At 38.4% G+C, this 144,179-nt stretch overlaps 5 protein-coding genes and 1 long non-coding RNA gene across 16 annotated transcripts in view; 4 read left to right on the forward strand and 2 right to left on the reverse strand.

Annotated features, from left to right (window-relative positions):
* Positions 1-23,894: 23,894 nt before the first annotated feature.
* Positions 23,895-44,592, reverse strand: LOC144638748 (gamma-aminobutyric acid receptor subunit beta-4-like). Of its 3 annotated transcripts, none has more exons than XM_078498000.1 (9): positions 44,539-44,592; positions 34,096-34,217; positions 33,239-33,309; positions 31,461-31,672; positions 28,954-29,036; positions 28,291-28,413; positions 27,101-27,501; positions 26,185-26,250; positions 23,895-25,490 (listed from the first exon to the last, which is right to left on the reverse strand). In XM_078498000.1, the coding sequence occupies exons 1-9, from the start codon at positions 44,553-44,555 to the stop codon at positions 25,224-25,226; spliced, it is 1,362 nt and encodes a 453-aa protein (XP_078354126.1). In that variant the 5' UTR covers positions 44,556-44,592; the 3' UTR covers positions 23,895-25,223. The 3 variants fall into 3 exon arrangements, with proteins under 3 accessions (XP_078354126.1, XP_078354124.1, XP_078354125.1); XM_078497998.1 differs by lacking the exon at positions 44,539-44,592 and adding an exon at positions 42,224-42,331; XM_078497999.1 differs by lacking the exon at positions 44,539-44,592 and adding an exon at positions 37,584-37,757.
* LOC144638755 (gamma-aminobutyric acid receptor subunit beta-2-like) lies at positions 30,858-66,100 on the forward strand. Of its 6 annotated transcripts, XM_078498009.1 has the most exons (10): positions 39,014-39,042; positions 45,399-45,468; positions 51,202-51,333; positions 56,148-56,275; positions 57,685-57,752; positions 58,231-58,442; positions 59,908-59,990; positions 62,936-63,058; positions 63,898-64,256; positions 65,371-66,100. In XM_078498009.1, the coding sequence occupies exons 3-10, from the start codon at positions 51,239-51,241 to the stop codon at positions 65,614-65,616; spliced, it is 1,314 nt and encodes a 437-aa protein (XP_078354135.1). In that variant the 5' UTR covers positions 39,014-39,042; positions 45,399-45,468; positions 51,202-51,238; the 3' UTR covers positions 65,617-66,100. The 6 variants fall into 6 exon arrangements, with proteins under 6 accessions (XP_078354137.1, XP_078354136.1, XP_078354135.1 ...); XM_078498011.1 differs by lacking the exons at positions 39,014-39,042; positions 45,399-45,468 and adding an exon at positions 30,858-30,878; XM_078498010.1 differs by lacking the exon at positions 45,399-45,468 and having other exon boundaries at positions 38,957-39,042.
* Positions 66,101-68,135: 2,035 nt separating this feature from the next.
* LOC144638772 (uncharacterized) lies at positions 68,136-85,566 on the forward strand. Of its 2 annotated transcripts, XR_013568002.1 has the most exons (6): positions 68,136-68,201; positions 68,311-68,461; positions 71,465-71,555; positions 74,467-74,558; positions 84,601-84,735; positions 85,167-85,566. It is a non-coding gene; the product is annotated as an uncharacterized LOC144638772 (long non-coding RNA). The 2 variants fall into 2 exon arrangements; XR_013568001.1 differs by lacking the exon at positions 68,311-68,461 and having other exon boundaries at positions 68,145-68,201.
* A 2,392-nt stretch (positions 85,567-87,958) lies between these two features.
* On the reverse strand, positions 87,959-93,128 carry LOC144637849 (uncharacterized). Of its 3 annotated transcripts, none has more exons than XM_078496936.1 (5): positions 92,894-93,128; positions 91,182-91,275; positions 90,006-90,103; positions 89,541-89,643; positions 87,959-88,915 (listed from the first exon to the last, which is right to left on the reverse strand). In XM_078496936.1, exons 3-5 carry the CDS (start codon positions 90,083-90,085, stop codon positions 88,757-88,759), a joined length of 342 nt encoding a protein of 113 aa, XP_078353062.1. In that variant the 5' UTR covers positions 90,086-90,103; positions 91,182-91,275; positions 92,894-93,128; the 3' UTR covers positions 87,959-88,756. The 3 variants fall into 2 exon arrangements, with proteins under 3 accessions (XP_078353064.1, XP_078353062.1, XP_078353063.1); XM_078496938.1 differs by having other exon boundaries at positions 89,541-89,587; positions 90,052-90,103.
* A 24,146-nt stretch (positions 93,129-117,274) lies between these two features.
* LOC144639011 (uncharacterized) lies at positions 117,275-118,414 on the forward strand. The gene has a single exon (XM_078498277.1). The coding sequence runs from the start codon at positions 117,275-117,277 to the stop codon at positions 118,412-118,414; it is 1,140 nt and encodes a 379-aa protein (XP_078354403.1).
* Positions 118,415-128,563: 10,149 nt separating this feature from the next.
* The window catches only part of LOC144638730 (uncharacterized), a 20,162-nt gene continuing 4,546 nt past the window's right edge, over positions 128,564-144,179 (forward strand). Inside the window, exons 1-11 of the mRNA XM_078497970.1 lie at positions 128,564-128,618; positions 129,472-130,444; positions 131,018-131,132; positions 133,495-133,640; positions 134,112-134,270; positions 134,939-135,027; positions 135,195-135,359; positions 136,001-136,126; positions 136,212-136,345; positions 137,084-137,791; positions 143,562-143,701. Of these exons, the coding sequence (XP_078354096.1) occupies positions 129,549-130,444; positions 131,018-131,132; positions 133,495-133,640; positions 134,112-134,270; positions 134,939-135,027; positions 135,195-135,359; positions 136,001-136,126; positions 136,212-136,345; positions 137,084-137,791; positions 143,562-143,701 (2,678 nt within the window). The 5' untranslated portion in view covers positions 128,564-128,618; positions 129,472-129,548. The remainder of the gene's footprint in view (positions 128,619-129,471; positions 130,445-131,017; positions 131,133-133,494; positions 133,641-134,111; positions 134,271-134,938; positions 135,028-135,194; positions 135,360-136,000; positions 136,127-136,211; positions 136,346-137,083; positions 137,792-143,561; positions 143,702-144,179) is intronic.

Genomic DNA, 144,179 nt, shown 5'->3' on the forward strand with positions numbered 1-144,179 from the left:
TTTCACATGGTACTTTTTATTATGCTCTTCAGGGTGGTTTTAACTTTGAGTTGTAACTCTCAGTTAAAGTCTGTGGATGAATCCTTAGCGTGTAACCATCCAAAACCAAAGTCATTACACTGGCCAATCACAAACGACACAGACAATCCAGTGAACCAATCGTAACTCGAAGCAAATACATGTAGCTGGCTCGAAGCGCGGGAAAACGTGCGCGAGCGAGTCACGATTGTTTTTGGTTTAAGTTCTGATTGGCTGAGAAAGTGGCGCAAGATTTTTAAGCCAATCACTGAGCGAAGTAATGCAAAACCAAAGCAAACGCAAATTACTTTCGACACTCAAGTGAAAACCGCTCTATTATGCTTTACAAGGTTGGACAAATGTTTAAGTGAGTTATATAGTGTGTAGGTTTGTGGTGCAGTTCGTTGCATTTTGTTCTTGGGATCATGTCAGTCGTTTGTGATAAGTGAGACCTGGGAATATTTTTTCCATTTTTAACTTGCGGACTTTTAGGACTTTTAGCAGTGAGAGCCAAGGGTTAATCGCTCGATTTAAGTGAACGTAATCCGTTGACACTTGATTGTGAAATTAAAATTCTCTGCTATCAACGAGAAGATCTAAAGCATGGTTTATCCAGTTCTAATTTAACGATTTACATTCTTCTACACGGTGGAATTAAAGCAACAACAAAAGAAATCAGGCCATTACTTGCAAAAAAAGTCACAATTCAGAAATAGAAATGCATAATGACCTAAACTGGAACCAAGTCTCCCTCGGCTCGTTTCAGCCTTTCTTTTTCGCGCCTGGCTGCTAGTGTGCCCGTGAATTTTTTGCTGACCAAACTGATCGACGACTCCGGCTAGCAGCATCCGATGTCAAACTGACCGCGAAAGATCCGGCGAGAATGCTAATGACTTCATACAGTTACAATGATCAAAATCTTAGACCTCTTTCTTTGGAAAATCAGCCTATTTGTCTTACGCGCAAATATAAACACGTTGCGAGAACTTGGACTGACAGTCAACCCAGAACACTCCTTACTCAGAAGTAGTGCCTTAATTGATGCATATACCACCGTCATTTTCTTAAAACGAATGACTAACTTAGAGTTGCCTTCGTTAACTTACTCGTGCAAACACTTAAAAGCGGAAAAAATTTCTAAAAATGTACCTGTTCAGATAGTTTAAGCTAAATACTATTAACTTTATGAAATGTAAAATCACTGTATTTTTTCCGCCTTCCTCTTTCGACTGCAGCTGCATCTATCTGAAAGTGGGGTAAATCAAGTCGCGACTAGGCGCTACTGCGTGATAACGAAATACACAATTTACTGTTTTTCTAAAGTGCTAGGTGCCATAATAGAGATAAAAAGTCAGTACAGGCTTGAAACTTGGTGAATATGTCATTTTAAGCTGCTACAGCCCTTGCCAGAGACACTCCGCAAACGAACCCTCGGGCAGGTTTTCTAACAAGGCTGTCTCAGACATAAATGTTATTTTTACTCGCTTATAAATCATTTTAACCGTCCATATAAACAAAGAACAAACCGCGACGACAAACAACATGTGGACTGCATACATCAATAAACACAAACCGATGCGAAACCGGCGAGACCTGTGGTTTTGGGCGCGAAAAACTGGGAAAACGAAAACAAAAGCAATACAAACGGAAAAGATCTCGACGGGAGTTAGCTCTTCATTGATAATTTTTTTCTTTACGTACGCAAACCAGCTGGGAGTAGAAAGACTAAGGCATACTTGAGAGGCATTGATGGTAATTACTCCGTACTGTCTTTAACTCACTCAATGAACTGTCTGGGTCACGTTAAACTGCAAAAATAGACTCTTTTTTATAAGAACGCGTAAAATTTGGCTGAGCCTGAGAATCTTCATTGTAGTCCATAGATTTTCTTAATTTTGGGGGACAAAAATCAGCTTCAACGTTCTTATAAAATAAAAAGAGTGTATGCAAATCGGGACAGGTTACAAAATTAGTATACGGACAGTTTCGAGTCAATTCTAGTTCATTCGAACACAAACGCCTTTATACAATGAATATGTCGAAATATGCCTTCAAGCGAAAGCTACCGACTGTTGGCTGATGCGTTTAATAGCACAACTCTTGACTGACTGAAAAAAATACGCCGCTGACTATTGATTGATCACCTTAGACATAAATTGTAAGTAAGATTTAAGCTCTCCACGAACCAAAACAAAACAACTCCTTACCTGAACTAATTAAACTCTTCGCTGCTAAGAAAAACACCCTTTTGCTCTAGAAAGCTCTTGACGGTGGGTATTGAAACGAGAACTTCAAATTCGTCATGTGCTTCTTGAAGACGTTTTATCACGAAATTCCAACAGAAATTTCACCAATCGTTTCCTTAGTCTAAAATAGCACTGTTATAATGATACAAGTAATTCGTTCGTCACTGTTCACGCCTATAACATGTCAGCAGGGTTCCCGGCGTTTGGTGCGTTGTTTGTGTGCATATTTTGACAAAAACAAAGCGCCCTCTTCCGTTAGTGCCAACGCACTCAGGAAGCAGCTTTGAGAAATGAGATTGAACTTACTATACAAAGTGTTGTGGAAACAACTTCGGGCTACTCAGTCAGACTTTCACTGGCTACAGCTCCACTACTCTACTATAACCTAACGATACTGATATGCTCTTCTTAATAGCGCACCCTGTCTTCTAGATGCTGGGGAAAGCGTACGAATTGCAGCTAATTGCGCTATTTCACCTCTCCCCTTTTTACCAAATCGATCGTTTTCCCCACAATCTTATACCCTGGAACAGTCTATGAGCAAGAGGACATACAAGGGTCTCCAAGACAGTATAGAGTGACTGTACCGCACTGCAGTGCCATATGCTACTATCTTCGCTCAGTTGTAATACAGTACTAGTGGAACCTCGATTTAACGATCCTCTATATAGCGAAGTCCTCGATATAACGAACGATATTCTTCGCCCCAGTAATAGTAAAATATGTGGAAAAGAACCTCGATATAACGAAACCTCGTTATAGCGAACATATTTTGCCAGTCCCTTGGCCCTTCGTTATATCGAGGTTCCACTGTTGAGTAATTGAGTTGTCTATGGGGCAATTTTTCCTCTACTTCTGCAGATAGACTAAGTACTATAGTTCCACTTTTTCATTTGTTGCTTCTTTTAGATACTATCCCGGAATGTGTGATGAACATGTTGTTTTTCTCAGTTGATAACCGCGCACCTACTCCTTATTTATTTAGTCTAGCTCCTTAATTATTCCTTGAATCAATTCAATTTATCACCGGACTACTGATTTCAACTCTATTCCATTATTATATACAGATAAACATGCCAATTAGATTTATAACAGTGCTGAATTTTCTTCGTTTCGTTTTAAATATTGTGTTTTCTGATTTTGACTGATCTTACACGCAATCTCCAGCAGTACATACATGCAGAGACATGAAATCTCAAACATGACATTCAAGTTCACATTTTAGTCTAAAGTGATCGTTGGTTTGTTAGTTAAACTAATTCAGTCATGAGCTAAACAAGAATTTCAATTAAACCCACAGGCAAAACTGTAGTGTGACCATTCAAATGGAAGCTATTAAGCAGTTCTGTTATCATGATATGGTATACTGCTTGTTTTTCCAGTATTTTGCAACATATAAATTGAGATTTTTCCTAAATTTAGAGTTTCAACACTTGCTAATAGAAGTGAAGGATTGTCGCGACGACTACGCTTCTAGTGTGTCATTCTTTTAAGCTACTAACTTCAGCAGCACAACAGCTATTTTCCAACAACACATGCAGTTAGTGAACCTCTATAGTTTTCGACGAAATCTCTATCCTGTTCGAGAAGTCACTAAACACTCAATACAGAATCAGATAAGGTTTGAACGATATGGGGTGATGTAGTAGTACCGCAAGAGATTTTTGGTTACCTAAAAGCTTCAAATTTCCTGCTTTATACGCGGAACATTACACGCCATGTCAGCCTAGTGATATATTACGTGCCATATTTCCCTTTACTTGTAGTCGGGCAGAACAAAAATATCGAATGATGTCGCAATCAATCAACTGATATTCACAAACACTGAGGTTATTATTGTGACTCACGATGATTTGAAAATAAATTCACACTTTGTCACCATTTATTGCCCATTATTTCTTTATATATCATGTTACAGTATTCAATAATTTGTTGGTGAGAAGTGTACATTAAAAAAACTGAACTTAATGCTTTAACGTCTTAATCCATATAGCGAATCAACTGAGCTAGCAGCACGCGCGTTGATTATTCATGCCCTATAAGACAAACATCAATAACACTCAAATTATCTTAATTATTGGCCAGATTTTCTTCGCCTTAGACGACTTAGTATAAGCTTAGCTTGTTTGAATGTGCCCGTGACTTAAATCTTTTGTGTCAACAGTGATGAGGCAGGAAGGTTTTTGAAGAGCCCTTAGTACGAAACAGGAATGATACGGTTGAAAAAACGATGTAACAACGTGCCTCTGTGTAAGTACTTGATATAGTTGTCGCATCGTAGTTTCGTTTAAAACGTATTTAAGGGAAACAAACAAGATTTTTGTGATTGCTGATGTGATTTTATGCAACGTTAAACTGATTCTTAATGTCACCATACCTCTTAGGGAAGAAAGGTTGGATATTGGAAGAACTAAATTCGAGAAAGCACGCGCCCGTATGTAAAGTTTCCGCGCGCTTTGAGTAGGACAAGATATTGTCATTCATACAGTGTCACATGACATCCATTTTAAGCCGATTGCTTGTAGAACTGAGTCACTACCTGGAATACAACATTTCTATGATATGTTACACTGATTCTTACAATGTTCCCAAAGAAAGTACAAGTATACTTTGTAAGTAAAACAGTTCCCGCAGTTTAAGAAGGAGTTAAAGACTCATCGTCACATGATTCTTCCATTATTTCGCGCGACAAATGCGCACAGCACGGTCAATAACAACAAACAGAAGTTGTACACAACAAAAACAACGGTCAGTTAAAGTCATATTATGGACAATCACGCATTGAAACAAAATTAACTAATCGTAAACACCAATAATATAAAATTTAGACACTTAAAACTCTGCCAGTTTATGAATACTCCTGTGTCATTACCGCGTCGTGGTTTTATGGAAGTTGCGCTCTAAATTTGTCGGCGCGTGACCAACGAGTTGAATCTTTCAAAAAGTAAGCCTTTGTAACGATATTTTCTGGTAATGTGACTACGTATTTTCACTATAACCTCTTACCTGGCATGCCAATAAAGAAAACGTCGGATTTCGTCGATTTTCACCCGAGATATGTTGAAGTTAAACTCGTATCCATTCACGATGAACTCTTTGATCGGAAATATGCAGAAAACAACTCTAGTGCATCGGAACTGAGCCGCAGTATATCAATCAATATAACACAATGAAGTCATTTGCATTCGGTACATCGATCGACCAACTACGTGGTTGGAAATCAAAATGAACCACTGCTAGCTCTTCGGGCGACAATTGTTCTTATCAGCCCGCACTTCCGTAGTATTATTCATGATGAAATTAAGCTGATCGTATCTCAAGGTCGATATCTAACGACAAAGCTCGTAAGTTCAAGACATGAGGGTCTTCTATGTTTTTAGTCAACAACTTAAGGGAGGTTTTTCTTTGCGCCGGGCTTTACGAAAACAATCGGCATTAAATGTTATGATGACAAAGGATTTTTGGATCAAAACAACTTACTTTATTGCTTGCGGGCATATTTAGCATATGAAGTGTTGCTTGAAATAAATCTAAACCAAAGGCAATTAATACTGTAAAATGAATAAGCTCATTAAACGAGCTTAGTTCAAAGTTGAGAAAAGATTGTCTTATTAAATGTGACAAGTGTTTGAATGTAGTTTGGCTGTTTTCAGTTGAAAGGAGTTTTAGTACTGTGCGGGTTTAGTTTAGATATAGACTTTTCTTATGTCTCAATAGCCCTGTCGTCCCACTTGATTTATAGTAATTTCTATGTTTCACCATAATGAGTTTGTGTCTCTTATACTTCTTGAATTGACAAACAAGAACAGCTGGTTCACAAAACGAGATTTTGAAGTTGATTTCAGCAAGTTGAGGATGAAATTCCCATGTTCTTCCCATCTATGAAGTGAGCCCAGCATTATATTTGAATTCTACTCAATGAGAAGTTTATCTAGAATAATGATCTTACAACATCCTTCCACCTCAAGGATGTTTTCCTTAATTTACTGACATTTACTCAACAAATATGCATTCCATTAACGTCCTCGTTTTGGCGCAGTTCCAGTCAACAAGGAGCTTAACAGAAATGTATTCTCTATATACAATATGTACTACAGACTTTATATAACAGTCAAGTCACAGTCTCTTTCTCAAATATCTTTAGAAAATTATGGTATTTTTAAGTTAGCAAGACTGATGTCGTTTCACCACTGAAATGATGTTACGTCAGAATCACTCCCAGGGCAAAGCCCTGAGAATTATATCAATTGTGGTTCTAACTTAGCCCGTGGATGAAACCCCAGTGTGTGACCATTCAAATGAATGCTTAGGAGCATTACTTTCACACGGTGACTTTTGTTTTTAACGTTTCTGCAAAATGAAATTTTGATTTTTTTTAACAAATTTTGGATGCCTCCTGGGAGTAAAGGGTTAATTAACAGGTCACGTGTTCTATATCTAAGACCACGTACTGAGCTTCTTGCTCCTTAACATACCTTAGAACTTGTGTCTTATCAGAATATCTTGGCATTAAGTCTTAAGCGTTTGCCTTAGTTCAGAGAAGATTCAGTGATACGATTGTTGTTCATGTAGTATATCACGGTGTGATATTGGGTGGTTTTATTCTTATAAGACAAATGAATGGCCCCCTGTTAATCGCAGACAAACGTTATCTTTATGAATCTATGGATATGATAGTCTGGCAAAGCGTTTGAAAAAATCGGTTTCCCGGTAAAGTGTATTTCACGAAATTTTTACCGATTATAAACGATAAACTGTTGAAGACGCGACAATAATGGAAGGACGTGCTGTAGTGAACGACTATAGATCTCTTATGCCCAAACCAATTGGTACTTAATTTGACGTTGAATTAACAATACCCGTGTCAGTTATTTTCAAATACAACAGTGCCTAAGTGCTGCATGATATAGCGCCTAAAAAGAAGTGAGCACCTATATCATGTGTGAGTTCATGATCAGCGCCTTAGCTAAGTGTGTTTTTCTCGTTTTAAACGCAGAAGCACCAGACTGCGGTGCCACGCTTCCTTGACCACAAACCAAACTGATTAGCATTTTGCTAGCGACCTCTCTTTGCAGTCATTACCGACGAAAACACCAAAACAACGTCTCTTTTATTTATGATTATTGCCCGAGGAAAAAAAAATAACCCGCTTCCCACATGTAGTCAATTTTTGATCAAAGTAGACCTGGAATATGGCTTTTCATGGACAGTTGCACCTTTCATATTGTATCTATGTGCTGATGATAGGAATATATATGACAGATGTTTGCGCGAATTTAAAGTCGTGGCAATGAGAATATTTACGGTTAAACGAACAAAGAATGGGCGATTAATCGTGGTTTCCATGGCAAAACCGCACTCTACTACACCAGAAGGGCATAGTTTAGGCAATAAAGATTTTGATGAATGTTTCAGAAGTACTGCTGTCAAGGATGCTGTGAATTCTTATTCTATTTTGCTAATGAAAATTCTTCCTCTTAAATTATCAGTTTTAGCCAGCTTTATCAAGTGGTTTAAAGTCTTACGTGTGTGCCAAATTTCTATTCCTCCTTTTCAGCCCCCCGCTTTCAGCTACTTTACAAATTGAAATAAACTGCTCTTCAGTGAAAGTAGATGCAGTATCTTTTTATCTTCTGTCAGCTCTGTAGCAAGAAATAAACAAAAATCTGAGGAAACGGAAAAACATTGTGCGATGGGAGATTTTACTGATGGTTGTCCAAACTCGTCCAAGTATAATGATGCCACACGAGTTCTAAGAAGAATATTTCATTCATGGCCGATCTATATTTTTTATATGACTTCAAAAGGTTGGGGGACTGACATGCCTGAATCATAAGAATACTCAATATATCATGATCAACTGTTTGATTTGTTAGTAGAACAATCAGTTGAAAAGTTTAGTTCTTTGGACATTAATTTCAGACTTTAAGACGCAAATTCTCCTGTCAGTCTTAGACGTAATTGAGACTTGACTAAGCAAGTTGTATGTATTTGGACTACTTATCCTATGTTTCTTTTAAGCATGATCGTATTTGTTAACTAGTTTGTAGTTTAGTAATGCTTAGATTAACTCTTACCCAACCCCACTAGATATCAGCTTTGACGTTCATCATATTTAAATATAGGTTATCTTTTATCTTAAAATTGAAAGTTGAGGATGATTAACCATGGCTAGCGAGGATGGAAATGGATTACACTTGAATATGGCCAAGGTTAAAACTGAACACTGAGACTCAATATCTATGGATTTTCTTGAACTTGAAAAGCCAATTAAACCCATAGGAAGTACTGTCGTATTCAGGCTCTAAATTTCTGTAGTTTTGAGGAAATATTTAGTGACAGTGTTACTCATTTACTCACTGGAACGTGTGTAAGAATGGTAAAGAATAGTCTTGTTCATCCGTTGTAACAATTGCCTTGATTGTGCTAAAGGCTAATTCGATGCAATACTTTATTTTATTCGATATTCTTTGCTACAAGCCTTCTTTCGAGTATTTCGCAACATAATAAATGTACTGGCTGAAATACAATATAAAAAGAAAAAAAATAGTTATAAATCTAAAGATAGCTACGCAAACAACACTAAACAAATACATTATAGTAATACTAATATAAAAACTTCACTTGACGAAATCTATTATCCGTCTAGTTTTAATAAAGAAAGTCGTTTTTTATCCGTGGTAAAGGGAATGATATCTTCAGGCAACTCGTTTTCAAATTTGGACGCATAATGAACCAATAGGGACCAAACGCACCGCGGCATCTCATTTTGCCAGTTCGAAAAGGGGTCGAACGAAAAAGATGACGGGAAACACAGTGTTCGTATGGAAATCCGATGTCAACTTATTCCACAAAAGTGCCGTTAATTTTTAGACGCAGTCTGTAAATTTGAATATGATGTGTCAAAAGAATGGACTGAGAATTTAATTTGCTTATTTTAATGTTTTCTTTTAGTAATCTTAGTAATATCGATGTTTGTAAATAAATATAGTTTAATTTGTAGTTTTACTTACTTCTTAAAATAATATATGGTTTGTTGTTAAATTAAATGATACACGGCTCCACAAATTATCGAAAATTATAAGCTAAGACATTCGTCGTGTTTAAATCATTTAAAGGCTATTGTATCTTATCTCATACAAAGGCACAGTATATAAAATAATAGAACACGAAGTAAACAACGTTAATTGACTCTGGGTAATTTTTCTTTTTAATTGCAAAAGTAAGGTTGAAATTTGTTTTGTTTTTTTTTTGTTTGATTTTTTTTTTTTTTTTTCTTTTCCCCCTTTCCGAAATGTTGTGGGTAAGACAAGTCAATATTCCGTCTCGCCAGTTTGGAGTCCGATAATTCATTTACTGTCTTGCTTCTTCTAGATAGTTAAAAAATTTAACATGTTTACTTTTCTGGGCCGCAAAAAAGGGAAATAAGATGTGAGTGTATTTGCGCGGCGAGCGTTGGGCTCAGTTTCCTGTTTGTACACAATGTAGTGACCTGATTATACATTGCGCATGTGCATGCACTAAAAAAACAACAATGTTGGACATTGTTATCTAAATGGTAATCGGTATTGGTACCCCAACCAGTTACGGCAAGAAAAAGAAGATCTTGTATCAATTCAACTGTACTTGTACAAAGTAAAATGTTTTCAAACGCCCGAAAAGTCCGTTTAAATTATCCGATTTACTGAACTCGGATGATTAAATTGTTCTCGACTCTTCTGCCAAATAACAATCGCCCTTTCGAATTCGGTTAATTTTTAGCTGAATTTACCATTCAGTTTCACTTATTGGTGTCCTTATTTTTACTTTCCTTTTAAATGAAATACTTGAGCTCATCACTTAATTAAGTTTTCATGCTGACAGTGTCATCCAGCATACATTTTATTTGGCCTGTTATGTGTGTAAGTTAACATTTATCCAACACTGTTGAATTTTTTTTGACAAGTATTGGCAGAGCTCTACTGATGAAAAGTGTTATATGTAGTAACTTGGTTAATCTTGAATAATGAATATTTCCTGTTTCAGTTAACAGCAACTAACAGTCAAACATAACTGGTGCCGCATTGGTGAACTGATTAAGGCAATAAATCACCTATTGTTAACTTATTGGAGGCGAGCACTCAAAACGCTTTTAGATTTTTCAGTTTAAAATACAGTATCTACAGGGTACTACAGATAACTGCTTAAAACCTTTATTTTTCAAAGAATACTATCCCATTGTATAACCTTTTTTTAAAAGGGTAATACCCCATGACACCAACAAAACGTCCTCGCTAATTCAAGTTCAGGAAATTGAAACTCGGGGTGTGGAATCAAGAAAACTTTAAGCTCTCTTGTGGTTTGGGAATAACTCGAAAATTTGCCGGGAACTTTTAAACCCATAACCTCGGCAAACAACTTGTTTTGCAACTAATTGACACCGCCAGTACGTGTTTAGTCAACAAAAGTTTAGAAAATTAAAACTCAGGGTGAGGGATCTAGAAAACCGCAAAACCTTTTGTGGCTTTCGATAATTTGCAAACTTTAAAACCCATTACCTCGGTAAACAACTTTTTGTAGAAAACCAGTAAGAATCAACTTAAGCTACGCAGCATTTAAACATGCTTAAAGTTTAGTGTAGGCCGCGTAATGATAAGCCAATAAGCTGTTTGTAGATGAACTTTCATTTCGTCCCTAACCTAGTGCACAAAGGCCTTTTATGAATCCCCCCTTTATAATTAGTCTGTAATTGATTGTGTGCCCATTTTCTCGATTTCTCCGTCAGTTAAGAGGCTAGTTGTGGAGGACAGAGTGATATAAATAAAAACATGATGTAAGATACTACGTTACACATCTCTTATCAGGGTGTTATTGACTCCGTAACGGGGTGATACGTTATTTTCTTAAACTGAGTTCATTCGTGGTCGGTGTTGTGCACAAGGCTTAGAACCATTCCTGTTTAAAATCGTGATGGCGCAACATTTTGTCAGCTGCGTACATACTCCATAGACCAATTGCATCTTTCTATAGTTTCTTATTTATATAGACCACCAACATTCCGTAAGTGAATCCTATTTCCTTGTACTGTCAGGAAAAGCTCTTAATCACAGTATTCTAGCTTTAATCTTCACAACGTCATTGCATCTCACTGACACTTACCTTCAAAGTCTCAATGTCTTGATACACTCAGATCTCGTGATCTTGAAACAATTATTCCATTCATTTAGCGCTTATTAAAAATAATCAATGGAAAGTTTTAACGGAAGCCGTCGGTTTCGCCTCTCTTGATACGACGACTTGTACACAAGTAGTTGTGGTTCAGAAGCAAGTCCAAGGCCTATTGTATACGCATTTGAACAAGGCTGCCTAGAAACTTCACGATAATTTGCATCAAGTGCCCACCAAGGAAATGAAAACAACAAAACAACGAGCTCCCTTGTTGTTATTGGTTGTAGATTTAGTCACGCGCTTGGCCCCGCCTATTGCCTTTGTTTTCCCGCTGAAAATTGTTTCTTTTTTGAAAGCAACGCACTGACTCGAGAAATTTAAACGAGTTTGTTGCTAAAAACAGTGGGTGAGTCATACAGGCGTGATAATTGCTCAACTGCGTAGGAACAGTGTTGTTGACAATTGATGGTTGAATAAAGTGCAACAGAATAATTATAAAACGAGACGAGGGCGTATTAATACTCTACGGGATCACTACCGTGTAGAAATATCCTTGAAATTTGAGTAAATGTAGTTTTTCATACTATAAAACGAGACGAGGGCGCATTAATATTCTACGGGATCACTACCGTGTAAAAACATCCTTGAAGTTTGAGTAGATGTGGTTTTTCATGCGTTAAGCTGTATGGAATACAACACTGAGAATAATTATAAAACAAAACGAGGGTGTATTGATATTCTACGGGATCTCGACCGTTTAGAAATATCGCTGAACTTTGGGTAAATATAGATTTTCATGCGTAATGGTAGTCCTTTCAGCCATAATGCCAATAGAAGACAGCACTTATGCATGTTTACGTCAGACTAGTTAACCACCAAGCCTCGCTTTCGTTGTGACAACCTTTTTAAGTTGTATCACGAACGAATTCCCAAAACAGCAAAAATGAAAAGAATACCCACGTGAAAACTGCATGAAGGTTGCAGAGGGTTGAGAATAATTCGCGTAAACGAGGCTTGGTGGTGAATTTTGTGCGTATGACGCTATCAATGCATATAGCCTATTCTCCTGACTGGTTGCGCAGGGTTACCTTCATAATGCAGAAATTGAAGGAAACCACCTGTATAACACGGTTACCTCAATAATACAGACACCTGTTACAGACAGTTTACAAATTCTTCCTCTATACGCGCGGAAAAGTATTAAATTGTTACGTGTGGATAGCTGACTTTGTCTTGAAGAGACCAAATTGTATATAGAGCAGTTTTCAATTGAGTGTCGTAAAACCAAAACCAAAGTAATTACTCTAGCCAATCACAAAGGACACAGACAATCCAGTGAACCAATCAAAACTCGAAGCAAATACATGTAGCCGGCACGAAGCGCGGGAAAACGTGCGCGAGCGAGTCACGATTGGTTTTGGTTTTAGTTCTGATTGGCTGAGAAAGTGGCGCGAGAATTTTAAGCCAATCACTGAGCGTAGTAATGCAAAACCAAAGCAAACGCAACTTACTTTCGACACTCAAGTGAAAACCGCTCTAAACTGTACCTCGAGATACTGACGCCGTTGTTATAACAAACAGTTCACTCAGTCTATGCGGACGCCTCGAGCTCCATAATTAACTACTGACAGTCGGACCTCTGCTTACGGACACCCCTACAGTCACGGACTGAGTTCCCTTGGTATTAGAGAAACGAGAATTCAGATAATCTTATATATCTACAATGCCGACACCTCCAAAATAAGGAAACTTAGTTCATGTTCCATTGATTTCCATATACGTAGGCAGGTTCGACCGTGTTATATGATGCACTTGTTTTGGATTTTTTCTGAGAGTGGGTCGCATGAGTTTATTCATGGACAAATGGAATACATTTTGCATGTGTAACCCCGCCTGGTTAGCTCAGTTGGTAGAGCGCCGGCTCTGTGCGGGGGGTTGCGCCCGCCGGCCGGGAAATTAGGAGGGGACGGGGGGGGGAAAAAAAAAAAAACAGTATATTGATATTTTGGGGGTGAATTAGACGTTAGGCTGCCTAAAAATTGAGGAAAAAATACTTCTTGCATGTAACTTGACATAATTTTGTGATAGGTCCTCGCATTTTTGTCGTTATCTGAGTAAGTCTCCTTTTTGCCTTGTCTGACCGAAATTTACTACTACAAACCATTTTTAAAATCATTCAATCACTGACTGAATAGCCTAAGAAGAGCAGAGCCTAATGACGTAAGGGCCAAATTGGACTTCATCCTGTTCCGCATGGACAATACTCTTTGTCCTCCACGAAACCTCTTTCCGTTTAAACGAACATAACTGAATACAAGCTAACTGTAGAGGTCATAAGCTTGAACTGGACTAGCATCCCATCCAGGGGGAGTAGCAGTTATACTACTAGCTAGTCGCCTCATACGATAGAAACCAGATTTATATTTTGTATATTTAGCTTAGTTGGGTCGGGTAGCAGCCTCTCGCAATGCCCCTCAAGAATGTCTCGCTACCCCGGGGGGGGGGGGGGGCACTCAAAAAAGTTTTATACGGGGAGGCTCCGCCCCAAGCTTTTACCCCTTACCCTTTTATATACCATTTTGACAGAAAATTGTACTCCTTTCGTATACCTTTTACTGAAAAAAAGGTACCTCTTTCATATACCTAAAAGACATGGCATAGACGTAGAACAGGACGTTTTCTTGTCATTTTCATGCAGCGCTTAATAAATTAAAATAATACAGCCATAAAGTGCGTCTGTTCAAAATATTTTAATTAAAGTCCCTTTTAAAAACCCAAATGACGGATTTTTATACCCTTTCATATACCAAAACTTGTGAAATCCCTACCCTTTTATATACCTGAAGCCTGAAAAAGGTACCCCTTTCGGGCGGAGCCTCACCGTATAGGCCATTATATGGAGTACCCCCCCCCCCCCGGGCTCGCTACCCTTCGAGAAAACAATAGAACAAATAACAGGAACAATGCCGCAGCCCCCCAAAACATGTGCAACTACTACACAAAAGGACCAGTAGAATTACAAGCATACGAGGGCTGCTTCCTATACACTTCTGGCTTAGTTAGGTCTCCATAAATAAACCACTGTGCTCGAATTAACTAGCATGGACTGATGAATGCTTGTTATTCTTTGCTCATTGCAAAAGGCATATTGTAGCATGTGTTGATGTTAACAAGCTGAATTAATAACAGCTTTATAATTTACAAATAGCAAACTTACCTTACAGAACGTCAGTTCAGCAGTAAACTTTGTAGTTGACGATTTGTACTACTCGCAGGGATTAAAATTTGCTCCTAGACATATTCAGACAAAATAAAAACATCAGGGTCAACAACTAGATGAAATACAAGTTTAAATAGCGGCAATTAAAAAAGTACTGTATTTATCTTTAAGGCTACGAAAACAAAACCCAATTAAACTTGAGGTATTAGGGCAACAAATCCGAGATTAAACCATCAATTACTGTGAAACTTTATATTTTATTGTTAGTGGAAATAAACACCCTTAATGGGCGATTTCTTAATTCCTTAATACCCTATTAGTTACAGATGTGTCACCGTATTTGTTCAATTGTTCAAAAATGAATTGCGGCATTTGCTTCAAAAATTCTTTTTATGAATTAAAAGTATTAGTGAAATTCTGGCGAACGACAGAAATTTTACGCCACCGTCAATGATGATTTCTGAAACTTTCCTATATAAATTCCAAACAAACTTGAAACCGAGGGTCTCTCATGTTCTCGGAGTTTGGTGTAAATCATTTTTGACCTTATTTGCAAACATTAATCATTCTCATTTCGTATTGTGTTTCTGTCATATTTCTAGGACTGTTACCCATTATCAAAATATTTCTGTTGGGTTTTACACGAACTAAGTGCGTCTTTTTGGTTTCTTAGGAATCACAGCATGCATGCATGCATGCATAAAACAGGTGCCATAAGGGTTAGGGATAGGGTTTAAAAGAAGTTTATATATTATCCTTCAAGTGTTTTCCTGCGTTACCTAAGCTTTTACCTACGTAATCGTCTTAACAACACCGTGTTTGATTGATAAACAACAAACTTTACTTTTGTTTTTTCTTTTTATTTCAAATTAATGATATTTAAGGTTGTGTAAAGTGAAACACGATGATATGGAGTTGTTAACCTTTTACCTCCTAGTAGTTTAAAACTATTCTTAAGGCCGGTCTTAACTCCTAAGAGTGGCCTAAGAATAGCAAAGCACAATTTAGACAAATATATATTTAGAAATTTCCACTAAGAAAACAAAAACTAAATTTCGAATTTTCTTCACAGTGAGAAAAGAATAGTACAACATGAAAGTATTTCTCAGCAGCTTTCAACAAAAGAAAATAACTCGACCAATATTTTTACCGGCCCATGCCGGGACCTAACATTTGGTCCATAACAGCTCATGATTATATACTTTGTAATGGAAATATGTTTTAGGCGCGATATTTTATCCGTGTATGCTTTCATACATAAATAAGCTTGTTTATGAGTTGTGTTTTTGTTTGGATTTGTTAGTTTGAGCCGATATATTTGATGGCTCAGTAAACCACTTCCTGTACAAATTGTTAAATAGCTCTTTATATCACTTTATGTGCTGTATAGCACGCAGAAGACTGTATTGCTTAATTAAACATAATCGCTTCAGAAAGGTTTTTTTAATTTTTTTTCTGCATTATTGCATTGATGTCAAACTTTGTGACACTTTCCCTTACCCAAGCATGCCGTGCGCGCGAACTCTAGCCCAGGCTATCGCTTTTTTTTGCGACTTGCTTTGTGAACAATGGTTGTTGGAACCAATATGAAAATAGCGCATTTCCAAAAATGGTGCTTCTCACCGTGACTCAGGGAACTGTTCAAATATCGGCCCTATTTATATTTAGCTGTAATATTTGTATTCTGCTCTCGTATAGATCTAGAGCTGTAATCTTACTTGTGATGCTAATGAATTTCGATTCCTTGTTAAAGGAATGTTTCGCTCCTATAACGCACATGACACAGCAGCTGTTTTTGACATGACACAGCAGTGTTGTAAGCGACCATGCATTTACTGAACTGCTTTCTACTACGGCCATTTCAGAAAATATCAACTATTAAAGAAGTCTATTAAAGAATTCAAATTTAAATTCGGCGCCTTACTACATGTTTTTCTTTTCGATATCGAACTTATCTAGCATTCTGACAGAGCTAAAAAATAGAGGATATTACATGGTTGTGCGGAGATATGAAATTTATCTTCTCGTGTTTTGAACACGAGAAGATAAATTTCATATCTGCAAGCAACCATGTAATATTCTGTTTATTATATAGACCAACTAATTACGATGTTTTTGGCGATTTTCCGAAGATTTCCGAGGATTTTCCGAAGATTTCCGAAGATTTTCAAAATGTTGTCTGAAGGTCGTACGAATGTTTCCGAACATTTTCCGAAAATTTCCGAAGATTTCCGAAGCTAACCGAAGATTGCCGAGGAAGATCCGAAGATGTTTCGACTTAATATCGATAAACTTTGGCTCATTGAGCTATGAAACGTGGCAAACTGCGAGATGATTGGTCAAAAATGATATCCACACATGTGTGGATACCATTGATATCCACACATGTGTGGATACCATTTTTCTCGATTTGCTACCACTCGCTAAAGCACTGCATTCTATATAATAAAATGTGATAAGTTTTTGTTGCAAAATTGGTGGTTAAATAGGCCAGGTTGTTGGTCAAGGTTTCCTTTTCAGGGTTTTTCATTGATAAAGATCAAAACTGTTCAGGCCAGAAGAAAGGATGTACAGATTAGAAGGTAGAGAGAATAAGAAAGCAGAGAAGAACGAAAAGGACGGAGCAAAGTAAAATATTGTACCTTTTTACTTGAAATATTCAGCAAAATCTTGCTGCAGTATGAGAAAGTGCATTTCTAGCACAGTTTAGAGACATTTAGTACCGTGGCGCAAAAAAAAAAAAAATGTTTTTGAGTAAGTTCAACACTTTAAGAGTTAAGGGGCGTTTTCTTGAATTTTAGGGAGTAGGACAAGAGATTTGAGCAAACAAGCTGACAGAGAGAAAAAAGACTAAAACACACCCATACATCGGGGTTTTTGTGTGAGATTAATTTAACGAGAGGACAGTTTTTATTTTTAGATCACGATCTAACTGCAAACCCACTACAAGAAATTTAAACTGATAAAGTTTTTGAAGCAACACCGAGGCCCACCAAAATCATTCCCATGATAAACGTCTTTCAAGGTTAATTCATTGTGTTTCATACTCCTCCTGAGAGGAATTAAATTTATGTTAGTTTCCCCTGTGACTTGCTTCTTGCATGCCAGGTTGACTTGATTGTCTAAACACTCTAAACACTGCGTTTGTCAATGCAAAAGAAACGTCAAACCTCAGCAAGAGATAATAACATAAAGATTAAGGAACAGTCCTATGCCCAGTAAGGTTTGTAAATTTCAGTCACTTGCATGCAACCTTACCTTAAACGTAAAATCAATCACTTGCTGATGGGCTTTTTGCGTCAACAGAAGATTGGGTGAAACAACCATGCACATAAAATTTTCTTGTTATTCTGAAGTGCACGGAGATGAGGTTATAATTAAAAAAAGTCTGGGACCTGACCACACATAATGGTCGACACATAAATTACAGCAAAAATGCCGCAATTAACTATGTCATAACTCAGGAAACTGATGGTTACGGTTGGCAAACTCTGCCTATTCACGATGAAGGCGCACGTTCTTAAAGAGAATTTTTGGTGACTTCTCAATGCAGCTGGCTCACGAAGACACATTAAGACACAAAGACACTAAGCGGAGAATTGGAGGATAATATGTCAGTTTATTGATGTCAGGATGGCTTAAGCGTTTTTTCTTTATCCCTGATCTTTTATCTATATTGTCATCATTGATCATTTGTTCTGTGCGGGAACAAAAAGTTTAAGGTCTACGTGACCATGCTAAAAGCTATTTAATAGATGAGCAACCACAGAAGCTGTGCCAAACCTCTTACACTTCACATTGCCTGCACTTTTAAATAAGCAGCTTTAATTAAATCCGAAAAGATACGGATAAGCCTAGACTTTCAATAACGTCCTTCGTCTTGTTTATTATGGCGCGCCGGGACTTCGTCACTCGATCTCGCGACTTCCTCGCTCGCACAGCCGCTTCGCGGCCTAAAAGGCTTGCTTCGCTCGCTTATTTACTGTGAAAACTCGTGAGGTCGCTTATTTACTGTGAAAACTCTCGCGACTTATTTACTGTGAAAACTCGTGAGGTCGACTTGTGGCAAGTCTAGGATAAGCCATGCAATGATACACTTTCCTTATCTAAAGCGCCTTTTCTAGCGCTGAGTTTTTATCTGCGCGCGATTGGTATGATCGACCATTGAACATTGAATATGTCAGTACGTGACCATATTCGAATGAAAAAATTGAAACAACCACAAACCGCGTGCCAAAGTTCTCGTGCTCAAATCGTCTGAAACCTTGGCTGGCAAAAAATTAATGTTGCATTTGAATAAACTCGTTCTCATGCGAGGATCATGAAAACGAGGCTGATACTTGAGTACGCAAGTACTGTTGCGGGTGGATTCACCAATAGATTTATTAAGACATCGAGCAAAACCCCAGAGCAGCATATGTCTCAATTACTATAAGACTATAAGAGCAACCAAATCTGGCACAATTCCTATTCTCCAATTGAAGAAACCGGACTGCGTGTGTTCGCCATCTTGCTTTTCTATAGTCGGTTTGGAAACCACTGTATTGCCAGGGCCGTAGCCAGACTTTTGGCATAGACGAGGCAAAATCTGCGATCGCAAATGGCACGAGTCGCTAGGAAGGTCTGAGTGTATGCCCCCAAGAAGAAGCTCTAGAAGCTCTGAAACGCTATTTCAGCATTTTTTATAGGGTATTTCTTTAGAAAAATCAAACTCGTTCAACTGGGGATTATTTTCCAACTAATGTATTTTGTTTTTAATGTTGGGTTAAAAACTAGACTAGGCATGTGCCTCGTCTTGCCTCTTGTTAGCCACGGCCCTGATTGCTTTTTCGTTCATGCCTCAGACTACAAACTGCTCGCCCATGATGCTACACCAACTTATTTCGTGACGTATTTTTCAGCAACATCTTTATCTATCTAAAAGTAGCAATCACTTTATACTGAAGAAGATCTAAGAAGGCAGATGGACTAATGAGTCATTAATCTTCTGGCGCCCAAACGCATGAGTGCTCTTTTCCTTATTACGACATAATAAGTGCTTTTATGGCAATTCATCTGATACAATTAATACATTGTGCGCAAGCATTTGCACATGAGAACCTATATACGGCAAGAGACTATCGAAACCCATCAAGTTCAGCTTTGTAATTTGTTATATTTGACTGGAATACAATTGAAAATAACGAAATAATTATGTTTATTGTTAAAGAAATGATAATTTAGGGCACACCTTCTGTGTGGTGGTCTGGAAACGTGCTAACCCTCAGGCATCGATGTCTGTAAAAAACCCATTGTACTCATTATCATGGATTGAGTCAAAATAACCAACAGAAGTACGATTGTTGGCATATTCTGAGCTTATTTCTTTAACAAGTAGCAAAAACTATGCTCAGAAGCAGCCAGTCTCTCAAGTATTTGGCAACATGAATTGCGTTTATGTACAATGCCGTAAGGAAGATCTGTAAGAACCGTTACCAACGCAACCAAATCTGTCTTTGGACGGATGATCTGTTTGTCAATCAACATTAAGATATTGTTTAATATGTATAAAAGAAATACTTGATTTGTTTATTGAGGTGAAAAGTTACATATATCTCCTGGAGCGTTTGATAACGAAGTATGCCTGTGAACGCTTTTTAAATTATTTATCTTACATTCATAATAACCAATGAAAAAAGCATAAAAATATATAGGTACGTGTGATAATATATGTGGTCTTATAAATCATTTGTCCTGATTAAAAGTTGTCAAAAATGATTACACTGATATATGCCGGAGTGCTCGATAATAAAGTCTATACGGAATGGAAATTTATATATCCGCAGTTGAGCTGATTATAAGATAAGTCGTTATCCAGGGGCATATTGGTAATTATCGGCTGCGCTTTAATCTTATAACTGTTTGGGTGTTGACATCCGGGGAGTGGAAGCCATGCTTGCCTAATGGACAGTGCACTGGACTGGGAGATCCGGATCGAGCATTAGGGGTTCCGGTCCTCTGGCGTAGGTTTCTGAGTTCTGTTCCTGGGTAAGGCACATCACAGGGCGTTACTCCACCCAAAAACGTGAATTGGTACTTGCGTATTGTTACTAGGGAAGGTGGCAAAATGCTAGGAAGACTGGTGGCCTACGATAACCTTTGATAGACTATGATCCCCTTCATCGGGAGTAGAAATACTCCTAACTGCTTTACGCTCATGAATAAAAAATATCTAGTTATCACAGAAGACCACACGAAACGCAAAATTTTGTCACTTTTCTTTTTTTTTATTTCTTTTTTAGCTCAACTGACCAACATGAAGATGACCGACTGAATCTGAAGAAACGTCTTCAAAGATAATATATGTAAGAACGGTATCTACAATCCTTAGTTTTTAGTCTTAGAATATATACAGTCCAATTTCACTTTGCCCTCAATCGTATATTTTGTAAGAGCAGTATTGGGATGCCTGAGGGATGCCATTTTTAGATGGAGTTTTATAATTGAGTGACCTGTTAGAACTTGATCCAACCGCATTTACCAAAGATATCGTGATGTATGGGCAGTGCACATTCACGAAAGAAACATTGTCACGTATTACCTCGCTTTTAGCACTCAGTGGTAGATAGCTTTTTTTGTATCACAATATCGATATAAAGTAAACCTTGCAAGTCTTGGGAATTAATAAATCGATCAAAATGCAAAGTTAATTGCTTTAATTGATTCATAATAAAATTCTCTACACTTGTGCTATGGAAAATTCATAGAGACCAGCAGGGAGAATTTGTATGGTCAATCCAAGGATGTTTCCGTGAGTGCGACTCTATATAAGAATCCCGCCGACAGTGAAATAAGACAGTATAAGACTCTTTGTGTAGAACTAAATTGGCCGATCAGTCAAAAATGACGTATTGTTTTGTACATTTCCCGTGATATTGAGACTCCGAAGGCCGTCAATTGTCAATATAAAGGCGTTAAAGGAGACCTAACCGATTATTTCCGTTTTTTTAGAAATAACTGGCATGGTGCAGTATTGGTCAAGAACGAATTTAACATCCTCTCAACGAAAATAGTGCTTAACCGCATCTTCAGATTTATAGTTGGCCTTTACACCGAGTTAAATCTTTGCCAGTTACCAGCACGGTCTTAACAGTGGGTTAAAAACTTTATAAACATTCCAGTGATGAGAAATGTCCTTACCTTAACTTGTATTCCAGTTTTATACGAATGTATAAGGAACTTACTGAGACCGTGCATTCAGCCAACACCTCTCTAAGACACCCAAACAAGCTTGCGTGACTTTACAGAAGTCCAATTCAAGTTGTTTACGGTTTGATATTTTATTTTTCCGCCGTGCGTGGAATCAAAAATAAAACTAATTAGTTGCGGACTAATAGACCCATTGATTTAACGGAAATAATCAATATTGGGTGGACTTATTTGCATACATGCCATGCATTCTTTTAAATGCAGACTTCTTAATCGTCGATTAACTGAATAAAAAAGGCAAGTTTGAACTTAATTAAACAACCCAAACGTATAACAACTTTATATTGAACTACATGCAAAGAGCAACTGATGCAGAGCTAGCGTGAACGGGTTTTTTTTCTGGCTCAATATTTGTCACCGCGTTTAAACAGGAGCGGGCATAAATTCTGAGACACTTTCTAATCAACAAAATAAAGTGTTAAACAAAGGACTTTTGGATAATTGTGGTAATTAATTTTTGGAGCAAAATTTTTTATACAAAAAAAATTTCGTACAACATTCTTAGCGGTTCTTTATTTTGCCTGCCCAATCTGCATCGAGGTAAGCGTCAGAGACTGTAAAGTCTGCATCTCTGAAGATTTGAAAAGTTAACTAAACTCCTGCAGACATTTTAGGTTTCATGACACTAAATGATTTATTTACTTAAAAAGGCATATTTATTTTCTTACTCTGACGCTAAAACCTGAAAATGAAACTATCTAAAGCAGCCAAATCCCTTGTGAAGCCGGCAGAAGATCGCCTGCATTCTTCATTTCTTTAATCCACCTTAACGTCTGCATTATAATTAACTGTAATTATTGTGATCAAACGATTTCTCAATATACATTTATTATAATTACTCTTGGAACGGGATTAAGGCATTTCTACAAAAACTTAGTATCATTGATTTCGGTGAAGTTCAAAAACATACCTACACTGAGAGAAAACACATGACTAATGGTTTATAGACTCTATAGAACAGAGCTCGATCAATGACATTGACCCATTAGGCGAAGATCTGGAAGTTAAGTTCGTCTAGTTGCCGACCAGTTAGCTCAAGACTCGGTTAAAGTTCGCCCTTTCACCTGCTTTGAGATGTATAAACATGAAAATGTTCGGTTCATTTTCAGTGTTTTAAAATTATCTTAATTAAAGAGATGACTGGAAGATGAGTGAGCTCCCGGGTGGGAGGGTGTTGCGGACTTCTACCGAAGTCCATAACATAGTAACCAACTTCTGAGCAAGGGTATAAAGCCGTTCACTTCTATTAATAGGTAATGAGTCGCCGACTGATGATGGTGGAGTACTTCATGGACCTATTAGTCAGAGTGTCAAAAGGGTAACAAAGTTTGCGCTAAAGATAATACTGTTCAGCAGGTTAACCCCAGGTGACGGGGGAAGCAATGTATTTATTTGTTCCTGGGCTGGGAGCGGGTTTTTTTTTCTTTTTGAAAAAACGTAGGTCTAGAATGGAAAAAGGTTTAAAATTGACATTTCACCCTACTTTCAAATTAATTAAAAGAAACTTAAATTGACTTCAATGGTAACAACAAAGTAAACGAACACCCACAAAAGATACTCTAGCTTTGCTCTTTTTAATTACATAATTGAGTAGTTGTAGTTAAGAGATAACATATTCGAAGAAAGTTGATGTTTGACCTCTCTCCTCCGCAGAGGTCTCTTTCATGTTTTGGGCTGGGAAATAGAAATAGGGAGAGGAATTAAGGAGAGGAACAGGGAGAGGTGAAAAGTAAGCGCGCGGAGCCTGGAGAGAATCGAAACGAAAGCGCGCGGGGCACACTGCCCTTCCCGTCGTCCCCCGCGTTCCCCCTATTTTTCATTTTTCGTGTTTTCGCCTTCCCCCACGAAAGAGGCCTCTGCGGAGGAGAGAGGATGTTTGACACTGAATTTAGTATTGTTGTTGCCAAGACGTTTCGGCTACTCTATAGCCTTCATCAGTTAGAAGTTCGTAACTTGCTTCGAATATATGTAGACTTCAATGGTAACAACAAAGTAAACGAAAACCAACAAAAATATTCTAGCTTTGCTCTTTTTAATTAATTAACGTTTTGAATTGCTAACACGGATCTGTTTTACATAGTGCAGGTTTTAAGCGAGGTTTTCCCTACGATATCTTTGTTTCTACCGTATTTACAATGTTGGACAAGTAATCCACCCTATGCTAACACTGAGATCTTCAAATATTTAAGTACCAAAACAATAGTTTTTGTGGTCCAACATTTTCTGCCACAAAACAGAGTTGGAACAAAAAGGAATGCCTGATGCATCTAACTCGGCATTACGTTAGAGTGGGAGGGAAAGTACGGTTGAAATAAGGAACAGCTGTGGAAGTGCTTGAGTCCACACACGTTTGCCCAAGTACATGTCCAAGTTTACACGTGGACTCAGTTCCCTATAATATAACCAGAGGCAAGAAATGAACTAATGCCGTCAAAAGTATAAAACCTTTCATCGAGCACTTATCATTGCATTTATTACATATTAACGAATATTTCCAACGTGGTTTTTCACTGTTCCCTTCGTCTTGTGCTGGTACCTCCTTGGTCTCCTTGTGCTGGTAAATCTTCCGTGTTTTAATTAATCACTCAAAGAGCTATGCCGGGTGGTACTTCGGCCCGGGCAGGTCTATTCAATTGCCAGATTGGTCGAGGGTAGACATGTTGAAAAGATCAGCCGAGGCTTCTTCAATTTGAGCATAAGCCCGCGTGCCAATCACCCGTTTCTCTGCTTAGAGAGAATAACATTTGATCATGGAAACTGTCTCAAATACGCGAAGTCAACCACAAGCTGAATGGAGGCCCTTTGGTGGCAGAGTGTACAGGACTTCTCAATCATATGTGGATTGAAAGTCATCATTTTCCAATATATTCGATCACTGTTTCAGTATGATTTGTTATAACTGTCCTGATCGACCAGCTTCAAACGATGCGAACCTTGTTTCCTCTCTACTTAGCGGCTGTTTACACAGTGGCCTATTTCAGGTAACGGTTACCTGCGATCAGGCGTTATTTTTCTCGCCGCGAAAAAAAGAAAGCCTGATCGCAGGCTAAGGTAACGGTGACGGGTTCGACCGCTCGCCGCGGTAATTGTCGGTTCGATTCTGTTCTCGAGCAAGATACTTGACTACACTTCAAAGTAGCTCAGATGAAAGTCAACTGTTTATGCTCATGGACATTCTTCTGCCAGAGAGGACAACGAATGGAATCTACGTCCCCGTTAAACGAAAGAACGACGTGTCTACTTACACAAGCACCTTACACACTTGATCTTCTCGGCATGGAAAGTTACAATCGCGAGAGATACATTTCATCCCACGTTTTCATGCGTCCAGTGAAAATATATCTTCAGATGCCGTATTTTCCAAAGAAGTAAGCAATAAATCCGATATACATAAGAGGAAAAAAGACACGAGAGGACATCTCTATGAAAAAGCTGAGATCGTTCTTGGCCAAATAGCTCTTTAAACTGGTGTAGTAGATTTGCATCTTTGTCAAGCTTGATTCGAAACACCGAGGACATTGATTCTTCTCCTCGTCGCGTCGTGGCTCTTCCCATGGACTTTTAGTTGCTTGAGTTTCAGAAAGAGGAATGTCTGGTTCTTCTGTGAATGACTGTAAAATAGATATTAAAAGTAAATGTTAACTCTGGGTCAAAGACAGCCAAGTACTTGAACGTTTTGTCACGTGAACTTGCGTACAATCTCGCGGATGGTGAAACGCCGCGCAAGTCCACATGTAAAAACAGAATGGACTTCTCTTGGTTGGAAAGGCCTTTAGAGGGTACTACTGTACGATATTTAATTCAAAAACGTCGAATTCAAAACATTAAGCTGCTTATAACAAAGATTGACGGGCGATCAGTTTGAGTCGATCCTGCAAAGTGGTGAAAGACTTGCGTCAACTTGCGCGCACATTTTACCTCAATTCAATTTAATTTCATAAGAAATGTGATCACCATTACGAAGCATGTTACTCCCTCATGAGAACCAATAACATCTGGTTGTTTGTAAAATAGTTGCCCAAATAAAAAAACAACAAACAGAAAAACAAACACAGACTCGATATCATGTTAAGAGTAGATGTGCTGCCTCGCCCAGTGGCTCCGGCAACAATTTTAATAAAGATTGAACTTAAAAGTTGATAGTGACCTTTATCAGATATAAACAAAGTTAGTTTTTTTTTTCAAAGTATCCGTTTAAAGGCACAGCAAACTTAAAGCATAATTATTTTTTTTCATTCAGAACTGTAGCTGCCAACTTGTACATGCATGTATGCCCAGTGTAACGTCATTAACAAGGCTACGTACCTCGGTAAGAACAGCAGGATTGGTGTGTGAGCCGTTTATTACCTGAACAGCGTCTGGTTTGGGAGTCTGTGAAAGATCAGTTAACTCAATTTAAAAACACATTTCAAGTTGTGTACTGAGCAGCTAGTTAAATCACCTGCATTTTATTTATATTGCAATCAAATGATGAAGATAAATGAAGAAGAAAAATGGCATTTGGTAGCGTGGAGGCCCAAAGAAAATACACCTGAATGTGAAGGTTTATACTATGCTGTTTCAATGCAACCTTTCACACTAAACGGATTCTTTGTAACGCGGTTTACTTTTAATGGATTACGTAGTAATTAAGTAGCGTTGGCTGGAAACTTGTAAGTAAAGCCTTTTGGAGCCTAGTGGCTTTGCAGACACGGTAGATTAATTCCAACTGTAGCATAATGGCGCTAGGAACATTGACCCTCTTCCTGAGATGGGATGCTAGTCCATCGCAGGTTATTCCCTAGCGTTTGCTCAAGTTTACTGTGTCAGTTCCCTGGTCCCTCCTGGGTGGAGAAAGGCACTGTAAGAGTGAGGTGTCTATTCAAGGAACAGCACATGACCCCGGCCAGTAATCGAGCCCGACCCAGTCGAGAGGCCCTACCAGGATAAATTCCGACAGGCGACATGGCCCAAAAAGTACGTAGGTACAGCGACAAACAATACCATTTCTTACCAAATTCCGACAATTGACAAAAATGCCTAGAACGACCGATGAAACAGCGACACCGGACATTTTAAAATTCAGACAACCGACTCGGGGACCCCCTCTGGCATGGCCTCACTCGATCCGGAGAGTCTAAAGTGGAGACCGTTATTAAATTCAATTAGACGACAGTGCCTTCTGGGTGGAGTGTCTCTTATTAAAAGATCACGTTGCGTTAAACATAGTATTTCTTCTTACCTCCTCAACACGGACGACACGTTTACGAAAAAACGTTCGTCCACCAGTGAGGTTTTTAACTTGGTCATTTTCTGTCATGCCAAACTTCCTTTTGTAGTTGTACACAATGACGCTTTCCAACAATGCCATGAACGTAAAAGCAAACGAAACAATCAGGAACAGGTCAGCGGCTTTTACGTAGCTGACTCGAGGCATGGAGTCATTGGTGTACTGAAGGAGGAATACTTCTGTCAAAAGAGTTGTGATCCCCAGGGCACCTCGGTCACCAATCTCGCCCCGATCCATCCAAAATGGCAGCCACGACACCACTGTGCAAAGGATGCAGGGAAAGAAGATACGAATAACGTAATGGCCGATTCGTCTTCTCACAAAGAAGGAGACGTCAAGATAGTCGAACCAACCTGAAATGTTGAGAATGTGACGAATACGTAAACAAATACAATATAGCCTCTTACAAAGAGTATATAGAGTCATTTTCAAGGTTCACTTATACAGACACCTCGTTATTGGAGTCAATGGTTTTGTTCCCTTCTCTGTTATATAATTAAACGGACTGTTGTAAAGGTTTGCCAAAAAATTCGTTCTTGCAGGTTATCCAAACGCATTAGCTGCATACAAAATAAGTATATTGGTGTGCAAATAAGTAGAGTCTTTCTTGTTTCAGTGCTCGAGACTAATGGTAGCCAAATAGCCAAAGACTAGCAAAATTTAGGTTTAGGTTACCAGGTTTAGCATTCCATTCTCCACTTTTGCTAGTGAAAAGGTTAGAACAGTCAACAGTTCTTGGTAGAAATCAATATATCTGACTAGTGAAAAATTAATACGTTTGGCTAGTAAAATCTGACATGTCACTAGCCAATACACCAGACGGTTAAAAAGTTAGTCTCAAGCCCTGGGTTTCGTTAGCATGAAGCGACTAGGGCAACGGCTACATTTCGTGGGTGAGAAACTATTCAATCGCAGGCTGTCATCCGCATTTCTGTCAGGTTTCCATACAATTTCGCCAGTTCTATAGTCTGTTGCCGGACGGCTACTGAAGTATAAGGCACTGTAAAAAAGGTCTCTTGACCAGGGGTATAATACAAGGTCCCCGGCCAGGTTCAAACCAGGATCTTTTGATGCAGAGTTTTACATTTATGCACTGGTACCACTGCTTGCTATCTTCACAAAAGATTGGCAATAATTCTAACCTATCATGTATTTGACTTTGTCGCTGGCGAGCGTTTGATTCATGACGTAGAATTCTGCCATGTCTTTGCTGTATAATGATACATCGATCCACTTGTACCTAACCTGTGAGATGTCGAAACCATCTGCAAATTAAGTTTAACACAAAAGAGTCACTTAGCTCAATTATGTAATGTATAAATGTAAGTTAAAGTACCTTAAACCTCGCACACAACCAAATTTTCAGTAAGAACTAATTGAAGACGTGGCAATCACAAAACGTTTAGCAGTCATTTATTCTTAATTTTGCAATTAATACTGCTATCTTCTGTCTTCATCTAACATACCCCAAACTTCTTGGAATTAGTAAACTCAGGAGCCCATTACTAGTAAACTGCATAACAATCAGGAAGTAGATTAAGGTCATTTTTTATTATTTTTGGGTTTTTTACTGCTCAAAATAATTGCATCTTTAAAGCTGAACCGAGCTACAAAAACAGGATACAAAGAAGGAGGGCAGACATGTTTATTTAGCTCTCTATTCCATATGGGGCAATTGTTTTGAAAAAAAAGAAGAAGATCAGTTAAAATCTCCACAAGGAAAACGGAAGAGCTGATAATCAAGCCTTCTTGCATAAAATGTTTTATTACTTTACATGGAACAAAAAATATCCGTGGTTACTCACAACTAAGAACTCTGAAAAAGAACAATTGGACATCCATTGGGTAGTTTCTAAAATCCATCAGTCCCATGGCATTCACAGTCACCCTGAAAACACGAATAGAAATATTGAAGAAACTAGGATCGGTAACTTAATTCAGACCACCCGCCCTGTCCTAGTCCTTTGCCGGTTTACCTTAAAGGGGATAGGTCACGGCATTTCAGGAAAGTCCATTTATTTTCTTTTGTTAAGAGCTATAATCTTCAAATTGGCAGGGCAAAAGTCTTTTATTGGTAAAACCACGGCCACATAACAAACAAAGGATGATTTTCGAGCATTGTAAATGACACTTTCATACAAATTGAGATAAACTTGAAAAAAGTCGGGCTGATAATTTTCAAGTTTACCAGAGCACAGTCTGTTAATTTAAATCTTCTCGATTTTTACCATCCATGCCGCTTTTTGGCCTTTCTGTGTTTCTTTTGAGTTCTTCTACAGTTTTAAGCCGTTATTGTGATATTTCAAGTAATTCTCTGACCAGTCAGTGGTCAGTGCCGAAATTGCCTAAAATTGCGTGACATAGCCCCTTTAAGCAACAAGTCAGTATCAGTGAACTCTCGTTCCAAAGCTGTCCACCGCACTAATTATCAGTCTACTGCTTCCCTTACGGAGCATAATACGAGGACATTTCTCTTGCTGAAGCGACGAAGTTTCGTAAACACCGACAGTGAAAAACCTGGCATAAGTGATCTCGAAAAACTCACTTAAAAATTCCGTGTTGTTGGTAATATATACCTTACTGATTGTAACTTATAAGTCTGACCCACGTTCAGGGCTGAAGTCGCCACCCTAAAATGTTACTTTAGCTATTGCGAGCTTGAATTTTCGTTCACAAGACCAGCAGCCTTGTTAACAAAACTAATTGAGCATTTTTACCTCATTTTTACGACTGAATTTATTCAGGAGTATTGTAGCTAGCCCAATGGCACTCGCATGGTTGGTCGTTCCATCATCTGTAGACTTCTCATTGCAACTCCGCTGACCAGCAGATATACTTGTAGAAATAGTGTAGCAAGGCGGCCGTATAAAAGCGGCCGTATAAAGGCGGTCTTTTAAATTTAAAGGGGTTTACAAGAAAAACCAGAAGCAAAGAAACAAAATATGGCTGACAATTACGTGAAGAATTAAGTAATCGACCGCCAAAAAAGTGAACATTGAGAGCCAGTAATCTGCATTAATCGATCGATGACTTTCGTGTCTATCTTTCGAGCTAGCGTAGTACATGTAGTCGAATGTAGGAGCATTCGAAAACTAAATCGGGTTTCACATAAGCTTCATAAGCGATGGATCTATCTAGAAACCAGAGCGTGAGCTAAAATCGAGTGCGTGGCTGCTTGTTCCCAAGAAAAGGAAAAGCTTTTCAGATGAAACAGCACAATATTACATTTGTACCTGAATCAGTCTATTATATTTTTTTTTTACAGCGTTATTACTTAACAGCCTACATGTAAATTATTCTGCAATGCATACCTACGGAGCGATATAATAAACAAACCATTTTAGTACTATGGGTTAAAAAAAGAAAAAAAAAGGAAAAAAGAAAATAAATCTCTCCTCTGGGACTCGAACTCGCGACCTTTCGATCCGCAGTCAGTTGCCTACCCGACTGTACTACTTAGACGTACTTAGTCACGTGAGACGAAAATATCTTATATCAATGAAATCGACATTATCGACATAAATTTTCAAGGAATGAAAACTAAACTTTTAAACTTGGCAAAAAATTCAGTCGTGGCTCGAAGAGCTCTTTGATTACGTTCTTACATCAGAGGGAATTTACAAATAATGGTTTGATTTTGCAAATAGTTATCGACTGATGGGAATCGACTCGGAGGATTGCTAACAGCAATGAGGATGGAATGGATTACAATATGAACAAACTTGAAAAGGTAAGCCTTGCGTTTTCAATTAAGTGTCCCTCGATTTCCCTTTGTGAAAACGTTGTTGCAGTGGAATTCGGACGTAAAAGGAAACTTTCAGTAGCTGTTCATTCATCCCTTGCAACGTCATAATCACAAACAGGTCTTGCCAAAAATCGTCATTTTAAGCATTTTTCTTTACTTTTTTTGAAACAAAATTGTACGGTTTGTTTTATTTTTACATTCCATAAGCATTCTGGCTTGATTTTGCATCGATTTGCGTTATTTTCTAACTTTTATTTAAAAAAATGGTAAAATCCAATATGGCGGAACTAGGATTGCGGCTTTCTATAGTGCAAAATAATTTTGTTGTGCCTTTATAGAGCGAAAACCCCGGGGAGGGGTTCATTCCCCCTCCCCCTCCCCCTTCCCCCACTTTGTACGACGGTGGGGGTATACGTCCGAGGGTTAAGCAATTGCCGTTTTCTTTTATTTTGATAAACTTCATAAAAAACACCCAACGGTTTTAAGAAAGTGATATTTTAACTGATAATGAACAGATTATTTCTAGTATTTATCATTGCAATCAGCACCGGTAGCATGCCGCATTACCTGACTGAATAGAACACATTTCCATCTCCAAAAACAATCACGGTTTTAGTGTCATCATGGACTGTCGTTTTCTTGGCATTTTCAATGTAAGTATCAGGGAACCACATCTTTTTGAGGATATCTCCTTGGAGGATCAAAGTCCAGTTCTTGTCTCCGTAAGCCAGTCTTGGATCCTTCCAGAATTGACGCATGTATATGTCGCCCTTAAATTCCTGTTGTTAAAATCAAATAGTCAGAAACCGATATCTTCTAACGTAGGTGTTTATTGCAATGTAATGCATTGAATTATCTTTGCCTTTTTTCGTTCTTGTTGTTTGTTTGTTTGTTTGTTTGCTTCGCTCCAAGCGAGTCCAAATTCCGGTTGTTTAGTTCAAGACAATTCTTGGCCACCATATATTTTGGCAATTCCTCGGCTTTAAAAAGATCAAAGCAGTTTACTCTATACTCTGTCGACAGACCGTGGCATTTGCAGGCATATTCTGAGAGCTCTTTGGTCTTTGTTTATTTTTTGTTTTGTATGTTTGTTTGTTTTTCCCCAAACAAGTCAAAATTCCGGTTTTTTTAGTCCAAGACAATTCTAGGCCACCATTTGTTTTGCATTTCCTCACCTTTAAACTGATTACGACAGTTAGGCTACGTTTACACGGACACGGTTATCAATCGACACGGTTTCATGACCTCGAAACCGCATCGAAAACGACACGGTTTCGAAGTGTTTACACGGAGCCTATTTAACGATTTTCCGACTGTTTTCGAATGTGATTGTATAAGCAAGCGCTGCTCTCTATGCTTGTTTCACCATGTTTACCCCTCGCAAGCCAGCCAGTTCGTGCCAAAATACATGGCCGTTTTCAAATCGATGCGGTTTCGCCGTTTTTGACCGTTTACACGACAACGAAACCGTATCGTTTTGAAAACGCTCCACTTTTGACAGCGTTTTCAAAACGACCCGGTTACAGTAGTGGTCTCGATCGGTGCCGTGTAAACGAAAGGCTTAACCGCATCGCTTTCGATGCGGTTACAAATGAAACCGTGTCCGTGTAAACGTAGCCTTAATTTACTCTTCACTCTGTTCTGACATTATAATTCGCTGGTACGTGCATTTGTATATTCTGTATGTTCTTTGGTCAGTTGTACAACCAAATCATCGATGGACACAAGGGAAACTAGATAACCGACGTTAACAATAATCTGAACAATGTCTCTCATTCAGAAGCTTAGAACGAGCAAGGAAATGTCGATTAAGACAATTCTTAGTCACCATTTGTTTTGCTTTACTCTATACTCCGTTCTGCCAGTATAATTAAGGGAGTCCCGGCGAGTTCTGACATGTACAAAGGAAACTAAATAACCGATAGCAATAATACAAACAAAATCTCTTGTTGACAAGCTTAGACGAGCAAGCAAGTGGCTATTCACTGTGGCTATTTAGAGTGTTTTTTCTTTGTCTTTCTGTTTGGATGAATCTGTTTTTTAACCGACCTGTTCATTTATTTTCATTTAATGCTAATTTCAACTGGCTGCCTGGCTCCACTAGCCCATATAGTTATTCCAGGCGGCCAGTACTCTATTTTTTTTTTAATTTTCTCTTTGTATTAATCTTCATGTATGTGCAAGAGTACACTAAAGATTGTTGTTGTTGTTGTTATTGTTACTGTATGTAGTCTTGCATACAGTCCAAAGCACTAGCTTGGATCTAGCCGTTGGATAGCCATGTTTCGATGCTATTGACCTTTTTAACCAACTAATTAATTAAGCAATCAATAAATATTTATTACCATATTTTCTTCCACGACATGACTTATAGAAAGGAATCCCAGCGAGACATGTATTATAACAGGATCTCCGGCTAAAATAAAAACACAAATGTTTTGTTTAGTAATTTTACACGAAAACATTACAGAGAGGCGTTTGCTCCAATCTGGAGTACCGAAATCCCGGATCTATATTTCAGGCTTTTACATGCTGTCACGCTATTACATTTAAAATGCTTGAGATAATAAAAAATATGCTGCAAACTGCAGCAAGAAAACAGTGAGATACACTAATTGCTAAAAGTGTTTAAAAATTATGAATTGCTAACACAATAAATGGACAGGGCTCGTACGGGTTATGGAAAACCTGGAAAGTAATGGATTTTAGAATTTCATATGTCATAGAAAGTGTTATTGATTGTACAAAATAAATAAGACAGTTTATTATTTGTGAAGAAAAAGGTAACAACGTACCCGAAATCAAGAAAACTGGTCAAATTTAGCTCATGTAAAACTTTGAAAAGTCATGGAAAGTTATGGAACCCTGATGGAGTGAAGAAAATGGGATAGAAAACTCTTCAAGCAGATGTCTTCAGATTTAAACTTTATTCTTTTGCATCTTTGGGCACGAATCTATGTTTCAAAAGCAAAAGCTATTTTACAGAATTTCTTTTATTCGTGATGCTTTATTTTGCGCGCAAGGCTTGTTTTCTTTTGTACCCACATTGCATAAGAATACGTGAAACGTCTTTTAGCGCTGCAACAAAGTGTTCGAGATATCGCTTTGTACCACTAAATTCTTTGAACTGGTATCAATAAAAATATATAGGGATGAGTAAGGAGAATTTAGATTTCTGAATTGGGAATAGAAGGGGTCTTACCTCCATACAAAGGCCTTAGTCTTTTGTCATAGTTTAAAAACATTTTATCCAGTATCGCTGTTGCATTTGCCGGTTCAGTCAGCGGAGGTAATGTCCCACCTGTTATGTCGACTTCTCCAGCTCTGCAAAACAATAATATGGAAGTCGTTGGCATTTTTATTTCATAGTGCTGCAAGCACCCATATTGTAATGCAAAGATTCAAAATGTGCACACCAAAACACAGTTGCTAATCAACAATCCCGTTCTCAGGGTCCTCTCCTTCCCGCCCTCTGGGAACGTGGTTGGCTTAACAATAGTGATGCACTACAAACGTGTTTCCTTGTATCTAACGAGAGCTTCCATTGGTTGTTTCTTGGTACGTGGTTATGACGTAATTCAGATGTATACTGCACGGGTTACAAGGCAAGTTAGATCTCAACACTCTCTTCTATTTTCACTGGGTTTTATTTTAATTTTTTGTTATTTTGGTTCTACGTAACATTAGGAGACACGTATATATTGACTGATACATCGTTAAACTGAGTGTGGAAGGAAAACGAAACCGTTGTCATTAGATGTAAATAGGCCATTTCCGAGTTGCTTGTTGCCTCTGTGTCCTGTCTTAGTGCGAAACCATTTACATGAAAATGCGTATTACCTGCATGCTCATTCTTATGCAAATGAAACTCATTTTCATATGAAAGTTTTGCACGAGGACCCGTCTTGAAACTGAGGCAGAAGGCAACTCAGAAATGGCCTTATACTGTTGAACTTGGTTTTTCTGTAAACGTTTTACCCCCATATAAAATTATATTATTAATAACTGTACACCCATATAACACTCCATCTTTCCCCTTTATGGACCTTTCGGCAGGGATATAGCACTGCTGCATGTGCCGAATACTAATGACGACAATAACGACAGGTCATAAAGGGGCTATGTCGTATTCAGGGGAAACCTCAAAATAAAGGTTTGCTATCAGGGTAAAAAGCATTAAGTGGAAACTGGATAAAACAAAAAAGGAACAATGATTTTTGTGACTGAGACGGGTTACAAGTGACAAAATTGAAAAACATAGGCTAAATTTTGCAGGGTTTGCCATCCGTGACAGACTAGCTCCTTCAAACAATACTTGTACAACACAGAGAAAACAGAAATTGTTGATTTCATATTATTGCGTGAAATTTTCTTGAAACTATTTTCCTTTTCGGCATCTACAGCAGCAACTAATTTAGTTAATGTAAATATTTTATAATTCCAGCTGAGTTATTTTAACTTGTAATTAAGCCATATATTTGCTAATTTGCATTACATGCAAAATGAGCGACGGTGAATAATTAAATGTGCTAAACATTTCTTATTGGCACAGATCTTATTCTGCCCAGATCTTAATATATTTTTATATTTCTATTTTTTTGAACTTTAAGACATACTGTAAGGTTTATGTTACCTTGTTTGTTTTTTTTAATATTTTTATCAAGACCTATGTTGATAACAGTTTTCACTGTAATAAAAACAAACGTTCACTGGCTAAAAATATTAAAAACAATGAGCTTTCGGCTGTCGCTCTACAGCCCTCGACGGATAAAAAATTGACTACAAAATGGATAAAATATATACAAGAAAATTGTGATAAAAAGAAAATAATGAAAAACAAAAGCGAAGTAAAAATGTGCTAATAGAGAGGCTATTTTTTAAAAAGAATACAATATTGGCTTGGAATGTGCTTTGAGTTATTGTCAGCATGCTTAGTAGCAGAAGTGTGCCAAGCTTCCAAAGTTTTTCTAATAAGAAAAGAGCCTTTGTCAATAACACTAGAGTTTTCAAAGTCTATGCGATGGTCGAATGACCACGCATGTTTCGCAATGTTTGAGCCAATCGCACAGGTTTTTACATTCCTGATATGTTCTTTTTTGCGGGTTTCAAAACAACGGCCGGTTACACCCACATTACACCCGGTTGCACCAATCACAATCAATATTTTTAGCCAGTGAACGTTTGTTTTTATTATGTCTAATCCTGGCTGCGCTTCAATCTTTAGTAGTTCCTGACGAGAGAACCCTGCACAAGGATGCGTGACGATGAGGTGATGTTTCCCCTGGTCAAAGGAAAATATTTCGGCGTATACTGGCAATCAAGCTAATTGCAGCTATATATTCCTTTTAATGTTAATCCAGAAAACTCTGTGGGCCATAACATTATCTCACCTATTTTGTTAATAATCAGAAGTATTGATAATGAAAAAGAATAACCTAGCATGATAAGTAACCTTGGCATAGTTTAAAGGTTGAAAACAGGTTTTAAACTGGTAATTTGTAAAACCGTGTAAGACGTTATTTTGAAGACGTTTTATGTGAACGACAAGATAGAATTTTCAAAACTTTGAAGATGACAATTAAAAAATGACTAATTTGACCGAAGATTTCGGCCGCCTAACGAAACAATCTAAACAGATCAGAAAAAATGTTTTGCATCATTATTTGAATGTCTCCAGTAATGTTCCAAGACAAAATAAAATTATTATTTAGATTGACCTGCTTCGGAACACAACTGATTGAAAGAAGAAAACATTCAGCAACAAGGACATCTGCATTAAGAAATTGCCAGCTGCAGCTTTTCTTGCAACGAATAATTTAAGAGAAAAAGTTTATTTTGCCTAAAGATTATTGAAAATCTGTTTTAATTGTCTGGTTGTTTATGCAAAAAGCCGAAAATTACCTTTTCGTCAAATGCCCGGTGGCTTTATTGCTGAAAACATTTAAAAAATTGATTACTGCATCACGAAACTTTCTTTCGTTTTTGACAATTAGGGTCGGACGGTTATTATTACAGAGAGTGTCGAAACAGTTGCTTCCCAAATGGATGTTTTAACGAAATCTGCCGTTGCGTAGAGATTCTATGCTGTCTTCGCTTTCTCCATATTTTAAAGTCTTGGCCGTGTTATTATTTTTGAAAATAAAGGTACCCACTGTGTACCTACGTATGAAAAAGTCACATCATTTTCAACTGTAATTTCTTTACACTTACTCTGAACCTTTACAGAAAAAAAAACTGTCACTTTCTGTTTGATTTCCTTTGTTAATTACAGTGGTTTTACCACTGCCGAGGACGAGTAAACATTCCAAGCATAATTAGTTACAAGACACATCGAATTTCGGTTCTCATATATGTTTGTTGACTGATTTCATCACTGCTATCGCTTGTCAAAGAAGTACTTTGGGCTCTTGTGTTTCTCGGTGAGAAAGTTCGATGTGAATTCTTGAAAAGCAGGCAGATGCTTTAGAATACAAATGCTGTAATTACGACTCAAAATAATTTGACAAATTTTTACTGACCGTAGGAAAAATAACTCACTGTAAAACTCTTGATAAGACAGTTAACTCACGATATTTCCATTCCTTTTTAGGTAACAGGAATTAAGCTAGAGTATCTACCTCGAAGCATTTCCTTGATGAAGGAGTTTTGTTATGTTGTTTATGTAGCGGTTAGCTTGGCTTGATGACTTACCTTTTAGCATCGTCGGTTTCTGAAGAGGTGATAATCTTAACAAACACACACAGACAAACCAGTTGAGCCACAAACGCCTTTAAGTGAAACATCATCTCAACTTAAGTGTTTAAACGGACCTTCAGTCAAATAAGGCAGTTATTTCTTGCACGATCATGGTGATAACACCGCCGAATTAAATTGTTGAGCTCATAAATAATGCAGTGTGATATTTTCCCCTACTTAGGATTATGTCGTGCTGAAATCATCATAAATTATTTCTGTCAGTTTGTTATAACGACGATCGCCATTTGAGTCATAAAGCAAAACTAATGACTCTGGTAAAAGTGTTTCTTGGTTAAAAAAAACTTAATTTAAAAGAGTATTTTCTACTGCATCACGGCTCTCATTTAAGGTACAGTTCGCTTTTAAGTAATTAGTATTTCTTTTCTAGATTGTTGTTATGAATATGGTCACCGGACGATTATCTCAGCACCTCATCGCTACCCGCTAATACCCCTTTAAAAACCGCATGGAGAGCAGTTTTGCATTTTGCTGTAACCGTTTAGTTACAAAAATGGAATGGAAATTCAAGTAACAAAATAATAACTGAAAAAGAACACGGCACTAATTCTAACTCTCCAAAAAATCAGTATGCAACTTTTGTGAGAACAATAAAGTCTCATATGTAAAGTAATTATTCGCGGAAAAACATAATTTGTATTAAATCATGTGGTTTCACCGAGTTTATATAAACAAATTACGACCCATTGGTTACTAGTTGAGGCCTATTCAGCAAGGCACTATTGGTTACACTCAGAAACATGGTATGTAACGTTAAGAATAATCAAATTTCACTGGCAAAAATTATTGAAGAAATGTTAACTTTGTCAAAAATTGCAATTTGAATTGAGTTTTTTGGTTTTCACAGAGTCTATAACACTGATTGACAACCCTTTGACTACTGTTTCTTGACCATATGGAAAAGAAAATTCAAGTATTAAACAATATAAAATTGAGCTAAAGCAAGAAATGCATTTTTACATGTTACAATCAGAAACATTAGTATGCGACGTCTTAAAATAATTAAGCCTTGTGCGCAATATAACAACTGTAGAATCCGCTCTCCGCAGAAGAAACGTAATAAAACATTTCTGAGATGTCGTTTACCGCCATTTCAAAAGGAGTTTTGGTGAAGAACCTTTCATATGGAAATGAATTTTACCAGCACGTTCATTGTCTTGCTATTGAAACTCATTTCCATATGAAAGGTTGTGAAACAAAACTCCTTTTGAAATGGCGGTAAAAATAGTGTGAAATAACGGCATAATTTAACGAAAAAATATTCAAATGAAATCCATTAAAAATATTAGAGATCCCACAACGAATTTAATGAACGGTTAATATATGTTTTGAATTTCATAACTTCCTTCGACAGAAACAGCAGTTAAAACGAACGCCATCTTGTACTTGAAACCAGGTGAGCCAAATCTTGATTTTTTGAAAAATAGAAACATATTTCCGTTCCTTAAAGCTGTTTATTGTCTTGTAAAACGTTCACACGAACTTTCCCGTGGGTAGCAGTAATATGACGTAGGATTTGAGTCAAGACGAAACGAATCACGATTAGGGCAGAATCTAATTCTAATCTTAGCTATTCCATGCTTCCTCAAACAGATTTTTAAGGTTTAATTATTAAGACCTGACTGTCAGTTAGATAAGCGGGAGAAGGTCTGTAAGAACTTCGGTTACTATCAGTTTCAAAATTGTCGTGTTAGGTAACAATGAAAAGTGCTTAGCCGCCTACTAATGGGTACTTAGGAGGGCCTCCCAGGGGGGTCCGTGTTCCCTTGTTGCTCCCAACAAAATTTTCTTTGTGTTCTCGAGTTCCCTAAAAGTAGCTTAAAGTGTTTCTTCGATTTTGGTGTTCCTTGTTCCCTAAAATATCTTGTTGTTCCTGTGTACCCAGTTTTATTTTCCTTTTGTTACTTCTCGGATAAAGACGATAAACCGTAGGCCTCGTCTCACAAGCCTTGCACATGTAATAAAGCCTGTGGGACATTAAAGAACCCACACACTCTTCGTAAAGTGTGGGGGACGTAGTTCCCGGTGTAGTGGTCTATCTCAATTTCACACTCACATAGGGAGCATCATCACTTATTTCTTCATTACTTGTAAACTGCACTATAAGCAGTCTGGCAAAGTCCCCCAACCAGTGTTGTAAAATTATCCCTGAAAATCCCCTAGGGGAGTGGACTGAGTGGATAATAAGATATATGTATATGTATGTTTCCAAAAAGTTAATGACCATGTTCCGTTGTTTCCTGAAACCCCTGGGGGAACCTCACTTTGCCAAGACTTAACATTTCTAATTCCGAGAACTACTTTGACAGTGATTTATTGATTTCCAACGTAAAGAAAAGAACAAGTGGGCAAAACAAGGTCTTGTGACCTGTCAAAACATTAATAAATATTCATTCCTTCTTAACAAAAATTAGTTAGCACGCATTGACGCGCGTGTTGCTTTGGTTAAAGAAATATTCCAGATGGCATGAAGAAACTCTCAAAATAAAGATGAGAACAACTAGGAAAACAAGTTTTTATGGCCTGTCAAAAAAGTTAATAATTATTCATTCCAAAAATCCTAAAATCAAACAAAAATAGATTACAACGCATTGACAAAAAACGTCTCCGTTGCTTTGGTTAAAGAAATATCCCGGATGGCATGCACGAACTCCTAAGCGGGGGATTGATCACGTCGTAACACTGCATATTCTGCATGTTCAGCATATTTATTTTCAAAAGAAAAGTATCCCAAAGGATTGGGAATATACAGATCATTTGATACAGTTCCAAATTCATAAACTGATAAAAAAGTAAAAAAAAAAAAACAGATAAAGTGGCATGGTATAATTATAAACATGATACAACACAAATTAAAATATCCCTCCTCTTGCGTACTCATATTAGTCAAAACAAACTCCTGCAATGTGATATACTAAATGTCTCATGATTTTTCAAGTTTCAACAATACAACGTTTTGGTTACAAGGCTAATTTCCCAGTTAAAGTAAGTGTTGAAGTTATCATCATATCGAAAGGCGAACCATGGGTGCTAACCATTTTAGCGAATAAACCCGTAAATTTCGGTTGAAAAGCAAAATAATGGAAGAGAAGTTTTCCACAAAATCTGATTGGCAATTGTGCACTACATTTTGAGGTAGTCCTTTCATTCCGATTGGTACGAAACGTCGGAAATTTTGTTCCATATGTTGTTTCTCCGTTTCCAGTCTCACTCAATGCCAAACAATACCCGAAATCAAATTATAAACGGTCAGCGCTATGTCTTTCGGTCGGGTTGCTTATTTTAAACATGTATCATTATTCAACGGTCATTGCAACTGTTTTTATTTTTCGGAAAATAGTAAATATCGCTTAATGCACATTCATATAAAAGATCGGGAAAACCCTCATCTAGCAAGACAAATACATATAGATAAAATGGATAAAGACGTGCATATAGAACATAAAAATCGATTAAACCCAAGGACAATTTATTCATAGATACTTGGTTCAGTTATTCGTTTGTGTTTTGATATTTTCCACAGAGCAGAATTTTGAGCCTCGATAAGAAATGTATTTTGTTTTGTCTACCGTTTTATGATAAATATTATCAATGCATGTTTTTCTCAGTCTGGCCATCTAATAATGAATATGTTATCAGCTAATCATGAATGATTTACCGAGATAAGGTTTAGAGTTTTAAACTTTCAATTTGTTTATTTAAAACGATAAAAAAGAAGATATGACGTAAACAGAGGATAAGATTAAAAGACAGATTTTACGATATCGCAATTTCTAATATAAACATCCATAGAATACACATGGATTGTTTTTATATTTGTCTGACGAAATAAGCACAACCCAGCCAAACGACAGTCGTACGTATTGACGACAGCAGTTTTAAATAATGATCGAGATAAACACAACAAGCTGGGAATCTCATGAATTTTAAAGATATTACTTGGATATCAGAAAACATACATTTTTGGTTTTCTCTCTTTCAATAAATGCCTCTGGTACTTAAGTGAGTTTTTATACACAAATGTTTTGTCTCTCAGTGTACTACAGGCGCACTTGTTATTGGAGGGGGGTGAATAGGGGTACGCAAATTCGCCGATCCGTGCTATTTTTTGGCCAAGCCCGTCAACCCGCCACTTTTTTCGTTCAAATCCGAATCCGCATTACTTGAAAACTTTGTACAAATTGCGTGAAAGCGGACAGTAGAGGTTGTCGTTTAATGCCATTTTTTTAAGAAGTTTCGTTTCATTGCTTGTTTTTGCGACAATTCCGCAACCAAAGACTAAGCAAAGTGATTCAAACTTTGTTTGGTATCCACGATCCGAACTTCCTGACATGAAGAGTCCGTAATCCGGGCCAAAATTCTCAGCTAATCCGCTGTATTTTCGAAATTCGTGAATCTGCTCAGGGCAAAAAACCACAATCCGTGAGCTTTTTGTGGTCTTTTATGGCCAAATTCGTCGATCCCCGAACCTATTCACCTCCCTTTAATTGTATTTTTGTAATTTACCTATAATTCGTTTTTAAAATCCTTTTCAGTTAAGTATAATAAACAAATAACACCCCGGGTGTACGCCTTACCTGGTTTTGTTACCGTCAACAACATTTCCACTGGATATTACAGTAAGACAGGCGAGCATAAAAGCAGTTGTATAAAGGGGCAGCAAAATCTCCGGCATTTTTTTTCCTATTTTCCGCAGTATCTCGTCAAGAAATTCTCGCTGTAATTACTTAGTATAAAACAAGTTTCCAGTTACAGTACAACAACAAAATGAAATCGATCAATTGGGTTGGAAAGTAGGATCTCTCGCCACCTCGTACATCGCACACATTGGCTCTTAAAACTATAATAGACTACAAATCATATTAATGCCCCCAGCTGTGAAGATTAATAGAGGAAGTGTTTATTACGGCGAATGACCATATTGCCCAAAAATTCTCTGATTTTGAGATATGAACTGAAGATCAGAAAAAAATATTAGAGGAAGTTTTAAATCTAGTTCATATTTAGTTAATTGTGATTTATCATGGCAAAATTTTAATCATTTTTTTGTGATATTATGACGATAACGGTTCGATCTGTAGTTCTTTACCTCTGTCTGGTTTTACCCATTTAATTTTTCAATTTTTTTATTTACAACCCATGTACATATACATCTAGTACAAAGATGGAAAATGTTAAGAAGTGCAAGATTCTTAAGCAATTAATCTAGTAGTTTTTATTTTTGTCATAATTGCATTCAAAGAAGCTACGTACGTGACGGACGGCGCGTGCATCTTTAAAAAATTGCCCATTTTTTCCAATGTTTTCATTTGTCGTCCGTCTTCATCTTTATCAGTTGTGACCATTCCTGCTTTGTTTTGTTTAGTATTACTTCTTTGGTGTTTTACTCCTATTTAACCTATCCTATTGAGGGTTCCTTTAATTTGGAAGTGTTTTTGCAAATCAGAAAAATGACTTTCTAAAGTCATTTTTCTGATTATGCTATGGCATTTTTAAAAATATGCCATAGCTCATTTAAAAGTGCTATATCGACATGATTTTCTACTTATGAGCTTAGGTAAATCAAACAAGTGAAAGCAGCCTTGGCAGTTATGATATATATTAATCAAAATGAAGAACACGGCTGACAGTACACCCGTTTTATCTAGAACATAATTGGTAAAAAGACAGCAGCGAACAACAAAGCTAAGTTGGCGTGCGTTTCACCATTTTTTTTTCGGCAAGAAGTCTTTGACACGCCAACGTTTTGTTTTGACAGGAAATCCGCCAACGCTTGTTATAAAACCTTATAAAAAAATCTTATAAAATAAAAAAATAATAAAAGTAGTTTGACTGAAGGTGGTGGTGGGGACTAGAAATATTTACAATAAAGTAAGTTTGTTAATTTGGGAAACATTGAAGATTTGCATATAAAAATGTCAAAAATTTGAGCCTATGCAAAAGAGCAATTCTTCTTCATTGCTCATGAATTTATTTATTATCTATTTTTCTCATTTATCTAATTTTTAAGGCCATGTGCAATTTATATGATTTTCTGTAATGATCAGAGGTAAATGGAGACTGAAAATGAACTTGATAGTTGTTATGTAAATTACAGAAAATTCCCATTTAGCATAAGCATAAGCATTAGCGTAGTGGTAGAAGTGTAAGTAGGGGAAGCCTGTTTAATGATTTTTCTCGACTAAGAAACACTATAAATAATTTTCCCTTCAAGTCGTAATCTGTGACCATAACCCAGAGTGATCTGAAATTCGTCACTCACTCGAAAAAGCACAACCATTGACCTACAGCTTGATTATATTTTTGTTCTCAATCAATTTTGAACTTGGGGAAATTAGATAGAAACGTCGCTGTTTGTTTCATGTTGTTCAATATTTTCTTTTTGCTTATTTATAATAGACACAATAAAGGTTGGTGGTTCAGAAAAGATCTACGTCATAATAATGATTTAAACCAAATGGTTTTCTTCTTTTTTGGAAAATAACGATCAAAATGCAAAAAGGCTACCTAGTTAGAATGATTTTGCTATGTTTCAGTCTAGTTTAAAAATGATTTCGAACCCGGATGCTAGAACTGAACGTCATGCAATTTTTCTTTTGGTTGCTTTCGACGCGTTAGCAGGCAGATGGTCCTATGCCAAAGGCCAATTCAAATTAATGGACTTCGAAATGGTTTGTTAAATTTTAACTGACCATTGAAAACGACTATCTTAATAACTTTCGAAAAGACAGAAAAAACTCTAGAAAATATATATTCTATTTCTTTTTAGCTATAGGGAGTTGGGACTTTGTCTGCCTTGAAACGTTTTTTTTTTTGTAATAAAAATACGTTATGTCGACTATACTAGGTTAATTTGACTTGCCTTTTAGAATCAACTGAGAATCAAACTTACCCTTTAGAATCATTCATTGTCGATGTGTTGACGACATTAACAAATATCAACAGAAAAATAAGGCGAGCCTTAAAAACCATGAGGCAGAACATTCTCTTGACTGGCCTTTGGCTGGATAATGCAATAATATATAGGACGGTCTTGGTGATAAAACCTCCGAGTTAAATGATTGAGTTCATAAATTATGCAGTATTATTTTTCCCCAGTTAATGTTGTTTAACGTTGGAGCATCTTAAATTATTTCTATTCATGTCTGGTTTTATTAGAGATGATTGCTATTGGAGTCCTAGCCTAAATAAGCACAAATGGCTCAGGTAAAATTGCTAACTGGTAACATTATTCAAGAAGAATAATCTCTTCTTTATAATGGTTTCAATTTAAGGAACAGTTCATTTCTAACAGTGAGTATTTCTTGATCCATTTTATATATGGAACACCATTTGCAACACTTAAAAAAATTAATATGCGACCTCAGTAAGAAGGATGTCTAATCCGCGCAAAAAGCATGATTTAAATTTCACTTTGGCTTTCACCGAATTGATAAAGTCAGAAATAAATCTTTTGGGGTAGTACTAAGGTCTATACATGAAATAAGTAAATACATGTTTTAATCGTTTATGCTTCTATAAATAGGATTAAATAACTACATAATTTTTAGAAAAAAGGGAAAGCTTTTAAGTTTTTAAAATATGTTTCGACAGAAACGCCTGTCATGGTCATTTTTTCCAAAAATCGTCGGACGCCCGCTGTTAGCAATACCCTTTAAAGAAATGTAATTAAATGGAAAATATTCAAATGCAATGCATCAAAAAAACACTAGATCCTACGATAAATTAATTTTCTATGAATTTTATTACTAGCTTCTTTAGTTCCAGACTTGAATTAAGCGGCTGGAACGGACCTTGTCATTTGTGCGTGGAGAAAAACCAGGTGAGCTTAGAAATGGCGTAGTTCCTATTCTTGAAACTGTAACGCGTATTTTTTGAGTCCCTGTTGAACTTAAAATCAATTTTGGGAAGAATTTTTTTATTGAGCATGTCCATACGATCTTTACTGATCATGAAGTCATTAGACAAGCGTTTACATGTAGGTCAAGGTAAAACTATTCACGCACGTCAGTTCACACAAACTACTATACTTCGTTCGATTGAACTAGCTTGCCTTATGTATTTTTCAGTTACTGTGTATTTGTTAATACCTAACAAAGACTTGGGATTTTTCAGTAAGACATGGCTCATTGGCTTAGCAGATTATCTGAACCGGGCTGTCGATGTCTGTATCAAATAAATCGAATCATAGTCTTTCAAATCATAGGCCTTTTTGCAAAATTGTTGTGCCTTTTTAACAGTTTGAAACGCAAAACGTACTCCACTAGGTTCTCAAGGTAAAGGAAAGAACAACAGGGGAATCGAGCTTTTATCGCCAGCCAAAAAAAAATGTAAATGTGTATTCGTGCATCTCGTTCCTTCTAAACTAAAATTAATTACAACGCATCGACAAAGAACTTGTGTTGCGTTGGTTGAAGAAACATCCCAGATGGCATGCTGGATCTTCTGTTACCAAAATCTTAAGAATAATAACCTAACAAGTTACATAAAATGATTTATTTTCTTAATAAATATCCCGAAGGAATGGGAAAACACACATCTGAATCAGTAATAAATTTAAGTATTGATAAAATAAGTAAAATGATAATGGAAGTAATGACTGATGACGCAACTCAAATTGAACCATCTCTCTTGCTTACTTATATCAGTCAAATTAAACGCATGTAACTAGATATATCCAATATATTTTAATCCGTTAAACTTTAATTGAAACAAAGCTTGTATCAAAATCAGTTTTCATGGTTAATTTACCAGTTGAAATGTAAGTGTAAAATTCATCGTGGTCATATCGAAAGTCAAATATGCATATTCATTAAAGACTGGGAAATACTCACCTGGTGTCCCAGCACATATTCAGATCAAGAAGAAAAGACTTCCATGAAACACAAACATTTTAATTTGTTTTTTAAACCATTTAAAACCATTGGCAATAATATCGACAGTGTCTTATTTTAAGGTTTTTTTATTTTGGTATTGTCTCTTATTTAGAGCAGAATTTCGTACCTTGTTTATGAATGTCTTTTGTTAACAGGGACGATAAATATTATCGTTCCGTCATCAATAATTTACTGTGACGGAGGTTAGAGTTTAAACTTACGTCGGTTTTATTTGAAACAATGTTTATGAAGATACAAGTAAACTTCAATTTTTTAAAACTTCTCGATAGCTCGAACCAAAAGTCGCTATAAAACCGAATACTGCAATTGTGGCCTCCACCAGTTGGAATTTTTATTTGTTGTTTACTTACAATATTTGTTTCACAATGTAAGCTACTAGGACACCAGTAATTGTGTTTACCCTAAAATGTTTTTTAACTTACGATTTCTTGAACCAATTTTTGTTTCACTTGGAGTTTTGTAAATTTTGGATTCCACTTTGTGATGCAAATTTGTGTGCAGAGAGTAAGGTAAACTAACTTGATATTCGGTTGAGGTAAGATATAGGCTGAAGTTATATATACAGCAATCCCCAATAAAAAACCCATAGAAAACTCTACTCAGCTCGCGATATGAAATGTATGCCATTCGTTGTACAAAGCAAGAACAAGCCAGTCACATGACAAATTCAAAACAACAAAGCGTACAGTTTTGAACTTTGATCGACATTATATAAAACAAGCTAGAAATTTAATGAATTTTCAAGATATATCTTGGATAATACAAAAACTTAAACATGTTTGGTTTACTTTCTATCAATATATGTCTCTGACAATAAGTATAACTTAAATATCAAAATTATTTTGAGGCCCCAGCATCCGAGTACACTTGTAATCGTGTTTTAGTCTGTTATCTATAATTTGATTTTAAATCTTAAGTAGTAAACGTGTCCTACCCTGGTTTCGTTCCATTCCTTGTTTCGTTAACTTGAAAAGCACTTTCACTTAGTACTGCAGTGAGCCAGATAAGCATAAAAGCAGTTGTGTGTTGAGACAGAAGAATCATTTCTTCTTTAATTTCTCTGCAGCTTCTCGTCGAGATCTTCACGCTGAAATTAATTATTAACAAACACAGTAGGAAAAGGGTACTCCATCATTCGCTAAATATAATTTTCGGAGGCGTGCATTGGCTCTTTATAGAGCGCAAATAATGACAATGTCCTCGTCCCTTAACATCAATAGAGGAATTGTTTTCAACGACAAATGAAAACATTGAAATGTTTCTCAAATATATAAGGTTTATCTTGTGAGATGTGGAAATTCTGATCTTTGTCATGATTTATTACAGCAATTAGACGAGATAAGAGAGAGCTTTAAATCTAGTTTATATATAGTTAGTAATGGATTTGCATTACTTGATCACAAATCTCTTTTCATTTAGCTTTTTTTGCAATTTTGTTACGAAAGTCTTTGATGACTGCTGTTTAATGAATCTGTTTTGTCCATTTTATCCTTGTCTATTTTTTTATTTTTACTATTTCCAATGTACTGACGTATATTTTATGGTGATGAAAAAATTGTTGAAAAGGCAAACCCTCTATAACATAATTTAACTCCTTGACATGTTTGTGGGTTTAAGGGTACCTTTACTCTTTTATGCTTACAAGCTGAGAAAAATTGTAAAAGTGAACACCAGGCATTTGTTATGTAAATCACAATAAAGAAATGCGGCAATACACCCATTTTATCTTGGGCACAATTGACAATTATCTGTTAGTTTTCGACAGGAAACGAGAAGGAAACACGCCAACGGCTCTTTCTATTCGACAGGAAATAGGAAGAAAATTCGCCAACGCCTGTTATAAAGTAAAAAACAAATAATAAGAAAGTAACCGTGAGATTTAGAAACTTTCACAATTGATCAAGTTAGATAGTTTTCAATTTTAAAGAGGATTTTTTGCCTGGATGACACAGAAAAGTTGCCCCCAACCATGCAAATGTCGGTTGATGTGACTTTTCACAAAAGAAAAGTCTCGTTTAACACCCAGCTTATTATTATATTCCTCCTCCTATAAACCTTTAACGCTCCATTCATCTATATTACTTTCTGCTTTTAAGATGAAGTTAACAAAAAAAAATGAAAGTGTACTCCGCAGTTGTTATGTAAATCACAACCATTAATTTAGCCAAAATAGGCATTTGCGCTCAGGTTGTGAAGTGCTGGAGCTGAAACGGCAAAGAGACCCCTTTGATTATCAGTCAGTTTCCTTGAATAAGAACATTATACTTAATGACTCTCTCAAGTCATAATCTGGCCTTATCGATTATCCTAACGTTTGTGATGGTGGCGGTTACACAAACAGACATGAAAAGGAGCCTATGTTTGTTATGTAAATTATGTCAGCACAAATCGGTATTTAGAATTACGTAAGTGCTGTAGCTAGGCAAGGGAGGGGCGCATTTGAAAACATTTCATTATCTGTGACCATAAAGACTGACCTATTTTAGTGATCTCAGGGTTACACAAACGGAATACAAAATGCAGTTGATTTCTTTTTTTTTTTCAATTCCGAACTGGGGAAAGTTAATATAATCGTCTTTTGTTTCGTTTTGCCAAATATTTATCCTTCCCGTCCGTTTCTAATAAACACAATAAAGGTTAGAAGTTTATAAAACATTTTACGTCGTGGTAATGACTTCTGAATCAAATAACATTATTTCCACAACCTAACTTCTACTAAAAAAAAAAACAATTAAAATGCAAAATAAGAAAACAGAAAATTGTAAACTTCGCTGTAATATTTTTTACCACATATAAAAGGCAAATCGAATATGTATATTCATATCTGACTTGGAAAAACATCATCAACGTTTCCAAACATATACTGAAATCCAGATAGGACAAGATAATAAAAAAAACATAAAACTCCCATCATAAAAAAAAATAATTAAAGCCATGGACAGTATCTTCGCAGTTACTTTTTTAATAATTTGTATTTGTTGTTTTTACAGAGCAGAATTTTGTACCTTGTTGACAAAATGTTTACTAAGCTATAATGATCCGTTGCCACATAAAATTTTAATTATTTTGTCACTTTTTTAAAATTAATTTCGTGCCTTGACAGTGCAACTGGGTGTCATGCAATGTTTCGTGCATATAAGTCGCTTTTGACTCGTTTTAGCTCTCATAACCAAGCTAATATAATGAGCTCCACTACATATATTAGCTCATCACCGCCAAATGTTTTGTAAAACAAGAAAATGGAAACCATGATGAAATCATAATTTCTGGAAAATTACCAGTCGAAGTGTGGACTACCTGTAAGTTAAGCCGATTATATATAGTATTCTAGTTTTAATAATAATCAGCCAATTCTGTGTTATTGAAAGGTTTTATTTTTTTTTTTTTTTTTTTATTTTCCTTTTACACTTATTCTTGGCTGAGTCATTTTGCTTCTGTAAATGTTTTTCTAATACCCTTTGAGTTGAAACGTTGTTGAAACAACGAATTCATGCTTTCGTTTTGCTAGATTGGTTTTCCGTGTTTTCTCTTCGGCGCTGTTTTCGTTATGGAACAGGTGCTTACGACGTGTTTAGTTTAATTTATTTTCGTTTGTCTTCTAGTTTTAACATCAGTTCGCTGAATTGAATGATGTGACACTGGATGTTTTTTGCTAATTCTTGTAAATTTTCGATCGTGAAAATGTTTACTAGGCGCCAAACACGCCAGTTTATGCAGTGCAGATGTCATATTTTATATCATTCTAACTTATTCTGTTTAGGCCATTAATTTTTACGGCATACGAAATATATTATGAAATACCTACACGAGGGGACAAGGAACCCCTCGGATTTAGCCACTGGGTGAAATACTGCCCTGACTGATACGCTTTGTTTAAAGACGCGCACTTTTTGTCGCTTTTCCATAAAACGGAGACCTGAACTGAAAACGTTTTATTGTGGGCCTGAAATGACCAAAAGCCCGAAAGCTCTCATGCAGTAATATAATTCATTTGTGCCCTTGTATTTCGAAAAAGATATCGTGTCGGACGCAAAAGAGAGCTAGAACTGTGGATGAGGATCCGGGATTTAATTGAGTTTTCTGTTGGTTCCTTCCTTGCTCAAAAGGTTCTAAGGGTTCTTCGGTTCTTCTTCCTTCTTAAACACCAACACTTCTTTCTCTCTGCTTTTTAACCGGAGATTTCTGGACCACAATTATGTCAACCTTGAAACTGTTTAACAAACTCGGCTTATTTTTATTTGTTTGTGTCTAACTTTGACTTAGCTGACTTATAAGTGTAAAGCCCGGGCTAAACGAGGATATGAGTTGACGAGAGTTGACCTTCATCAGAGTTTTCGTAAACTCTGATCGACTACCATGAACTCGGGCCAAACCAGACCGAGAGTCCGTCAAACTGTCATCGACTCGTGAAAAGTTGAGCACGTTCAACGTTGATAAAAGTGCATGAGAGTCGATGAGAGTGCATAAGAGTTTCAGGCCAAACGAGAGCGAGAGTTTGAACTCTCATCACCTCTCATTCTCGTTTGGCCCGGGCTTAACGTCATTAAACCACGCCAATTTCTACGATCGTATGCTGTGATAGAAATTCAGACACACAGTTGCAATCTAAGTTTTTTAAAATTCACTAAATACATTTTTTTTTAATTTTTGGCTTACAGATTGCAATAGCTGTTATGCTATGAAGAGCTCTTTGTGATGTTTGTTAGCTCTCTTGATCTCCTCCTGTTGTGTTCAACGGCTAGAGTGACTTTGATGCTCACATGTGATTTACAAGAAAGTGAAGATGACAGGTCAGTTAATTAAGAAATTGTTTGACAGTCGCGGGAACTCCATAAAAAAACTACTACTTTCACCGCCGACCGGTTAGCTCAGTTGGAAGAGCGCCGGACTGTTGTACGGGAGGTCTCGGGCTCGAGTCCCAGACTGGACCAACACTCAGGGTCTTAAAATAACTGAGGAGAACGTGCTGTGTTTGCAATGATATCTGCAAATGGTTAGATGTTATATTCTCCTCGGATAAGGACGATAAACCGTAGGCCCCGTTTCCTATATCTTCAGTGTTATATGGTCAGCAGGGGACGTTAAAGAACCCACACACTTATCGCAAAGAGTAGGGCACGGAGTTCCCGGTGTTGTGGTCTGGCCTTGTTTCACGGGTTGGTGCTTCACATAGGGTTAACCTCATTGCGCCTTTCCCCCTTGGACAGAATTGTCCAAGAAAAGTTGCTATAACTATGACTATGACTAATTTAAAAGGGATGGCACTTCGAACATTCACACCCTTTGGGCACCAGATGGAAATTTGTACTCTTGCATTTATGACATGATGCAGAGTCAAGCGTCCTACATTCTCAAGAAAACAAAAGATATCATTGACAAAAGTAAGGTGTAAGTTGTTGATGTTTTAACATAATATTCTCAGCAAAAGTGGAACACATTTTGTCGGTAACTGTCGAAGGAAAATCGTCAATTGTTTTTCAATTGTTTACGCTTTGATACTTGATTGACAACTGGGCGTGAAAATGGCCAGGCCAAGTTTTTTAATACTTGCCTGGGTAGAGCTGGCGGTTGTGTACAGGCTCCTTTTATGCCGAAACTTCTATTTACCAAGTTGAGTAATAACTTCTCAGGGGGAGGGGGCACATTCCAGCCCAGGTTCAGCCTACCTGGTTGACGTCACAAATAGATGTGGACCCAGACCTCCAAATGCGCGGCCGTGAACCAGCGCATCGCGACTTTAAACCGGCATAGATTCGTGGGGATTTAATGAATTTTTTAATTCTTTTTTAACCTTACCCAAATTATTCATGTCGTTTTTTAAATGCATAGAAACAAATAGGGGATAGGTGCACTTTAAAGTTTTATTTTTAATTTAATCGTTACACAACTAAAGGAAACTTTTTGTCTCTTTGCCCGATGTTGTGGAGGGCAGGATCTCTGAGAAATATTTTCGGCTTTAAGGGGGTCTTAATCGCCCTCGTTAAATTGTTAAGTATTCACTAGTTCTTCCTTACATTGTTCAATAGTAATCAGAAATCCTTTGTATTTCTTGTAACACAGTTATTCAAATGGAAACTTTAATTTGCATTTGAATAAAAGTTCCTCCCTGTAGTTTCCCTTTTCACTATTTTGTTTATTTACACAAACAAACAGTCTTGTTAAAAGCCATGTGTTTGAATCAGTGATTCGGGTTAGACTTTCACCTCATGAACCCCTTAAAGGGACGTTGACATAAACTCGGATGTAATTCAACATCAATTAACTTTTTTGCACCAGGTCTTCGTCACGCCGCAGTCACAAGTCTATCCAAAAATTGTGCCCGGTGGTACAACAACAACAAACAACAACAACAATCTTTTATTTCGTGCCCAGAAGAGTTACAATAAATAAATACATGCAAGAGGAAACATTTACAATAAAAAAAGAGTACAGCCACTTAGAAATAGCTAAGGCTAATCGAGCTAAGTGGCTGGGCCAAGCGGGAAAAAATATTGCAATTAAGGTTACACAGTATAAAAAAAAAAACGGGACACGATTTCCATTCACACACACACACACACACACGTACGAATTAGGTAAATCCTACCAGAAACGCTGCCAAAAACTATTGGATTAACGGTAATCTACAACATACCTGTTTAGAAGTCAGTGCAATTTTTTTATTACAAACGTGAATTTACCAAAACATATTTATTTCTTACCAATGTAGAAAGAGCCGCCACAAGGTTGCTATCGTTAAATATTCAGGTTTTTTTCTTAACGTAATATTACATTTGAAAATTATCTTTAAATAATTAATTTTCGTCATCTAATCAGTGTCAAAATTTTAATTATCTTAAGGCTGGCAGGGGGGCCTTATAGGTTCATTAGCAAGTTGTAATATCACAACTTGTAATATCATGTAAATCATGTAATTACTTGTTATTGTGTAATATCACGGTCTGTCCCTTCAGAACATTTGATACGTAATGGCAGTCATGTCTTTCTTCGTAATTTTATTCTGTCCGTTGATATTTTTTCATCTCGCTGAAGCTTCGTGTGACCACATCAATAACAGGTAAATAACTATTCACAATTTATATGTGAGCATAATTGTAGTGAATTTAAAGTTGCATCGTTCAAAGGAGAGGATTTCACACAAAACGAAAATCGTGAAGCGATTCTTAATCACTGCAAATAATGGAAATATCTTTATCAAGACACGAAAAATCATATAGAGAACGGTGGTGGCTTCTGAGTCGATAAGACCCCGTATGAAAGCTGTCCGCTCAATACTGCATATACAATTTACTTCTTAGAGTTGCAACATCCATATATTCAATGTAAACATAAGGTTTCTCTACCCCTAATTATAAGACAGCCTGCACGAAGGCTATGCAAACTTTTGAATCCCGACACAATCAATTGGAAAAGCAAGGCTTCTCCTTTTGACGTCAGTGAAGGGCAAAGTTGAAATTTCTCACTGTCAGAAAATTTAATCATATACAGAAATTGACTTATTTACTAGGTGAGCTAGTCGATAAAAAAGAAGAAACTTTGTCAATTATTAATTAGACACTGAGTAGGTTCCGTGCCAACGAGTTATTGTCATAAATAGATAAGTTTTTCATTTAACTTTTTTTTGTTATTTTTCTGATGGATACATCTTTTTAGGTTAATTTTCTGTGCGACACCGGTTGCCACCATTCTGTATTTTTAGCGACTGGAGTTCAAAAAATAACTGAACTCTCAATATATATAATGAAACTTGAAAATTCAAATTTTGTTTATTTCTCGAACTGGTAATAACAGTGTTAAAATGAGATGATCTGTTTTACAGATAATCATTATTTTTTTATCTGTAGAGTATTTTTGGCAAACCACCTTAGAGATTTTTATAAGGTCATCTGCTTCCTAACTGCAGATATTGCAATGGAAAAAAGAGATTTTTTATGTAGAATACGTCAAAACGAATTGTCTCTTAATTTGAAAGCTGTTGATTAAGCGCGCCACATTTTCAGAATTTGGCTGTCAAGTATTATGCAATATTCATCTGCCGAGATCTATACAGACAAATGGGTTACACAATGTCGTTAAAAAAAGTTTGGCTAACCGGAATTTTCGCTGACGGTTGGCAAACCGTATAGTGAAGACAAATAAACTAGCAAAATGACAAGTAAAAATACTGACCAATGCAGAGTTCGTTGTTGGAAGTTCAAAGGATGCGCTGAAAAAGAACTGAAATAACTTTTTCTATAAGAAAAGAGAATACCACCTACTTTAACAGGTTTTCTTGAGTTAATTTTAGAAAAGCTAAGCTATTGTGGTGGGAATTTTTAAACTTATTTTAGGATAAAGGAAGAAATTACCCAGCAGAACCTAACAGGTGCAATCTGTTGATAATAAAGATACATTGCATCTTCAAAACTGGCATATCCTCATTGCTCAGAGCTAAAAACAAATGTGTATAATTTCACCACCCTTCTAGAACAACCTTACAAGCCTTTACAAGACGACTTTTATTGAAGGATACCTCAAAATAATAGTTTTTTAACATAAAAAAAAACAACAACAAAAGAGTAATAAAAAGGCAAAAATTAAATAACCAAGAATGGTTTCAACTGATAAAATTTAAGACAAATTTCGATCGACAAATTTGAAAAACTTTGCCAATTTTTTCAAAATGTGTTGTCCGTGACGTATCTCCTTTAAAAACTGGTTTTCACTGGGCATAACCACAAGAATAAGATGACGAACATACTCGTGATTCTTATGCAGTCCACACTAGGAAAAGGCATAAGCAAGAGAAAGCAAAAATGTTCGTTCTTCTTGTGTTTATGCTTATTTGTAGAGTGAACAGGATAAGAAGGAAAATTAAAAATGTCAATTTGTCAATTTCAATTTTCGAATGAACGTTGAAATCTTCGTAAGTTTCTTCGGAGTATTTTTCCCCTTAACAAGCAAAAATTTATGAAAAAAAAAACTTTTGGGCTTCCATGATGTAAAAGGGTTACGTAGAGACATCTTCGGCAATGTTCGAGAGTTTTCGGATACTTTCGGATAGTCGCTGAAATCCTCGTAAGTGTTTCGTTAATCTTCGGTATTCTTTTGAGTAATTTTCCCCTTGATGAGAAAAGATTATGAAAAAATGTCTTCCGTCTAACGTGATCATAATTCAGTTATTTTGGTTTCTATGATTTAAAAGGGTCAAACAGAATATTAAAACAAGCTACCGTATTTTTTCGATTAAGCACCCTGGGCGCTTATTAAATTTTTGGACCTTGAGAGTGGGTGCTTATTCGAGGTGGGCGCTTATTCGAGGCTGGGCGCTTATTACTTTTTAACTATTTTTTAGCACGTAGTACACTCGGTCTTCGCGGAGATTTTTAGTAGTACTTAGTCGATTTTAATCGCAATTTTAATAATAATCAATACTCCCCATGTGTATTCCAGGAGTTTTTTCTTTGATGCAGGTAGGGGTGGGCGCTTATTCGAGGCTGGGCGCTTATTAACTTTTTCTACTTACAGGGAGGGTGCTTATTCGAAGTTGGGCGCTTAATCCAATAAACACGGTAATTTTTGAGTGTTTCAGTATTTTAAATTTCTTATTCTTTTCAAAATGTAGCACCGTCGAAACGGAGCGGTTGCTAGGTAACGGGACAATACCTCCAGTTACTGAACCTCGAAATGCCACAGACATTTTAAAGGAACTTTTTCAAAATTACGATAAAAGACTGAGACCAGGGCATGCAGGTAAGCATAATTCGAGTTTTCATAAAGTGTGTAAATTGTTTTCAGTGCTGCGAGTAAGCCAAACACACGTTTTTGCTAATATAAATGCGTAAACTCTTGTATCTCAGCTTATTTTCTGTGAGATTGAAAGACTGAAACATTCATTTTTTCTTGTCTGTTATTTTACCTTAAGGTTACTATTGTTTAGTTAGCGGCTACTTATTTTAAGGAAATATTCAAAACTATTGTACTCAGACAGGACCCACCACTCTGCAAAAAGACAGGTGGTCTCTTCATGTACCCCCTTTCCTCACCTTAAAATATGGTATCTTGTTTGTATAGCTCCCACTCTATCAGGAGAAGAAACTAAGAAAAAGATGAAAAAGATTCAAACCTCTTTGTGCCATTTCTCCAGCAAAGCAAGCTTCATGCACATCTAATATGAAGTCTCAACTAAAATGTTAAGGCCAATAAATTATGTCCATTTGGCTTACCAGAAGGTGTTATCTTGCATAGACCCCCTACCCCTACACAAGGTGGGTCCTCGTCGAGTACACTTGTTATGACCACTTTCCTTAGCGATTTTAGCGAGTTGGTCGAAAGTCGCTAAATTTAGTAACATTTGTTTCAGTCAAATTTAGCAGTCGTTAAATTTAAGTCCTCCCCCCCCCCCCCCCCCCCACCCCAAAGGAAAACAAACTTTAACATAGTCGACTTGAAAAATTATTTAAAAAAAGGTGTCGGTAACTTTGTTCTTTCTGGCAATGCAAATGTTCGTTCAATTTCAAGTTAGTTTGTTCTTTTACTGAACAGTTATATCCATCTTATCTATATGTTCATTAAAAACTGAAAAATCGCTAAAATTAGTAGCCGCTAACAATAGTAACCTTAACCCTTTCATTTGCGAATTTTCCCCCAAAAACGCGTTTCTTTAACCGTTAAAGTGAATTTTTGGTGATATGATCTTGAATTTACCTAACCTTTGCTAGAAAAGCACTTTTTCACACTGCAGCGACATTTTGATAAAGATTCCATGTAAAAATGTGCAATATTTCACTTTGGTGACATGTGCATAAGCCAATTTTTTTTTTTTTTGTTTTTTTGCTGAACCGTTCCGATTTTTTTTTCTTGCTCCTTTTCCTTCCGTTTTTTTCGGGTTTCTTATTCTCGTCACTTTCTACTCTTCCTTCCTCTTACAGGCCAATACAGGTGTATTGGCCTGTTTAAACACCGATTTTTGCACGCTCTGTCAGAATGCAACCGATATTCAAAATGAACAGCCCTGTAGAAAGGTTATTCCTAGCTCTATCAGCTGCTTATCACAAAAATCTGCTGACGTGCTCATTGATGACGTCACAAGTGGTTTAATGACCGCGCCTCCAACGACGGTAATATTTATACGATAATACGATAAATATTTCTTTCTGCAGGGAAAGCACTTACAATTACAGTGTCACTTGGCTTTCTGTCCATTGGAAACATTCAAGAAGAAAACATGGTGAGGAATTTTCATATATCATTTTTCATGAGAGCATGAGAGTGAATCTTTTCAATCACACAGATGGTGTGAGTAGGGGGTTTGGAAACCAACGCCTCTTCACCAATATCCAGTCCCCCTAGAACAAATTCTCACCAAGATAAAATCGAGAAAGGACATAAAAACCATCTTTGCAAGCAAATATTTGCTTTTATCACCATTTTATAAACGACCTCTAGTAACTAGACACTAATACATGATAGTGTGCCATAGCTAAACCAATCAGGTTGCAGTATTTGCATAAAAACACAACTAGAATTCTATTTTCCTACTTTTCTATTACAAACAAATAAATACTTCTGTTACATATATATATTTATGTCATAAATTACAAAGGATTAGAAAAACGAATACTTTCTCTGTCGGTACGTCATTGCAACTGATTACATGAGTGCAAATGTTATCACTAAGACCACTCATTACTAATGCATCTCTACAGGAATTCAATGCTGATATATACATGAGGCAGATATGGAATGATTCCAGACTGGCTTTTGGCAATAGAGACCACGCCCTTATCCTCCAACACGAGGCACTCGATAAACTGTGGCTACCAGACACTTACTTCGAGAACGCCGTGAAAACGTTTGTGCAACAGGAAACGCGTACAGTAGTCCTGTATGGAGACGGTTTAATAGTTTTCTCACAGAGGTAAATAAGATAGATATATAGTTGGGTTTGGGTGTTCCCTGGCACTAGTGTTCATAATCGTTGACGTGACAGGGCTCGAAAAAAAGTGCTGTCCGGTCGTCAAGAGACAGAGCCGTAACCAGACCTTTGCCATAGACGAGGCAAGATCGTTCTTGGGGGTTTTGGGAGCATGCCCTCCAGGACATTTTGAAATCTAGACGCTCTGAAACTCTTCCAGAGACATTTTTCATGATGTATTTCTTGAGAAGAATTAACTTTGCTTTTTAATTTGGGTAGAAATCTAGACGAGGCAAGTGCCTCGTCTGGCCTCTTGCTAGTTACGGCCCTGCTAGAAGAAGTAGATTCTCCTGTCGGCCAACTAACTTTTCATTCTGCTTGCCGGTTTGCAAGGGCCCAGGAAAGTCGCTTGCCCACTAGATCGTACAAAATGTAAACTGAGACAAGCACGCAGCTGCCAAGGGCGAGCAAAATTTTAGAGCTGCTTAAGCTTGTACGAAGGGAAAACTGAAATTCATTTTGAAGCCCTGTATTAATGTTCATATTCTACAAGATGGCGTGAGATAATTCCATCAAATATATAGTTGGTTGCTTTCTTCCTTGACAGCCGTGTTATTTCTCTTGGGCGTCAACCTCGTGTAAATCTTAATAAGATTCCAACTTCCCTCATAAAACGCAAGTGTTCCCGGAGTGTGTACCCCATGTTAGACCTATACGACACTTAAAGTATTATTTGTTTCTGATTGGAATCACAGTTTTTGAAAGATAAAATTGGTTTCTACTAGTTTTGATGGGGCTTGACAAAAAAAGTAACGTAGAATATGCGGATCGCTATTGTACATAACTAGCGGTTTTAAATAAATTGTCTTTAAGAAGCCCTCGATTCCTCGATCCATTCCCTCATCGTCGTAACCTTAACTAAGGACCAAGTTTCATTAGCACCCCCCCCCCCCATGCTTCAGCCACTGATCCGGGGGGGGTTCTCAAAAAAGTTTTATATGGGGAGGCTTCGCCCCGAGCTCTAACCCCTTACCCTTTGATATACCATTTTGACATAAAATTAATTGTACCCCTTTCGTATACCTTTTAGTGAAAAAAGATACCCCTTTCATATACCTAAAAGACATGGCATAGACTGAGAACAGGACGTTTTCTTGCCATTTTCATGTGGCGCTTAATAAATTAAAATAATACAGCCATAAATTGCGTCTGTTCGAAATATTTTAATTAAAGGCCCTTTTAAATACCTAAATGACAGATTTCCATACCCTTTCAAACACCTAAACTTGTGAATTCCCTACCTTTTTTATATACCTGAAGCCTGAAAAAGGTACCCCCTTCCGGCGGAGCCTCCCCGTATAGGCCATTATAGGTAGGAAGTATCCTCCCGGGCCACTGATTCCCATGAGTACGTAACCAGTGTTTGAATTCTCCTTTGGCATTCACATCTAATAATGCTCGTTTTTAGGGTAACAATAACAGCTACAACTATGATGACCTTCCACGCCTATCCAATGGACAAACAAGTTTTCAGATTAGATATCATGAGCTGTAAGTAGCTTGTTTCCTTGCTTCGACTAACAAAAGTAATCACTTACATCATTAAAGGGACTGTGTCACGGCTGAGTTAAGTTTATTTTTAAGTTCTGCCAAATACTCGCCATGTAACTTAATGTTTGCAAATAAATTACTTCTTTGGATCTTAATGACAAAACCATAGCTTCATTGCAACCAAATGTGTCTCCTGGACGTTATAATTCAAAGTTAAAAGCAAACAAGATTAACTTTGAAAACTGTTCAGCCCAATAATATCTCAAAAACCCATATTGCAATCCGTTTCAATCTTCGTCAATTTTGGCCATCCGTACCTTCTTTTGTATTTGATGTGTTGTTGCAATGTTCCTTCACTGTTTTAAAAGGTTATTTTTGTATTTCAACGAACTTAATGGTCACTTCCCGTGCCTAAATTTACCCGAGACACAGTTCCTTTAATAGCCTGCGTTGCAGACAAACTAAACCTCGATCTATACCGGGGTTTAAACTTAAAAGTTCGTCTGCAACGCAGGCTTATCATCACCTGTGTACCAATCTATAATACCTTGTTGGTACACTTCAGTTTTAATCTTTTATCTCCTCCTATTGCATATTTCCATGTTGTTTAGAATCTGTAAGGGACTATGTCACGGGGATTTCGCAGATGTTTGGTCTAGACTGTTCTGAAATTAGTGGCAGGCAACTTAACCCTATTAAAATAAACATTATCTTTGAACATCTAAAGGGATATAGAACCTTAATTTGCGAATAGAAATCAAGCTACGGCTATAAATATCGATATTTCGAAGAAGTGCTGAAACAACTTGAAAACGTTTGCCTAACTTTTTCAAATTGCAATCTGTTTCCATCCGAGCCATCCGCAGCCAAAGATGCTCATTAACGGTTTCAGTGTCCTAATATAACATTTTTTTTAAATAAAAAATGGACTATTGTTTTAAGTTTTCCTGCGACACAAATATAAATTTTGGCGGTTTAAAAATCTGGTAAAATTCATGACACAGTACCTTAAAGGTCCGCACACACAAGGGGACTAGTCACAAGAACTTTTTGCAGGTACTTGTGCCTGCGACTAATCACACACACAATGCACACGAATAAAGGACTAGTCACGCCTATTAGCATGTGACTAGTATAGATATTTTCTGTAACAATGCTTTATGGTGTACTATGATGATTCCCATGTACATGTATACCACAACTGTACTCGGTCACCTAAAATTGCCTAAAAGGTCACCTAAAATTGCCTAAAGTCGCTCAAATCGCCCAAAATCGCCCGTAATTTTGAACAAAATAAGCTAAAATCGCCTAAAGTCGCCTTAAGTCGCCCAAAGTTACGGCGACTTTGGGTCCCACGACCAGATTGATTGACTAGATGTTTTGACGAAGGGACTTGTTCCCCGTGACTATTGCTGGTTTTCATTGTCAAGCCAGTAACGCTACTGTCACGCGTAAAATAAATCCAAAAAATCAAGAATATCACAGGTTGTAGAAAATTACTAAAAATTACAAATTTAGAGAGCACAGTATGGAAACACCATGCTGGAGTCCGTGTGAAGGGGCTCCAACATGGCCGCCGGAAATCAATGAAAACATCTGGCATTTACTTCTGCTATAAAAAGCAGTCAGTTCACTTTCATGAACACGTAAGCATTCACATAAACACTTCTCGTAAAACCTCAACTGTTTAGATTGTTAGAAATAACAGGATGAGGTATTTTTCTTAAGCGTTCGTGACAGCCTTCAGGCGGCCATTTTGATGTCGTGTGGCGCGAAACTCCAAAATTCAAAATGTTATATCTTAAAGACGGCGAATGCTATCGGGCAAAAAACCTTCAATAACATATATATTTTGGACGTCTAATAAGCAGTGAAGGTTTAAAAGTCAGGGTTCTCGCGATTCTGGATTTTAGAATTTTGATGACGTCATTTGAAAACCAAGAATAGTCGCAAGGACTAGGCCCCTTGTGTGTGCCAACCTTTAAACCTTTAAACGCACTGGACATTGTGTGCTAGCAAAAAGAAGGACTGGTGGGTGTTTTATTGTCATATGACAACGAAAAGTACTGGTGGGGTGGGGGAGGTAACATGAGTATCTCATCCAGGGGTAATGGCAATACCCCTGTCGCTTCATACCACAACAACTAGAGTTAAGTACCGGCAGTTGTGGGGGGGGGGGGGGTGGGGGAGATAACATGAGTACCTCATCCAGGGGTAATGGCAATACCCCTGTCGCTTCATGCCACAAGAACTAGAGTTAAGTACCGGCAGTTGTGGGGGGGGGGGGGGGGGGTGGGAGAGGTAACATGAGTATCTCATCCAGGGGTAATGGCAATACCCCTGTCGCTTCATGCCACAAGAACTAGAGTTAAGTACCGGCAGTTGTGGGATGCTACGCACATTAAGACGCACCATAATTCTTTCTGGTTACATTTTAGAGGAGTTAGCGAGTTTATCTAAAACGTCCTGACTGATTTTTTGGGAGCGTTTTGGATAGACAACTTTTGATTTTTTTAACTTAAAGACTAGTTGCAAATGTAACTATTTTATCTCATAGATTTTAGCGACTTATTTTTAGCATAATTATCATTTTTCTAGATTTTAATCCTGGGTGTAACAATTAGTGTGGGTGGATTAAAGCATTTTTACATTTTAATATTTTTACTCATAAGATATTGTAATCTAGTTATTTTTAAGTTTTTAATTACTTTTATTATTTTTTACTTATACTAGTTCCCATTGTTTTTATAATGTATTTTAATTATTGTCATGCGCTTTTTACATCTGGCTCGGATAGAGAGGGTAACCTCATCCCGCGCCATGACATTAATAAATTGATTGATTGAATTTATTGATTGATTGTGGGAAAGGAAAGGTAATAATTATGTTATTGCTTTCGAATTAAATTAAATTAAATTACTGATACGTATTTTGTTTCCAATCAGATGGACGAGATATCCAACAATTGCGCTACAGAGGAACAAACGTTCAGCTTTTGAACAAAGAGATGTCAGAGTTCGTAGTAACCAATCAAAGTACAGAGATTACTGTCAAACAACTTTTTATGGGTAAGGGCAATTCTTTATCAAGTTGATGATATTACTATATTATTTGGAAAAGTAAAAAAACTTAAATAATATATGCAGTCAACTTGAAGTCAATTCAAAACTGTATATCATCGTTCACTATTCGCACAATCGCCCGTGCGGTGACCTTGATATGCAAAATCATCCTTGATTTTTGGCTGAAAAATACCTAAAATTATACGTTTCTATTTGTTGTCCTTAACAGTGTCTGCCGAAACTTGTCCTCATTTTTTATGAGCTATATAGTCAAGTTGGCTTGTTGACTTTTTAACAAAATTTTAGACAACCCGAGTTTTTTATGAGCAGATAGTCAACCAGGTTGGGATGATTTAAGTAGACACTATTAGGGTAACAGTAAGAGCCAGCATTTGCAGGTATTTTTCAATAAAAATCAAGAATTATTTAATTTTGCCTGTCAGGGGAAATGCGTGCGTGATCACAGTCTTTTAGCGATAAAACAACAATGACAAATCGATCAGATTTGCTCATTTTCAATTCAGAACAAGCTGTGTCTCCCAGTGTCTAGTGCTCTTAAGAAACTCAGGTCCGTCTTTACAGCTCTTTGAGAAATAAATAAAATAAATGAGGATTGGAATGTACAGTGGCATCTTCCAGTGGCTCTTCTTGATCCCACTGATTTTAGATCGAATTGGCAGTGTTGGTTTTTGTGGATCAAGGAAACCGGAGAACCCGGAGAGAAAACCTCGAAACAAAGGACGAGAACAAACAAAAAACGTGACCCTGCTTCCCTTAATTGATAAATGAATACGTTCTTTACTGACTCAACTTGACGGTTAGAATGGTCCTTTATTATATTACAGGCTGTTTTGACATGCTGACAGTCAATTTCACCGCAAAGCGAAGAGTTGGCTATTTCGTCATACGTATCTACTTCCCTTGTACTCTCTGCACGGTGGTATCATGGATGGCTTTCTGGATGGACTGCAGAAGCATCGGTGACCGCGGTACAGTCGGTATCACCTCCCTTCTTACACAACTGTTTCTGGTGGGGAGTATCAACGAGGCTATGCCGCATGTCAGCTATGTGAAGGCCGCTGACTTGTTCTTGATCGTGTCCTTTGGGTTTACTTTTTTCGCGCTTCTGGAAAGCGTGATCGTTTACAACGCAGCTGCTTCTGGGAGGAAGAAAGGAAGAAAAATTTCGCCTCAGAAAGAAAAGGTAAACGTGTTTCCGTTAACGCTATGGATCTTAATGTTCTTTTGTTAAAGGGTATAGATCTTGCTCCTGTCAGGCCATTTGACTTTACCTCTTTGAATGCGAACAACTGACTTAATTCACTTATGCTGGTGCCATAGAATCTGTGCCATACCTCTCCAAATCAATAAATTTCTATTGTGGGCAGGTTTCTTTGACTTTAATTATAATGAAAAGATATAACGGGTTTTTTTTATCTTTTTAACGAGAACAGCATCCTCGGAGATCTAAAAGTATTGAGTTAGTCGGGGCGAAACGAAGTTAACCCGGCAAAAATCGGAGTGACGATATTAAGTTTCCAAAAAGGATAAACGAGCCCCTGGGAGCAGAGTCCCTCCGGCCCATTTCCAAACGGCTCTGCGAATGCTTCCTACTAACTGAGCGAAAAAAAAATTGTTTTATTCTACTCAATCGGCGAACAGTATTTTTAGGCTATGTTTACACGAGACCGGTTCCAAACGGATCTGGTCCGAAAATCGGATCGGATAGGCCTTCTCTTTTCACGGGTCCGTTCTGGAACTGGTCCGGAACGGATCCAAAAACTGGACCTGCTGTTTTGCAGGTCCAGTATTAAATCCGTTCTGGACCGCTTCTGGAACGGTCCCCGTGTAAACACCCAGATCGGTTCCAAACGGTTCCAGAAGCCGATTCGGCCTGATTTCGTGTAAACATAGCCTAAGGGTCACTTTCGTGTGTTTTAACACGGCGATTATCCTATATCGGCCATAATTTCCCCAGTAAGCAAAAGAAAATGTCTCATTTAGATAGAGCTAAGCCGCTTTTAATTTGTGGAAACGAATAACCAAATTTACGATAATGTCGGAATTTGATTTAACTTTTGTCGTCTACAAATGTACCTTTTCGTCTCGACGTTTTCCGCACACTCCTACCCGCTGCTAGAAAAAAGCCTAATTTACCGGTTAGCATGAACTGCGCCTGTCTCGCGACCAATAACCTTTTTTGTTTGTTTGTTTTTGTTTTGATTGTTGTTGGTGGTGTTGTTGTCTTTTGTTTTTCAAATATCCCTGACAAAAATGAATCTCTAACATGATTACATTTGTGTTGAATAACCTTGCAGGAACATAAAACTGTTGAAAGCTACGAAATGGATCAAGAAGAGAACGCAGGCTCCAATGGTGTAAAGGCAAAGGGAACTCAGGAGGAGATTTCAATGTTGCACAGGCTTGCGCGAGTGAAAGTTATCATGGGATTGCTCGAGAATAAAAAGGGCATGGACACGTGGATAGATCGAATAGCTAGGGTGGTATTCCCTCTTGGGTATACCATTTTTATCATTAGTTATTTTGTGAGCTATAGTATTTAATTAAGCTTTGGTGTGCCACTCGTTTAGAGCGGTTTTCACTTAATGAGTGTGGAAAGTAACTTGCGTTTGCTTTGGTTTTGCATTACTACGCTTAGTGATTGGTTAAAGAATCTAGCGCCAATTTCTCAACAAATCGGAAGTAAAACCAAAGCCAATCGTGATTCGCGCACGTACGTTTTCCCGCGCCTTGTGCCAGCTACATGCATTTGCTTCGAGTTTTGATTGGCTCACTGAATTGTCTGTGTACTTTGTTATTGTCCAGAGTAATAACTTTGCTTTTGGTTTTACGACACACTCAATTGAAAACTGCTCTAACTTAAGAAAAGCAAGAAGAGGGGTTAAACTACTGATGAAGTTATCTCGTAGTAATGAATTTAAAACGTGCATTTCTAAGGAGTTCAACCGTTAAAAATAGCTAAAACATTTCCAAAAGCCTTAGTGCAAGGGTGAATAAATGCGTGAACAATATTGCTGAATAATAATATTTTAAAAGCTATCTGATAAAATTTCTCTTACAAATGTTCCTAATCGATGTGTTGCTTCATCACTGGACTATTTCATTTTCCTGTTGTAGAGGTTTTTCCTTATATGGCTTCTTTGCGTCAACATTTGAAATAATTCTTTTGCTCCAAATACCTTTGTTTCAGTTGTCATTTATGGCAGTTACCAGAATTTTAGGACAGCCCATCTGTTTCCGTGTCTTTTAAATTGTCTTCCCCCGTACCCCCCTCTCTGTGTATTATTTTTTACCACGCTATTGAAACTGATTAGTCAATAATCATTCGTATTTTTTACACAGTCGACGTGAGAAATAAAACTTATCTTCCAAGGATTTTTACAGTTATGTTATGGAACATTTTCCGCGGTAAAAAAGGTAGATTTTGAAACAACACAAACTGCTGTTATACGATTTGAAATAAGTCCCCGGTGGCTTAAGAAAGCTTTTATGGTATAATTACAAAGATAAGTAGATATATAAAATTTACAAAGTACCAAATACGCTAAATAGAAACAAAGTCGAAAAATATCTGTAATATTTACGAAGATCAATAAGAATAATAAAAAAATTTTTTACATGTACTCGAGTAACGTTTTTAATTTCTTATTTCGCAAATCCACGAAGTATTCTGTTCTGCTATTTGCAACCCCGTACCTCTCCCCCCATAGAATCCCGGTGGGTTTCCTCCTTAACGTCCCAAAGCATTCACTGTAGATGTGGGTTCCCTGTGCGTTTGCTCTTTCGTTAAACAGTACGTTCTCTGGGCGACCTCCCGTGTTTCAGTTTCGCGTGCGTTCCGCTATACGTGACCCAAAGCAACTTGGTAGAAACATGCTTTCAAGCTCTCCGTGTATCCCTCATGCGTTTACTCATCCGTTAGACTGTACGTTCCCAATGCATTCGTGCGTTCCGCTATACGCAGCCCCCTACGCAGGTTTTCGGGTGGTCTTTTACGCTTTCAGTGCATTCGCTGTTCCCATGCATTCGCTGTTTGCTTGGCCGTTACACCGCACGTTCCCTCCGTGTTCCAAATGCATTCCCTTGTGCGTTCCCCCATGTGTTCCCCGTGTTTCAATTCTGCATGCCATTTCCTTTATTTCCTCTGCGTTCCGCAATGAGTTCCCCCCTGTGGGGACTCCCAGTGGCTACCCTCCTACGTCCCCTACCCGCTTTCTCTGGGTTCTCCGTTCCCTGGGTTGTCCGTTACAACAGCATTCCCTATTTATTCTCCGTGCATTCTCTAACTCTTGTATCCAGTGTGTTTCGAGAGCGACCCTTCTGCGTTCCCCCATATGTTTCGCTATACACAACCCCGGTAGTTCTCCCATGGGCTTCTAGTTGGTTTCCTTCTTAATTCGTTTTCCCTGGCCATGGCATCATTTTCAAGTGGCAAAAAATAAAGAAACCAAATAGTCTAATATGAACGGAGTGAGGTGAAAGGTGATAAAAAAATTGCAATTCTAAGTGAATGCGTCTAAACAAATAGTTTTTCGCAGATGGAATTTGATTGCGTGTTCAGGCTAAGTTTCTCCTTTCTTAAGAACAACTTTTCATAAATTAAAAAGTCCAGTTGCATTTCTTAAGGACGAAAAAGTTACTGTTAATGCCGTGATCATTCTTTAAATGCTTGCCAATTGCCGAAAACCGGTGTTTGTCAATACGAGGCCTCATTACAGACCTCCAAGACTTCTTAGATAGTCATTACCACTTCAACTGCAAGTACCTAAGCAAAAACCACAACATATGGAGACAGAGCGTTCAGCATAGCCGCTCCGTCGCTGTGAAAGAACATTACTTCCGCAGCTATCACAAGACATCTTCTTTTCCTAGCTTGATTTTCTAAACGCAAAATGTGGGCTTTCCAATCAAATATGGGTTTTTTTCTTGTAAGGCCGTTGCAAAATGAAATGTAAATTACCGTCCCCCCCCCCCCCCCTCCCCCGAACCCCCGACCGTCCCACTCTCCTCTCTCCGTACTTCCGTGCCTGCTGAGCGGACGATCAAACTGGTCAGTGGTTGTTAAAAACAACATGGCGGACGGTAGAAGATTGATTTACACTACTGTAAAATGGACGTTCTCGAACAGGTAAATTCCCCTCAGATTATGTTGGATTGCTAGGAAGTTTCTTCCTTCACAGTGAGCTCAATCCATTTATAGTGTCTTAACAAAATTTTTCTCTTTTTGGTACTGAAAGTGAAGTTTACGATGACAACATGGCCACATCCGCCGAGTATAGCATTTCTTTCACCCCTCATCAACAAACGAAGGAGTGGAGAGCGGTCAAATATTTCTACATATTCTTAGAGCAGAAGGCTGGAGCTTGCTGCTGATATGCAGTCTAACTTGTGAGTACGAACCACTTTTGATATTCTTCTAAATAAAGTTGAGTAAAATTTGACCTGGTGATAACGCTGATAACGCCCAAAATAATTATCCAGACTTTAAATCCTGACCAGTCTCTTTCTTGATAATCAGAGCTGTTCAATGCGGTTCATCCAGTTTTAAAGAACAAGGCCTGTTGTTTACAAATATTGTTTTTATAACGATCAAAATCAAAATTTTTTTATTGGAGCGAAGGGTTTGACTTAACCAAATTTCATGATCCAACCAATGGCCGCCGAGGCCACCAGGAGGTGTGAAAGGTTTGCATCCAGATTTCATCAAGAAATCTATTATCATATCTGTTACCTTTTTTAGAAGAAATCAGTGGAGGGACTTCGAGCGAATTCTATTTTTTTAGCCAAATTGACTCTCGGTTCTTACAGAGACAGCCTCTCAGACTTACATGTAATGCACCTATTAATGTTAAGCCCGGGGGGGGGGGGGGAGGGGGTCAGGCTAACCACGGGAATTTGATCGTGAGGTCGGTCCCCAGGGTAGGGATTTTGATCGTACGTGATGGCCCCAGGGTAAGGATTTTGGTCGTATATGATCCCCTGCAACAAGGTTTGAAGGACATCTGACCACCTTTCATTGCTCCCTGGTGGGGATTTTGACCAATTATTTTGTCCCGGGGCTGGGGAATTTGAATTTTTTTTATAGAAAATGTCAAGGAGTTGACTGTCAGTGATAAATATGTGTTTCTCTCCTTGGCGAGAAACTCCTAGTATAACTAAATGTTCATTCGCGATCTGTATTGAAAATGTGCATCTAAGTTTATGCTGTGTCAGCCATAGTTGTTTGTTGCAGGACATTAGCATTTAGGGGTTGGAGAGGGAGGGTGCAGAGGGGAGAGGGGGAGCCAAGGTGCGGGATTGTAAAACAATTAATTTACTGATGGCTATTAGTATAATATGCACATTAACATCTCATTGAGTAACTTTTCAGCTTATGTTCTCATAACTTGTTCTGTGAAACTCTGATCAGAATTGTTTTTCTGCAATCCTGCACCTCACTTGTAAGAAGGGGCCACTGAAAAGACCATTAACCCCTTGCCTACCAGGGCCAAGTACACCAAGCAACCGGCGGCCATTTTGAATATTTAATGAGATTCTAAATTTGGCTAAGCAATGGCATCTTTTCAGATAAAATATTAAAGTAAACCTAGATGAAGCATTAACAATGAGTTCCTCTCCCTTTTCCGCATTCTCTTACTGTACTGTTGACTCGTACAGCTCCCCGGTGAACTCCTTGACCATGTGCATTTGGAGGTTCAATTTCTTCGATCGATCGAAGCTTCTTCTTCGCCACCTTCTTCTTCTTCTTAGTTCAGACTCTTCAGAATCACTTGGCTTTAATTCGCTGTGACTTAAATTGCTTACATCAGAGTCGCGATCGGCAAAAAGTTCAGCAATAACTTCATCTGTGTCCATTCTGCCTTCACGCACACAAGCCGCCATTTTGTAAATTGTCTGAGCAAAAAGCAATCTGTTTGGGTCAGCGGTGTTTCGAAAGTAGTGCCAGACCTTTCTCAACTACCAGGGATGATTTATTCAAAGCATCACAAACAACCAGGCTTTCAGTGATGTCCTTTGGTTGAGGACGTATATATACGTCCTCAGTCGTTGCGTGACAGAAGAGAGGACGTATATATACGTCCTTGGTAGGCAAGGGGTTAAAGGGAGAGGTGATGTGAGGGGGAGGGGGTTAGAATGGCTGTGTTACAGAACTTGGGAGATTAACACAGACAAATTACATTGTATTACATTCCTGGTGGGAGAAGAATTTGTGATTACCCTGCAGCTATCAAGTCTGGTAAAACGGGTGTTGAATGGTTAATTTGAGACTTTGTGAGGCAGTGAGACTGATATCTTTACTGCAAGCCCAAAACTTGTATATAGTCTTAAAAAACAAATACAAAATTGAGACAATGATCGAGAAACCTGAAGTTTGGCCAAAATTCTGTGAGACTTATATGCATTTTTTGAGGGACCATTCCCCACCCTAGCAGGTTGTAAAAAACTATGAAGGGCATTTTAATTGACAAAATTATTGTGCCTACACTGCAGCATGTACATACCCAGTTGAAATGAAAACTTTGATTTTGTGGTCACATTCAGAACAGCTTTCAACATGTGCCAATTGAAAACATAAATTGTTCTTGGACATCATTCATCTCACAATAATTTCAATCAATCCTTCACGATTGGCCTTAAGCTTACTATGGAACAGTCCTAGACAAAACAGTAAATGCTCCGGAAGGGGCTTACTGATTTGGTTAATCCAAGACTTTCCAAGATGGCGAGACCCTTGTTTTAAAATTTGAGATTGAGACTCTACAGTTAAATCATTTATCGAGCCAGAGACTAATAATTGAACACTTTGTACTAAACTTATCTAAGCTTCATAACTCAAAGCGCTTCAGACAGTTTTCTAAGACCCGGAAAAAGTCAAAAGATTTAGAAACATGAGAAACCTGCTGGTTTCCATGCAGGTTCTCTATCTAAGTCAAAGTAGGATTTGGCAGTGTTGGTTTATGTGGAGGGAGGAAAACCAGAGAACCTGGACAAAAAACCCTTGGAGCAAGGACAAGAACCAACAACAAACTCAACCCTGCATGTACATCACTATACGGCACAGGGCCGGAATCAAACCAAGGCCACATTGGTGGGAGGCAAGTGCTCTCACCACTGCGCCATCCCTGCTCCTCTATAGAAACTCTATTGATATATAAACGCTCTTAACTGGGCCATATCATGTTTTATAAACAGCTAGGTTGATTGTAAAATGAAGCTCTTAAAATAAGAGAATAAATGATTAAGAATTCTTTGGGCCTTAAATGCTTATAATTACTAACATTAAGTTGGCTGCAAGGCAGAATCCCACTGTATAATATCCTTTAAGTTCAGTACCAGTGTAGCTCATATAAAAGTTACTTTTAGATGAAAAATTCAATTCTTTCATTTCAGATTCCATGGTGGCAAGTACCAGGAAAGATCGATTGCAGCTGGACATGAGTTGAATTTAACAAAAAGTCTGATGATGACATCAGTTAGTCAGGTATGGAAATCTTCAAATTGTTTTATTAACCTGGCTCAGGTAAATAATTATTTATTTCAACACTAAATATTGTTTATTAAAATAAATTGAAATAATTAAATTAATCTAAATAAATGAAGTATAAACTAATTAGCTTTTGCTGGTACTAATATTAAAGGATCCTAGTCAGCCACGCCTCTATTATTGTTTATATTCGGGCAACTGCGGGGAGTCTCGTTTCAGATTACATGTGACGCGCGTACAAAGTCAACAGACCGCGACAAAATTTGACAACGCGCGAAAGTTTTCCCTCGAATCAACTTTAAAAGATCTGCCAGAATGTAAGGAATGAACATCGAAGATGGTAACAGCCTAATAGTTATCAAAGAATCTTGATCTCCGGGGTCATCTTGAAGCACAGATATTTATAGTTTGTCTGTTGTCAGACGCGCAGTGCAAAATGAGAGCGGAGAAGCGATCGCTTCAATTTGCTTCTTTGCTCTTTGGCGGACTCCGTTCGAGTGCTGAGGAATGAAATAATTTTCTCTAAGCTTACTATTCAAAATCTTTTCTTATGTTATAGAGTATTCGTATTCCCTTTTCCTTTGTAAGATTTGTTTCTGCAAGATTACGTGGAGTGGAAAGAGAACGGCTAAATCTCCTGGTTGTCCTACTCGAAGTCTCGAAGTGCCGCGCTTGAGTGCTATAACATATGCAAATTATGTGGAACTAAAAATCGGCTTCCAAGAATAAAACAAGTGTCATATTCCTGCAAACTGGCTATAACTAAGCCCTTTGATGCCAAGGCTATCTTGCTTTTGATTCCAGAGGTCGAACGTTGATTGTCGCGAAAGAATTCTCTTTGTTTGTTCAGTAGTTTCGGCCGACCACGCTTTGGAACGCGAGATGACATCGGGCATCCTACTTACAAACGAATATTTTAACGGCAAATTAAAAGAAACCAATAAAATAAACGCTCGAAATGAAGCACAGATAATTACTTAAGACTTTGATGGTAGTTTAAGATGTGAATATACTGCGTACGCGAGGATGCGCTTGGATTGTCGGCCACAATTCAAAACACTCGAAATTAGATGGCATTTAAAATGGCGGATTAGGCTCTTGATACGCGCAAAGCATCATGGTTGACTAGGATCCTTTAAAAGTTTACAAGCTATGATTGAACCTACATTTTAACTTCAAACAGATTTTACAGTCTACTACTGTAACTTAGGAAACATCTTATTAAGTAATGTCAAAAAAATAATAATCTGGTGACTTACTACTACCAGAAAACCATAAGGGTTGAAACGTGTAACTCCCTATGATTCGCATTGTACAAAGCGTTTGCATTCGTTTACACTAAGTACCATATTTGGAAAATCAGGAGAAACATTTAACCAATCAAAATTACTACATTTGGATTAAAAAAAAGCGCGCGCTAGCTCGCGCTTGATGGCGTAATCTTGTTTTTGAACAAGCTTGGTTAAATAAAGTTAAATTTGGTTAAATTTTCTCCTGTTTCATCTTCTTAAAGTAGTCTGGAGAACTTCACTTCGATACACTTAATGTATTTCTTTAGTTTCTGTAAGAAATTTACGGCGTTTAGGTCGAAATTTAAGCAACTTACCGCAAAACTTAAAAAGTAGTCTGGAGAACTTCACTTCGATACACTTAATGTATTTCTTTAGTTTCTGTAAGAAATTTACGGCGTTTAGGTCGAAATTTAAGCAACTTACCGCAAAACCAAAAAAAAATATGTTTCCAAATATGGTGCTTAGCAAAATGAATATTCAAACGCTGTGCGTGCGCATTACACGTTTCAACCCTTCTGGGTTTCTGCTACTACATTATGACGTGGGAGGCATGGTGGTCTTATAGTTAGTGCACTGGACTCGCATTGAGTGGCCTGGGTTTGAGCCCTGGCCAGGGTTATTGTGTTGTGTTCTTGGGCAAGACACTTTTCTCTAACTGAGTGCCTCTGAGCGAGTCTCTCCAACCAAATGTATAAATGGGTACCGGCGAATTTTTTGTTTTTTTTTTTTTGTTTGCAAACACATTTATTGAACAGTTGAAAACTTACAAAACACAGCATAATTTACATTTAGTTACTATTTACAGACAAGAATAAACAAAAGGACAGCTTAGATTACATTGACTTATAAGTTACAGACTAAAATAAAGAAAAGGAAAAAGAAATTCAATACAAGAATGCAAAATCAAATAAGGGCTTCTATCCTGGAAGGTTTTTTTTTTTTTTTTTTGATAACATGGTTTGCCGGACAAATTGTAATACAAGTTTGTTTTTACTTAGTTACATTTATAGGAAATGGTTAGCTTACGTTTTATTTAAAGAATGATTTGTGATTTGCACATACTCTTTTCAATAGATAGTTTACTTTTGAGGAAAGCAAGCCCCGAAGGCTTCGAAATAGTACTGTTCTTGTTCTCTTGAAGCAGAGTAGATGTAGTACTTGGCGATTATCAGGCAGAGGTTTGAACCAATTAAAGTAGTACCGGCGAATTTGATGCTGGGGTAACCAGGGCTGTGATGGATGAGCATCCCATCCGGGGGAGTGGGGGGGGGGGGTGGGTTGAAATACTCCAAGTCACTGCAATGCTACTGAAACCAGAGAGGATAAGCTGCTCTGGTCTGATGGGCCACTAGGCTTGAACACGTATGCAGACTACATTACGATGCACAAGTAGTCTAGTTGACAAAAAGCTGAATTTTTAAACATGTACAGGGTATGCTACAGCTGTATCTAATGGTTTTGGTATTGCTGGTCCTTGGCTCAGGATATTGTGTCAAAATGCCTTTCATCTGGCAGGGGACTAACTTTTACAAACTGTTAAGGTCTGACCACGTTAGCCACAAATCAGTCATTTAGTCTACATTGTAAAATGTTTCTAAACTTTTCTTCTTCAACAGGAGGAGACAAGGAACTTCTGGATGGAAGAAGAAGGGAATATTATCCATTTGTTTATTCAAATTTGGTGACTTTATTGCAATCCAGGACCCAGGTAAACAACTTGAAAGGTGGCAGACAAGAACGCCACTTTGAATTCTGGCTAAATTGAACATTGTCAAAACAACTTGCATGCAAAGAGGCCCTGCCAGGGTAAATTCCGACAAGCGACATTGCCCAAAAAGTAGCGACAGCACATAAAATAAAATCGCGACAAATGACAACCCTTCTGAAAAAACTTAAATTCCGACAAGGACAAGCAGATTTCCTTCAATTTAGTTACCGACAGCGACATGAAGAGTGATACAACAGCGACACGGGACATATTTAAATTTAGATAAGCGACACGACAACTCCCCCTAGCAGGGCCTCTGCAAAATTTCGAGTTGTTTTGACGATGTTCAATTTGGCCAAAATTCGAAGCGGCGTTCTTGCCCACAGTTTTTCACGTGTTCTTACATGTATGCATTGATCAAAGCAAAACTTAACCTGGCTTCCTCAGGGAATCCCCCTTGAGCACCCCTTAAGGGTTCCTCTGAAATATTGGGATTAAAACCATCAAAATGCTAGACAAGAAAGATGCACAATGACACCAAACAACAGAAATTTGATTAAACATACAATGTAAATGGATTGAAACTAACCATCACTGAATACTAACTCTCCAAAATTCTTAAATTAGTATACAATTCTGGGCAATCAGTTTCAACGACCAGCAACTCAAAATGATTTCAAGATTGACTCGAATTGACTAACAACTTTTCATATGACTCCTAAAGATCATTTACTTCTACTCAGGTTGTCATAACGTAACCATAAGGACAGGCACCACCAACAAAGTAATATTCTCCGTCCTCTGGAATCTGAGCAATTACAGTAGATGAACTATTGATACATTTGAGTTTAAACTACTATTTTTAATTTTGCATATTCTCGATCAAAATTATTTTGTGATCACCGTCAGGAAAAAGTTAGGGATTTTTTGTTTCATTGTGTATCTCAAAACAAATGCAAATCTCCAATAGCTGTAACAGAGAGATTTAGGATTAATTCTACTAAATTCTCATTACGTTTTCTAACTTTTGTTTCAAGAAGAGATGTGATTGTATAATTAATTTAACCTGCGATCAGACGTTGTTCTTAGGCCTAGACATAAAAAGCCGGATATTTTTTAGGTTTTTTAGTGCATCAGGAGATTTTTTTAAACATTTTTAGAAAACAAAAGGGGATTTGTGGGGGATATTTAGATGACTTGGAAGAAAAATTGTTCTATTTTGCTGCTTTATTTTTAAGTCCTATGAAATGATAATTTTGTCCCATTGTTTACAAATAAGTGACTGCTGGACTGCAATCCAATTTTGCAGCAGTGCTTCCTATTTCTAATACACCCCACAATTTCTAAGGGAAGTAAGTTTCAAACATGGCGGAGCCAGCAAAGAAGCCAAGTGAAGCTATTTCTATTAAAGATAAACCCACTGTCACTCGAGAAAAACAGAAAATTTGGGGATATTTAGAAACTCTTTGAGAGATTTTTAGGGTTTAGGGCAATTTTTTGGGATATTTGTGTCTAGGCCTAGTTTTCTTTTTTTTCGCGGCGGGAGGAAACCGTGCAAACTGTGCCAAGCGCGGGAAACCATGTAAACTTTGCCAAAGGGCGGAAAACCGTGCAAACTGTGTCAAAGCGCGGGAAACCATGCAAACTGTACCAACGCGGGAAACCATGCAAACTGTACCAACGCGGGAAACCGTGCAAACTGTACCAACGCGGGAAACCATGCAAACTGTACCAACGCGGGAAACCGTGCAAACTGTACCAACGCGGGAAACCATGCAAACTGTACCAACGCGGGAAACCATGCAAACTGTACCAACGCGGGAAACCATGCAAACTGTACCAAAGGGCGGGAAACCATGCAAACTGTACCAAAGGGCGGGAAACCATGCAAACTGTGCCAACGCGGGAAACCATGCAAACTGTGTCAAAGCGCGGGAAACCATGCAAACTGTACCAAAGGGCGGGAAACCATGCAAACTGTACCAACGCGGGAAACCATGCAAACTGAACCAAAGGGCGGGAAACCATGCAAACTGTACCAAAGGGCGGGAAACCATGCAAACTGTGTCAAAGCGCGGGAAACCATGCAAACTGTACCAAAGGGCGGGAAACCATGCAAACTGTACCAACGCGGGAAACCATGCAAACTGTACCAAAGGGCGGGAAACCATGCAAACTGTACCAAAGGGCGGGAAACCATGCAAACTGTACCAACGCGGGAAACCATGCAAACTGTGTCAAAGCGCGGGAAACCATGCAAACTGTACCAAAGGGCGGGAAACCATGCAAACTGCACCAAAGGGCGGGAAACCATGCAAACTGTACCAAAGGGCGGGAAACCATGCAAACTGTGTCAAAGCGCGGGAAACCATGCAAACTGTACCAAAGGGCGGGAAACCATGCAAACTGTACCAAAGGGCGGGAAACCATGCAAACTGTGTCAAAGCGCGGGAAACCATGCAAACTGTACCAAAGGGCGGGAAACCATGCAAACTGTACCAACGCGGGAAACCATGCAAACTGTACCAACGCGGGAAACCATGCAAACTGTACCAAAGGGCGGGAAACCATGCAAACTGTACCAACGCGGGAAACCATGCAAACTGTACCAAAGGGCGGGAAACCATGCAAACTGTACCAAAGGGCGGGAAACCATGCAAACTGTGTCAAAGCGCGGGAAACCATGCAAACTGTACCAAAGGGCGGGAAACCATGCAAACTGTACCAACGCGGGAAACCATGCAAACTGTACCAAAGCGCGCAAAAACATGCAACTGGTTCCAAGCAGAGCATAAACCAAATCATGACTTTTCCTTTTTCCCCGACAACTTGAGAAAACCTGTTTCTCTCTGATTAAGAAAAGCATGCTTTAATTATGTTATACAGTAAGCAAACCAAACCAAGCACATGATTACTTTTGATAATCAATTTTTTTGTACTTTTATAGTTCTAGGCAACTTGAATATTATGAAGCACTACTTTTAATTGACTAAAGTTTCGTTTCCTCGTAACTGTTCCACGCAGGTTCTTTCCAATTAGTAGACGCAGAAACAGTTAGTTTGTTATCCAATATGTTAAAGTTTGTTGACAATATTGGCAATGACCTCGATCTCAGGAATTTTTCCTCTCCTGCATTTTGATGACAGTTTGTTAGTGCGATGAAGGAGTTTTCGTTCAGCGACGTTGATCGCGCAATTTTACCAACTAGACGATGTCGAGATCTTATAAGCTCCGTGGTGTCCTTTGGTAATTCAGAATGTGAATACGTTCCTTTCTTGGGTCATTTTCAATCTGAACTGTTACAACGAGTTTGTTGCATTGTTGTGTGTAGACCTTGTCGTTTGCTACCTTCGATGGAGCTGATGTAGGTCTTTCTTTTTCTGTCGTATTCAAATCTCGCCGAACCGTCCCCGGAGACATCACTGCCCCGCAAGATTCTAATCTTACCAAGCGGGGGCTTGTTTTCCCGATTTGAAGCTCTTCAACATCTAGCGATGCTACGGAATAGCGTCGTCTCCTAGTGTGAAGTGCTGGCTTGATTCTTCGAGATTTTCTGCACCTTAACAGCTCCAGTGCAGCTTTCCTTAAGCGGCGGTTTCTGTAAAAATACAGCAGTGGATTGAAGAGACAATTTAACTGAAGCATTGTATCTGCCCATCGATAACTGGAACTCTCGCGAAAAATTGGAGAAACTGTGCCGAGCAAATAAACGATGATAGTCGGAATACCCGACATACCGACGAAAAGCGTTAGCCAGAAAGTCGTGTAAGCAACCTTTCTTTCAAGCTTTGCTTGGATCAGAGTCTTCACTAGGAGGATTTGAACTCGGTTCGATTTTCGCACTCCCATATAAACCTTGACATAAAACCATGTTATCACAAAAAAGCATACAGCCCAGAAAATGCTCATTATAACATCAACGACTAACATAAGTTCATAACGGACACCAATGGTTTCCACTGCTATTACTGGCGCAATCGTTAGTAATGCCGAAAGCCATGCAACTCCCGCGTACTTCTTTACACGGTCTTTTGTAACAATAACCTTGTACTTCATGCATTTTTCTACCGCCACGTACCTTTCCCAAGAAATAAGAAGCAAATGAAAAAATCTCGATGATTTGGTAAGTGCAGAATGCAATATGGAACAATTGAAAGTATGATGTTTTATATATGTTCGTGTTTATTTGCTTTACTTTACTTTCGGAAAAACTGTTCACAGGCTACTTGTATTCTTTCCTAGGTGTTCCTTACGTTAATCTTTGCAAACGTAACACGACACTTCGTTCGTTTGTAACAAAATACTTTTTTTTCCTTGAAAATGCCGTAACATGAAACTCTTGTTTTTTTTTTTTTACGGCGACACGATGACATTTTTTAATTTAATTAAGTTACGGTTTAAACTGCACGAAAGACGATCTCAAAACTAAAGAACAAATCTAACAAAAAACATCTTTCGAAAGGGTTTTTAAAACGCAGTACAGCTAGGATATTTGTTTCCTGGTTATCAGGTGTTCACGCCGAAAATCCCGGTGCAAGTTTTTGCATACCTAATTACGATTTACGAAAGCGCTGTGAACACGTCACACGCTCACTCAAGCAGAAGCCGAGAAGCAGTAGTGTGAAGATTTCTTTCAAGAAATGTCGGAACCGTCACGAAAGCATGTTCAAACACTAAAGCGGCAGAGGTTTTACAAAATAAAACGGAGGTTAGTTCAACCGATGGAGAACAAATAAAAGGAAAGGAAGTGACGGATTAACATGATATTTTTTTTTTTCTCGCAGATCGCTGTGATGCCTTTTAAGTCTAATTAAATTAACGCCACGGACACAGGTCACCGCAGAAAAGCACACCACGTTAGGCTTTAATACAAAATTTCTAAACACGTCACTTTATTTAATTTTAGCGAAGTTTTTATTGAAACAGCAAGAGATATTTTTTTTTGTCAAAAACATTAACATACTTTTTTTTTGTCAAAAACGGATTAACATGATTTTATGGTACGTGATTTATTTTCTGCAAAGAAGGCGACATTGATTATAACACAGATGTTATCAGGTTATCAATTAATTATGAGATGCTAGATCACCTTTTCTAAGAAAACAGCATTGCCATATCAAGAAATATTTCACATGATCTGCTATGACGCCTTACTGTCTAATTCAATTAATTTGTGGTTTTAACTTGGGGCCACGGAGTCTACACGAATCCTTCTGCAGAAGAAAAACGCAATGTTCGTGATGAAGACTGATCTGCGCATGCGTTTAGCACAAAGTATTTTTTCCAGAAAGAATTGTACCACAAGGAGAGCATAGTGCTTTCTGAAACAAATATATACCTTGAGTTCTTCAATTGTAGGTATCGTAATGGACTCCCCGATTTACCAAGGGCACACGGTCAGGTGCTCTCCATCCCCTCCCCCTTTACAGAAATAATTAATTAATTGATATTAATTAATTAATTGGTGATTAAAAGTTTACACCGCGTTAGCGGTTTAGTGGCTTAGTGGTTTAGTGGTTTAGTGGTTTAGTGGTTTAGGGGTTAGCAAACGCCAACCCACCAAACCATCACAATAGTGCATTCTGCACTAAAAACGACACACCGCATACAGTATACAGTACACAGTGACTTATGATATCTATAGTACAGTTAATATTCTCCACGAAAATTCTTTGCAAACCTAACGCGTCTAAAGTGATAGTCAGTGGCATAGATACAGCGCCTACCAAAAGATCAGCCACTGCCAAACTAGACAGCAAGATGTTTGAATATTGTTTTAGTTCTCTTCTCGTCTTCACTGCTATTACCACCAAGAGGTTTAACAGAATGGTAACGGGACAAGCAATGGTCGTGACGGCGAGAATAATCTTCAGAGAAGTTTGATGTAAGTCCCAGATGAAATGATGCGACCTCGGGCAATAAAACACTGACCTCGTTTCGTTGAAAAAATTTGCAAGTGATTTTGTATTATTCACCGTCATGGTCGATACGCAAGGGTGGTTCGAGAGAATGAGTTTCTTGATAGCTTGGCTATAGTTTGGTTTTGTATATAGTCTTATCAACACTGCGTCTTAACACTTGTACGGCCGCACCGGCATTCAACATAGCACTTGCATATCAATGTTTGCATTGTGTAATTTCCGTAACAATTGTTTTCGCTCTGCATGTTTGAAAAGAGATTTCTAGTGAAGTTGGTAATTTCGTTGATCAGAGACTTCATTCATTGACGATGTCTTTTAATTTTTTTTTTCCAAAAAAATGTTTTTACTCAGCTGTTTTGTTTTAATTTGAGCACAAACTGAAGCCATAAGTCGCAGAATACAGCGCATTGTATGAGATAAATTGACAGGAAATTTGTGGACCTAACTCATTTTTTTTTTTCATAGAAACGCAGTCGGGCTGTTTCAGAAGGAAACAGTAATCTCCCGTCGGCACAAAACATTTGTTTAGCTTTGAATTTTTATTAATCTCCAATTTCGCCTCTGATCATACATTCAACAGATGTACGGCGTTTTCTCGATTGTTCGTTAATCTAACTAAAACTTGCTCTCTAGTTTTTACATGGATGTGATAACAAGAGAAAATTGTCTACCGTGACTTAGGGCAAAAAATAAAATTCTACTTCGCCCAACTGCCATTTCTATTAAGTTTTACCTGTCTTGCATTTATACTGGAAAGTTTTGGTCAAGTTTATCCTAGCCGTTCAGTTCTGTGTTTTAATTCAGGACGTATCTTTTTCTCTCCAATTTACCTTAAGGTTACTATTTTTAGCGGCTTCTTATTTTAGCGACTTTTTCAGAGCAAGATTTAGCGACTATTTAATTTAGCAATTTTTCGAAAAATTTAAGAAGTTAGTGATAATGTGTAAACCAGTTTTTAATGAACATATAAGTAAGATGGAAATAAATGTTCAGTAAAGAGATTATTTGCTATGTGAATAGAATTTTTTGTCTTTTTTCCTGGTGAATTTGGTTTATTTTAATAGTGCAACATTGAAGGCACGTGTGCAAGCTTCTTATGCAACAGTTATTGTTATGTATAGCATAGGACACGTGCGGGGCCTGGACAAGGGGGTTTGTTTCTTCAATGTATTGGACCCCCCCCCCCCTCCCGCTTGTGATGTTTTGTCTCGTGGCCTGGCTATAAATCAGTTTAAGTACCTCCCCTCCCACCCCAAAGAGAAACATAATAAGCATTGTCGATTGAAAAATTCTTTTAAAAATTTGAAGTGAGTTTGTTCTTTTATGCCTTTCTCACCCTCCCTAGGCTAGGGATTTACAAACTAGTGGGCTGCATGCCCGCGCTCGTTTACTGTGCACACGAATACGACAGACAATTTTAGATGGAGTAAAGTGGCTAAGGGCAAAGACCCAAAGCCGATTTAATCATTAAAACAATTGGTTCTAGAAACTGTGTTGAGCCCAGTTAAGGTGAGGGTACAAAAACGCCTAAAAAAAATAACTAAAAATACCACAAGGAAACAAAGCGGACAGTACTTTATTTAACGAGTACCGGTATTAAAATTGACCGAGACAAATTTTTGCGAGCACTTTATTAAGCGATTTTAACCCAACTCGCTAAAATCGCTAAAATTTGTAGCCGCTAACAATAGTTACTTTAAGGTAAACTAACATTGCGCCATTCTACGTTGGTATATCATGTTCCCCTACACTCTTTTTTTATATAAGAACTTATTTGATAACAATATCGAGCCTAAAATTTGCGAAATTTTAAGAATATTTTAAGAATAGACCAGAGGCTGAGATTTTGAAAAGAATATGATTTTGTGTGTTGAAAATTCAGTTGTAAATACAATGCTATTATCTGTTTAATTAAACTAAACCGTATAAATTCTTCCTTTCTCTAAACGGCAAAACTTGCCAATAAAACGATAAAACCTGCACTAGCCAAATTTTCGATGCTAATAGCAGTTTGATGAACGGTACATGTAAGGCCCACCAACCTTAACATTAGCCATGAACGCGGTCATGCATAAAACTTTGAAGGTAACGATCTGGAGACCCTCTGGACCGCAAAATAATCATGATTTTCTTCCAACGCTCAAACTCTTGCTGTTATTGGATTGCATTCGTATCCTGTTTCGTCTTCTGTTTTTGAATATATCTCTTGAATGAAAGGAAAGAAAAAACAAGACTGGAAACTTAGTTAAATTACAGAACTGGTTGATAATAAAGACATTGACCAGAGCCTGGCAACTGTACTTCCAAAACTGCTGTGTGAACAGTGTTCTCGTTCATTTCGTAAAGTGTACGACTTGCAGGACTAGAAAAGTCATTGTTTTCTTCTGGGCACAGAATGAGTTCGGTACATGAAAAAGTTCGACGTTTGAATCAACTGTCGAACTTAATTATTGAGGCCGACCCAAATAGGTATTACGTTCGGCACATGAAAAGTTCGATGTTTGAACCGGGCCTAATACATATGTATGGTATACAGCACAAAAGAAATGAGCTAAGCCGAACATCAAACACTGTTAATTAATGACCCAAATACACTCTACAACTACAACACTACTACAACTACAACACTCTAAAACGGAATTGTCATCTAAGAATATTCACAAGAATATTTTCAGGCTAACATCGGCAGAAAAATAAAAATATTCAGCCTGGGCGGAAACAATATTCTTATACAGAAAAAAAGTGTTTGCCTGCTTTCGTGAAGCGGTCGCCGACGACCGATTAACAAGAATCGAAATGATACTATTTATAACATGACACGGCGAGCAATGTGATTGGTTAAAACCATTTACCATTGCTCCGCCGACATAAAGACTGTTTCAATTAACATTGGTATCATACAAAAATTGTAATAATGACGGTTTTGTCGAATAAACTAAAATGCAATTGGAAAAAAATATTTCACCGATCAAGTATTCGTTAACGTTTCGTCTCGAAATGCCAAAATAGAGAATATCTGACCTCGTTAAGAGTTTTCGTAACATCTAATTTTGTTTTCATACAGACCGAATTCATTTATTGGTTAAACCTGTCCTAATCCGTAAATACTCAACCGGTGTCAAACAAGGGGAAAATACAACCGACAACAAGCACGGGAAAACATAAGGCTTAGGAAGGCACAAGATTATCATTAACACCAAAAAAAGAAACGCTGTTGAAGAAAGTCTGAAAAGATGGTAGTTTCTTACATCATAACGTTTATTAATATGCGAATTTCATAAAACGTACGTTAAATATTCCCTTTAGGGTAAGGGTAGCAGTAAGGGCTTTTCGGAAGCGAGCGGCACACCTCCACCCGGCCAAAGACTTAGGTAGTACCCCCCACCCCACCCCCCACGGTGGAAAATGACCCATAGCCAACTTCCCGGAAAACATGCATGCAACGCCAAGCAAACTTTAAAACTCGTTTTGTTTTTGTTTTTACAAAAGTTGTGTTCACCTCTCGGTCTAAGTTTTTGGTATTAGCTTGTGTATATAAAATCTGGATCGCGCAAAATTTAAGTTTTACTAATTTTGAGGTTTTCTGTTTATCGTTGTCATGACAATGTCGATTTCCTTTCAAGAAATAAATTATACCTTTAGTTTCAGATTAGGTGAAGAACACTGTAAAAAGCTGATTGGATTTGTCACATTTTATCCAGTAAAAACTGTTTCGATACACCTTACGAGGACACAGTGTGGATGTTTCCCCGTTTGCCCGCGCATGCAACATTCGTTTCGGACACAAAAATTGTTTCTGAATTCTTTCAGAAACATTCTGTGTCGGCAACAAATGTTTCCCCGTTTGCTCGCTCAAGAAAACGTCATAAGCAACAACGTGTTCGTCACAATGTGTCCTCGTTTGCCAAGAAGCGCCTTTAAATTTGAGCCCATTTAAAGTCTGGGCAAAAACAACCCAGCTAAAGAAAAAATGATAGATAAACGTGCGATGTCTTTCATTCAGTTTCACGCTTCCTGATTCGCTGACCGAAAAGCGTGCAAAAAAAAGTCCGTGCAAAATCTCTGACGTATTTGTCGGCGATTGGCTTGAGTTTCTAATCCATATTCATTACAAATTGTAGAATCTGCATCAAACCACGCTGTCTGTTGATGTGTGAAGACGTGCTAGTCGCTGCTGAAGGCGAGTTTGTACTCTTAAAGGAAGAAGAAGAGCTTAAATCTTGGAAAGAAGTCGTGACGCTCATGTGAATCTAAAGGTGAGCACTGCTTTTGGTAAATATTGCTTTAACTTTGCTCAGAAAGTTAGAAAAGAAAGATTGTATAACTAGAGCGAGCCAGCACGTGCGCTGACAGTTCGCTTCGAGAATAATTCGCTTCAACTCTAAATTCGACAGCAAATTAAAGCAGCATGTTTTGTTTCGTTCACAATATTTCAATGTCTCTTGCATGAACTATTGATGCTGTGTAAGATAAATTTCGGAATAGGGATTCAAGGGTTCTGAATTAAACGGTAAAACTTTGGAGGTCTTGCAGTGAGAAACATTTCAGGTAAACATGTTAGAAGCGAAAATGTAATTGAACGGAAATGTAATTGGGTAGACAAAGTTTAATCCTTCCCGTCCAACAGAGAAAAATGGAACATTTTGTAATAAATGAATTGACATTTTTTATTTGTTTATTTGTTCAGGAAACCTAGAGGAAAGGAAGAGGCAAGCATCGCAAAGGACATGGTCAACAAGATAAACTGGTATCACTGAATTGGAAGGGAATACTACAAAGATAAGAACTTTGAATTGTCAAATAACTTTAGTAGAAATAGTGGCTGACCAAAATTGAAAGAGGTGTTACGTTTGTGAGAGAACTTCGCTTCACTTCGTGTCTGCATCGAGTCCAAAAAAAAAACACACGGAGATTAGTACAATGTATCTTTGAATTGTTTAAAGTGATTGATATAAAACAGTTGAGTTGAGTTGTTTGAATATAAGCCACCATTTTTACTGAATTTAAGCTTAGTTGATGTGACAACGAGGTGATATTTTTAAGGTGGCACTGCAGGACAACGGAAGCAATAAAACAAAGACTTGAAAGAAAACGTTTAAAACTAGCTTCAATTTACAACGTCGTTTGAACTTGATAATTTTGCTCGTCGTGTCGGAATTTTTACTATTATTTGTCAAACAAAAACAAAATTTTTCATCAAATTGGACAGCAAAATCAACTCAACCTAGTATATGTAAGCCTTTTCCACGACTTTGGGTGCCCGACTTAAATTATTGCTCGTTTACTGATTATAAGAAAACTTGTTTAGAAATTTTATACTTATAAGTTGTGCCACCTCAAAATGATTCACATTTTTGTGTCATCAACGGGTTACTTTGAATCGGCAAGAGAACATCGGCTTTTCAAATGTGAAGGACATACATGTATTTTTACAGCAAATCATTTTCATTGTAAAAATTTAGTTTTAAATTTGAACATCATTGCACTTTTTTTTTTTTTTAGTTTTTACTTGAATTGTTGAAATGTTTAAAAACACGTACGGGAAACGAGTGTGCCTATGTTCTCTTGTCATTTTGTAAGCTAATATACAAAACCCTGGTGTCTGGTATAAAGGATGTTGCGTTGCGGCCTCGATTAAATTGCATGGATTTGCTGTTATACAGACCACAATATCAAACGATTTTAAAAAATTACTATTTTTTGTTTTCTTTTGTATTAGTAAGAATAAATAGGCAATGATTCAATCTTGTGACATTTATGTTACTCCAATTGTCTTGTTTATCCAAAATCATCTTGCATACTCTTGTAAAATCGTTTTACCTTTCGTACACTGACTGAGCCATTGGAGCGAACTTATTATTCTTTGCGATGAAGAAAAACAGCTTCGTTCAAATTTATTTTTGTGAATAAGCAATCTTGATTTTGTATTAGTTTTCACAATTTTTACTGATCTTTCAAAGACCAAACATAAATGACTACCTTGTTCAAATTATTATTTTCTGAATTGACAGTATTGTCGAAACTCTTTTCGTGTTTAGTTCACGTAATCTTGATCGCAAAAAAATATCTGCTTCAGTTGTCTTGCTCAATCTTGTGAATTTTTTTTTTAATTCTGTTCCGTTATGCAAGTCAATGAAAAGAACTTTATTATTATTTCGTGGTATATTTTTTGTGTGATAACAAAAAAGGACTCGTTTAATTAATTTTGATTTTGCGAACTAAAACAGTCTTGTGGACATCTTGATCTGCTTTTGTAAGCCTTTTAAAACAAAAGACGCTTTTGCTCAATTGTCTTGGCATGTAATTGTAAAATTCTGATTGTAGTACACAAGTAACGCAAAGATGTTGTTTGTTGTGAACACCATTTTTATTAGTTTCCACGAGCTATCTATAAAACACATAAGCAAGGAACTAACTTGGCAACGATAAAATACATTTGAATGTTTGGCGAAGATGTTATTCTCGTTGACTCAAATTTATACAAAAGATGAAGCGAAGTATTACAAATTGGTTTCTTTATTGTGGTCTGTATAGCCGTTATTTAATTAATGTTTCATTTGTTGATTAAATAGCAAAAATTCGTGTTAAGGGTGGGATTAAACTCAGAACAACGCCTCTTTTCCTTGGACCAGACACGGGGTTTTGTTTAATATTTTATACTTCTTCATATATTGGAGAAAGACCTTTTTTTGTCGGCATTTGTTGTAACACAGGACAAAACATCAGTAATTAGAAATCAAAACAGAAATTCGTTAAGCCGGGTTTCCAATTGTAGAAAATACTGCTAAAAATAAATCTGAACTCGGCTAGTAGAATGTTATCACAAAAATTTAAGTGCATGAAGTCAAGCAATTAATCTGCGCCTAAAACAACAGTTGAATTTGCTCCAGGAAATTTTCATCTAAGTGTTTGCTTAAGTCGCGTATTTTAAATATCGAAATTTTTTTTTGTTTTTTCGTTTAAACTTTTACGCTGAAAAGTTGTCAAAATAATAGAGAACTTAAGTCATGCAATTAAATTGTTTTACTCTGCGGCCAAAACAACAGTTGAATTTACTTCAAGAAATAAATCAACCTTGCGCTTTTGCTTAGGCCACGAATTTTATTTCTTTTTCTTGTGTAATTATTCCTGTGTTACAAACGAATATTGACGGCTGGAAAAGGTCTTTTATCCAAGGCAACATGGCAAGTTATAAGCACTCTATAAACCCTAAAACTGTTTGAAAATGGTAACCTGATTGAACAGAGGAAGTTTCGCGGTATCACTACCGATTTCATTTCGGTGGAATCGGTAGTGGCGCCGTGAAATGTTGTCTGTTTTCTTAGGTTATTGCTGTTTAACGAGACAAAGCAAAAACACGAATCGTTTTTTCACAGTGCAGAACATAGCATGCCATGTTGCTATCTTTATAGTTAACAATGTATACACTATCTCGTACAAAAACTTTAAAAGACTTAAACGTTTGCCGGAGAAAAAACTTTCGATTCAATTTTTTTATTTTGGGAAACATTTTAACTAAAATATTGTATCGTTTTTTGTAAGTCCAACACGAAATTGGCGTTAAATTTTGGATTTTTTTTTGTACGAGATGGTGTTTGCAAATTTTTGGCGAAAAATCTTTAAGGGTAGACATTTTGAATTTTTTGCCGAAAATGTTGCCAGGGGAAACGCTGTGCAAATTTTCTTAAATTTTCCCGCCAAAAGACTTAGTATATATAGGGAAGATTTTCTCTTGACACCTTTTTTATTAATTAATTGATTTTTACTTAACTATAATTAAAGGATATTTGAAGTGAATAAAGTCAATTGAAAATATAAAGACTTGTTTGTATTTATTGTTTGAGATATTTTATTGAAGACAATAAAAAATCACAAAGAAAACTGTTCACTTTATTGACTTGTTTAAGCAGTAATACATTAATCAAAGAGAGCAGACAAGTAAATTACATTTTATTGACTAGCAGAGAGCACATTGGAATAAAATATTCTTTTTTTGAAAAAAAATTGGCGCATGCATTTTTTCTAAGTCTTTTGGCGGGAAAATAAAAAAGTTCAAACAGATGTTTATAAAGAAGCAATTATTAAAAAAATGGCGCATGCGTATTTTGAGCGCCCGTATTTTTTTCTAAGTTTTTTGGCGGGAAAATTTTAAAAAATTAAACAGATGTTAACATTGAAAATATTGCGCAAAAAAATTGATAACTATTTCGTATTAAAAAGAATCGAAACAGCACTAAAGATCAAAATTCTTAACTTGAAAATACTCAGCGAGTGGCCTTAAACGAAATGAAACTTAGCTGCGTTCTTGTCTCTAAATGATCTTGAAGCTAAAAGTCTTCTTGCTATGTTACTATGAATTCTACCTCGAATTAAACTTGTCTTTCGCTTGGATGGTATTTCTTGCTTGATTCTTGTCTGAAACGAACGGAGCATCATCTGTTTGAAAATAAAAGCAAAACGACAAATCAATAAATACAATATTACAGACGAGCATATCAAGTTTTGGTTCTATAGGCGTTTTATAATAACTAAAGGGTTCAAAAATTTTCAAGTTGCAAACGAAATACCAGAAAACTATGTAAACGGCAAAACGAGATTGAATATTTTTGGCGCACAGCAAGATAAATAATTAAATAAAGCAAAATTAAACCAAATTAAACATATTCAGCGATCGCCAGCAGCAATCATAATTTTGGAAACAAAAATTATTAACAAGCACTTTTAAAACTGACTGTGGGCAAACTCAAAATTTTTCTTTCTTTGGTCTTGTTTTTTCTTGTTTTTTGACTGTTAGAATTAATTCCTCTGCAAAATGCGTCACTGCGACAACGGAGACGGTCATCTCGTAATTTTAGTTGTGACAGCTTTGCTCTTGTTATTTTCAACTGAGAAATTCTCAACAAATCAAAGAGAACATTGATAATTTCGGCCAGCTGTTCCGCGAGATAAATAATCTCTGGTGTGTCAAAACTTCAAAACAAGATATGTATTATTCTTCCGACAATTTCTTATCAATACATACGACCTTCGTTGAAGCAAATTTACGGCTTAATCTACTAACCTCGCCAAAAACTGAAACGCCAAGCTGAAAGTTGTCCTCCATTTCTCGGTTGGTTTTGTTGACTTGAAGCTTCTTCCGACACCATTCTATGCTTGTAAATTTCCTGGAGAGAGAAATAATCTCTGGTGTGACAAAACTTCAAAACAAGTATGTATTAAGCCCTGGCCAAACGGTAACGCAAATAATCGCAAGTTAAACTTGCGTAAGTTTACTCGCAAGTACACGCAAGTTGTCAAAAAAGCCATTTAAATGCCACTGTGCGCGTTGCAATTCTGTACTTGAAGTAAACTGTAAGACTTGTGTTGGGTGCACAAACGGTGAAAAACGCGTTGATTTGCGCGAAAATTCGATCTCGACTATAGTCAACGCAAGTGCACGCAAGTCCTGTCCTGGTTCTTCCGACAATCTTGTTTCGTAACACTATATACGCGACCTTCGTTCGTTAATGACAGCTAATCTACTAACCTCGCCAAAAAACGCCAGGTTTGAAGTTGTCCTTCTTTCCTCGGTTGGTTGGTTTTGTTGATTTGTATCTTCTTTGTCATTCTTTGCTTGAAATTGTCCTGGAAAGATACAAGAATTAATATGTAAATACATGCTCGGTAACGTGTCTGTGATAACGTTTATGAATACAAATCATTTGGTGATGAATTGTACGATCGCATAAACCAGAAGGCGAATAAAATTTTCCCTTAATTAATCCACGGAGTTACTTGATGAAGACTACAAGGAAATCTGTTCACTTTATTTTGAATCCATTTTTTTTTTCTTGATTTCCTTCATTCTTGGAATTGCACAGAAGCAGATCATCTTCACAGCATACTTAAACGCTATAAGCCTCGCCATTCTTAAAGGAAACCTCCACACTTACGACAAGTTGCCGTTGAATTGTTTGAAATAATGCCAGAATTCCAAATTTTACAAGACAAGGGATAAATAACATTTAATAGCAACAAAAAGTGGAAAATATAAAGGCTTTTAAATTTCCTGCGCGCCGCCATTTTGGATTTTATGACGTGTAATGGTTGCCCAATTGTTTCACACAATAGATCGTCTGCTTTCTTACAACAGCGGCAACCATTACACGTCATAAAATCCAAAATTGCGGCGCGCGGGAAATATTTTATGCTTGTCCTGTAAAATAGGAAATTTAGGCAATATTTCGAACAATTTAACGTCGACTTATCGTAAGAGTGAAGGTTCCTTAAGCCTCGCTTAAACGAAAGACAAACGCTCGAAACGTCAGCATTTCGTTGACTATGGTGATTCACATTTACCTCAACATATCAATTTCAAATTGATCAAACAATGTAAGAATTATTTTTGCTGGGACAGGCGTATACCCTACTCCACAATTTCCAGCAGTAAGATCGTCTTAAGAAGTTAGGGGGCGAGGATTTCAGAAGATCAACCTTTTCGTCCACTGAGCAATGACATCAGATAGGCTTATGCTATTACCAATACAAACACAATAATGGTCTTTTTTTTCCAGTAAAGTAACTATCAAATGCTCTGTGCCAAAACGTTTAGTCTCCAAGACGGTCGCCCCTTTCTCGGGCAAGGCTGGCATCTGCTCACTTGCATAGACGGGAGTGGGGGGAGGGGATTGGGATCGAGTGTTGACAAGACTTTGTCACTAACCTGTTGTTTGTAGAAGACGATAATCCCATTGTGTGTCTGTCTGTGTCAATCACAATACTCTCTCCAGCCGATGACACCATGTAATCAGTTCTGCCTTCGTACAAAGAACAAAGTGATGGTTAGGCAAGGCTGACACAACAAGTATTTCTTACGTAGATTCAGGTACTAAGTACACAACAGCATTTTGAATTTCCTACTTTACACACCACACGACATCAAGAGAGACGCGAGAAGACAGGGACCGCGCAGGGGGGAGGTACTGGGGAAGCCCCCCCCCCCCCACCCACCCCACTACCTTTTTTACAGTAACAAGAAAAAAATATATAACAAAGAAAGAAATTAAAACTTAATGAGAAAATTTCGTTTGTGGACGCCGTTTCTAGTAGCTAGTAATAAAATGTATTTTTGATTTAGTTTTGTATAGGACAAAAGTAATAGCAATTCCACAGCTTCCGACTGAGAGAAGGAAAACGACTTTGGGTGTTTCTTAATTGCAACATTCTGTCGTTCAAAAAGCATTTTCTAGTCTCTGAGAGAAATTTAAATCCACATTTTCCCAGGCGTTCATGCCCCCCGGATCCCCCTAGCTGGCTTACGCCTACGCGTTCGTGTTTAAGTTACTGAAGACAACTTGAAAAGACAGTGCATGCAAAAACTACTGGTGGCCTGGACAACGCAAAGACATCCGGAAGTTGTCACATCAAAATGGTGCGCCCGAGGTTTGATAAACAGCTTCTGGAAATTCTAATACCGTAAAATTACGCTTATAAGCCCCCCCCCCCCCCCCCCCACGCTTATAACTCGTCTATCTGTTGACAAAAAAAATACGACCAATAATAAGACCCCGCCCCGGATATAAATTCCCTCCCCCAATATCGTTCCAATATGGTTTTAAAGCTTAATTTAAACCAGTTTATGAAAAATGTATGTTGATCAATGCTGCTGTAGCTCATTTCGAAACTCCGCTCCCCCACGATAATATAAGCCCTCCTGTTTATAAGCTCATCAAAAACCCCTTACGAAGTTGTATATTTACGGTATCTCCTTTCAAAATTCGATAAACCTTGTAGGGGCAGCAAAGTTTTTTTTCAAAAAAAACAAAGACTGATGGAAATTTCATGTTTAAATAAAGTTATTTTATCTCATCTTATCTTATCCACTCCCACCCCTTTTTTGTCGAAACGGAGAGTTTTGATGTTCATATGACTACTGCAGACCTTATTTGTGTTTCATATCGTTCTGTTTAAAGAGTTTAACCAAGTACTGTTATGTGCACTTAAAACCTTTCCGACGCAAAATCCGTTCGAAATATAAGTTCAACTATTTTTAAAACACATAATTCCTTCCCACGATAGGCTCAACTTATCATCCCAGAAAGTAAATCAGCACCGAAAATTGCTTACATGGAACAAAAATAACCCCAGGATTTGTCATCAAAATTTTAGTCTCTTAAAAATTTACAGGCTGTAGATCCAAAATATTTTTTTTTACGAAAATGAGTTGGCAAATGATAACACTAAAGTCCAAGGGCGCCATCCTTGGGTCGATTACCCATGATTCCCAGCAACCGTGAAACTGTCTGTCAGTATGTCAACAACCAAGAGTTATTTCAAGTAACTTAAATTTTACATCGCCTTGGAAAATACATTTTCATTTGACTATATCGTTGTATAAAGCAAGGGCAATTATAAATATAAATCGTAACTAATTACCTCTCAAGAAGGCCCTTTCAATGAAACAAATCCTCAAATTCTTCCACGTTGAATGTTCGCTCCTAGCCATCGTTTCAAAACAAAGCGCATGTTCTTGTAAACCAAATGCTTCACACAGTCTTGCACACCTTGTACCATAACCATTTTCAACTGTAGTAACGTTAACTTGGTAGACATTTTTGCACCTGAAAAAGTACAGAACGTCGTTGAAACTCAGCATCGTTCGCCATCTCGTTCCTCGTGCAATTCTTGAATAATTTATTAATAACGTGACAAATATATCTGCAATTCTAATGAATTTCCTCTGGTTGTGAAATAATGATACAGTCAACTCTCTCTAAGACGGACACCGTCGGGACCGGCCCCAACTGTCCGTCTTATAGAGGTGTCCGCCTTATAGAGAGTCGAGGTAACGTGACACCAGAAATTTTGAGACGATAAAGCTAAACGGCTATGCACAACGAATACACGTCTGTTTTAGTCACTTACGTTAGCAAAACCTATAAAGTGGAACAAAAATAATATCAGAGATTCGACTTGTTTGTTAATAACAAACGGTGATACTGTAAGTAGAAAACTAAATCTACAAGTTTAAGCAGAGAAGTAATGCGTTTTAGCGGATTATTTTTGGTAAATTTGGTATTCTAAAGGCGCTGACCTGCTATGCTATATGTCGATAACAAGTTTTGAAGTATTATACACGAAAAAATAACTTTTAGTGCCTGTCTGTTGGCGGTTTCAAAGTGTCCGTTGTCCGTCTTAGAGAAGTGTCCGTCTTACAGAGAGTTTTGTTACAGTAAAATGACTGAAAAACGGCAGGGACCATAACCAGGTGTCCGTCTTATGGAGGTGTCCGTCTTATAGAGGTGTCCGTTAAGAGAGAGTTGACTGTATACAAGCCCAGAATTTCTAGGCTCTCTTTATCGCAAATGCAAATATAAACCTCATTCAGCTTTCAAAGCCGGGCAATTAAAGCGGCTATGACACGGATTTTACAAGATTTTTGAACAGCCAAAAAAATATATTTGTGTCGCAGTAAACCAAAACTAATATTCCATTTTTATTAAAACTTGCTATAAAAGAGCACTGAAACTGTTACCGAGCATCTTTGGCTTCGGATGGCTGGGATGGAAATGTGCAACTTACAAAAGTAAGGCTTACTTTTTCAAGTTGTTTCCGCGCGTCTTATATTTTATATTTTATAGCCGTAGCTTGATTTCTATCCGCAAATTAAAGTTATATCTTCCTTTAGATGTTCAAAGATAATGTTTTTCTGTGGGTTTAGTTGCCTAACACTAATTTCAGAACAATTTAGAACAAAACTCTGCGAAATCCCCGTGACATAGCACCTTTAACGAGGACACATTGCTGCTGGTGATGTTTCTCAGGTGAGCAAACGAGCGGGACACAAATAAAAACAAATGTTTGTTTTTACGATACGCTAACCGGGAAACATTTGTTGGGGATACAGTTCTTTTTTTTTTTTTTTTGAAAAAAAAAATCAAAATTTTTTTGTCTCAGACACAAATTTTTGTCCGCAAAATGTTGCGCGCGCGGGCAAACAGGGAAAGAAACTGCCCACCTACCCCTCCCCAAATTTCCCAAAAGGGGGGGGGGGGGGGGGCCAACATTTGTGTCCGCAACAATGTGTCCTCGGAAAGGGGGGTGGGGCATAACGGAAGGGATGGGGGGGCACATTTCGGGCGTACATGTAGTTAGCTGTTGGGTGAAATTCTTTTACGTTTGCAGTCAGAAGGCGATTATGTTAAGGCTACCAAATTGGGTTAAAGCGTTTTACTGTTTTATCAACAATATAACTAGGAATTGTGTGTTTCGAAATGCAGTTCCAGGAATACCATTTAGTCACGCAAATCGATGAAGCTTTCAAGATGAATGACCAATTTTCCGCGTAAAGAACATCGCAAAAACGTGATGACGCTGGCAAAACGAAGAGGGGACAAATTGACTGATTTTGAGGCCTGTTTACATGGAGGGGTGAAACATAGCCCGCCTTTACATGCAGAATTTACAGCCCTTCTACCAGAGTTGAGACAGCGTCATTGAAGCGTGTCACAGCGTGGGAAAACCAGATATAAACTAATAAAAAAGCCAGGATCCGAGGCAGAATTCGAGCTGGGATGCGAGCCAGGATCCGAGCCAGGATCCGAGCCAGGATTCTAGCCAGGATTCAAGCCAGGATCCAAGTTAGGATCCTAACCCTCAAGCTAACCGCAAGCAACCTAAGCTAAAGTAGGCTAACCAGAGTGCTATTTAGGCTAACCGGAGCTCTAGTTAGGCTAACCACATCCTGGCTGGAATACTGGTCCAAATCCTGGCTCGGATCATGTGTGAAGACTTATCCCAGCAAGCCGGGATAGCCCAGGCATAACCGCTTACATGGCAAAAAGCTATCCTGCCTAGAAGGGTGCCCCCGGCAAGTAGACAGGGTGCCCTGGCAAGGCTAGACTGCAAAACGGTAGTCACGGTATCTTTTGAGAACACGTTCAGTCTTCGAACGAGAGCGAGAGGACTGGAGACAATGTTGCGGGGCTTGAGAGATGATCGGCACTTCGCGCCTTCGATAAGCGCTTTTTTCAATGACCTTAGAGAAAAAACGACTTTTTTGCGGTCCATGGCAAGGCGGGTTTCTCGTCAAGCATTTAAACGCTTGAATGTGTTTTCTGCCGAAGAAAGATATGAACAGTTGGCTCGCCCAGGGCAGCTCAGTTAGCGGGGGGCACCCGCCTTCCATGTAAACAAGCCCTTAGTTTCTTGGGACGTTGTTAATTCTCACTACTTAACTTTTTCCTCAACTTCAATGCTAGTTGCATAAATTAGTAAAAGGGTCCTGAAGGTTGGGGGGGGGGGGGGGTTATAGAATCCCCTTCCCAGCCGAAATTTTGTCCAAATCCTATCCCATTGTTTTTCCCGATTTTCCAAATCCCAGTACCAGTGACCCAAGTCCCATTTTCCCAGCGAAAATTTGCAAAATTCCAGTTCCCATTTTACCCCTTCAGGTACCTCTAAAAACCAAAAGCTGTCTCCACAATTTACAAAACAGTCTCACCATTGTAAAGACACCCTTTATATAAAGATAACCCTTGGGGTACCCTGGACACAAGAAGGTGTTGTTATTTTTCCTGTGCACTGCTCACAAACAAAGAATAATAAAGCAACTGGCACCCTGGGTACCCCTGGTGTGTTTTCAAAAGTCCTTGTGTGTGTTTCAAAAAGACTTGCCTGGGCCCTTGCTTATCGACCTAGTGAGCATGAAAAGTTAATTGCCAAGCATGAGATCAATGTCTACTTGTTGCAAGCCCTGTGTATAGAAACCATGTGGGAGGCACAGTCCATTGGAGTCTGGATTGTGTGGTCCGTGTTTAAACCCTGGCTGGGGAACTTAGTTTTTTCTTGGGCAAGACACTTTACTCTCACAGCACTTGCATCACCCACAGGTGTAAATTAACGTAAAGTCTGCTTCGAGCCTAGTGGCCCATACAGCCGGAGCTTATCCCGGTTTCCGTAGCATTAAGCGACTAGCAGTATTGCTACTCCCCCCTGGATGGGATGCTAGTCCATCGCAGGGTTACCCCCCCAGCAGTAAATTCGTCGGTACCCATTTATACACCTAGGTGGAGAGAGGCACTGTGAGAGTAAAGTGTCTTGCCCAAGAACACAACGCAGCGCCCCGGCCAGGCTTCGAACCCGGGCCGTTCGACTCAGAGTCGAAGCGCGCTAACCATTAGGCCACCGCACCTCCCACACAGGTGTAAATTGGTACTGGCAAATTTAATGTTGGGGGGTAATCCCACAATGGACTAGCATCGCATCCAGGGCGTGGAGGGGAGAGTAGAAATACTCCAAATCAGTTCATGGTACTGAAACCGAGATAAGCTCTGGCCTGATGGGCCACCAGGCTCGCACGAAGACTTTATATGGAACCAGTCTCAAATGCAGACTATTACCACATGTAAAGACTTACCTTCTCAATATGATGTTCAACGTTACATTTGTTTTGTCCGATCAAAATGGTGACTTAGTCGGACGCATGCCCTATCAAGAGAAAAAATTATTTGCAGCCCTGAAGATGTATTCTAAGATTTTAATTCACACTGCATTTTTCTATTATACCAACCTGCTTGCATTGGTCACAGCATAACCACTTCTTTCTAGCTTTTTCCTGCATCTCCTGTTAGAATGAATATAAGGAATGTTTATTATTCAATTTTGTTTGTGCAATTGAAACAACAGAGTCTGAAGGGTATTTTTGGGATCCCACATTTGACCAAAATATGGTGCAGGATTTGGGAAAATGCAAACTATCTTGACGGGATTGAATTTGACTACTCCCCAGGAAGCAGGTTGCAGGATGCACCAAAATATGAGCATGGAAGACGGGATTTTTTTGCCTGACTGCTGGGAATTTGTGAAATTGTAACAACCCCAAAAAATGTTCTAGGCAGCTGCAGAGAAAGCGAATCAACCAGAAGAGCGCTGAGTGGTGTCTCATTTCAAACAAAACAATGGACTGTGCCTGGTTAAAAGTTATCTAATTGAGACTGTCAAGAAACTGACAAGCAGACAGTAGAGAGTATTTTGTTTCAACTGGTTGCCAGTAAAAGTGTACGTGGTGTAGTAGCATACAACTTATTAAGGTCATTGCCCCGAAATAAAACTGAACATAGATTTTTAATCAAACTTCGCCTACTGGTTTATTACTTCAAGGGAACTTAAATTTTGAAATAAAAAAGGGGGGTCACCAGATTCGTTTAGGAGCAGGACGACCATGTATATTCCATATAATTCCTTTATAATATTCCTCTGCGAGTACTGGCAAAGGACACTTTTTAAGCGATAATTTATTTTTCAAACACATGAATTGATCTGTTTTCATTTTACAGAAAGAATTTGATCGCTACACCCAAAATATGAGAAAAAATTGATAGGTCACCAGGCTCGTTTAGGAGAAAGTGACAATTAACTTCTCTCGCGGACTAAGCCGCATAGAAAAAAGCCGCCATTTTGTTGATGTGCTCGCGCGCGTGCGCTTATTACGCGTAAAATTCTGCGCATGCAAAACAGGGCATTGACCTTAACTCGATGTTCTTCACACATTATTGTAATCTTGAGGGGATTGTTTTAACAGATAAACTACTAGACATGGCATAGAGTGATGCTGGCTTTGCTCCTTTGATAAATGAAAGTCAGAAATTCGGTGCTGTTCTTTCTTGAGGCCACAGACAAGGCTTCAGGCACCAGAAGTACGCCTGATCCAGTAGAACAGGGTATCCATTTAAGTGTCAATTCCTAGAACGGGGTATGATATTTTGAATGCACGAGAGTTTCAAATTATCAACGGCCAAAATGGGGTATTTAAAATTGACCTATTTTTGTGGGGGCAAAGCCCGCACATTGTAGTCGACTGAGGGATTTATTTATTTATTTGTGCGTGGGTTTGCTTGTGTCACATGGTTTTCTGCGAAAGAGCCTGAGGCCGGAGACGGGAAAGAAAATGACAGAGAGCCTGGGGATGTGCGTGTCGAGTAGAAATCGGCCATATTGGATTTTGGCGTTTCGTGTGGTTTGTTTTTGTACTGTTTTGATTTCAGCTGTTCCTGCAGTTGCTCGTCATTACAGCAGCTCACGAAGTCATACTAGCCAACATTTCGTTTGGCTGGAAGTCTGTGCAGGTTGCACATCAATTCAAGAGGAGCTTTGATGCTTACGCAAGCCAATATTGAGAGCCGCAAAAGCGATGTAATGATCGATCTCTTTCGTATCTGTCGAGCTAGCGTCCTACACATGTACATGTAGGAATATTCGAAAACTAAATTGGGTTTCACATAAGCTTCATTAACGATGGATCTATCTAGAAACCAAAGCGTTGGCTAAAATCGAGTGCGTGGCTGCTTGTTCGGAACAAAAGGAAGAACTTTTCAGATGAAACAGCACAATTTAATACATTTTGTACTTGAATCAGTCTATATGGCTATATGTTCTGATATATGTAAATTATTCTGCAATGCATACCTACGGAGCGATATAATAAAAAAACCCTTTTAGTGCTACTGGTTAAAAAAGAAAAAAAAAGGAAAAAAGAAAAAAATTGTCTCCTCTGGGATTCGAACTCGGGACCTCTCGCAACCTATCATTCCCAAGTCAAATGCCTACCCGGGTGTGTTACTCAGACATACTTAATAACATAAGGCGAAAATATCTTATATCAATGTAATAGACATTCCGCTGTTTATCTGTTATCATGTGCATCAAAGAAATGTTTGAATCACCTGCTGCTCATAAATTTTCAAGGAATGAAAACTAAACTTTTAAACTTGGCAAAAAATTCAGTCGTGGCCCGAAGAGCTCTTTGATCTTGTTTGTTTGCTTCTTTGCTTGTTTGTTTGTTTGCTTTCTTCTTTACTCACTTAATTTTATTTACTCACTCAGTTTTATTGCATATCAAGATTCTTGCGGCATTTCTTTGACTTAGACTTAAACTAAGTAACAATCATGAAAAAAAGTAATTACCGCTAATACGTTTTAACAGCTGGGGGTCGAACCTGTGGCCTTCCGCACAGTAGTCGGACGTTCTATCATAAAGTCCTAAAGTGATGACGTCATAAATACTTTTTTTCGATTTAACAACATTTGACCCCTGATTTAGAAAGAGCAATATGAAAGGACTTTACAGGCCAAATTTGAGGTGTATACGATAAATAGCAGTCGAGATATGGCCACCGGAATACATAATTAACTTTCATCTGTTTTCTCGTGTTTGGAAATCGTGATGAAACACTCGCACTCATTTTTGAAATAGTGCTTCAAGTTGTTACCAACAATTTAACCACTCCTTTTATACACAATGATTTTGGTATTAAATGTTCACCTTAAGGTCGCGCAGGACCCTTGCAATCATTAGTAGGTATTTATTTAAAGAGTATGCACGAACTGCCGGACGCCTGAAGCCGACAACAAACAAAATATTCATGAGAATGTTTGTTTTTAAACTCTTTTGTACAAGTAATTACTAGTAATTGTTCTCAGTTTTGTGCACGTGCGCTGGAACATAGGGAATTATCATAATTAGATTCACAGCTTTGAATATATCACACGTTGTTGTAAATATTGACTCGGAAGGTCTTCGGAAGCCTCAAAACCTGCAAATTTGTGTCCAAGTTATCTCCGTCGATATACAATTTCAAGAGTTGATTCACGACGAACATAAACTTGGTGTACTCTATTGTGCTATGACTAGAGCGAATTTTTAAATTTCCTTCTCAAAATGAAGATAGCACGTTTCAAAGTTTAGATTTCACATTTTTGCTCTCTTAGAAGCGATTAACTTGTAGCAGTTTTTGAAATCAAAAATTTCGTTCTAGTGGTAGCACAAAAGAGGTTATGATTTATCACCAAGCTATACAATCATTTAATTTGGTGCGCTGTTCTAGTTGAAAACTTGGACACAAAATCGCATTATCTGCAGTTAAACTTTTAAGGGCTTGTAACATCACAGACAACAGTCATCTCTCAGTAAAAGGACAATCATGATGTAATTCCATCTTCCCCTAATATCCTTGTTAAATTTTAGAGGAATCGATGTTCAAAATGTAGTGAATTAAAGCTATACAAGATAGCACTCCGTCAAGAAATTTGGCTAATGAATTTATTAATGAGCAAGGGTCCCGCGCGACCTTAAGGCTACTATTTATTGTGATTCTTAAATTTTTTGATATTGGAAACTGTGTATTTTGCGAGTGTTTAGATTTTGCGATTTTTCAAAGATTTTGCTTGAGAAAAAATAATCCCGAAAATGAAAAAGAGTGAGGAACAGGGCAAGAATTTGAATTTTTTATTTATGTTAAGGAAAGATAAGGTAAGTTATTCTTGGTAGGGAAACACAAAAAGTAACGTACTAATCTCAACAGAAACACTTTGTCAAAACAAAAAAACGTCAAAAAGCGTCCTTTTTTGATCTTGCTTAAACTGCAAAACAGGGTAAATTTCACGAGTAGAAATTACTGCAGCTACTAAATTAGGCTATTTGCAAAAAATTGCGAAGATTATTTGCCGCAATAAATAGCAGCCTTAAGGTAATTGAACGTACTAAATGAATTCACAAAAAAGAAGAACCAAATTTGAAATTATCAAGCTCCCACACGTACGCATTGCGGACCTATTTTTAGAATGGGGTATCATTTTGCCACGTAATGTTTAAGGCATTCCCTGGCCCTAACAGCCCCACCACTCAGCATGCAGGGCCTGTTTGTGTGCGGTGTCTGGCATTAATTTGCAGACTGCAGACTGCAGACTAAAGCTGCGTTCACATTTGGCCGAAACATGATTAGTCTGATCACGAATGAAACATGTTTCGCTGTGAAAAGTGTTCACATCAGGCAGTGCATTGCGCGAATCATGATTGAAACATGTTTAGTCTGATCATGATTGAAACTACCTCACGAGGTAGTTTCAATCATGATCAGACTAAACAAGTTAAAAATGGCGGACATGCGGTGAGAAGGCGAGTGCCCAAAAGCTTCAAATTTGGCCTTTCTATGAGACCAAATGTTTATTTAAAATATGGGCTAATAAAGTGATACAATATGAATTATCGGTGACGGATAGAAAGCTGAATATTTGGCAGAATATCGCCACGAAAAATTTACGACGGCGGCTACAAGCGCACAGCATTGCAGCATTGCAATTGAAAAACAAACTTCACAAAATAAATATCTTCTGCTACCGACCGATAGCGCAAATTCGGACAATACTGTCTTCTTTCTAATGGCTGTTTTTGCCAAAGCATAAACTGGAGTTAATGTTTAGCTCAATTAAACCTTGCTCTCCCCGTGGATGTGTTTTTCCGGCAATCTGTACCCCGCTCTTTGAACCGTAAACATGTACTTGTATCTCCCTCTATTTATACTGGCCAATGAATGATAAGCTTGCACGCGTTCACAGATTGTTGGCCAATCAGATCCACACAGCCTTCCCCTGTTTACTCTACTTTATTGTAATTTCGAGCTATATTTTTCCGGGATATTTTTACGGTGAAGATTTATGCAAGAACCGTGAAGCCGCATAAATTACACACCAGGCATGAAACATGTTTGAAACTAACACCTAATGTGAACAATGCAATAACAAGCATGTTTAGGTGAAACATGTTTCGTTGAAACATGTTTATTCTAAACATGTTTCGGGTTAAATGTGAACGCAGCTTAAGAGAATAAATCTACCATAATTTACCATTATTGAGAGCTAACCATGAACAGGCTAAAAAAGCTGAAGTGCTATTTAGGCTAACAGAAGTGCATAGTAGGCTAACCGGAGTGTGTATAGTCAACTCTCGCCTGGCGGACATTGAATATTTTCACTGACTCCACGTTTGGAGTATAACGTCGAAAACTTCTGCTTTGATTAATTTTAAGTATTATTTGTTATTCTGACTAACGTTTGATTTATTTGGCGCAGTCTCGCTTTGAGCAATTGCTCAAAGCGGGGGAAAATAGAACTCTTTCGAAGCGGCAAGAACATTGCGTGACAAGCAAAGCATTGTGACAGTTTTGTTTGTAGTTATGCAATCAATTGATGTAATCTAATATCTTGATTGTGTATGTTGAATAAACGAGTGTTACAAAGAGAAAACCTGTCGGTGTTGATTTGAATATTCCGCTTATTGTGACAGTTCAAAAACGAAAACAACAAGATCCATCCCGACACTCAAACAGAACAATGGCGACTTATATCCGTCCAGTCTGTGAAGAAGTGCCTCGCTAAACGGCAAAATACAGGACATTCGCCTTTCCGACAGAAAATATATCAACAAAACTGAAATAAGCGAAAAGCCATTGAGCCTAAGAAACGGCAAACTCGGTATAGTAACGATACATAAATTTGAAACTACGCAGCAGTGTATAAATACTTCAAAGAGGTCAGCTTGTGACTCTTGTTGGTCGAAAGCTTCCATTTCCTACGACAGCGCGATGTTCACTCTTTCGCGTCTGTGTTCAAATGAAGCCTAAATGACGCTCTATCCATAACTCTTCGCGGGGTGCTGTCCAACCTCCTCTGATAGCTGCTATTCTTATTCAAATCAGCTATCCGACAAGTTTAATAATCCCTTCCAACTTTTGTACCTGCCTTTTAAACCTATCAATGGTTTGCCCCAGGATGGGGGGTGGGCGGGCAACCCACGGGAATTTGACTTAGCGTAGCTCTACCTGGGTAGGGATTTTGACATCGATGCAGTCCCCTAGATAAAAAATTTTACTCAGTCCCTATCTTCGAAAGTGGGGCCTGGTCAAGTTGGAAATTTGACTCTTAGTGGAGACCCAAGGGTGGGGAAATTGACTTTTGAAAACCTGAAAATGTCAATTTCCCCTGGGGTTGCCTGCACCCCCCATCCTGGGGGAAAACCATTGATAGTGCATTTACTTTTTGGTTACAATTTGAACTAGATTTGTTTTTAATACACTTAAGTTCAGTTTTTTTCGTGCATTGGCACAAATTAAGTTATATTAATGATTATGATTGTTATTTTAAGGAATATAGTACAACTTATAAGCTTATAACTCACCTGAGTCGCAATCGGTTTCTTGACTGGATGCAATTCTTCAAAATTCATGCCATTTGTAAACCAACTAGACCATAACTGAAGGGCTTCCTAAAACTGCGGTCAGGCGTTGAAAACTCGCTAAAGAATTGTAAGACGTCAAAACCGTATTTTACATATCCACAAAATCAGCGCAAACTGAAATGTCTCGTTGTCCGCCATCTTTGTTCCTTGCGAGTCTCGGCGCCAGATTTCACGCGGCCATAACGGAGACACCTCGGCAACCCCAGCGGGAGGGGGAGGGTTCAAGCCGTAAGAGACGGGACGTCTAGCTCGTTTAGGGGTGTAAATTTCGGATTTTGGTCTCTCTTGTGGTGTTCCGGGCGTAACCTCGAATTTTTAACCGTTAAGGTCTCGTTTAGGGTTGTTCGCAAAAAAAAAAACATAGAAATATTTAAGTTTTTAAATGTTCTAAAATGGTACTCTCAGGGGTCAAAAAAGCGTGAGTAATGTCCAGATTGGTCAAAATTTCCGACGAGCATCCCCATCTGTTTGATATGGGAGTCCCCCCGGGCCTTTGCCCTATCCCTATTATATACTGTTCTTGACAGAAAAGGTAACCTTTCAGCCGGTTCCAGGTAGAAAATGGTACCCCTTCCACATACATACTTTCGGAAATTAGAGTGCATTACTTCCAGTCTGTACTGCGCAATGTCCGCCTGCAATGTTTATGCAAGGAGCGTCATGTACCTGGGGGGGGGGGGGGGGGGCTACCCACGGGTAATTGACTAAGCCAGCTTTTCCCTGGGAAGGGATTGACACTTGTGCGCTAGCCCTTGGTAAGGAATTTGACATGGCTGCCATCTTGGAAGGCCGAGAGAACCTGGAAGGGGTTGGAATTTAACATTTACTAGGCTCCCAGGGGTGGGGAATTTGACTCTGGCTTCCATGCGTGAAAATGTCAAATTCCCCTGGGTCTGCTACCCCCCCCCCCCCCCCAACCCTGGGGCTTAACACTGACAGGTGCATAAAATAACCAAAATCTCCAGCCGCCTTTTGTAAATTTTCGTTAAATTTTCAACTTTCTATTTGGAATTAGTCGCTGTATTGAAATATTCACCTGAAATAGATATTAAAATATTTTTAATCGACGTTATCCCCGGCGTCGAAAAAACGTTAAACTTCGTTATTTGAATTTACTGCGGGCTCGAGTAACAAGATCTACCGTTCATCTAGGGCGCGGCCGATACAGTATTTCGATCTCAAATTTATCTAGCTGGATTACTGTGGACGATGAAATTATTGAAAACGATGCAAAAGCCATAGTGTGGACGGAAAACATTGATCTGTTCTTGGACGAAAACTCCGTTTTAAAATTTATCCGGATTAGTGTGGACGGGATACGTCTCAAATAGCAAAGACAGTGTTTGTAAACACATATTTTCCCTATACTAATAAAATAATATTTTAGTACATAAAAGCATAATTACTTTAATGACACCAACGATTAATTTATATTTACAAGTCGAGTCTAATGTTTAGGCGTTCTATATACAATGGTGACGCTTTACAGGTTTTCTGATCGAGCTCTAGTTCAGTTCTTCAATATGATTTTCGTGCTGAGGCAAAATCTCATTTTTATTATTGTTCAGATTTGCCTGCTCCGCGTTTTGTTGATCTCTTTCGTGTCCTTGTCCTGCTTCCAATCTGACTACAGCATTGGGCGATCCAAACACTCGCATCTCAATTTCTTCGGCTTCAGCAACGTTTGCAGTTCTACAAGTTAACTCAATAAACGCTACGCGAAACTGTCTCATTCTGACCGAGTAGATAAGTGGATTTAGCAACGAGTTCAATATTGCTACGCACCCGGCAGATGAAAGGCAGGCATACACTGTTTCTATAGACATGTGCCTCGAATAGTTGCGTTCGACGAAGGAGAGCGCAAGCCTAATTCTGTTTTGCGTCCTGTGTCTTTTGAGTTGGTAGGCCTGTGCACTGTTATGCGGATTGAATCGAGCCGTAATGCGCGCGCAGGTGTATGGACTCCAAATTGGCCGCCCCGATTGATTTTTGCAGGGGCAAGTCTCGGCCAGGAAACTGGTGCGACGATATTTTAGTCTCGTTTTCGCATTGAATCGTCCCTTTTGTCGTCTTTGGTCGCTGTTCTGCACGCGTGCTTCACAAATTCGCTCGAACATTTCGTTTGGTCGCTAGATTGTGTACTTAGTAAAACTGTTTACTTTCGTTCTCGTACAAGAATCGCCTCTTCTGTCGTCTTTGGTCGCTGAACTGCGACCAAAACTGACCGTTGCTTGTGGTCAAATAGCAAATGTTCTGGATTGTATAGCTCAGCGGCCATTGTGCCACTTGATCATGGCTTGTGATCAAATAAAAAACTTTCCGAGTTATGTAGCTCGGCGGCTGTTGAGCCACTTGAGCATTACTTGTGATCAGAACACGGCGTTATCGAGTGACGAGGCTCGCATTTGCGTTAAACATTTGCACGGTGTAGACGACATCAGAGCAGATGAAGCGATCGAATACAACCGAACCATTGTTCAGTCAGATGAAGCAATCGAATACAACCGAACCATTGTTAAGTCGAGTAAATGCGGCACCGGAAGCATTCTTTTGTATAACGTGAACAAATCACGTCGTGCACAGAGTTCTGTCCAGACTTCGATAAATGATACCCACAATAATTATGATAGTAAGCTTATAAAGAGATATGAAAGAGATGTCCGTGTTGTAGCTGGAAAGAATGGCGATAGGAGTTGTTCTGTTGCTATGATCTCTACAAATGCTGAGAAATCTCAGGCTGTGAAAAAAGCAAAAAGCAACAGGAAACGAGACAGAGAACCATCTCGAATTTCTGTTCGTAGAGTTACTAATTTGCTTAGAAGAAAGAAATACAGAAGTATACTTAAAAAACTACTGAAACATAATTTCCCAAGCTCCTCACTTATTAGAAATGTTTGTAGCAATTACAAGAAATGGTTTATTTTGTGTAACTCTGAACATTTTTACAGTAAATATGTTTTTTTCATAAACGAACAGAAAGAGAAAAAAAGATACAAGTATTGCACTGGTAAACAGAAGGAGTTATCAATTGACATGCTTCAAACAAAGTCTGACTTCAGTCACAATAGCGCTTTTGGTCATATTTTCCAAAGTTCAAATTTAAAACGAGGTATGCTTCCTGCAAATGACAGTTGTAATTTGCCTTGCGTATCTCTTAATGAGAGACTTTCATTAATAAGTTTAATGCCTTATGATGTTGGTGGGAGTGGAGACTGTTTTTTTTTAGGTCAGTTTCACACCAACTGTATGGAACTGAAGAGTTGCATTTTCAAATTCGTGCTGCTGGTATTAGGCACTTGAATAATCATCCAAAATTTTATGTTGAGAGCGTTTCTGACAATAGTTGGCAAGACTACATTCAGCAAATGTCAACACCAGAAACTTGGTGTGACAATGTAATTATCCAGGCAGTAAGTATTTTTAGTTGAAAGCAAATTCTGCAATATTAATTCATACTTCAATATATTGCTGTTTCAAGTTAAAAGTGCTTTCTATGGAATTCACGTTACTGTTTCAAATATAAAATAATGTTGTCTGTAACCTTAAAGGAACAGTGCCACAGCTGAGTTTAAGTTTGAACTTTGAACTGTGTCGTTACTTTCATACTTGTGTGTTACACATAACACACATTCAAAGACAAGCAATTGTCATTCATTCTTGGAATTAATAAAGTTATTGTTCACAGTTTATTCGCCATCAATGTTGTTAAATTATTCTTACAAACATTTCACCTTCCTCTTTTGTCCCATCACCAAAAAATTGTACAAGAAAAAGGGGAAATCTCAGTCAACACCAAAAACTACCCCTCCTTTCAAGCCTTACTCGAACGCATTTCCCTAATCGCTGATTACTACTAGTTTATAATAACAACTCTAAAAACGCAAAGAGGTATTTAACAAAGGAATAAAGCTGAAACGATGATAGCTGTCAGTTTAAAGGCCTTTTTGTCTTTCAAAAATTTCTGCCTTGCCTCTTCTGTAACTTGCTGAGTTGAAATTTCAATTTCGTGCCGGCGAACTTCGCGATAGACTGTTATTTGGCAGAAACTGATTATGGCAAGAGACAGGCCAATAAATGTGTTATTGATGACAACAAATAAAAACGTTTTGCCAATGAACAGAGGAATGTGCAAAATAAGGGAAAATAACCACGCTAGAGCAGAACTAATTAGTAAACGAGCTTCGGTGACAAGTCCGGTATTGTACGCGAAAGTATGCTTCATGGCTAGATATCTTTCCCCACTTATTAAACCCAGGTGGATAAGGGAAATATCAACCAGAACACTCGTAAAAAATACCTTCATGATTTTCAGTTTACACGATCCGGTCGTTGTCTCACCGTTAACAAAGTTTATGATAAACGCTGCAAACAGGGGTTGAACAATCGCACCCACCATAAAATCAGTCGTGGCCAAACACGCGAGTAGTATGTTAGACTTGTTGGCTCTGAGTCGGGACTTCTTTTACGGCCACTATCACCAACGCGTTTAAGGCAGGGGTGAAAGGAGATGTGGCGATGTTTATCAGGACGAGGAAGATAAGAACGGCTTTAGCTCCAGTAGCAGAATATGGTAGTTTTTCTCCCAGTAAAATGTAGAGCGGTCCGCATCGTCTCGTGGCTTGGCTTGCTTCCGTTCATCGCTTCCCTTTTCGGTTGTTTTAACAGAACTGTTGAATTAAGTGAACCTTTCTCTTCCCTGTTTGCTTCAAACTGACTTTCTATAATGTGCGTAACCCTTTTTCCAGTTTTTGTGTCAATTAACTATATATTCAGACCGGGTGGGGGGGGGGCGGATTCCGCCCTCCCCCCCCCCCCCCACTCCGTAACTTCCAGAATGTTAAAGCAATCACAATGAAACTTAGAGGATATATAGTATGTCCAGAAATCTATCTTTTGGTGTACGTCACGTCACATCACGTGGCAATTACATCATAATGTCAAAACAGCCGCCATCTTGGATCCGCCATCTTGGATTTCGAAATTTTTACAAAACGTCAGAAAACAACCCAAAATTACTGCAAAGTACTCAAAACTGTGCTTAAAAGTAAAAAGGTGAAAATAATTTTTTTTTTTTTTTAAATTTTGCCATGGTGTTACTTACACACCAACCTATCAGACCAATTTATTTCCAGATAAATTTAAGATAAACTCGCAAAGTTTGGCAGCATTTGGTTGAATATTGAAAAAGTTATAGGCGTTCAAAGTCGGCGCGGGCACTTTCCGCCCCACCCCCCTGTCTGGATAGGGTTAATGTTTAATTAATCGCTTCTGTATTCGCTTTTTAGATGTGTGCCATCGTTTTTCAACTCAGAAATAGCTAATCAGTTTAATTCTATGTTAATTGGGCCGGAGAGTAAGACAACTTACTAAAAAGGTTCTAAAGATACAAACAACGAATAGCTGAGCCAGAACATAAAATGACCAATAAGAGGAGTCAAGAATGGTCCCTCAAAATGTCGCAGTGCTCGCAATGCTCGCAAAATTTTAGTGGGTGCTCGTTTGCTCGTGCTCGCACATTTTTACAAGTGCTCGCATGCTCGGTTTTTAGTGGAGGTAGGATTTTGAAAAGTGCTCGTTGCTCGCAAGGCTAATTTTTGTCAATGCTCGTGCTCGCAAAGAAAAACGCTGTGCTCGCATGCTCGCAAATGCTCGCAACGGACCATTTGATACCCCTAATAAGCGAAAGCTTAAGCAATTGCATGTGTGTGTGCACATGTGTCGTGTTTGGTGGAAGAGAAAACTGTTTACCTTCTAACTTTTTAACAAATGAACACTTTTGAGAAAATCCCTCAAACTAAACTGCTTAAAATGTTATTTTATCCAATAAATATGGTTCTATTACTTTTGGTGCATGGGAAAGAGCTGTGTTTGGTGGGAGATAAGACTGTTTTTCTCCTATTTTATTACAAATGGACACTGTTGAGGAAATCTTTCAAGTTGAACTGCGTAAAATGTTCTTTTGTCCTATAAATTAGGTTCTATTAGTTGGTGTGAAAGAGCCGTGTTTGGTGGGAGAGAAAACTGTTTTCCTTCTAACCTTATAACAAATGAACACCGTTGAGGAAATCTTTCAAGTGGAACTACGAAAACAGTCTTTTGTCTAATAAATTAGTTTCTTTTATTTTTGGTAGGGAAGAGCCGTGCTTGGTGGAAGAAAAAACTGCTTTCCTTCTAACTCTATAACAAATGAACACTGCTGAGGAAATCCCTTAAGCTGAACTGCGTAAACAGTTCTTTTGTTCAATAAATTAGTTGCCCCTATTTTCAGCTACAAACAACTGAACTTTGTCCGTTAACGAGACATGTCTATACTACAAGAAGTCCCTTTCTTTCTGAGTCCGTCGAGCAAGAAACGAAAAAAAGTACGAGTAGAAAAAACGAAGAAGAAAAATTAAAGTATCATCTTCCAGTTGTTGACAAAACCAAATGAATCACAACAACTAGGGCATTGAAAATAAACAGGGAATATAATATAACTATATAGTTAGCCGATGTCATTCTGGAGATGTGAAGTTTTTCTTCTCTTTTCTTACTGTGGTCTCGTAATAAATTTACACTTCTTTCTTTTGTCCTATGAATAAAATGCCATTTTTCAACAGCTGCTATAACAACGGAACTATATCCCGCGCGAACGAGCATGTCTGAGTTATTTTCAGTCTATTTAGTTTTGGTTATGACCCCGGGGATGGGGGGGGGGGCACTCTGTATATTTTTGGGTGGGTTGTGCCGCTGGGATTTTGAATCCCTTACCCTATACCAGACCATGTTCAGCTGATTTTGAAACCCTATACTAGACTAGACACCAAAAATCCCTGCCCTATCCCAGACTCCCAGACTCATCCGACTTAAGTGTTCCGGCAAATGATACCCTTTTCTGGACAAAATCTCTCTTATTTCTATACCCTATCCCAGACTAAACTGCTTGAAAACCATACCCTTCACAGTGGCACATATCTATATAGGGGGGATTTGATATACACGGAAAGATCAAATTGCAGTTATCGAAAAAATTAACTTATGCATAAAAAGACATAAGAAAGAAACAGGGTCATTTCAGTGATTTGTAGGTCATTAATGTTAAAAATAGCATTGAGAGAACTGGAGGGTATAATTACTAAGCTTGCGAGCAGGGTCAGCTCTAAGTCACACGCGTGTCCAGCGAGGCTGCAAGAAGGAGTCGTGGAGCGAGGCGAGCCACTAGCTCGCGTTTGTCTCGTTCGCCAACTCAAAAGAATGATTGTACCGAGTACAAGGTAGCGAGAATAAGAAAGCAGAGAAAAACAAATGAAAAAGAGCAAGTAAAAAATCGGCACGGGTCCGGATTAAAAAATACTGTCTACGCATGCGCCAAAGTCAAATATTGTTTCAATCTCGTTCCCAGAGTCCACGTTCCCCTTGACCAGCGGTCGAGAAACGTTTCTCTGGGAACGAGATTGATATTGTACATTTTTACACAATCTCCATCCTCGTACCTAGGGTATTCGTTCCCTTTAACCAGCGGTCAGGAAACGAGACCTGCGCAGAAGGGACGAAGACTCGAGGTACGAGAATGACACAATCTCGTCCCCAGAGGCCGCGATCCTTCTGGTCTGCGCCAGGAATCTGGACCTCTGAGCTTATATGAAAGCCCTCCACGACAGGCGACTGAATCTGATTGGCCGCTCAAACCTTGTTCGTTTCACAACAATCTCCGGCGCACGCGCACAATCAAACCGAACCAGGATTTCCTGGTTCCGGTTTTGGATTAGCCTAGAGCAGAGCCGTTAAGTTTCCCGACCGCTGGTCAAGGGGGCTTCTACTCGTGAGCCAAAGTCTAATATTGTACATTTTTACCTGGAATACCCCTGAATATCTTGCTGCAGTATGAAAAAGTGCTTTTCTAGCAAACTTTAGAGAAATTTAGTATCTTACCGCCAAAAAAAAATTAACGGTTTAAAGAGGAAATTCAGCAGAAGCGTTAATGGCGATTTAACCAATAACGTTACATGGTACAAGCGACAATAACTTTCTTTTACTTCCAAATGTCTGATTATGCTTAATAAATTCTTTAAAACGGTATTAATTATTAGAATTATTTATTTTTTTACTGCCGTTACGGTTAAGAGCGTCAAACCTTTTTGGCGTGACAACATTTAAGGCATGTTTGTACGTAAATAATTCCAAAAATGACACGCGTTGAAGGGAGAACCGAACGCTTTCCAATCTTTATCGCTAAAGATTTCCTTGGGGTTTGTTTTTCTCAGAACCTGGGGACATTTTGGATTAATCTTGTCTCGTATATTATCAAGCATCATGTAATATTCCGCCAAACGTTGCGTATACTCCACGACATTGCTATCTTGTTGGAGTTTTGCAGGTCCTTTGTAAACCACGGCGTGTTCCCAGGCTGCCCAAAGGGTCATATAAGGTGTTCCAATCTGAATTTCTGCGACCGTTTCAAGCTCTGGAACTGCCACCTTCAGATGAAGGCGACGATAACCCGACCCCCTCCAGGGCCAGTAGTTTCTTACACGAGGATCTGAGCTTGCCATGGACGGTCCACAAACACCATAACATTTTATCTCGTTAACAGATTTGTTAAACGCGCGCAGATAGGCATTTTTGAACTTCAAGATGTCATCGATAGTTTGAAGAGTTACACGGCAGCCTACAATGTCTGTGATGGCTTTGAAGTCGTTTATACCTTCTCTATCCATTTTATTCAACAATGACTCCAAGCCCTTTATTCTTCCTGTCACGATTCCATTAATTCGGTTCTTTCTCAAAATGCGCTCAAGATCCGTTTCAAATGCTTTCAACACCTCTGGTAGAGCTTTAAAAAACTTTAAGAAATCTGCAATAAACGACATCACATTTGAGCTTAATGCTCTGTTGTCTAGTGGAAGTTCCGGATTACGTTTGTATAAAGTGTGAATTTTATGTAGTTGTTCTTGTGTGTAGTCCAGGTCCTTAAAGATGAATTCCAGTCCGTACTGCGCAATCTCGGCTGCAATGTTTATGTGAGCCCACCACGAAGGGAATGTTTACAAGCAAAACTAAAAATTCCGCGACAAACTTACCTTTTTCTTCATTATTAACGCCAGATATCCTTGCAGAACAAATAATAACGAGTAGAAGAACCTTGACGCTATTTCAAACCGACGTTTCAGCTCATCGGAATTTCTTGAACGAAACGAACTGTAATGGCGGACTAAAACACGTCATGTATGCTGTCACCGAAGTGTAACGTTTCAACGAATTCAAAACAAAAACGTAAACAAACCCCGAGTCTGCGCAGTACGGACTGGAAATCAGCTTTAATATTCCATTCGTAACCCATTGGCTTGAATTCGGCGGAATGTCCACCGTTATCATCATCTGTATCTTCGTATGGAAGAATCTTGCCAATGAAAACAAAAATATGAATTAGGATCAGTAGAAATGGCATTCGGTTCATAATCTCTGCAACCGATTTGTAAACAGCTATTTCGAATTCAAACAATTTTTTTACACTTGATTAAGTTTAGTAACTTGATCAATAGTGAATACAATATATTGGTTGAGCTCATCCATGCATTATAGAATAATGAACGGTTCATTAGGTATTTAAGACTCCTTAACTCTAAATTTGTCCCATTTTATCTTTATGGCAGCCACGCATCTAACATAGAAATGCAGTCGAAATCTCTTGGATGTCAGCCTATGGTCACTAGTACTGACGAACAGCCAATGTATTCCCGTACAGCATGGATCCTTCTCATGTCATATACCTTTTACTTTTTGAGTTTACATCTAGGCCCGTATCGATTGTACTAGTAAAAGGAGCATATGATGCTACTAGCAGTGCCCGATTTTCTTCCAAACTATGTTTAAAATTATGCTTTTTGATGCGATCAAGAAATGTGCCTTTTTTCGGGTCAGATAGATACCTCCTGGCCTTATATTTGCGCTTGGTTTGTTTTATGCTCCGATCTCTAGCAATTTGAGCGGGTTCTTGCCTATCGGGCGGCTGCTCTTTTTGTATCTGCAAATTTGTTGGTTTGTGAAAGCGGGAACTGGGACCAACGCAAACTTTACTTCCTGTGTGCTCAGTCCTCTAGAAGACGAACGACGCAATGCTGCGGTAATCTTCTCTCCCCTCCCCCAGACAAAGTAAAATAGACTGAACCATGGACAGAACTTAAAAAATATCAATCTTAGAGACCAAGCGAGTCGTGAGTCGGGCATGTTCCCTTCAAGAATACAAAATATCTGCCGATTATGCTAGCAGTGCTACTTTTATAAAAATAGGTCACCAAGGGTGACATGAGTCTAATGCCGTATGGCATAGTGATATAGATTGCGCGGTTTTCGTAAGCCGGTTAAAATTGTTAGAGTTTTGTTCGGGAGTTTAATTTAAAATGCTTATAGCAAGCTAGGGGCAGTGGATGATTATGATGAAAACGAAACAGTCATAAATGTTATATGCTTTAAAATTAAAGTATGAACAGGATTATTTACTTCTTCCGTTCCGTAAAAGCAGAACGATTAAAATTTGGACAAGATTGCGTGACGATTTACAAAAAGCATTTCATACAACAAGGGTTAAGAACTTCACCGTTTTCAGATTTTTCACCATTGATGATGACTCTGAAACAGATTTTGCAATAAAAGCACTGAATAGTGACTGTTACTCCATTACTTGCATTAGTACAGATTTTCCTAAAAACGGGTGTAAATGCCACTCAATAATGATGACTTTGAACGCTGGACTAGCATTTTCGAGCTACCATACACAGGAGCGAAACTTCAGATGTACGACACACTTCCAATCAATGTACCATTTTTATTTTCTAGCTGTGAAGAAAAGAGAGAGCGTAATTCATTTAGGTATGCAGGCCGGGAAGTGTCTGCAGCGGCATTTTTTAGTCGCGACTTTTACATTTATCCATTACTTTTTAAGGCATGTAAAGAAAAATTTAAGACTTAAATACAAAATCGAGGTAAATTTTCTTTTTTAAAACAAAATAAATATTGTCGCATGTGTAAATAAACGGAGTCGCCGTCGATTTTTTTCAAAGCGTCTTGCTTTAAGCAAGAGAAAACACAGTGCTTAACGAATGAAAACGAAGATTTATTTTCACAAAAAGCTTACAAATGTCTAACTGAAAATTATTACGTCCTGTTCAAGTGTTGAATAATCGTGACTTGAGAAAGAACTTTTAATTATGCGTGGGAACACGGTCGCTGATTGGCTGTTTTTTGAAACTAACGTGCGTGTCCGTACGGAGTCCGTTCTTGCAGCTGATCATTGTTTTCTACATTACAGCAAACGATTATCGATCCCGAACCATTCCCTTGGGAGCTAACAGCTTTTTTCATATAACAAAGAGTCTAATGCGCATGCGCAAAGCGCACGCAAGCATTAGACTCAAAAAGTGCAAAAATGATGCTTGTTTTTTTCCAAATGGTCGGCGAATTTGTAAACAATTTAGGAAATGAAGATTTACTTGAGTTCTTCGGAAGTTGCATTTCAAAGCACAAAACCGCAAAAAATCATGGATTTCAACTTGAAGAAGTTACCAAGTTGGTCTTGAAACACTTTTAAATACGGTAGATTCCCGATTTCTTGAACTTCACGATTTCTCCAAGCAATTTTCGTTTGCCCTGAAGGTTCTAGCCTGTGTCGCAGCCGGACGTGTCACAAAACCTCGGATTTAGTTCGTTGCAACGCAGGCTAGAAGGCTCAAAAAATCGGGATTTTAATGTATGATTGATTTAAATGCAGCGAGTAAGCAAGTTTCCCTTTGTGTCAATTTTAAGATTTTCGAATAGGAGGGTCTCAATGGGGTTAACCGTTAGCCGTAAAATGGCCAAAAATTTAGCGGTTAGGCGTAAAAATTGGAAAATTTTAACCGTTAACCGTAAAATATGTTAACAGTAAAAAATCGGTCAGTAATTATAAATAAACCAAAGTAGTTCACTTCATCGTCCCAGAATGCTCCTAAGACCTTAAATATGTTTTTCAAAAATGGAAATTATTTTTTAACTTTTAAAAACAATGAAAATTAACGTTTAACTTCTGTTAACCGTAATGAAAATAAAAAAGCCAAAACTTTAACCGTTAACCGTAAAAGCCACCACTCCATTGAGACCCGGCCACGAAAAGGCCCATTGAAATCGCGATTTTTTGGCAGATGTCTTCAGAGAAAGAAATTGGGATTCCTTTCCTTTTTCTTCCGGACCCAATTATGATTTTACAAACATTTTCATTGATTTTCAACATTTATATCAAAAACCAACTTGAGGACCTCAGTACATAAAATTTCCGCGACATCAAACGTTCATAAAAGCCTGTCGCAAAAAAATGCATATCAAGTAGGGTAAATTGACTTAATTAGTATACCAGGTTAATCCATATACTGAGTTTTTTCTTCATTGCTTTTCGACCTTTTCTCATTTAATGGCTTTTGTAAATCATTCGCACAAGAAAGAATTTAGGATTCCTTTTCTTTTTCTTACCGACTCAATTATGATTTTAAAAGTTTTTCGTCGATTTTCAACTAAATTTTTATCAAAACCGACTTGATCAGACCTCATCACAAAAAATTTCCGCGACATTAAACGTTCATGTTTTCGCCTCTTAAATGAGCCTGTCGCGAAAAAAAATCAAGTCAAGTAGGGTAAATTGAAATAATATAAGGGGGGTGGGGGGGGGGGGCCCCCCCCCCCGTATACCAGGTAAATCCATATACTGTGTTTTCTTCATTGCTTTTCAACCTTTTCCTATTAGCATTCAATGGCTTTTGTAAATCATTCGCACACCCTGCAAAGCGAAACATGGCGTCGTAAGCCAAGTCAAACGAAATTCGATGAATGTCTTCAATCTAACAGATATCGTTGACGGTCTGTTTGAGTATGCTTTTTTGTCTGTTTTTTCTGGAAGAATGGTTTTGTGTTTTGTGTTAATCTTGTTAATTTTTGCAATCTGATCTTTCGTCTTTCTCCTTCGATTGTTTTTCAGAACCAAAACTAAATAGAATGAAAATAACTTGTTCGCGCAGAAAATACGTCAGCTGTTAGCAGCAGTTTAAAAATAAAGACTAATTCAGTAAGGCAGAAGGAAAACAGTTTTCACTCCCACACGGCTCTTTCCCACCCAAAATAATAGAAACTAATTTTTTGGATAAAAGAGCATTTTACACAGTTCAACTTGAGGGATTTCCTCGATAGTGTTCATTTGTTAGCAAGGCAGAAGGAAAACAGTTTTAACTCTCACAAACACGGCTCTTTCCCACCAACAATAATAGAAGCTAATCTATTGGGCAAGAGAACATTTTACGCAGTTCAACTTTAAGGATTTACTTGACTGTATTCATTTGTTGTTAAGGCAGAAGGAAAACAGTTTTTTTTCTCCCACAAACACTTTAAACCTGCGATCATCCACCCACACACTTTGCGAAAGTTTTCGTTAATTGGCCATTTTGGATTCAACTCAGCCATTCGTTGTTGAGCCTATTAAAACTCAAATAAAGGGAGGATTGCATCTTTTGAAATAAAGTCGCCTTACTTTCCGGCTCAAATAACAAACTGTTGGACTGACTGAATAAACTAAAAAGACAAAACAGAAATTTGAACACAAAAAAATATACATATATTAAAAAAAACACTTATAAAAGATTTCTCAACAAGCATGAGACGCACATTATAAAATGTATCTTCAGATGTGAGATAGAAAGGTTCACTGAATTCAACATTTTAGCGAAAACAACTGAGAAGCAGAAGCGATGAACGAAAGCCAGCCAAGCCACGACGCGATACCGCCAGAATGCGGAGTTTACATTTTACTGGGAGGAAAATTACCATCTTCTGCCACTGAAGCTAAAGCCGTTCTTATCTTCCTCGCCGTGATCAACATTGTCACATTTCCTTTCACCGCTGCCCTGAACGCGTTGGTGATAGCGGCCGTGAAAACGAAATTCCGACTCAGAGCCAACAAGTCTAACATACTACTCGCGTGCTTGGCCACGACCGATTTGATGGTGGGTGTAATTGCTCAACCCCTGTTTGCAGCGTCAATGATAACCATCGTTCTTGGCGAGACAACGACTGAATCTTGTGCATTGCAAAGCCTTACATCAATTTTCACGATTGTTCTGTGTGGCAATTCTCTTATCCACCTGGCTTTAATAAGCGGGGAAAAATATATTGCCATAAAGCACATTTTCGCGTACAATGTAGGACTTGTAACCGAAACTCGTTTAATAATTAGTTCTGCTCTAGCGTGGTTATTTTCCCTTATTTTGCAAATTCCTCTGTCAGTGTTTATTGGCAAAACGTTTTTATTTGTTGTCATCAAAAACACATTTATTGGCCTGTCTCTTGCCATAATCATTTTCTGCCAAATAACAGTCTATCGCGAGGTTCGCCGACACGAAATTGAACTTTCAACTCAGCAAGTTACAGAAGAGGCAAGGCAGAAATATTTGAAAGATAAAAAGGCCTTTAATCTGACAGCTCTCGTCGTTTCAATTTTATTCCTTTGTTATATACCTATTTGCGTTTTAAGAGTTGTTTTAATTTACTATTGGAGGCACATACCTTTAAAAACAGTGTATACATGTCTTTTTTCGGCCACAAGTGTTGCAATTTTGAACTCGTTGCTAAATCCACTTATCTACTCGGTCAGAATGAGACAGTTTCGCGTAGCGTTTATTGAGTTAACTTGTAGAACTGCAAACGTTGCTGAGGCCGAAGAAATTGAAATGCGAGTGTTTGGATCGCCCAACGCTGTGGTCAGATTTGAGGCAGAACAAGAACGAGAAGAAGATCAACAAACCGCGGAGCAGGCAAATGTGAACAACATTAACAACAATAACAATAAGAATTTGCCTCAGCACGAAAATCATATTGAACAGCTCAACTGAAACATTGAATTCAATTTATTAATATCATGTACAGCAGTTTATCGTTGTCGTTATTAAAATAACTCTGCTTTTGCGCACTCAAATATTATTTTATTTATGGTATAGTTAGTAGGGAAACGCAGTGGCCTAATATGATGGTTAGTGCGCTTGACCCCGGATCAAGAGGTCTGGGTTCGAGCCCTTTTCAGGGAACTGCGTTGCGTTCTTGGGCCAGACACTCAACTCTCATAGTGCCTCTTTTCGCCTTACTGTTCGCACGCGTCTAAATGGGTACCGTCAAATTTGCTGGTGGGGCTAACCCTGCGATGGAGTAGCATCCCATTGAGGGAGGAGTAAAAATACGTATAGTCGCTTAATGCTACAGAAACCCGAATAAGCTCCAGCCTTATGGGCCACCTGACTCGAACGCAGACATAGGGAACTGCAGATTTTCGAGCATAATCCAAACAGAACTCAGGTAGATTTCTGAAAAATCATAAACAGAAAACACCTAAGTCTGATAAGTTTATTTTAAAAAAGGAAGCAATCACGGCTAATAATAAAAAAAATCGTGTGATTTACATCTTGCATTGCATAACATTTCCCTGCTAGCAGAGGCTTCTTTTTCTTTGTATTCACTGAGCTGATCATGACGGTACGGGGGAAATGTTGTCAGTCAGTCGAAAAGTAACAAAAGGTGCAGATTTAAATGCGCTGGTGCAATGTGGTGAAAAAAGATAGAATACTGAAATGTTTTTGTGTGATAGATGATATAGAACGAAGGACAGGGTTGTATGTGATAACAAGAGGAACGCAACTGGGTTGGTTGGATGTGGTCTGACTGGGCTTAAGTGTTTCGTTGCGTGTCATAGCGTGAACGCGCCGGATCTCATGTCTTCGGAAAGAGGGCTTGAGATTGTAGCCACGGTAGTTAGGGCACTTGTGGATAAGTTTGTAAATCCGAAATGTAAAAGTCTCGTCGGAAGAGCACATGTGTCGTAATCTGAGGGCGACCCTGAATGGAGTGGCTCAATTGGTGTGTAGAGAGTGATATGATGAGTGAAGGTGGCAACGCAAGTGGACGCAAGTTGAAAACTTGCGTCTCCGTTTGGCCAGAACTTGCGCGCACTTTTGTTGACTTGCATACACTTGCGTTGACTTGCCCTCACTTTGGTCGAGATCAAATTTGCACTTATAATTATAAATTAAGTAAACGCAAGTTTTTCACCTTTGGCCACCCATCGTAAATCAACGCAATTTTTTTGCAGTTTACTTCAAATACTGAATGGCACCTCATAGCATTTTTTAATGACTTTTCGCAAAATTTCGTGCACTTGCAACTAAACTTGCTTGTCCGTTTGGCCACCAAACACAAGTCTGTACGTTACCGTTTGGCCAGGGCTTTACAGAGATCTGTCTCAACTTTACCAAACCGGTTGAGAGAGTCCTTGACGTCAAGAAAAGAGATAGAGGTGGATGAATGGGACGAATTGAATTTGATAGTGGGATGAAGGTTGTTGAAGTAAGAGTGAAGTTAAGTAGATCGTTTTCGATGTGGGTCCATATCATGAAAATGTCGTTAATGAAACGCCAACAAGTATGTGGCCAGTGTGGCGCATGCATAAGTGCCTATTGGTCGAATTTAGCGAGGAATAGATTAGCGTACGATGGATCCATGCGTGTACTCTTGATTGTGCCGTGGATAGAGTAATGTTTTGTTGTCGTTGAATTGAATGTTACACAGCCTTTTTTTTTTTTTTTTTTTTTTTTTAGAAAAAAAAAAAAGTCGAAACTTCTCATGATGAGAGTCATTCTAACACATTCGGTTGGGTTCATTAATCGAGCATAGTCGAACTCACTACTTTGGCCAATGGAACAAAATCGAACGTTCGATTACCGAACGGTCGACAATCGTAGAAATCGTACCCAATCGAACGTTCGATCGATTACCGAACTTCTGTTTGTTTAACTGCAAAGGGTGACATGCCGCATAATCTGTTTTTAAACCAGCGCAAGTATTTTACTTGGTTGTTGAGTTCCTAATGAGCCTCATGATATCTGAGCGCAGCATATTGACCTCTCGCTAGATTATTCTGTCTTACTTACTTGCTGATGAGTTCCTTATTGAACTCACGTTATCTGAGGGCAGACTTTATTATAGGGTGGGTTGTTTGAATGAAAAAGAACAGAGTGCGCGCAAAGTAAAGAGAAAAAAAAAAGAAAAAAAACAAGAATTTCTTCTGTTTGTGTAAATGATTAGTGGGAAATGGAAGTTGGGGGCCTAGCTTAGTAATTGGGACAGACCACGCACTGGGTGGTGACGCCTGAGCACGGAACCATTGATCGCAGCTGCCGGCGGCCTCTCTCCCGGTGTAGTTCAGCTCGAGGGATGACCCAGCAGTCCCTACGCGAGTCCAGAACTCACGTTATCGAGGGCAGCATATTGACCTCGTGCTGGATTATTCTGTCTAACTTGGATTGTGAGTTCCTTATGGAACTCATGTTAACTGAGGACAGCATATTGACCTTGTGCCAAATTCGTCTGTCTTACTGGGGTTGTGTGTTCCTTACTGATCTCTTGTTATCTGAGGTCAACATATTGATCCCTTGCTAGATTTTCTCTCTAACTTGGGTGGTGAGTTCCTGATGGAAATCATTATAGTGAAGACTGCATATTAACCTCCTGTTAGATTATTTTGTTTTACTTGGGTGGTGAGTTCCGTATGGAGCTTATGTTATCTGAGGACAGCATATTGATCTCGTGCTGGATTATTCTGTCTTGCGTAGTTGGGTGGTGAGTTTCTTATTGAAATCACAAAGCGGCAAATTGGCCTCGTTCTGGATTATCCTGTCTCACTTGAGTGGTGACTTTCTCATGGAACTCATGTTATCTGAGGGAAGCATATTGACCTCTTGCTTTATTATTCGATCTTACTTGGGTGGTGAGTTCTTTATGGTACTCATGTTATCTGAGGGTAGTATATTGACCTCGTGCTTGTATCAATTCAGGTATACAAAAATGCGGTTCGAAGAAAAAAATATTCGGACCATTAAAAAATGTACTAATGTTTTGGGTTTCCAAACGGCTAATATTTCCTTTTTTCTTAATTTTTCGAAAACCATATATTCCTAGAAGATAAGGATAATATTTTTGAACATAGTACCCCAAAGGTGTTCTTCAGGCCTAGGTTTTCTTTCTAAATGCTAAGTAACAAAAAGGTAATGCTTATGTGATCTAGCTCAAACTATACCCGTCTCTTGCAAAACAGAGCAGGGTTGCTTGCTATTCCGCGATCCTCCCGAGTGAAAGAAGGCTTATGGCTCGCAATTTCCATTGGTATAGAACATCTTGCTCGCCAGTCCGCCAGCGAAAGAGCGTGTTCTTGTATTTATGATAAACTGTCATATGTTCTTAGCATTCTTGCGCTACAAAAATCCCAAGGTATTGGATAGTTAAGCTTGCATTAATTCAGTTACCCAAACATATATGTGGTTCAAAGAAAAAAAAATTACCTTACCTGCACGGGCAACTAACAATTTTTCTTCGCTATCGATGCTTTCAGTATCTGTCAGACAAGATGTAACAAAATTTGAAGTGTGCTTTTGCATGGTAATTTACAAACTGGACAAATTCTGGATTTTCTGGGCTTGGACTCCTGAAGCCCCACCAACAAGAGAGGCACAACTGTAAAGGGTCATTCTATTTTTAAATTTCAGCCGAATAATTTTGTGCTTTGTGTTAAATGTCCTGGCGCCGAGTTCTGTCGCTGTGTACGTGTTCGGTCTCTTTAAATTAAATTATAAATTAATTTATTTTTGTGATGTGCATCTGAATAAACGAATGAATGGTTTTTGCACGATCGAAACCTTTTATATAGTTGTTTTAAAACAAGATGAGAAACTTTTCGTATGTTATTTCCATTATAAATGACAACTGAACGGAAACTAACAGTGATATATGTTCATAATATTTATGTACGTTTATGTTTATAACTGAAGTCAACTTCCAAATTAATAATACTACGCAAGTTACGGCTTTGACGTGAGTTACCCGCCAGAGTAAATAAAAGGTACAAATCATTCCCAATTTCAGGTAAGTGAATGATATTATTATCCTGTGCATCTGAAATGCAACTGAGTCCTAACAAACAAATCAAATTCAATTGTTGACAAGAAAATTTATAACGTGACGCAGAGCACGCAATGAACTCAGTCGATGATTTTTACTGTTTTTTCTTCTTTCCTCGCGTCTATATAACCTGTTGATAGGCATAAGACGTCAACAAAATCAAATAAAGTTTAAACTTGCTTTCTTTGTGCAAATCATAGCTCCCAAATTTAAATTTAGCGGACCAGATCACTTAGCGGAGAACGAATTCAGACACGAGGAGGTGCTTTTTCGGCCTCCAAAGTTTCTCAATTTTTGCCCTTTCCCGAAGTGCTTGATAAAGCAATATTTTAAAAGGCGAAGGAAACCTCAAAATAGCCGGAAAAAATTAAAAGTTTATGTTGCCTGGAAGAAGAAAGGTCAAGCTATTATTTTAAGTTTATTTCGATTCAGAGCATTGAAAATTGCTCTTATAGGAATATCGAGAACTTTGCCTTTTTTACGCATATTTTTTGCATATTTAATGAGCTAAAACCGTTATTTTCGTTTTTTTCTTAATTTCTCGAAAACCATAAATTCCTAGAAGATGAGAATAATATTTTCGAACATAGTTCCCCAAAGGTGTTATTCAGGCAAAGTTTCAAGATTTTCGATTTCCCCAGCCTGTGCAACGATTCTTCATATTCTCAGTCGGAGCCTCTTAAATCTTCCAACGAAATCGCTCACTACAACTGTGTCAGATTGCTTCCCCTTTACAAACTGCAATTTGATTGGTTCTGATGGTATTGGTGTGACAAACAAACATAGTATAGTAACATGGTCCATTGCGCCGACTGAGAGGTATTTGTGGAAAAAATAACTCAAAAACGTGAACCGAAATACCGTATGAAAAATTGACCAATACCGCAAAACCGCAAACCTTTAGCTCCCTCCACTACATGAACACTCACAAAGTATTCTGTTTATATAAGAGTGTGTTACATGTGGCACGTAAAAAAATTGTGCAGATATACATGGCGATTTATGATCTTGTCGCTGATTGGTAGCGACATCGTGCACAATAACATGACAAAGCAACAAATCTCACAAAAGTTTTGATAGCTACGCATCGATGATTTGGGCATTGCATGAAAGATGGCAGGATTTACAGAATCCGCCAATTCTGAGCAAATTTACCCAAGAAATGAGAGCTTTATAAGGAATGAGGTATTTACGTCGAAAGAAAAACTCAATCAGCCGTGCGACGTTGTTTTGGTGGTCGAAGATGGCAAACAATTCAAAGCTCACAAGAATGTTCTTAAAGATGCAAGTCCTTTCTTTGAAAAGCTGCTGAACAGTGACATGAAGGAGTCTAGAGAAGGAATAGTTCGGCTGGAGATGTTTAGCGAGTCTGTTATGGCGACTTCACTGGAGTTTATGTACACTGGTCACGTTCAGATATTGAATGAAGAAAATGCCCGAGACCTGATCGTTATCACTGATTATTTGTTACTTCAGAAATTAAAAACTCTCGCTGAGGAAGTTTTAGCGGAACAGAAGTTGAATATTTCAAATTGCATTTCAACTTATCATTTTTCTGAAAGATATCAGTGCACAGAACTTCAATCCAAGACCAAGAAATTCATCCTTGCAAATTTCACGGCCGTATACGCAGCGAACCGGGAAGAAGTTTTGAATATGACGAGCAGGGAAGTTAAAATGTGGATTTCAAGTGATGAAATAGATATTAGCGCCGAGGAAGATGTGCTTAAGATCATTCTAGCATGGATTGATCATGACAAAAGCAAGCGAAAGGAATATTTTGCCGAGTTATTCAGTGAAGTTCGACTCGTTTATGTATCGCGTGACTTTTTGATCAGCGATGTCGTGACAAATGATCTGGTGAAAGAGAATGAAGGTTGTTTGGAACTTGTAAAGGATGCTATAGATTCAATTGACTCTAAGAACTATGATAATCTCCCTGTTCCTCCAAGAAAGTCCCTTGAGACACCTCTTATATTAACGCTTACGGATGACGAGATTTTTTGCTGTTGTCCTGAAGAGGATAACTGGTATATCTTAGATGACATGGAGAGAGGTTTCAATCTGTTCAATCCATTCAACCGTTGTAACAGAGTTGTTCCTTGTCATGGCAAACTTTATGTTTTTGAAATTTCGTATCGGTTCGAAGAGGACAGACAGCAAATATTAAGATGCTACAGTCCATACTCAAACAGTTGGATGGTCTTACCATTCTCGGAAGAAAACAGAGTTTTGCTAGATATATTTGTTAACAATGAGGATGAAATGTATGCTTTGGCCAGGGAACGATCCACGCACTTGGAGGTTTCAATCATCTTGAAGTACAAACCGCTATCAAACTCATGGGAAGATGTGACATCATTTGATTCTTTTGAGTTAAGGCGACATGGCAGACATGTCTGCATTGACTTCTGCATTGTAGCCAAAGACAATTTTATTTATTTTATTGGCGGTAAAAGACAGTTTCATGAGTCAACAAACGCTGTCAGAGATGTTGATAGGAATGACGCTGTCAGATATGTTGATAGGTACGACCTTAGCATAAACGAGTGGAAAGTAGTTGCTTCCATTCAGGTAGCGAGAAGCAGCGCTTATGGAGCTGCGACGAAAGGAAAAATTTTCATTGTTGGTGGATTTAATAATGGGGTGTTCCTATCTGGACAAATCGAGGTGTACGATGAAACATTAAATGAATGGCAGTTTATTAGTAGACAATTCAGTAGTTATAGTCTGCACAACCCCAATAACCTCTTGTCCATTGATGACGATCTGTATGCTGTGGACATGGTGCCGTGTTGGCATAATTGCAAACGGCTTCATATAATAGTTGATTGCTTCAACTTTGAAAACAACGATTTCGAGATCAAATGTGTACAAACTTTACACAACATTAGATTTTTTAATTTTCAGTCTTGTTCATTAAGAGTTTTTAAGAGATTTTTCAACGCTCATCAGCTTGTCAAAACCTCCCCTCCCAAATGCTTACACTTTCGTAGGACCTCCCCCACAGCACGTCAACGGAAATGCTTCATTATGTGACTGGAAAAAATGTGTAACCAGGCCTCGTGAATCTCAAATTCCTTGTAATTCTTTTTTTTTGTAATTTAGTTGTTATTAAAGCCCTTCCTCTTGAAGGGAGGTTACTTTTTCCTTTAATTATTGACCCTTATTGGATGTCATCAACGCGTTGCCATAATCAAGCAATTAATTATGCTAATGTCATTTTTTTTGTAGATATTTTTGTACTTCCAATCTGCATTAATGCAGATCGGTACACAAATATCCAGGGATATCTCATCGATGATCAATGAGACCAATGAGTAATTTATGGGGAATCAGTGAGTAGTCAACTCATCAGTCATTGATAACTGTATTCCCGGCGTAACTAATGGAACGTTTGGCAATCGAACACCAATGGTTCGATTGGGTTCAGTAATCTCACTGATTTGGCCAATCGAAGAAAATCAAACGTTTGATTACCGAACGGTCGATACCGAACTCCTGTTTGTGTAACTGCAAGGGGTGACAGGCTGAACAATCTCTTCCGGTTGAATCCTTTTGTAAAACTTGATCAGCGACGCAAGCTCAACTATAAGCAGTCTGTGCCATGTGAAACCCACCCGGGGGAGGGGGCACTCCCATATATGGGCTATATAGGTATATAGTTTTTTTTAAAAGGTTCTCGATCCATAAATAGGGTGTCATTTTTGCCTCTTTTGACATTGTGTTCCTAGTGTGATCCTTAGATAGAGTACCAAAATTGCATCAGCTAATTTTGCAGTACGTAAACGTCCAGCTAAACGAAAAAGAAATCCTCTGTTAAAACTGAACGATCCGTTCAACTATTAGTTTAACTTACAATGTTACAACAACGAAATAGAGTTGACCCGTTGAGGCTAAAAGGGTATCAATTGTCGATATTTTCATCCTTAAATAGGGTCAGCGTTTAAGAACCTTCGCGGCACACACCTATCCGAAATTTGCAAGAGCACACCCCCCCCCCCCCCACTAGGCTTTTATAGATTGTGCTAGCATAATTTTTGGCATAATTGGAGCTAAAAAGCATAATTTGTGAAACGAGCACTGCCACGGCATAATTAGCAATTTTTAGCACTTTTTGGAGCATAAATTCATAAAATGTAGTAAATATGGTGTACTTTCTACAGAAATAAATGAAATTTAGGTAGTTTGTTCTTGCAATGCGTGTTTTAGCTATACAATTGTGATTGTTAAGTCGTTGGAGGCATTTTACAAACGGTTTAGAGATGCGAGCAGCTAATTTGGACAGCTGACGGCCGTGATAAACTGTGAGCATAATTTCGGAAATCAGAAGCATAATTTGGGAATTCTGGCATAATTTTTGCATAATTTGGCAAAATTTTGAGCACTGCTAGTAGCATAATATGCCCCTTTAGGAGCACAATCTATAAAAGCCTACCCCCCCCCCCCCCCCCCCCCTCACCGGGGGTGAAAACGAACGACGACATAAGCACAGCACAAGCGTAAGAACACGATGTTTATTAGTTACAAGGCTCAAATGCTCAAACGCGGGGGAACCTGGAACGAGTGTTTTAATTGGGCAGACAAGGCCATGGCCAGATGCGGTATTTCGAGCTCAAGCGGTATTTCGTTGTCACATGATAACGCAAACTGCGGCAAGCCAGCGCAAGCACAAGAGAAGGAAAAATTTTGATCATTTTTCTTGTGCTTGCACTTGAGCTCGTGCTTGCGTCGAGGCCGTTTTCACGGTGAGATAAGAGCTGTTATGCTTGCATCTGTGCTTGAGCTTGTGCTTGCGTCGCTAGAGAAAACCAAACCAGACTTCAAAGTTAAGCCCTTATTCTAATTAAACTCTAGTTAAAAATATACTAACATTAATTACATACAACATTTAGTTAATTACACATTACATCTACTTTATGGAGAAGAAACTATAAAGATAAACATTAAAAATAAACGTAAAAAAGCTATCGGTTTGAGATAGTAGTCGACAGATTGAGAAATGCGCTGTGTGTTGCTAGAAACAATGTGACGTCCTGGATTGCCTTGCTTGCGGAGTTTAGTTAAAATGTAGAATGTTTATCGCGGGCGAAATCTGATACTGTAACGTCATCGTTTAAAAAATTTTCCATTCACACCGTCTCCGCGAAATCAAGAAAAAACCGGGGGGGCTCGCATATGAAACGGGTGGTGATGCTTGTCGTCTCGCTTAGGTTGTAAATGTCTGCTTTTTGGTCTCGCTTACATTGACGCTTAGGGTGTTCCAGGCAAAACGCCAATACAGCCATAGTGGTCTCGTTTGGGGCTGCACACGAAGAAAGATACAAATATAAATTCTATTCTCTGTTTTTCGGTATCTTTAAGGGGTTGCAACCGCAAAGAAAAAGCTGCGTTTTCAAACGCAAACGGATATGTGCGGACGGGATCCGATTGTCTCTGACTCGTCCCCAGTCTTCCCTCCGTTTTCAGCAGTCGACTCAAGCGGACTCAAACGACGACTGGGGACGAGTCAGCGATTGTCTCCCCCGGCGACCTACGCCGAGGTAAAAATATATTCTGTTGCTAAGTAACCACTGTCCATTATGATAAGTCGAGAGTAAAGCTTATGTTGACAAGCATTTTAACGATGTCGAAAGTCAAAATAAAAAAGTCATAAATACGATAAAGCTTGTAATTTAGAAATAAAAATGATCACGAGAACTTGAGCATTATAAAATGTTTTCCCAAGCGCGGTCTAGCATATATTAATTTTATTATCGTTAAAGTCGCTGTTGAAGTGCAAACAACCTGCTCAGAACAAAAAGATTGATCCATCGATCTTGAATCGATATACTAATGACTAAAAGCTTTTTTTAAGAAATTCTTTCTATATTTCAGTTAAAACTACATTATTTTATAATTGTTGTTACATGTGGGGAGGCTAACAAAAGCATTTTCTATCTCTAGGCAGTATTGAAACATTTTAATATACCTTGTGAATATTTTTGTTGTTCAAATGCAAATATATGCAAATATTTTTTTTGTTAAAAAAACTGTCGCTTGTTTGATATCGGAAGTCAAATGCTGGCGGAAACGGAGATGATTACAAGCCCTTAGGTAATCCTTATTTTGTAATGTTTTTATTTCTTAACACTATCTGAACAAAGCAGAGATGTTAAGCGTAAGTCTTGCAAATTAATTTTTGTACAACTGAAATATATCTTTCGTTTGAGCATATACACCTGAATAATAAAATTAATAATATCGCGCATTTCGCTTAGGTCGTTATTTCGTTCATCGAATTATTTCGTTTTGAATTTGTAACGTGAATTTTAAGCCAAAATTGGAATAAACTGTATTAGCAGAAAGTTGGTTCGTTTATTCGCGAAAAATGTTCAGCCATGCTGGCAAAAGAACCGTCGGGGCTATGTTAATTTTTTTTTACTTTGCGACTGATCATTTCAGTGACACGAATGCAAGGCAAGTTAAATACATCAGTGTTTGTTGTTTTTTCGTTGGGATTTGTGCTGTGGATATTTTACATCCGTTAAATGATATATTCTGAATATTATTGTCCACACATTTCGGTTTTTAAATTACCAAATAAGCTAGGTGAGTTAAACATATTTAGTAAAATAACATTCGACGTGATTTGCTTTTGTAATTTTAATAGCAGTATTTTCCTGTCATTTTCAACCCTGTCACCTAAGTCGGGGTTGTTGTAAGCGTTATTTTAGCACAATTAGTGCTTTAAGTTTAAATTAATTCTGCTTAAACAATTTCAAAGATAGCACAAGAGCGCAAAGTACTATGATATTGTCTTTTGGTTTTAAGCGCTAGAGAATTAAAACTTTAACGAACATTACCCCGTTGTGTTAATGCTACTCAAGTTTGTTTTCGCATAGATTATAAACATAATGTCTGTCTTGGTACAGCAATAAATGCAAATTACTTTCACTTGTTTAAACAGCGCAACAGAAATGGATGCAAAAACTACTCAACGAGAACTGATGCCTGCTTAAAGAAGTTCTGTTTTATCATTTTGACATGCAATCGGCGTACCTCTCCAATGGCGTCCCAAAACTAAGCCTGGCCAATCCGAGAGCACAAGTTGTTTTCCCTACAGGGCAGTACACTTATGCTTTTGGAAACACTCCTGGCGTAGGATTAACAGACAACTTTGGAACTTCTACAAGCGATGAAAGCTTGGAATTTTTGTTACTTGGTTCAGGGGATGTTCGAAATCTACTGTTCACAATTTTTGAACTTTCGCAACGACCACGAGACATAATCCCGGCGAATTTGTCTTTTGTACTGAACGATCACGACCCTTCGGTTATAGCACGCAATGTCATTATTTTAGAGACCGTTCGATCAATCGATCCCGACCGCGATTTGGATGTGGACTTTTTATGGAATCTTTGGTATAATTTAACACTTTCAAACGACGAGTTAAAGCGACTACAGGCGATTCTTCAAAATCTCACTTTACCGCAATATGTGAACACCGGGTTGCAGTTTGGTTCTAAAGAAATGTTTACAGAGTGTCTACAAATATGGAAGGACTGGCTTAGTTTAGAAATCAATGTTGAAGCCGTTTCTTCGCAGCGGCAAAATTTAATGGTTTTTGGACTAAATTTAACACAGCAGGAAATTCAGGACAAAAGACAAGAAAACATCGATTTTCTCACCGCTGTAACGTCGCTTACTAACACGACTATTAAACAACTGTTTACTCCATTTGACGAACAAAAGCTCGACCGCAAATGTCTACAACAGTCAGGCCTCTTCTATCAAGAAGTCTACTCTTATTTCTTAACCGGTTGTACTTCGGAGGTTCACACTAATTCAAAAGTTAACCCGACTTTAATTCGCCCGTTTGAACACAAGTGGAAGGTGCATTATGGGAGTTGTCCATTTTCTGGCTTCATTCCCATTGATAGGTATGTTATAATGAATTCTGTAATTTGCACTGATTTTAGACGTTGTTATAGTGAAATATTCTCTAGTTTATGTAGATTGTGTTTGACCTTCAGTTTGAAATTCAGTAACCTTGTTAGCCATTTTTTTAGTCTGCAAATTCTGCGGTATGCATATGTCAGTAAGAGTGCAGTCGTACAAAAAATCTAGTTACTTGTAAGTTAAAAAGATTTGGCTGTCCTTGTGGATTTGTTCAGGTGGAAACAGTTTGTCATTAGAATATCGTTCCATTTGGCCGGTGCCGAAAATCCAGCCGCTTGCAAATGTTCACAGCTGTTCACCCACCTAAACCCTCCTTTACTGTAGGTTTTAGCAATATAGTTTGGAATTTTAGGGCTACTTTTAGCTATAAGGTCTGCACCTCACTGTGTTTTGGTTAAAAAAATAGGCAGAATAACAGAAACAACTCTGACCTCTTATTTGATAAACAGACAAATACTCATCTTCCAGTTGTAACCAAGAAGCTAGAACTTTTGACATCACCGTTCTTTTCCGCATAAGGAGGTTATAATTGTCATATTTTGCTACAATTTTAGGAATCGACTTCAAAACAACAAAAGTATAACGAAAACTTGCAAGGAAAAGCTTAAGAGATTGGTGAAAACATTTCAAAGCTTCGCTGGATTTGAAACTGAAAATCCCCGATTAAAGGTACGTATGATTTACTGTCTTAAGTATTAAGTTGCATTTAGTGGGAGTATATAAGCTACAGTCAAGGGCACTTTGATTTTAATCTGATACTTTTCAACTATGGTTAATAACCCCATTGGTTTTTAAAATGATGAAAGAAATATCACAGTAAATAGTTTTAACCCAGGAGTCTTAGTTAAGCTTGTATTGTGTGATCGTCCGGGTGAGAGTCGATCTGAGAAGAGCTGTTGTTGGTGTCTGACGTTTCGACAACCTGAGCGGAAGTCATCTTTGGAATAAAGGCTCTATTTCGACTCTAAAGATGACTTCCGCTCAGGATGCCGAAACGTCACTAGTCACCAACAACAGTTCTAGAACTTCTCTCATCCGGACGATCACACTATATGAACAACAGAAATATCCTCTGGATATAGGCCGTTTCCCAGCAACATAGATAAAGACACATGATTAAAAATCAAGAATATATCAAGTCTGCACAGTTAACTTGTTGTCATGGTGACATCTTTCGTTCCGGTTTTTTCGACGTTTTTGCTTGTTTACAAGCTAAAAACGTAGAATAGGGGTTGGTGGACAAAATTTGGAACCACATATTTGTAAACTCTCAAGGGACTTTTTTAATTTCTCAAGGGACTGTTTTAATTTCTCAAGGGATTACTTTCCGCTGTGGGTGATCACTTGCGATCTCGTGAAAAAAACGTGACTTGTCACGTTTACAAACGTTATATAACAATTTTAAAAGTGACATGTCAGCTTTCTTATCTCAACGCACGTGTGTCTGAAAGGCGATCTATAAAAAGCATCGCACAAACAATGGATTGCGTAACTAAAACACGAATAAATAATCACTAGCACTTACATCGTTTAAAAATTACAAACGTCAAAAATAAACCATACCAAAAAACTCGCTCTTTTCAAAGATATTATTGAAGTTAAAACAAATGCAAGAGATGGGGGCTTCTTTTAGCTTAGGAGCGGTTAAAAATTAGGCCAAATTTGGTCGCTACATGCAAGTGCAACCCTATTTCGTCGTCAGCCTAGGTCGTTAGGGACGTGACCTCGCGTTGACAGGGAATGACAGCAATGTTGCATGAATCGGCTTTACAACATGCGATCGTATCTACGCAGTTCGAGTGGAATTTCAGTCAAAGACAGCAAAATTCTTTCTTATTTCATCTTCAAATATAATTCGAAAGCATTCACTGTATATATGGCTTTTGTTTAATCCTGGGTCTTGATATCCGACCCTCGCAGAGCCTAGACAAAACGCAGCTTGAGTGTAACGATTTGTTTACGCTGCAATTATATTTTGCTCTTTCATTTGCTAATTTCGCTGCCGTAATCGACTGCCTTAAAAGGTCCTTGCAATTTTAAAGTATAGAATTGTCAGATCTCGGTGAAATTTGCACTGTTTATTTGTGTAATGTTAAGGAATATGTGTATAAATACCCGGCGCGGACAAGCCATTTTTGAGCCAGTTTTCTCCGACAGTAGTCGGAAATATCTGTATTTTTTGTGCTTTTTTGTGAAGCAATCGTTACGCTAGCCTGCGTGGCCGGCGTTCAAAGGGGAAGGAGAAGGGGAGTTCGAGCGCGCTCGAACTCCCCTTCTCCTTCCCCTTTGAACGCCGGCCACGCAGGCTATCGTTACGCTACGGCCTTGAACACATTGAACAGCGGACTACCTATAACAATTCAGATATGGCGTCACAAAATGACAAAAACAAAGCGTCAAACGCATATTTTGCTGTTTCATTTGCTAATTTCGCTGCCGTAATCGACTGCCTCGAAAGCTCCTTGCAATTTTAAAGTATAGAATTGTCAGATCTCGGTGAAATTTGCACTGTTTATTTGTGTAATGTTAAGGAATATGTGTATAAATACCCGGCGCGGACGAGCCATTTTTGACAAAATTATATGGCTGCATTTCCTCCGCGAAGATAGGAAATTGTTAAACTAAACTACAAAGAAACTGTAATGATAAGTTCGAAGAACAATGCACAGGATAAACCTTCGACTCGTACTTCATGCAAAAACGTCGATATCTCGAAGAGACTTTGATTGTTAAATTCACTAATCGATAATATCATTCGATTCTTTTGACCATTTTTTTTTTGTTTTTGTTTTTGCTCCACTTCTCGAGACACGTTATTTTCTATAGAAAACAAAGCGTTCTGGATAATTCTTCTTCTTAAAAATTAAACATCTGGCACAAACGGAAAACAGTGTATTTGAGAATTTTCAAGTGAGTTTTTGGACAGTAGATGCCTTGGACATTTTCATTAAAATTTAAAAAATCAAAGTCAAATATTTTTCCAACCATATATATTAGCAAATGTCGTTTATAAAAGTGACTAATCTTTTAGGTGACATTTTGGAGTGGGGATGCTCTGGAACTCTGTCGCATTGGTTTACCAAAAGAGGTACTCTTCGACGTGATTGACACAAGTAACCTTAGCGACCATATTGGATTGTTGAACATTCTAGTATGCTGTGGAAACAGATTAAAAGAGTAAGTCAGTCTTGGCTGAAATCAATATTATTTTTTTTAATTGTTGGGAAAAAAGCGAAAAAGGCACCAAGAGACTGGAATATACGCACACTACGAATGATATTCAGACTGACTCAGAGTACAGAATTTTCTTAAATTTGCTTGCGATCATGTGAACAGTCATTCTATGGAAGAGAATGTTTTTGTTCCGTTACTCTGTAACTGATTTTCTTAAGTACCGCAGCGCTAGCAAACGATTCATTTAAAAACAGTAATTATAATCCGGCAACTTCAGAGGTAATATTGCGAAAAGCGTGCTTTATCCAACTTCGCGCGTGGAAGTTAACAATGAAGTTTTACTTTGGCTGTCAGAAAGCAATTTACACAAAGGGGAAGGGTAGATCTTTTACTTCGTTTAACTTAGTTTACTTGTCTTTATAACACAAAATAATTTTTCAATTCGTGCTAAGATGTAGACTTGTTCCTTTCCAGGCCAGGTCAGTCCCAGATGTTCACGTCCACCATGCTTTGGAGAGCGTCTGGTTTCTCGCGTCTTGAAGAGTACCTTGAATCCAGTCTTGGAATAGGGCAAAGTCTGTTTCCTGCTGTACTTGGGATGAAGCTAGCAGAGGACCTGGATCTAGGAAGAAGGTTTGAACCCCGCGATCACACTAAACGTATTTTTATGTCTCGTTAACTCTTTCTCGCTCTGCCTGGATGCCTACTTACTTTCTTTCTCGCTTGCTTGCTTGCTTGCTTGCCTGCTTGCTTGCCTGCTTGCTTGCTTGCTTGCTTGCTTGCTTGCTTGCTTGCTTGCTTGCTTGCTTGCTTGCTTGCTTGCTTGCTTGCTTGCTTGCTTGCTTGCTTGCTTGCCTGCTTGCTTGCTTGCTTGCTTGCTTGCTTGCTTGCTTGCCTGCCTGCTTGCTTGCTTGCTTGCTTGCTTGCTTGCTTGCTTGCTTGCTTGCTTGCTTGCTTGCTTGCTTGCTTGCTTGCTTGCTTGCTTGCTTGCTTGCTTGCTTGCTTGCTTGCTTGCTTGCTTGCTTGCTAGCTTGCCTTCTTGCTTGCTTGCCTTCATGCTTACATGCTTTCTTGCTTGCTTATTTTTTTGCTTTCTTTTCTGCTTAATTTCTTATTTGCTTGCTCTCTTCCTTGCTTGTTGAAACTTGCCTCCTTACTTACTTGCTTGCTGACTAAAATGTAGCATTTTGTTTTCATTACATTTCTGGGCTAAGATTACATCATGTCTACCTGTAAAGAAATTTTGTTTCTAAACTGACATCGTCTAAAAGGTTTTAAAGCCGCTTTTAAATTTCTTTCAGTGATATTTTGACTGTAAAGGAAAGTCGACGAATAGAAGACAGGATGGTTTGGGTGAAAACTGAACCAGAGAGATCACCCATCACTTTTGGTAAGTCAGTAGTTAATTAATTAATTAACTTGTCTTTCTCTTAGTTGTGTAATAATGTACCAGAACAAGAATCGTTTTTTTGTCGTGATTAAAGATACATTTTTAAAGCTTTGTTGATCGCAAGTAAGTCCTAATCATTCAACATTAGCTTTTGTTTTTCTTTTTAGTTCGTTCACCAGATGTTCTCGCGGCTCTCAAGTCCATGGCAGCCCGGTGCTTCAGATTACCTTCTCCAGACAAGCGATGTCTGCAGCTAAGTGGTGTGACCCTCTCCTCCCCTACAACATTTTTCTTGGTATTTTTGCAAATGGCGGCGACTTTTGAAGAGTCTGGTAAGTAAAGACTAATAAACAAAGTGATAAATCCAGTAGAACGCTTCTGTCGGGGAACGTGCTCGAAAAAAGATTTTTCTTGATGGACTTTCTTTTTGCTTTGACTCGTTTGTTTTGTTTTGTTCAGTTTAGTTTTGTTTGGTCTTGTTCCTTTTTTGCTTTTGCTTTGCTTTGCTTTGCTTAGCTTTGCCTTGCTTTTCTTTGCTTTGCTTTGCTTTGTTTTGTTTTGCTTTGCTTTGCTTTGCTTTGTTTTGCTTTGCTTTGCTTTGTTTTGCTTTGCTTTGCTTTGCTTTGCTTTGCTTTGCTTTGCTTTGCTTTGCTTTGCTTTGCTTTGCTTTGCTTTGCTTTGCTTTGCTTTGCTTTGCTTTGCTTTGCTTTGCTTTGCTTTCCTTTGCTTTGCTTTGCTTGGTGTGGTCTTGTTTGGTTTCAGTTTTGCTTTGTTGCTTTGTTTTGTCTGATAATTTCGTTTGTTGGTTTTATTGTCTTATGAGAAACCAAAATGGAGCAATGATATGCTGAAATAATCGGGGGAGATTAAAACACAGCATTTGGCTATATGCTTTGAGAATTTTAAACTATGACTTGGCCCCTTTACATTTAAAAGTTGGTTTTTTTATTCCGCTTTATTTCTCTACATAAAGCTGAACAGGTTCTGAGCTATGTTGAAGAGTGTTTACCATCAGTACGGCTATTTCAAAAGCGATCCTGCACCAAGCTCAATGGGCTGTCATGGAATGTCCTCAAATGTTTGGCTGGACTCTGTCCAGGTAAGGCCAATTCTACGTGTGCGCAGTTTCGTTCGCTAACGCATTATTTTACACGTTTTTTAAAGTGTCCGTCCGTTATTTACAGGTGTCGTTCTCAAAGTTGAAGTTCGTGTCACGTTTCCTACACGTGCTGTGTCGCGCAATACACCTGTCATGCAAGCTGTGATGTTTGAGGATCCAAATGACGCTAGGTTCCTTAAAGTGTGGCCCGCTTCTCAGGTGAGAAGAAGTTTTATTTATGTGAGACAAAACCTCGTGAAAATTTAAATCTTAAAGTAGTATATACTTAATACTTTCATGTTTTTTCATGTTTTTTACAAGATAGAGTAAGAACATTTCGCCGCCATCGTGAGGCGCGGTAATCTACGAACTACGCAGTATTTGGTAAAAGTCACTTCCAGGAATTTTAAACGGAGGAAGTTTTGTTTATCATTTTATTTTAGGCTAAGGAATTTTCTTTTGGGGAGTGGTAATATTTTGTACTCCACAGTCCGTACTCTATACTCCCTGGTCGCTGTATCTCTAGTTAGCGTTCTAGATCGATTCTAGACTCCAAAAAGATCCCAATTTGGGGCCTGGTAGGAGTCTTCGTGTTGTGAGTTTCAAATGGCAGCATAGTTTACTCTCACATTGCCTCGCTCCTCCCTGGGATGTAAATGCTATGGGCACATTATTAGAGCATCACAAAAAAGTGCTGATGGCCTTATTCTCCCAGAGGAGAGCCAGGATTAAGAAGAAGACAAAAACTGCTGGGGAAGGAAGCTTCGATGAATATTGTTATAACAACCCCACAAAATGTGCTAGGGGAGGTAGCTACGACACTGGTATCCCGTTCAGGGAAAGTAGCAATACTTCTAATCGGTTCGTGCGCCGCCGGTCTGGTAAGCCATCTATGCTAGATTTAGACTTAGAATTACACGTGAAGCAAATTAACACATTGTTTTCTGTCTTTACTAGTTAGAGCAAAGGACATTCCACCGCCCCGTTCATCTGTTTTACAACAATGTGCGTTACGATCCTGATCAGGGAACCGTAAGCTTGTTACTGCTTGAAACTGATTGGCAAGCCCTCCATGATGAAACAGTTCTGATTCTAATAAGCTCTTCTGCCAACTACACTTCGAACGCCGTGAAATTAAAGACTGGATGCAAAACGTCCACGAACAATGAAACCGTTAAAATGGCAAGCAAAAATGATCGCGAAATGGTAGAACAATTGCGATCAAAAAGACGCAAATCCCGTCTTTCAAAGAACCTCTCCTGCGTCAGAATGAGTTGCGTCAGCAATCACACAAGCAGCGGTCTCCAAAAGTACGACAGCTGCTACCGCCTTGAAATTCTGTCCAGCCGTGACATCATCATGCAAAATTCTGGTCACGTGCACAGAAGTACAGATTGTTTGGTCATGGAAGAGAGGCACACGATAGCCCCCATGCGGCTCTTCCCATCAGGCATCGATGCGCCATCTTATCAAGATGACGTTGTGCAGGGGAAAAAGATAGCTGATGACGTCATTATCCATAACGGAAGTCACGCAATAGAGGATGATGGCGACAGTAAGGACGCGACAACAACCGTAGAGAAAGGGGATGATGTTACACAGCTCTTCGGTTTGCGTGACGTAACGGTGGTTACGCGCCACAACGCAAAAACTAACCACCTTGAGGTAACCGTCTGAGCAAATAACTTTTTCTAAAATGTTGGTTTCAGCTTAGGTTTTTGATAGCTGTCATTGCTTAGTCGAAAGATATTTATACCTAATCGTACCTTTTTGGTACGCTTCGGCGGCATATCAGGCGAGTTTGGTCGAGCCATGGTTCGTATTTTGGCGAGACGCAGTCGAGCCAAAATACCCATGGTGAGATCAAACGAGCCTGATATGCCGCCGAAGCGTACCAAAAAGGTACTATTAGGTATTTACCGTACCCAAATTCAGCCAAAAATCCGGTGATATTATTCGATTTGTTGAAGCCATGCTTGCCAGACACGTAGTACAAAATGTGTTGACCTGCTTGTATTGATACTTTTTTGGTCTTCAACACTTTTATCAAGTCCTCTTCTTACATTTTTTTACTCGTTTGTTTGGAGTTTCATTCCCTAAATTTTCAAAATCCAAATTTAGCGAAAAATTTGGAAACTCCGACTCCATTGTTTCAGTGTGAATGTTTCAGTACTCGTCGGCAAACATCGCGCAATTGGCGAGCGCGCTCAAGTTTAGTTTTGGCGGGAAAGTTTTTCTCATTTTACGACCGGTAAACACCAGCTAATTAAAAATACTAGTTTCTGTTTTATTGGTAAAACCTCTTTTCAATTCATCGTACAGAAACACGACTTTAATTCAAAGTGACCGTGATATGGTGGCATATCAGGTCAGTGACTTGATATCGTAGGATATCAGGACAGTAGATCGCGCTTCTGATTGGCTACTTGCGAATTTGGGTACGGTAATTATACCTAATCGTACCTTTTTGGTACGCTTCGGCGGCATATCAGGCGAGTTTGGTCGAGCCATGGTTCGTATTTTGGCGAGACGCAGTCGAGCCAAAATACCCATGGCGAGACCAAACGAGCCTGATATGCCGCCGAAGCGTACCAAAAAGGTACTATTAGGTATTTACCGTACCCAAATTTAGCCAAAAATCCGGTGATATTATTCGCTCTGTTGAAGCCATGCTTGCCAGACACGCAGTGCAAAATGTGTTGACCTGCTTGTATTGATACTTTTTTGGTCTTCAACACTTTTATCAAGTCCTCTTCTCACATTTTTTTATTCGTTTGTTTGGAGTTTCATTCCCTAAATTTTCCAAATCCAAATTTAGCGAAAAATTTGGAAACTCCGACTCCATTCTTTCAGTGTGAATGTTTCAGTACTCGTCGGCAAACATCGCGCAATTGGCGAGCGCGCTCAAGTTTAGTTTTGGCGGGAAAGTTTTTCTCATTTTACGACCGGTAAGAAACAGCTACTTAAAAATACTCGTTTCTGTTTTATTGGTAAAACCTCTTTTCAATTCAACGTACGGAAACACTACTTTAATTCAAAGTGACCGTGATATGGGGGCATATCAGGTCAGTGACTTGATATCGTAGGATATCAGGACAGTAGATCGCGCTTCTGATTGGTTACTTGCGAATTTGGGTACGGTAATGCATGAAATTAATGAGTTTTAACGTCAGTTTGCCGCCATGGTGATTAGTGCTTTTACTAAGAAACCGCTTCGAAAACAGTTATTCTTTAAAAAAGGTATTTCGAAAGATAAACTTTCACGGCTAAATAAATCCTGGATGACAGATATTTTGTATTACAGGGGTGCATGTTACCCTGTTTAAATTTAATAGGAAAGGAAATATAACTCGTTTCTCCCTTCCCTAACTATCGATAAAAATACTTTGGCGATTTAGAAGTAAGACGTGCGTTATAATAAAGGGCTTATTTTGTTCAGGTTTACAGTAAATTGTAGTCCGGCGGATAAGTGAAAGTATTGTGCACTTTATGATAAAAGCATGAAACTTGGCACACTAATACTATAAATCATGGTGAACATTTCAAAGATTATAGGCATCCTGGATGTGACCTTTTTCAGGGGGGAGGGGACTTTTTCAAAATGGCCGCCAACCAGATTTTTTTGTTAAGACAACATGGAACAAAGCGACGTGGTACAACGTCAAATTGTTATTTTTATGATATATACTTATTGATCGAACACCAACGATAAGAAATATGGTATTAAAATTTCTTTTAAAGTGTCTTACAGAATTTGAGCGGTCATTTCTTGGCTAAAATTACATATGCAAATTAATGATTTCATTTCACTCATATCAAATAAACCCCGAGATTTACTTTATGACTGTTCTGAAGCTAAGCTCATAAGCGATACAATGATTTCCACCCACAAGCTAGGGTCCCTGACATTCGTGGCGCTGACAGGGCAGATTTTCTTTTACACATCTACACCGTCTTCTGCAGCGTTTAGCACATCCACTCACTGAGGAGGAGGCGACGACTGGTTTTCATGTTGAAAAAACACTTCAAGGTCAGCATCGCGCACTTGACTGGTGATACGTAATGTTGAAAACAAATGCCAGTACAGTCTCATGGTCTGTAGCTACTGTTGTGTGCGGGTTTTTGCTTTATCGAGATGCCACTAGAAAACTCAAATTATTCTATCCTATCACTGAGTCGAGTTGTGCGTTCTACTTTTCTGCTGTTAAAGAGCTCGTTGCACTGGTGTTCGCTAAGATCTTTCAAATTACGGACAGAATCGATGACTGCTACACTCATTACCTTCCGAATACCAAGAACTAAGAGATCACTGCTGGTTTGAGAATGGATCGTCCATATTGTCCATTGTTTATTGGTCAAAAATCCTGGCCATCTCTGTTCCAGACACCATCAATCTCAGTAGTGCCGATGCAGTAAGCCCCACTTCTCCTCCATTTCTTTTCATGAAGGCATTGTTCTGTTCATGGCCTTCATCTAAAGCTATCCTAGTGAAAGGTCACTATTAACGGTGAACTTCGCCTTCCAAAATGCTTCCAGTATTCTGTGGTGCTTGTGTTTATCGCGAAGCATAACCATGCCTCACGCAGGTGAATGGCACTGGCACATGTGTAGTTGTAGTGGTCAAGAGAATTTTACAGCCTCTACATACAAAAGAAAGTTGCTGGTACGACCAACTCGACGCTCAGCACATTAAGCTGCCAGAAATGGAACTGTGGACTTTGAAGGGCTCTTTGTTTGCACCATTCTTCAAACGATGTACCGCTACATTCTGGCCACTCAACGTACGATGCTGGCGAAGCCTATACAGAGCGCAAGCTATAATCTGGTGTGCACGGGCGGTTATCTTAACATGCACCGCTTTCAGGAAAAAATTCGAAGTTCCCTAACCGCTATTTCACCTTGTACTAGTGCTGACATCTAGCTACTGCCATCAGAAAAATCTCCATGTGATTTTAGCAATGCTATCTTGTTGTGTTGGCCAGGCAGCATTTCTATAAATGAATCTTTCCCATATGTTTCTGGCCACAGCTACTGGATTTGCTTTGCAATCGTGAATAGTATATAGGTTGATCAAATGTGATCATTCATGTAGGGTTTTTCCAAGGATTAAGAACAGCCACAGCCTCTTTCACCACATTCATGGAATGAGGAATCATCGCCATTGACTTCGAGTCATTCGGGAAAAGAGGAAAAAGGGAACTGACTGCTGCAAGGCCATGACCTGGGGTATTTGCTGGTTGTTGTCTTCTTTAGTGGTATGCAGCCCAAAATACATTCAAGTCCTTATCACTCGCACTGTCATAATTACCATCGATAATCTTGCTGAGGTGATCGGACCTGTCATTGTCTTCTGCTACAGCATTCATTATTCATTAGACTGCAGCTGGGCTGTTTCAGTCCACAAACTTTTAGAACAGGAGGCGTTTTCTTTGTGACAGTCGGCTACCAGTACAAGTGTGTAGCTGACAGGTCTTGCCAGACCTGGAGATAGAAATGCATGATTGTTCTGATCTGTGCCACGATTTTCAGTGTCGGGGTACTGAAACAGTGTTATGCCTGTCCCATGGAAGGATCCATGTGCACTAGTTGCTGTCGGATCATGGTCAATATTATCGACTGCTGATGTCGTAAACACACCAATGGTTAGTATAGACGGGCAAACTGTTGCAGCTGTCTTGAAGTGGCAAATAGCAACCTTCAGATTTGACTTCGAGTACGAGATCGAGTACGAGTATGACTTTGGAATTTCGACACGATTGTATCCCTCAAACTATAACTCTTCCGTGTTGCTGACTAACACATAAATAAACGTTAAGGATAAAATTGATGTGATAAGTGACTATAGGAGGCAAACGAATTTGGTTTGAAAACTCGAAACCGTACTCAATCTCGCACTCGTAGTCCAATCTGAAGGTCGCTAATGACAGAGTTTTCAAGGTCTGCAGACAACACGTTCATATGAAACAGACAATCCCAGCCTGTAAAGTGTATCCACTAGATCTTTTGATCTTGTCAGACTTGAGTGTACTATTAAATGCACCTAGAAATAATGGCAGTGCAGGCACGGCGGAGCCGGGGGGGCTGGGGGGGCTTTAGCCCCCCAGAATTTCCGAAAAAATAAAGACTTACTAAGAGAAAAGTCTTTTAAGCCCCCCCTCCCCACTTCAAGTCACTAGTCAGCCCCCCCCCCCCCCCCACTTGGAAAATTGCTCCGCCGTCCCTGCAGTGGCGTCTCCCGTTGTTCGAAATGCCTGGTGTTCGAAGAGGGTTGTTGACGCCGGAGCTCACAACTGTTTTACAGTATAAATAATTGTGAATGAAGAGACATAGCAAGTTGTGACAAGTAGCTTTGTGGTTGATGTTACTCCCACACATGATAATTGCAAAAAGCATAAGCAACGATTGAAGCACCGAATTTTCCTGACAACCTCTGTGAATGAACCAGTGATGCGCATGAGGCACGATCTTAGAGATTTTCCGACGTTTTCATTAGCCACAAACAGCAAATTTCTATCCTTCCAATTGAGACAAATTGGTGAAATTTTTTTAGCATACACGCTTGTACATAGAATGATCTACTGAGGAGTCCCATCCAAGCTGATGCACTCTATCAGCGTAAGCGGCTTGTATATATGAAATAAGTTCAGCAAAAACAGTAAAGAAAAACAAAAATATGGGAGCAAGATACTATTACAAAATCAGTGTGAATGAATTCTTTAAAAAAATCTAATTTGCATAAAGCCCAAAATGACAACAATTTTCCCAAAACATTTCAAAATTTCCATTTTTGTACAATTTTCTAAATTCTGGACTTTCTTTAATAAATGACCAACCTTAAAAACATTAATTAAACCTTTCAGTAAGTAATTTGGCAATATGCTCTCATAATAAAGATTCTGGCTGGCGGCCATTTTGAAAAATACCCCTTCCCCCCCGGAAAAGATCATATCCAGATTGCCTATAATCTTAAAAATATTCCTCATGACTTATAATATTAGGGTGCCAAGTTTCATGCTTTTATCATAAAGTGCACGATTAGTCCCTAAAATGACACTTATCCACTTGACTGGCGTTTTCGTACCAATATAACAGTAGCTTCAGTTTCACCTAGTTCACCATTCTTCAACCCTACTTTGTACATGTGTGCTATAATTCTCTTCCTCTGACTTCTTCATTGGTATTGTATTTGCGCTAAGGGTACCATTTCTATTCATGCGGTATTCCTCGTCTTGGATCTTTTTGTTCCACCTCCTGCTCAAACATATAACAACTGGCCCACAACTTTGCATTTTTTCCATACGCTAGCGATAGCAGGCAATCACAAAGAAAAACTGGTAAATCAGCTCTGATTTAGAAGTTAAATGTTTTAAAAATTGATTTTTGTTGCGTTTGTCATGACGGTTTTGTTTTTTGTTGTCTCACTTTTCATGTTTAGCTGCTGGCTTTGGAAGAGCATGCCATGTGCTACAATGCAGACATTCTGATTCTAAGAACAGCAAATATAGCTGACCCGACAGTGGAATATCATCCCAAAGAAATGCCGACTTCTGTGGAAATCAAGCTTCGTAGTGAAGGGTAAGAATTATTCCAGAATAATTCGGATGCCTAAAGGTTACATTGTACATCTTGCACTCTAGAATGCAAGCCTATGTAACAGTACTAGTAGTAAAGTAAAGCTTTTAAGCCCGACTGGCTCATAGCTCTCGGCCCTGGATGGGATGCTAGTCCATCGCAGGGTTACTCCATAGCATTAGTTCACCGGTACCCATTTATACACCTGGGTGGAGAGAGTCACTATGAGAGTAATGTGTCTTGCCCAAGAACCCAACGCTGTGACCCAAGACAGGGCTCGAACCCAGACCGATCGATCCGGAGTCATGCATGCTGTCCATTGGGCCACTGCGCCTCCCAAGCCTATGTAATACCTCTTTAAATTTCTACCCAGGTAAATATTTATTGGCACCGGTAACCTGACAAATGGTAGGGGTAACATAGAATAGCAAGTGCTCTCAATTTTACTCCGTGCTGCTGCGTGAAATCGGTTTTATGTAAG

This window comes from Oculina patagonica, chromosome 14 (assembly GCF_052425735.1).
Source record: "Oculina patagonica isolate OP01 chromosome 14, crgOcupat, whole genome shotgun sequence".
NCBI lineage: Eukaryota > Metazoa > Cnidaria > Anthozoa > Scleractinia > Oculinidae > Oculina > Oculina patagonica.

Excerpts from the sequence above, each read along its gene's own strand:
- LOC144637849 (XM_078496936.1), bottom strand. The coding sequence starts at position 90,085 with ATGACAAAGAAGATACAAATCAACAAAACCAACCAACCGAGGAAAGAA. Across the intron at positions 89,644-90,005 it reads ACCTGGCGTTTTTTGGCGAG|GAAATTTACAAGCATAGAAT; the intron begins GTTAGTAGATTA and ends TTCTCTCTCCAG. Across the intron at positions 88,916-89,540 it reads GCGTTTCAGTTTTTGGCGAG|ATGATGCTCCGTTCGTTTCA; the intron begins GTTAGTAGATTA and ends ATTTTCAAACAG.
- LOC144638748 (XM_078497998.1), bottom strand. The coding sequence starts at position 42,321 with ATGCCGGAGATTTTGCTGCCCCTTTATACAACTGCTTTTATGCTCGCC. Across the intron at positions 27,502-28,290 it reads CAAAGTCAAATACATGATAG|GTTGGTTCGACTATCTTGAC; the intron begins GTTAGAATTATT and ends TCAACATTTCAG. Across the intron at positions 25,491-26,184 it reads ATCCTGCTGTTCTTACCGAG|TCATTCACAGAAGAACCAGA; the intron begins GTACGTAGCCTT and ends TCTATTTTACAG.
- LOC144639011 (XM_078498277.1), top strand. The coding sequence starts at position 117,275 with ATGAACGAAAGCCAGCCAAGCCACGACGCGATACCGCCAGAATGCGGA.
- LOC144638755 (XM_078498011.1), top strand. The coding sequence starts at position 51,239 with ATGTTTGTTAGCTCTCTTGATCTCCTCCTGTTGTGTTCAACGGCTAGA. Across the intron at positions 58,443-59,907 it reads TTAATAGTTTTCTCACAGAG|GGTAACAATAACAGCTACAA; the intron begins GTAAATAAGATA and ends GCTCGTTTTTAG. Across the intron at positions 59,991-62,935 it reads CAGATTAGATATCATGAGCT|ATGGACGAGATATCCAACAA; the intron begins GTAAGTAGCTTG and ends GTTTCCAATCAG.